Consider the following 144,179-nt stretch of genomic DNA (forward strand, 5'->3'; position numbering starts at 1 on the left):
GCAGCATGTAGAGACTCTGGTAAGCCACCAGCCACGTGGCAAGGTATAGACTTATAGAAATGGGTTAATTTAAGATAAAAGAGCAGTTAGCAAGAAGCCTGCCACGGCCATACAGTTTATAAGTGATATAAGCGTCTGAGTGATTATTTTATAAGTGGATTGTGGGACTGCGGGGCTTGGGGAACCTGGAGAGAAGCCCTCCAGCAACAGTTGCTAGGACTCAGAAGTAGATAAGACATACTTTACTCCTTCTAGACAAAGGCTGCTAGGCAGGCTCCCAGGTACACACTGGTATACATGGCCACACACAGGCAGATGACACACAGACTGCATGGTGACAGACACATAGAAGCAGGCTGCTGAAGGTGGAGACCAAAGCTCAGGCCTCTGGCCTCAAGGCTGTATTTATACAGAATCATACTAAAGTGGCATTCTGCCCAAATCATTTCTATAACAGATTTCTTTACTGTTTACTTTGTTGTCCCAGGACATCCGGTGACAGCCATCTATTAGTTAACTCATTAGAGATCCTTATTGGTGCCATGTTGTCTCAACATAAACTAGTCCTTAAGGCCTTTGGTTCCCTATGCTATCCTCATTATTGTTGTTATTGAAACAGAGTCTCAGTGTGTAGCCCTGGCTGGCCTGGAACTCACAAAGAGTTGCCCACCTCTGCCTCCCCAGTACTGGGATTAAATGCATGTACCACCACACTCTGTTGCATCCTAATAGTATTTTAAGAGGGTGTCTCTCACTAGTCTGGAGCTCATGGAGTAGTCTAGAGCTGGCTAGCCAATGACTTGGGATTCTGCCTATTGTCTCAGCCTCACCAGCATGTGATTATAAACCATCATGTGTGTTCTGGAGATCCATTTCAGGCCCTCATGTTTACATGGCAAGCTCTTTACTGACAAAGCTATTTCTCCAGCCAACCTCACCTCCTTTATTGTTATTGTTATTGTTATTGTTATTATTATTATTTGCAGTGCAAAGAATCAGACCTACGGCTTTACATATGCTAGCTAAGCATTCTATCCCTGGCCTCTCTTTTCAGCTCCTTCGTATATTTTCTCCTTTTGATGCAGGTTCTGAGTTTTCTGGGCTTCCTCAAATCCCTCTGTAGCTAAGGAAAATCTTGATTTGTCTATCCTTCTGCATCAGCTTCTTGAATAGCAGGACTTACATGCTTGTACCACAAGGTCTGGTAAGTACAGTGCTCTAAAGAGGAGTGAACCAGGATCCGATTTGAGTTAATTTATTTAGAAGAAACATAATTATATCTGGAGAAGCTGGAAAGGAAAAAGCCAGGGCTAGAAGCCCTAGAGATAGTCTAGTCTGGCACTATCAGCACACCATGAAAGATATAGTATGTTCTCTGGAGGTGGGGCTTCCTCGACTGTGGCACACTTATTTCTGTTTTGACACCCTATGATGGTGCTGATTTATGATTATAGCCTAAACACAGTATGATTCCATGAATCACAGCATTTCTTTGCCCTATTACTTGAAATTAGTGTGTACACAAGGAACTGTTGGATACATACAGCCTTTAGTGGTTAGAAATTTAGAAAATTAACTGTTTAAGATCTGGGCATTGCACTAATATATTTATGTATTTTCTAAAATATGACCAAAACACCCTTGTTTATAATCACCACATATCACAAATATCGTGTTTTAATTTCTATCTTTTAGGAATATAGGTGTTTTGTATGCAAGTATGTGTAAGTACCCAGGGTGTGTACAGTGCCTATGGAGGCTAGAAGAGGCATTAAATCTCCTGGAACTTGAGTTAGATGAGGTTGTGTGTTGCTGGTGCTGGGAACTGAACCCATGTCCTCTGGAAGAGTAGCCAGTGCCCTTAACCGCTGAGCCATTTTTCAAGCTCCATGTTTTAATTTCTTTAGGTATTGTCTTAGTTACTTTCTACTGACATGACAAAATACCATAACCAAGGTAATGTATAAAAGAAAGCATTTAATTGGAGTTCACGGTTCCAAGATGGTTAGAGTGTGGCAAAAAGCATGGCCGCAGGCAAGCATGAGGCATGGCAGTGTGAGCTGAGAGCTCCCATCCTGAGACAACAACCACACATCAAAGAGAAAGAAGAGAGGGGTGGTGGTGGAGAGAGCTAACTGGGAATGATGTGGGCTTTTGAAAGCTCAATGCCCAGCCAGCCCAGTGACACCTCTTCTCCAACAAGGCCACACCTTCGAATCCTTCCAAACAGTTCCACCAACTGGTGCTAAGTAATCAAATACCTGAATCTGTGGAGAACCATTCTCATTCCAGCCATCACAAGTATCATCACAATCTCCTCCCTTGAGATTCACTGGTTTCAAGCAACTTTTAGGTTATTGTTTTTGAAATATTCTCAATTGATATAGATTGAAACTTAACAGATACATCAGGTTATTTTTGTACTGCTACACATTTCACATTTACTTTTTCTACCATTAAATTTGATAACTACATTAAGTACCAGGCATTCTCTCTAGTCTCCTCTTTTTTATTTATCAGTATCAGTATTAGCATTATTTTTTCCTTTGATTGTTTTTGATACAGTATCATGTAGCCCAGACTGGCTTCAAACTTACGTCTAGCCCAGGCTAGCTCTGAATTTCTGATCCTCCTGCTGGGATGACTGGCATGTGCCATGACTGGCTAGCCTCACCTTTTCATGTAATAACTGGGTAGCCTAGCACAAATCAAGTTTTCTTCTCCTGGCATCATTTACCTCACCTAAAATGGAGATATCAATTACTACCTCACATTGGAAAAACAGACACTGGAAAACTTACATGAGACATTGGATGATTCGTTATTGTAGTTTGTACATGAAGTACCCCCTTCCCAAGTGCCTTTATTTCCAGAATTCAGGAGTTGGAGACAGGAGGATCAAGAATTCCAGGAAGGAAGAAGTATGTAGGTCACCACGGCACATCTTTGAAGTGTTTCTCTTGTTCTTGGCTCCTTCCCAGCTCATTCTACTCCCTGGTTCGTGTGAAGATAACAACTTCTTCCAGCCACATCTTTCTGCTGTGGTGCTCTGCCTCACTATGTGCCAAGGAATAAAAACCAAGGGAGCAGGTCTTGAACCTCTGAAAGCAGAAGCCCAAAGAATTCTTCCCTTCTTTAAATTATTCATTTCAGGTATTTTTCCCATGGCAAAATAAATAGGATTCTCAATGAACCAGAAAGGGAAGCAAACTTCTTAACCCATTAAAGAGCTCTATGAAAAAAAATACATAGTTAGTATCAACACTTAGTGATGGAAGGCTGAATACCATCACCCCCTCTAACAATGTGGGGAAAAAGGCGAAGAAATCCATTCTCTGCATTTCTGTTCAATAGTCTATTGGAAATCCTAGCCAGTTCAACAGTGCAAGAAAAAGAAATGCAAAGACACACAGATTCCAAAGAAAATAAGCTCTGTACAGAGGTACATGCCTTTAATACTAGCACTTTAATCCCAGATGGATCTCTGTTCCAGGCCAGCATGGTCTACACAGTGACAATATGGCAAAAAAAAAAAAGAAAGAAAGAAGAAATTAGTCCCTGTTTTACAGTATAAGCCACGCCAGGTTGCACAGATCTGTAATCCAAGTTAGGAGGCTGAGGCAAGGGGACTGTAATTTTACTTGTCTCAAAACCAAGAAAAAATATTTAGGGCTTGAGGTGATATTTTGTTTGTACTTTAACAAATAAAGCCTGCCTGAAGATCAGAGTGTGGAGCTAAGCCACTAGTTAACCATAGAGGGCAGGCAGGGGTGGCACACACCTTTAATCCCAGCACTTGGGAGGTGGAGACAAGAAGTGATATGGCTGGGAGGAGAGAGGAATGTAAGGCAGGAGGAGACAGGAGCTCAGCTGTCTTTCAAGCTGAGGATTTGGTAGAGGTAAGAACCCTAGTGGCTGGTTGCTCTGCTTCCTCTGATCTTTCAGCTTTCACCCTGTTACCTGACTCATGGTTTTTATTGTTAAGACCAATTAGGATTCGTGCTACAGGGCTTCTGTTTGACCAGAGACAGGTGGATTTCTCTGAATTTGACAGTAGCCTGGTCTACATAGTGAGTTCCAGGCTAACCAGGGCTACATAATGAGACTGTCTTAAAAAAAAAAAAAAGGAAGGAAGCAAGAAAGGAAAGGAAGAAAGAAAAAAACTTTCAAGGCAGGGTACAGTGGCATATGCCTTTAATACTCCCTCTCAGGAGGTAGAGGAAGGCAGCTCTCTGTTAGTTCACAGGGAAAGGCTGATCTCTGAGTTCAAGGCTATCATGGTCTATGTAGCAAGCTGTAGGCCAACCAGGGCTACAGAGCGAGACCCCATCTCAAACAAAAAAATACCTCCCCCAATTCTGGTAGCCATGTTTAAAAATAATAAAACATTCCCCCCATTCTGGTAGCCATATTTAAAAATAGGTAAAATCATTTTAAACAAAACAAAATAAAAAAATCTTACATTGTTTTATTTATTATTATTTATTGCCTCATAACAAAGAAGGCTATATAAAATCAAAGTACTTGGTTGACAGTCTAACCACCCCCAACCCCCCTTTTTGAGACATGGTTTTATTGTGTAGTCCTGGCTAGCCTGGAATTAGCTATCTAGTTCAAGGTGGCTTCAAACTCACAGAGATATACCTGCTTTGGTCATTAGAGTGCTAGGATTAAAGGTGTGCATCTATGCTTGGACCATATGGCCCTGAAATCCTCATACATAGCCCCACCTCCCCTCCCAGCACATCTCTCCAAGCTCTGCTGCCAGAAAAGATGGGGGTGCGAAGGTAATACTATTAAGAATATTTTCTTAACCCAGCGGTGGTGGTGGTGGTGGTGGTGGTGGTGGTGGTGGTGGTGGTGGTGGTGGTGGTGCACGCCTTTAATCCCAGCACTCAGGAGGCAGAGGCAGGCGGATCTCTGTGAGTTCAAGGCCAGCCTGGTCTACCAAGTGAGTTCCAGGAAAGTCGCAAAGCTACACAGAGAAAGCCTGTCTCAAAAAAAAAAAAAAAAAGAAAAAAGAAAGAAAGAAAGAAAAAAAAAACAAAAAAAGTGTATTTTCTTTTTACATTTTAATTACATTTATTTATTTGTTTGTGTGGGGGACATGTGCCATAATAAGGCCAACTTATGGGGGTCTGAGGAGAACTTGTAGGGCAAGTTAGTTCTCTTCTTCCATCAAATTCCGGTCCTAGGCTTAACAGCAAACACCTTTACTCACTCACCGAGCCATTTCCCTGGGCATAGTTTGAGTCTTAGAAAATTCCCCCCGAAGTGAGACTTCTTGAGGTTGAAATCACGAAGACAGCCAGCTTACACCTCCCCAACCTCGCGCCACCTTGTTGCCACGCCCCCTCTGCCCAGCTGACTGAGGCAGAGCTTGACACGTGGCTAAAATGGAGGGAAAGCTGGGCCTGTCTCTGGGCAAAGTGCGAGGAATGTGTGAGACACACGCATGCGCACTGTGCCTGCTCACCAACTGCCACTGCCAGTCTTGAGCCGCAGGCTAGCGAGACCCTGTAACAGTTCTTCTGGAAAGCTCTCAGCCCGCCCACTCGTCGCTCCAGTTCCTGGTGACTAGTTGGCGCTACAATCGGCTAGTAGTTCTCATCTCTGTCTGGCTGCCTGTCCCTGAGGCAGCAGTTAAGATGGGGACCAAACTCTGCCTTGCCCTCCCAGGGCTAAGGTGGCTGCTGCGGCTCTGGCTCCTGTTTGCCACCTGTGAGGCTTTCTACTTTCCGGGACTGGTTCCCATCACCTACTGTGAGGAGAGCCATCCCAACTCCCGCTGTCAGGTGAGGAGGCCTGGGGGGGTGGGGAGGAAAAGCCCTAAGGGCACGGACACGGGCCGATCCCTTCCCAGGCCCACACTCTGGGCATGGCGCCATACTTCCTTCTGGCTTCTGGCCTCGCAGCGTCTCCACCTGTTCCTAGCCCCTCCTTAGCCCTCCCTTGGCGGTGCCCAGCCCTGCCAGTGCGTTCCGGAGTGCTGGAGGCTCCTTGGCTCACTCCGGCTCCATTCTCTGCCTCCTGCTCAGCCAGTCTCCCCTTCTGAGGTGTCCTCTTTCCCCCACCACCTCCCCTCCCTCTTCCACCTCCCGCCCCAAGCCCGCCCTCTTCTCTCATCTTCTCCTCCATCTTCCCCTTCCACTCACCCCTCCCCTCCAGGTCCGGCCAGGCTCCTGCAATCTTTCTGGCACCTTCACTTCTGGGCTCTCACACTTTTCCTGTTCTGATTCTTGCTTGCTCCCTCTGGCCTCCCAGGTCCTTCAAGATGTATAACACTCATTCGTTTTCTAACTTCTACAGGTCGGTGATACTGAATTTGACACGCGGGACATTTAATCAACTTTCAGGAAATGGAACTGTGGTCGCTGTGCCCAAGTCGTTCTTTTCCTCCCCTCTCCTCCTTCCTGCCTCCAGTGCTTTTTCAGTCAGGGTCTGAGCTTGTAGTCCATCCAGGCTTTCCTTGAACTTGGCATCTTTCCAAGTTTGGACTTCACAGATGTGTGCCTCTGTGTTCAACTTTTTATTTATTTTTTTTTAATTTTGGAGACTTGGTCTCCTGTAGCTTAGGCTGCCATTTCCGTGGTGATCCGAATGTTATCTTGATTTATGGTGGGTTTTTGTTTGTTTGTTTCTTTCTTTTTGGTAAGGTCTCACAGCAGCAGACTGGCCTTGAGGCCTTGAATTGGGCATTTTAGTGAGCACTTGCTGGGAAGACAGGCAGAAAGACATGCTCTGCGATGAGATCTGGTTTTGCTGAGTAACCAAGGATGATTCCTAACAACAGCATACCATGCTAGGGGTTCAAACCTGTAGAATGTTGGTATTGTATGCCCTCTTTGTTTATATTTTAAGAGAAAGTCTCCTTTGGTTAACAGACTCAAAATCCATTTGCCTCTGCCTCTCATATGCTGGGATTACAGGGTGTGCCAACACCGGACTCATGTATTTTTTATTCTATCATCATCATCATCATCATCATCATTCATTCATTCATTCATTCATTCATTCATTTTGGTGTTTCAAAACAGGCTTTCTCTGTGTAGCCCTGGCTATCCTGGAACTCACTCTGTAGACCAGGGTGGCCTCAAATTCATAGAGATCTTTGCCTCCTAAATTCTGTGATTCGAGGCATGTGGCGCCACAGCCCAACTCTTTTTATTTTTTATTTTTATTTTTTTTATTTTACCAGTCTCGTTTTTATTTTTTATTTTATTTTATTTTTTTTAATTTTTTTTTTAAGTTTTTTTTTTGTGATATATATTTTTTATTTTACAATACCATTCAATTCTACATATCAGCCGTGGGTTCCCCTATTCTCCCCCTCCCACGCCTCCCCTTACCCCCAGCCCACCCTCCATTCCCACCTCCTCCAGGACAAGTCCTCCCCCGAGGACTGTGATCAACTTGGTAGACTCAGTCCAGGGAGGTCCAGTCCCTTCCTCCCAGACTAAGCCAAGTGTCCCTGCATAAGTTCCTGGTTTCAAACAGCCAATTCATGCATTGAGCACAGGACTTGGTCCCACTGCCTAGATGCCTCCCAAACTGATCAAGCCAATCAACTGTCTCACCTATTCAGAGGGCCTGATCCAGCTGGGAGCCCTCAGCCTTTGGTTCATAGTTCATGTGTTTCTATTCATTTGGCTATTTTTTTCAATAATTGAGTAAAACTGAAATTTATTATAAGCCACAGTCGTCCTAGGGACCTCCATGCTATATATATATATATAGCCTTTATGGTTCTATGGGTTGTGGTCTGATTGTTCATTTTATATCTAGAATCCACCAATGAGTGAGTACATACCATAACTGTCTTTCTGGGTTTGGGTTACCTCACTCAGGATGATTTTTTCTAGTTCCATCCATTTGCCTGCAAATTTCATGCTTTCATTGTTTTTCTCTGCTGAGTAGTACTCCATTGTGTATATGTACCACATTTTTTTCATCCATTCTTCCGTTGATGGGCATCTAGGCTGTTTCCAGGTTCTGGCTATTACAAATAGTGCTGCTATGAACATAGATGAGCATGTATCTTTATGGTATGTATCAGCATTCTTTGGGTATATGCCCAAGAGTGGTATGGCTGGGTCTTGAGGTAGTTCGATTCCTAATTTTCTGAGAAACCGCCATACTGATTTCCACAGTGGTTGTACAAGTTTACATTCCCACCAACAGTGGAGGAGTGTTCCCTTTGCTCCACATCCTCTCCAACATTGGTTGTCATTGGTGTTTTTGATCTTAGCCATTCTAACAGGTGTAAGGTGGTATCTCAGAGTCGTTTTGATTTGCATTTCTCTGATGATTAAGGATGTTGAGCATTTCTTTAAATGTCTTTCAGCCATTTGTAGTTCTTGTTTTGTGAATTCTCTGTTTAGCTCTTTAGCCCATTTTTTAATTGGACTGTTCAGTGCTTTGATGTCTAGTTTCTTGAGTTCTTTATATATTGTGGAGATCAATCCTCTGTCAGATGTGGGGTTGGTGAAGATCTTTTCCCAATCTGTTGGCTGTCTTTTTGTCTTATTGACTGTGTCTTTTGCCCTGCAAAAGCTTCTCAGTTTTGAGAGGTCCCATTTATTAATGGTTGTGCTCAGGGTCTGTGCTGTCGGTGTTTTATTTAGGAAATGGTCTCCAGTGCCAATGCGTTCAAGAGTGCTTCCTATTTTCTTTTCTATTAAGTTTAGTGTAACTGGATTTATGTTTAGGTCTTTGATCCACTTGGACTTGAGTTTTGTGCATGGTGACAGATATGGATCTATTTGTAATCTTTTACATATTGACATCCAGTTATGCCAGCACCATTTGTTGAAGATACTTTCTTTGTTCCATTGTATAGTTTTGGCTCCTTTGTCAAAAACCAGGTGTTCATATGTGCATGGATTAATGTCAGGGTCTTCAATTCGATTCCATTGGTCCGTATGTCTGTTTTTATACCAGTACCAAGCTGTTTTTATTACTATGGCTCTATAGTAGAGTTTGAGGTCCGGGATGGTGATGCCTCCAAGGGTTGCTTTATCATATAGGATTCTTTTAGCTATCCTGGGTCTTTTGTTTTTCCATATAAAGTTGAGTATTTTTCTTTCCAAGTCTGTGAAGAATTGTGTTGGGATTTTGATGGGGATTGCATTGAATCTGTAGATTGCTTTTGGTAAGATTGCCATTTTTACTATGTTAATCCTACCTACCCATGAGCATGGGAGATCCTTCCATTTTCTAATATCTTCTTCAATTTCTTTCTTTAGAGATTTAAAGTTCTTATCAAAAAGGTCTTTCACTTGTTTAGTTAGTGTTATCCCAAGGTATTTTATATTATTTGTGGCTATTGTAAAGGGTGATGTTTCTCTGACTTCTTTCTCAGCCCTTTTATCATTTGTGTATAGGAGGGCTACTGATTTTTTTGAGTTGATCTTGTATCCTGCCACTTTACTGAAGGAGTTTATCAGCTGTAGAAGTTCCCTGGTAGAGTTTTTGGGGTCACTTATGTATACTATCATATCATCTGCAAATAGTGAAAGTTTGACTTCTTCCTTGCCAATTTGTATCCTTTGATCTCCTTTTGTTGTCTTATTGCTCTAGCTAGAACTTCTAGTACTATATTGAATAAATATGGGGAGAGTGGACAGCCTTGTCTTGTTCCTGAATTTAGTGGTATCGCTTTGAGTTTCTCTCCATTTAATTTGATGTTTGCTGTTGGCTTGCTATAAATTGCTTTTATTATGTTTAGAAATGTTCCTTGTATTCCTATTCTTTCTAAGACCTTTATCATGAAGGGGTGTTGGATTTTGTCAAAGGCTTTTTCAGCATCTAGGGAGATGATCATGTGGTTTTTTTTCTTTCAGTTTGTTTATATGGTGTATTACATTGACTGATTTCCGTATGTTGAACCATCCTTGCATCCCTGGGATGAATCCTACTTGGTCGTGATGGATGATTGTTTTGATGTATTCTTGGATTCGGTTTGCCAATATTTTGTTGAGTATTTTTGCATCAATGTTCATGAGGGAGATTGGTCTGTAGTTCTCTTTCTTTGTTGCATCTTTGTGTGGTTTGGGTATCAGGGTAATTGTAGCCTCATAAAAAGAGTTTGGTAGTGTTCCTTCTGTTTCTATTGTGTGGAACACTTTGAAGAGGATTGGTATTAGTTCTACTTTGAAAGTCTGGTAGAATTCTGCACTGAAACCATCTGGTCCTGGGCTTTTTTTAGTTGGGAGACTTTTGATGACTGTTTCTATTTCTTTAGGGGTTATTGGTCTATTTAAATGGTTTATCTGGTCTTGATTTAATTTTGGTATTTGGTATTTATCCAGAAAATTGTCCATTTCTTCCTGGTTTTCCATTTTTGTGGAGTACAGGTTTTTGAAGTATGATCTGATGATTCTCTGGATTTCCTCATTGTCTGTTGTTATGTCTCCCTTTTCATTTCTGATTTTGTGAATTTGGGTGCTCTCTCTTTGCCTTTTGGTTAATTTGGCTAGTGGTTTGTCTATCTTGTTGATTTTTTCAAAGAACCAACTCTTTGTTTCATTGATTTTTTGTATTGTTCTCTTGTTTTCTATTTCGTTGATTTCAGCCCTCAATTTGATTATTTCCTGGCGTCTATTTCTCCTGGGTGAGTTTGTTTCTTTTTGTTCTAGAGCTTTCAGTTGTGCTGTTAATTCATTGGTATGGGATTGCTCCATCTTCTTTATGTGTGCATTTAGAGCTATGAATTTTCCTCTTAGCACTGCTTTCATAGTGTCCATAAGTTTGGGTATGTTGTACTTTCATTTTCATTGAATTCTAGGAACTGTTTAATTTCTGTCTTTATTTCTTCCTTGACCCATTGATGTTTCAGGTGGGCATTATTCAGTTTCCATGAGTTTGTGGGTTTTCTATAATTTTTGTTGTTATTGAGTTCTAATTTTAAGGCATGGTGGTCTGATAAGATACAGGAGGTTATTCCAATTTTTTTGTATCTGTTGAGATTTGTTTTGTGTCCAAGCATGTGGTCAATTTTTGAGAAGGTTCCATGGGGTGCTGAGAAGAAGGTATATTCTTTTGTGTTAGGATGGAATATTCTGTAGATATCTATTAGGTCCATTTGAGTCATAACATCTGTTAGGTCCTTTATTTCTTTGTTAAGTTTCAGTCTGGTAGATCTATCTTTTGGTGAGAGTGGTGTGTTAAAATCTCCCACTACTAATGTGTGGGGTTTGATGTGCGTTTTAAACTTTAGTAGTGTTTCTTTTATGAATGTGGGTGCTTTTGTATTTGGAGCATAAATGTTTAGAATCGAGACTTCATCTTGGTGGATTTTTCCCGTGATGAATATGTAATGTCCATCCTGGTCTCTTTTGATTGATTTTAGTTTGAAGTCTATTTTATTAGATATTAGGATAGCTACACCAGCTTGTTTCTTAGGTCCATTTGCTTGGAAAACCTTTTCCCAGCCCTTTACTCGGAGGTAGTGTCTGTCTTTGGAGTTAAGGTGTGTTTCTTGTATGCAGCATATGGATGGGTCCTGTTTTCTTATCCATTCTGTTAGCCTGTGTCTTTTTATAGGTGAGTTGAGACCATTGATATTGATGGATATTAATGACCAGTGATTGTTAATTCCTGTTATTTTTTTGGTTGTGTTGTGTTGTCCTTCTCTGGTGTATGTTGGTGTAGGATTATCTATTGCTTGATTTTTCATGGATGTGTTTAGCTTCTTTGGGTTGAATTTTCCCTTCTAGTGCTTTCTGTAGGGCTGGGTTTGTAGACAGGTATTGATTAAATCTGGTTTTATCCTGGAATATTTTGTTTACTCCGCCTATGGTGATTGAGAGTTTTGCTGGGTATAATAGTCTGGGTTGGCATCCGTGGTCTCTTAGTGTCTGCATGAGGTTTGTCCATGATCTTCTAGCTTTCATAGTCTCTATTGAGTAGTCTGGTGTTATTCTGATGGGTTTGCCTTTATATGTTACTTGGTCTTTTTCCTTTGCGGCTCTTAATATTTTTTCTTTGTTCTGTGTGTTTAGTGTTTTGATTATTATGTGGTGAGGGGACTTTTTTTTTTGGATCCAGCCTATTCGGTGTTCTGTAAGCTTCTTGTATCTTCATATGTATTTCTTTCTTTAGGTTAGGAAAGTTTTCTTCTATGATTTTGTTGAATATATTTTCTGTGCCTTTGAGTTGGTATTCTTCTCCTTCTTCTATCCCTATTATTCTTAGGTTTGGTCTTTTCATGGTGTCCCAAATTTCCTGGACGTTTTGTGTTAGGACTTTTTTGTCTTTATTGTTTTCTTTGACTGACGAATCTATTTTCTCTATCATGTCTTCAGCGTCAGAGATTCTCTGTTCCATTTCTTGCAATCGGTTGGTTATGCTTGTTTCTGTAGTTCCTGTTCGTTTTGTCAGGGTTTCTATTTCCAGCATTCCCTCAGCATGTATTTTTCTTTATTGTCTCAAATTCATTTTTCAGATCTTGGAATGTTTCTTTCATCTGTTTAATTGCTTTTTCTTGGCTTGATTTGATTTCTTCCCATTTTTTGTTCGTTTTTTCTTCCATTTCTTTAAGGGAGTTTTTTATTTCCTCTTTAATGGAGTTTTTCATTTCCTCTTTAAGGGAAGTTTTTATTTCCTCTTTAAGGGAGTTTTTTATTTCCTCTTTAAGGAAAGTTTTTATTTCCTCTTTAAGGTAGTTTTTCAATTCCTCTTTAAGGAAAGTTTTTATTTCCTCATTGAGGGAATGTTTTATTTCTTCTTTAAGGGCCTCTATCATCTTCTTAATGTCATTTTTAGGGTTGATTTCTTCTGTTTCTTCTGTCATGGTATGTTTAGGTCTTGCAGGTGTAGAATCACTAGGTTCTGATGTTGCCATATAGGTCTTTATGTTGTTGCCTGTATTTTTGCACTGGCGTCTACTCATCTCTTCCTCTGTGAGGTGCAGGTGGTGTCTGTGTCTGAGAGTGCCTCTCTTGTTCTAATTTTTAGTCTTGGTTTAGTAGTGGTTCTTGGTTAAATTGGTGCTATTGGGCTATTTCTTCAGGGCAGCTGATTTCGATCGGTGAATTATATACTTATGATTCTGGTGATCTGGTTTGGTGTCTGGGTAGCGCCTTCTTCTGTGTTCCCAGGTCACGTTTTGTTCATTTGTCAACTCCTCAGCTGATCTTGATTCCTCAGACTTTAAATTGTAGGCATCTGAATCCTCTCCCAGATGGGTTTCAGCTGAGCAGGGTAGTCTCACCAACACCTCCAAATTGTTGGGTTTCACAGGATCAGCAGCTGGGCCCTGGGTTGTTCTCAGACGGAGTGTTCAGATTCGTTCTGGTTCTGACCCACCGAGATAGCTTCTTCCCCAGATGTTGGGGTTAGGGGCGTCCCTGTTCCAAGCTGCGTCTGCTTGTCTCCGTCCCTGGGCCTGTTTACCTCTGCAGTCCGCCACCGGGCCTGTATGTCCCTGTCAGCTGCCGCTGGGTCTGTCTGCCTCTGGAGGCCGCCACCGGGCCTGAATGTCTCTGCAGGCTGCAGCCGGGACTGAATGTCCCTGTCGGCTGCTGCCACCGGGACTGAATGTCCCTGTCGGCTGCTGCCGCCGGGACTGAATGTCCCTGTTGGCCGCTGCCGCCGGGCCCGTTTACCTCAGCGGGCCGCTGCTGGGCCCGTCTACCTCCACAGGCCGCCGCCACAGGCCTACCTGCGTCTGCTTGTCTCTGCCGCTGGGCCTGTCTACCTCTGTGTGCCGCCGCTGGGCCTGAATGTCTCTGCCGGCTGCTGCCGGGCCTGAATATCCCTGTCAGCCGCTGCCGCCGGGCCCGTTTACCTCAGAGGGCTGCTGCTGGGCCCGTCTACCTCCACAGGCCGCCGCAGGCCTACCTGCGTCTCCTTGCCTCTGCCTCCGGGCCTGTCTACCTCTGTGGGCCGCCGCTGGGCCTGAATGTCTCTGCCGGCTGCCGCCGGGCCTGAATGTCCCTGTCGGCTGCTGCCGCCGGGTCCGTTTACCTCAGCAGGCCGCCGCTGGGCCCGTCTACCTCTGCGGGCTGCCGCTGGGCCTGAATGTCTCTGCCGGCTGCCGCCGGGTCTGAGTATCCCTGTCGGCTGCCACTGCTGGGCCCGTCTACCTCCACGGGCCCCCGCCGCAGGCCTACCTGCGTCTGCTTGTCTCTGCCGCCGGGCCTGTCTACCTCTGTGGGCTGCCGCTGGGCCTGAATGTCTCTGCCGGCTGCCGCCGGGCCTGAATGTCTCTGTCGGCCACTGCCGCCGGGCCCGTTTACCTCAGCGGGCTGCTGCTGGGCCCGTCTACCTCCACGGGCCACCGCAGGCCTACCTGCGTCTGCTTGCCTCTGCCGCCGGGCCTGTCTACCTCTGTGGGCTGTCGCTGGGCCTGAATGTCTCTGCCGGCTGCCGCCGGGCCTGAATGTCCCTGTCGGCTGCTGCCGCCGGGTCCGTTTACCTCAGCAGGCCGCCGCTGGGCCCGTCTACCTCTGTGGGCTGCCGCTGGGCCTGAATGTCTCTGCCGGCTGCCGCCGGGTCTGAGTATCCCTGTCGGCTGCCACCGCTGGGCCCGTCTACCTCCACGGGCCCCCGCCGCAGGCCTACCTGCGTCTGCTTGCCTCTGCCGCCGGGCCTGTCTACCTCTGTGGGCCGCCGCTGGGCCTGAATGTCTCTGCCGGCTGCCGCCGGGCCTGAATGTCCCTGTCGGCTGCTGCCGCCGGGTCCGTTTACCTCAGCAGGCCGCCGCTGGGCCCGTCTACCTCTGTGGGCTGCCGCTGGGCCTGAATGTCTCTGCCGGCTGCCGCCGGGTCTCTCTTTTTATTTTTTAAATAGTTGTAATGAGCTTCGTGCACCTTTCTTATTTTAGCAACAGAACTTGAAGGTTATTTTATACTGTGGTATAGCCCTCTAGCTTCCCGCTCCCACACTTTATCTTCCTTCTAGATTTTTTACCTCTCCCTCTCTCCCCTTCTTTCATTCTTTCCCTTTTCTCCTCGCTTTTTTGCCTTTCCCTTCTCACTTTCGTTCGATTTTTCATTTTTGATGCCCTGCCCCCCCCCCCCCCCCCGTGTCTCTTTTCTTGCACTCACCTTTCCTTTTTGTGTGTCTCTTTGTTACTGTTTCTGCTCTTTTTGTCCTTCTTCCCTGGTCCTCTTGTGGTTCCACTCCCTCTTTTTCTTTCCCTTCTGTTTCCCACAGGCTCTTCCTTCTCTTTTCCTGTCTGTCACTCATTCTCATTTTCTCCCTTGTCCTCTTCTCGTCGGTCTTCTGTTCTGTTCCGTGTGTCTTTCCTTCTTTTTCACCTTCTCTTCTACTGTTTCTGTTCCTCATTCAATCCTTTGCTTTTTCCTTTCCCCCTCTCATGCTGTGTTTTTTTTCTGTTCATTCCCCCGTCACCTCCTTTTCTTCTTTCTCTGTCTTACACTCTTGCTTCTCTGTTTCAGCCTTTCCTTTTCATTTCTTCATTATTAATTTTTAACCTTAGCCAATGTGTTTCGTTTTTCTGTCTTTGTGTTTGTTTGTCTTTCTTATCCTTCTTTTTTTTCTTCCTTGAAACTTTCATTATGTTGTATTCGTCTGAGACAGGGTCTCATGCGTTCCAGGCTTATTTCCAGCTTGCAGTGGAGCCAAGGATGACCTTGGACTCTTTCCTCTAGTGTCTACCTCCCAAGTGATGAGAGTACAGGCATACTCCTGGCCTCTTCTGCCTGCCTCTCACTTTCCTTTTTTCTCTTTCCTGTCTGTATTCCTCCTGCTTTTCCTGTTTTGTTTGGTCTTTCCTTTTTTTCTCTCTCACTCTCTCATTGTATCTATTTCACTGTCTTTTGGTTTCTGTATTTTCCTTTTTTCTGTTTCTTTTCCTTTCACATTCACCCATTCTTTCTTTTTTCTCCCATTACTTTGTCTTCTCTAATTCTCTTTTGTTTCCTACCTTTCCCTCCTACGTTTCAACATTTCCTTCCTTTCCCCTTTCACTCTCCTCTCCCTACCCTCTACTGCCTTTTCCCCTCCCTCTTCCCTTCCTCTTTCCAGTTTTCTTTCACCTTCCCTCTTGTCATCCTTCCATCATCTGTCCTCTCTCATCCCCTTTCTTTCTTTACCCCCTCCCACCTTTTATTATAGACAGGGTTTCTCTGTGTAGCTCCAGCTATCCTTGAACTCGTTCTGTAGACCAGGCTGACCTCGAACTCAGAGATCCACTTGCCTCTGACTCCTGAGTGCTGGGATTAAAGGAGTGTGCCACCACCACCCTTCTCTTCTGTCTTGCCCCCCCGCCTTTTCTTTTTTTCCCTTTCCTTTTCCTGTCTTGTTACATAGCTGAGTCTGGCCTGATACTTACTATGAAGACCAGGCTGGCCTAGAACTAACTCAGGGGTGATTTTCCTATTTGTTTCTTTCATCTCCTTTTCTTTTTTGTCTTTGCATTTCTCTATTGCTTCTCTTCCTCTGTCATTTATTTTCTTCTTTTCCACTTCTGTTATTTCTATTGCATTTTCTTTCTTCCTTTACCACGGCCTTTTATTTTTCCCCCTTTTCACCTGTTTCTCTACCACTTTTTTTAAAATTTCAATTTCATTTTCTCCCTGGTTTTATTTGCAATGATAACTCCAGTTTTGGGGAATCCAACTCCCTCTTATGTCCTCCTTGGGGCAGGTGCTGCACAGACATACCAGCAAGCAAAACACCCATATATGTAAAATAATAAAATTTAAAGTATTTAAAAAAGCTGGTCAGAGAATTCTAGTATATGTTTTTCTGAGAAAATAATCAATTGCTTTTTATCTTATTCTGAAAGGGCTTTATAATTTTTTTTTTAAAAGATAAGCGTGGTAGAAGCTGGGTTTGGTGGTTCACAACTGTAATCCCAGCACTTGGCAAGCAGAAGCAGGCAGATCTCTGTGAGTTCAAGGCCAGCTTGGTCAACAGAGTGAGTTCTAGGATAGCCAGGACTACACAGAGAAACCCTGTCTCAAACCCCTTCCCCACAAAAGAATGGTAGAGATACTAATTTTATTCATGCAGAGAACTTAGTTGTCTTAGTTGGGGCTCCTATTGCTGTGATAAAATACTATGGTTATGAACAACGTCAGGAGGAATTTATAACCGTGCAATTATAAACTGATGTTAGCATCAATAGGTCAGATTATCTCTTAGTTGTTTTATTATGTGTTTTGGAAACATTACCTCATTATATTATTAATAATTCCTTTTCTTTCTTTAAGTCATCAATACAAGTGTATGCTGAGAAATTTTACTCAGTGGAAACTATATTATCCTATGACTATGATAGGTAAGTGTAGCATATATGTTAAAAATACCTTCAGAGTTATAGCTTGATTTTAAAACAGGAGAAAATTTCATGTGGAAGTTTTTAGTGAATAGTGATGCTTTGTTTAGTAATGTTCTGTTTTTACATGATCAGTTTCAGTATGACTTAATATTTGGAAAAAAGAAATTATATTATAAAAAGAGTAAGATGTCATTTGGTGTTACTTTATTTCTACTAAAATCAAGTGTAATATTCATTATAAAGAAAGGAATAAATCTAGGATTACATGATTATTTAAAGTGTATAAAATACCCTGGCTTGTCTTTTGAATGTACAAATCTTTTGCCTTTTAAAATACATACAAAATTTCTATGTATTTTATTTTTTACTTAAATCATCTTATATTCATAATAATTGAAAAATTCTAATTCTTTTCATCTGCTTTTTAATAGAAATATATGAGGAGGAGTTTGTTCTTTAAATTTGCTTTTTTTTTCCCCAAGACAGGGTTTCTCTGTGTAGTTCTGGTTGTCCTGGATCTTGCTCAGTAGACCAGGTTGGCCTTGAACTCACAGAGATGCCCCTGGCTCTGCCTCCCCAGTGCTGGGATTAAAGGGTGGTGCCACCACCACCTGGCTAAATTTGCTTTTGATCAAAACTAATATTTATGGTTTCTGAATATATTGAGTTAGAATTAATATGGACTTGAAATTGTTGTTTTTCTTATTTTTGTGTAATTTGAAATTTAACCCTCAAAATATTGTGAGTTTTTTTAAATTATCATTTCCCATGTTAAGAAAAGTCTAGAGCTGTAGAAAGAGCCTTTAAATAATTCATTTAGCAATTACATACCCTAATGAGAAATGTATAGTGAGGTACATAGTTCATAAATCCTAGGTCACAGTTTTATTTGCAGTTGAATGAAAACAAAGAAATAAAAAGGAAAGGAAACATGAATATGACTGCTCCTAGGCTTGGTGGAGGTAGATATGTGGGAGAACATAGGTAGAGGCAGAGACAAGGACATCTGGGAGAGTCCAGAGTGGACAGACCAGACTGAGCTGTTCCACATGGGGAGAGGGGAAGGGGAGAGGGGGGGCGAGGGGAACCAGGCACAGCAGTCAGGAGGCCCAAAGGTACAAAGACAGTGGGTAACCAACGTAGTTGAATTCTATAGGGAAGAGTGGTCCAGCCCCTGGGCTGGAGAGTTCTGTAGGGGATAGGCATGCCAGCCAGGAGGGCCCTGTAACAGGTAGGGACTGAGGGATGCTGGGAGAACCTGGCACCCAGAGTCTGCTTTGATATGTTATATAAGCACCTCAGCCATTTGTCCCAGGTTGGAAACCTAACAGCAGTTTTGTTAATAATAGAGGCTACATGAGTTATGAAGATTGATTTCTTGCTGAGTTTTAAAAATCTTACTGGAACTTCCTCTTTCTTAGCTTTGACTTCTGCCAAGATTCTTTGAAGAAAACACCCTCTGAGACTCTTGGAAAAATCCTATCTGGAGAAGAAATAGTATCATGCCCTTACAAGGTTATTCTGCTGATCTTATTAGTATCTTATTTTTGAAAGAACTTTCTCAAAACTATTTAAAATTGAATCTTTGTTTTTAAAGGGAGAGAAAGAAAAAGAGAACCTCATGTTGATAGAGAAATCTGTTAAAATATCTGCAGTCGCTGGGTGCATCCATATAAAGGAGAGACAGAGACAGACAGAGATGTAGAGATAGAGACAGAGATAGGGAGAAAGTGTGTGAGAGAATGTTATTGGGAGTGAAGTCTGGGCATCACATACACTGATCAGGTGCTTTACCATGGAACTTTGGTCCCAGCCTTTTTTTTTTGAGACAAGTTCTATTGTGTGGCTCAAGTTAGCCCAGGTTGTCTTATAACTTGAGAGACTCCTCTTGAGAGCTGAGGTTATAGATGTGGCCACCAGATCCAACCTTTTTCTTGTTTTTCTTTTTCTTCTAAAGAGAGTGTCAACAACCTATAGCCCAGATTGTCCTGAAATCCACGGCAATCCTACCTAGCATCATGAGTTCTGCTATTGCAAGTGTGAGCCATACTTCCTAGTTCACATAAGGTTTAATTTCGAGGTGTTTGTTTTTTGTTTTGTTTTGTTTTTACTTTATAAAGAAAAGCTGTGACTGTATTATACTGTTCATATTTGGGGTAGGGTGATATAAGGAGATGAAACTGGATACCCAATATGCATTTATTTTACCTTCAATATCTTAATGAACAAGAGACTAAGACTATCTCAAAACATCAACAACAATTAAAAGTAAAACAAAACAACAACAACAAAAAAAACCCACTAAAAACTAGGGAGAAGAGATAGCTTAGTTCTTAAAATGCTTGCCTCCAAGCTTAACAACTTGAGTTCAGTTCCTGGGATGCACATGATGGAAGGAAAGAACTACAAGTTGTCCTCTGATCTGCCACACATGAACTGTGGCATGTGTGTGCACACACATAACAAACAACTGTAATGAAAAAGAAAAGAGGCCTGCTTAGTCTCACAGTTCTGGAGGTGTAAGGCTCAAATAACATTATACTAGTTCTGAAAAGGGCCCTTTGGCTTGCATCACAAAATGGTAGGCATGGGTGTATATTTTCCCTTTTTTAAGGTCACTGGGATTCAATTATGAAGACCTTACTCTAATAGCTTAATCTAGTTACTTTCCAAGTGGCTCAAATGAAAACACTATAGTCAGAGTAAGTGTTTGACTTTTTAAAATCACTAATATATGACTTCAGGAGTTAAAGTTAATAATAACAAGAATAATAAAAAGAATGATGCTATATTAGTTTGTGGAAATAAATTGTATTTAAACCTTACAATATAATATGGGAAGACAAGTTCTTCCCTTTAGTTCTAAAATGATATTGTGTATGACTAGAGTAATAACAGTTCAAAACTAAAACCGAGAGAATGATTATATATATATATCTTTGAAGGAAAAAAATGTACCTGTAAGTTCAATTACTTAGTTGGTGACATTTGACTTACGAATTTACCAAATTTCTTAATATTTTCACTTTTTATAGTTTTCTTTTAACAAAGAAGAAACATGTAGAAAAGTTTGTGTAAAATCTTATGCTCCAGAAAATGAAGATCAAATGAACAAGCTGGCTTTTTTGAAGGGAGGAATAAGACAGAATTACTATCATCACTGGTAGGTTTGTTATCTTCTTTTTTACTCTTTCTGAAAGTAATTTTAATAAACATATAAATTATATTCTATTTTTGTGATTTGAGTTTGATTAAAATTGAACTTAAATATGTGTAAGATAACATTTTTGTTGCTTGATATGAAATGCTTGTTAAACCTCTTATTTAAAAACTATTCTTGTCTAGGGTTATTGGTAACACACAAGTAATATGGTGTTATGACATGGAAGATGGAGAACACTATTGTGAATCAGGATTTCCCATAGGATGTTTTAATGCCCCAAGTGGCCAATTGAAAGGCCCTTGCCTGATTAATGTAAGTATTGCCAACTTACAGTGAGAGTACAAGAATGTTGCTTCATTTATGTTTTAATTTATATTTTACTCATTTAGAAAACATTAATGGGACACCATCTAGGCTGTGTGCTATGTGTTTGGGGATACAAGAACAAATGTACTTTGTTTCTGTTCTATAGTCTGTCTCTGTCTTTTTCAATTTATAGTCTTAAGTAGAGGAAATATGCTTGTAAAGAAATCAATGCAACAATATATTATATATAGGGAATTGGGGCCAGTGGAGGCAGGAAAATAGAAGGGTAAACATTTGTAGTCAAGAAATTAATGTGATCAAAAATTTGCAAGTGTGAAATAGCATACTGTAATTGGGAGACTTTGAATAGCTAAGCATGAGTCTGTTGTATAAGCTTAAGATTTACAGCTACAGGAATAAATAAAAAGGAGTTAAACAGAAGCCAGCCATATGCTAAGGAAACCATGATTGCATACCAGTGACTGTGCCATCAATGTTGTTGGTTATATCATACTCAGTGATTAATTCTCACAACAGTTATGCTGCTAGAGCATAGAACTGCAGTTTTATAGATGAGAAAGCTGAATCTCAGGAAGACATGTGACTTGACTAGGATCATAACAGTTGGAAAGTAGCAGAGGTCATGCCTTAACAAAGACCTTTTATCTTTTTTATTATTTTATTTTTTTACATGACAAAATAAAATTAAAGATAAAACAAAACCCATCACATTGAGACTGGACAAGGCAACCCAACATAAGGAACAGAGCCCCAAGAGCAGGCACAAGAATCAGAGATACACTCATTCACATACTCAGGTTTCCATAAAAATACTAAGCTGAAAGCTATAATATATATGCAGAGGACCTGGTACAGGCCCATTGTAGTCCGCCCTTACATTCTTTCCACTTCCTCTTCCATGGGTTCCCTGAGCTCTGGGAGAAGCAGGGAGGGATTTGATGGAGTCATCCTATTTAAAGCTGTGTGTTCCAAGGACTCTCTCTCTCTGAGTAATGTTTGCCTGTGGGCCTCTGTATTTGTTCTCATGTGCCACAGAAGGAAGCTTCTTTAATGATGACTAAGCAAGGCACTAATCTATGAGTATAACAAAATATCATTAGGAATCATTTTATTGATACTTTTTTTAGACCAGTAGCATTTGGTTTTACTCTAGGTCTCTGGGCTATCTAGTTTCTGGTTCTTGGTCACCCAAGTAGTATTGGGCATGGGCTCCATCTCATGGAGTAGGCCCTTAAGTCAAATCAAGTATTTGTTGACTACTTCCGTAAGTCCGTGTCACCATTGCCCTCACATATCTTGCAGGCAGGACAGATTGTAGGCCAATGGTTTCGTGGCTGGCTTGGTGTTTATATTTCTCTTTTGGTAGCCTGCAGTGTACTGAGATCTCATGCTTTTGAACTGTGTCTTGTGGTTCTCAAACTATTTTTCTCTTCTTTCTTTTCTTTTAAATGAGAGAGAATCTCATATAGCCCTAGTTGGTCATTTTGCTTCTACCTCTTAAGTACTGGAATTACAGGTGCGCACCACCATATGTGGCAGCTTTTAATATATTTCAACAATGGTTAATATATTTTTAATATATTTCAACAATGGTTAATATATTTTTAATATATTTCAACAATGGTTAGGGATAAAGGGGAAGGGCGAGGAAGAGTATAGACTAACACCTCAGTTTCTGGCTTGGTTGTCTAGCTGCTAGTACTCTTGTTTCTTTTTGGTATGAAGGGTAGTTTATAGAAAATCTCGTTATTCATGTACTACTATGGGGACTTTTGCCATATCTGATAACACTTGTATTATTTGCCTAGTTTTTACTTTTTTGTTTTGTTTTGTGAGACAGGTTGAACTGGAGTTCACTATGTAGCCCAGGCTAGCTTTGAACTCATGGGGAGTCTCCTGTCTCAGCTTCTTGAGTGCTAGGGTTGTAGGTATGTGCTCCATGTCTGACTTTTGTCTGCTTTTTGAAAATTCACTTTTAAATTCAGATTTATTTAGAACACAAATTACAATATCTTATGATTTCCAGGTTTAATATACCCCCCAACACACATTCACACACACACACACACACACACACACACACACACACACACACACACACACACACACAGTATGTGGTTGACTTTTCTTTTTTTTCTTTTTTCTTGAGACAGGGACTCATGTTACTCTCTGGACTATCACAAACTCATTGTGACTCTCTGTAGCTGGACAGCTTCTCTCCAGGTTCCACCAAGCCCCCCCACCCACAGTCTCACAACCCATGTATAAAATAATCACTCAGATGCTTATATTACTTTATAAACTGCATGGCCGTGGCAGGCTTCTTGTTATTTACTTCTTCTATCTTAAATTAACCCATTTCTATAAATCTATACCTTGCCATGTGGCTCCTGGCTTACCAGCATCTTCACATGCTGCTTATCATGGTGGCGGCTGGCAGTGTCTCTCTGACTCAGCCTTCCTGTTCCCAGAATTCTCCTCTCTCTTTGCCCCGCCTATACTTCCTGCCTGGCCACTGGCCAATCAGTATTTTATTTATAGAGAATGATATCCACAGCACCTCCCCTTTTCTTTTTTTTTTCCAAAAAGGAAGTTTTTAACTTTTGCATAGTAAAATTACAGATAACAAAACAATTATCAAGCATGAATTACAGTTACAATATCTAGTCTATTTATAATAACTAGTCTATTTGTATTTGGCAAAATTAAAGAAGATATCCTATCTATCTTATATTTGTGAGTCTAAGGTTTTATATCTAACTTATCTCTTATATAACTAAGGAAAATTGTAACTATCTAGCTTCAACTACATCAGAGACCTCAGAAGGATATAATATTACCTGAGAAACGGGAGAAGGATGCAAGCAACTTTTGTGAGTCTTGCAGGGTAGACAGATACAGCTGGCAGCCTGGACAGTCATCAAAAGTTCTCTTGTAAAGTTGGGGCATCTGTCTTCAGCCCACAGGGCTAGAATCTCTGTCATTTTTCTCTGTGTCCTGTAGAATGTCTGGCAGTTTCCTCTGCAAAGCAGGAACCTGAAGGACCATTTCACCAAGCAAAGTTCAGTGGTCACCTTCCTATGGGCCGTGCATGTCCAGTCAATACATTTTTTAAGCAGTCCAGGCAAGAACAGTTTCTTGCCAAAATGGCTATTTTTGCCAAGGTGAAGATAAACTCCATATGGAGTATCTTCGATGCCCATCCCCCTGTCTGAAGTAAATCAGTGCTGCCAGGAGCAGACATGTCTCACTGTCCAGAAAGTCTAAATTTTTAAAAATATTTTAAATGCCTTATTCTGTAGGTCTTTGAAGTGTTTGAAGATTACCTGTCTATCTGAAATATATCTATGTATACCTAGAAAACTTAACTAACATGTTACAAGTTTGACTATCATAGAAGACTAATTATCCATATTTCTTAATTAGCCATTACAATTTAAATGAGTTACATAAACATAATACCTTAAACAAGCATAGAAATATACACAAAGTATAACAAAATTAACTTTAAGTTTATATTAATAAACTAAAATCTATACCAATGTAAAACATTTTAAACAAGTTGTTGCTCTTTGAAATAGGTTTAGCAATTTACCCTTTTATCCTATCATATCTATATCATGTCCCCTTTTCTTCTTTAGAGAGAGATTGTATTTATAATCAACCTGTTTTAAATAAAAATATTGGTTTTTCTCTGTCCCATACCAGAGGGCGCTTCTGATTTGGGACACAAGAATTTTTTAACCTTTCTTTTAAGCAATATGCCTGAGTTTAGAGAAGGAATGAGCCAGTTCCATCTCCAAGCCAGCTTGGTATATTTGGGAATTTGGGCGTAGCATTTCTTAATACTTCCTGCTGGAGGGGGGCAACTGTATCTTATGGGGACACAAAGAAAATTTTAGGATCATGAAGTAGTCTGTGAGGGTGTATCATCTGAGCCAGTTGCTTTGAATCTGATCTGGATGTTGGATCATTTGGGCCATGGTGTCACTGGAGACCTTTCAGGGGGTCCCGGCTGGTCAAACCTGATGTATCTTAATCTGGAACAAATCCATAGCCTCTGGCTTTCTGTAGAAACAAAAGCAGAACCTCCTTTCCAAAGCAACATATCCTTACATCCAAATTTTGAAGTCAAGGTACCTTTAAAATATACATTTTGGCATAACTCAACAGTTTTTACAATCAAATGTTTTTTTTAGTTACAAATATCAAAGAGAACATAATCCAGATTCTCTGTGTGATAGCCATCTTTATGTGGTTTACTTTTTATATTAACTTTATTGTTTATTTAAAGACTTTATTTTTAAAAACTATTTGTTTATATGACTGTATATATTCCCTTTTCTCTCTCTTTCAAGCCTACGTACATTTTTATATACATTGTAAACTATTTCATCTGAATCAGTCTTAAACTGGAGCATTCTTAAACTGGAGTCTTAAACTGGAGCATTCTAAGACTGAAAGGCGCTGTGCTGTGGCTGCTGGCTCTGCCCAGTTCAGCTTTCCAACATGGCGGTAGTACGTTTTTCCGCCAGCTCTGGGAGCCATCCACTCTCAGAAATAGTGGGTCTATGCTTCTATCAAAGCAGCATGTAGTCCAGAAACCTCCTTTTTTGTTTTGTACTAGCAAAGACTAAATCCACCAGGCAGCATAATGTGCCACTTGTAGAGGCCTCATTCCCGCCATACTGTAGGTTGAGCCCGCACGCCAGGAACCTGTCATAGTAGATAGTAGCTCAAACACGCAGGCTGCCGCTAACTTGAGAGAGACAACTAGGAACTGTTTTTAGCTTCGTTTAGAATCTTTTTTCTCAGGTTTTAGGTGGAAACTCTTGCCAACGCATTGGGCGCCATTTGTAGCTGGAGAGCTTCTCTCCAGGTTCCACTCACCCACCCCCACAGTCCCACAACCCACGTATAAAAAAATCACTCAGATGCCTATATTACTTTATAAACTGTATGGCCGTGGCAGGCTTCTTGTTATTTACTTCTTCTATCTTAAATTAACCCATTTCTATAAATCTATATCTTGCCACTTGGCTCGTGGCTTACTGGCATCTTCACATGCTGCTTGTCATGGTGGAGGCTAACAGTGTCTCTCTGACTCAGCCTTCCTGTTCCCACAATTCTCCTTTCTCCTTGTCCCGCCTATACTTCCTGCCTGGCCACTGGCCAATCAGTCTTTTATTTATACAGGACAATATCCACAGCAACTCTCTATGGTGACAGTGAACTCTTGATGCTCCTGTTTCTACCTACTAAGTGCTAGGATTATAGGTTTGCCCTACCACCCCCAAATTTTAAGTTATTTTATGTGCATGTGTTTCCCTTTCTATTTTAAGTTTTAATGCAGTATATGTATATAAATATGACTTATATAATCAGAAACACTTTAGGATACTTAATTTTTTTAATGATCTTTCTTTTTAAAATTTTATTTTTTAATTAAAACACTTTTTACATATTTATTTTATTGGTGTTTTGCTTGCATATATGTCTGTGTGACAGTGTCTGATCCCTTGGAACTGGAGTTACAGACAGTTGTAAACTGCCATGTGGGTACTAGGAATTGCACCTGGGTCCTCTGGAAAATCATCCAATACTCTTAATTACTGAGCCATATCTTCAGCTCCTAATTAAAATATTTTAAAATACAATGTATTTTGATTATTTTTCCCTCTCAAAACTCATTCCAGAACCTTCCCATTTCCCTTGCCCATCCTACTTTATGTTCTCCCCTACCAAATGTTTTTTTAAGGATGCTTATATTTAAGGGTAAGGATTATGAGACAAAAAAATTTGAGAACTATTGAGACACTTAAAACCAAAGTGGCAAAACAGTTGTTTGAGAGGGGGATTTTCATGCTTTTAAATTTATTAAACACATTATATTCCCATGGAATCATTCTAACATGATTTGATTTTAATCACAACCTATGATACTTGATCAAAGCTAAACACAATTTAAGGAAGTACTCAAGTCTAACAATTTAAAAATAAGATTCTTTTTTCATTTTTAAGAGGTATTTAAAAAATAACAGAGCAGAGTAGCAAGCTAGAAAGAGACCTAGGTACTTGTGGAAATGTAGATTTATCATAAAGGCAATATATCAGATCAACAATGAAAATTTTATAAATGGTATTTGTACAAAATGTCTTTGAAAAATTCTGTAGGGGGGTCTCCATCAAAATCCTCGTACTCACTGGGCCTGTTGGCAAACACCTTTAATCCCAGCACTCAGGAGGCAGAGGCAGGCAGATCTTTGTGAGTTCAAGGCCAGCCTGGTCTACAAAGAGAGTTCCAGGATAGCCAGAGCTGTAACACAGGGAAACCCTGTCTCAAAAACCAAAACAAACAACCAAACAACCAAATAAATAATCAAACAAACAAACAAAAACAAAAACAAAAAATCCTTATACTCAAATGCAGTTCAAGTGAATGGAATCTGAATTTGTTTGTTGTTTGTTTGTTTAAGATAGGGTCTCATAAATCCCAGACTGTCCTTCAACTCACTGTGTAGTCAGCCATGACTTTGAACTTATCTTCCTACCTCTTCCCAAGAGGTATGATTAAAGATGTGAGTCACCATATTAGGTTTATATAATGCTTGGGGTCAAAAGGGCACTTTGTGCATGCTAGGCAAATACTCTACAACTGAGCTGCATCCATAGCCCAAATATAATAATTTTTTAAACCACCAGTCATGACCTGTTGTTTTCACAGAAACTACTATGGAATGTGCACACTCTCCACCCTGTCTACCATACATAAAATAGATAAAAATCGAATATAATTTTAAAAATCATAATGGTTTAATTATAGAAAACAAAGAATTTTAATAGTTCCTACTATTATTCTTCAGCATGTAAGTACCAAAGTAGTATATTTTTGGATTATACTGTGTTAGAATGTTTGATTATAAAATTTACTGTTTGAGGGTATGGAGATGTGACTCAGCAGAGTACTTGCCTAGCATGAACAAAGCACAGGGTTTGTATTTCCACACTGTACAAACTAGGTATTGTGGCATATACCTGTAATTCTAGCACTTGAGAGGTAGAAGCAGAAGGTCCAGGAGTTCCTTTACTATATAGCAAGTGGGAACCCAGCCTCGGTTACATGAGATATTCTATTGAAAAAATATGTGGTTTGACTTGCTGACTTGAGTTTCAGAAAATAATCCTTTGCATGTCTATTTTATATACCTAATATACTCAAAGTCATGCAAGCATTTCTTGGATGAAAAAAATGGGTCAAATGGGTTGAGAAAGTAGGGCAAGGGAGATGGCTCAGCAGGTGTAAGCCTGATGATCTAAATTGCTACTCTGGAACCCACAGTGGCATGTTAGTATTCCTTGCATTTGTATATTAAGATGGGAGGCAGAGACAGGGAATGTCCCAGAGGCTTGTGAGCATCTAGCTCACGAGCTATACATATTGTTATACACAGTGTAGCAATAAGAGACTCCTCTTCAAAACAAAGTAGAAAATGAAGGAAAATTAATAGGAGAAAGAGAGGAAGGAAGGAAGGAAACAAAGAAAAAAGAGAAAAGTTTAAAACAAAAACAACTCAGGGTCGAAGGCTAGAGCCAACTTCCACACAGTGTGGCATGTACATGTTCTCTTGCTTACTCACTCTCACACATATCATACACATCTGCAAAGATAAATGCATTTTTAAAAGAGTGAACAAAGTTTAATAAGCCCTGTCCTTATCATGTCTAGTGCCTGTAGTTCCATTACACTGGAAAATGAAGCAGGAAAATTGCTATGAGTTTGAGGCTAGCCTTGGCTACTGGCTTAGTTAAGATTTCTATTGCTGTGATGAAACACACCATGTCCAAAAGCAAGTTGAGGAAGAAAAGGGGAGGAAAGGGAGGAAAGGGCTTATTGGGCTTACACTTCTTATCATTGTTCATCACTAAAGAAAGTCAGGGCAGGAACTCACACAGGGCAGGAAGCTGGAGTCAGGAGCTTATGCAGAGGCCATGGAGGAATGCTGCTAACTGGTTTGCTCACCCACTTTTTTTTTTTTTTGGTTTTTCAAGACAGTTTCTTTGTGTAGCCCTGGCTGTCCTGGAACTCACTCTGTAGACCAAGCTGTCCTCAAACTCAGAGATTGGTCTGCCAATGTCTCTCGAGTGCTGGTATTAAAATTATGCACCACTATTGTCTGGCTTCAGCCTTCTTTCCCTCCCTCCCTCCCTCCCTCCCTCCCTCCCTCTTTTTCTTTCTTTCTTTTTCTTTCTTTCTTTCTTTCTTTCTTTCTTTCTTTCTTTCTTTCTTTCTTTCTTTCTTTCTCTCTTTCTCTTTCTCTTACTTTCTTTCTTTTCTTTCTTTCTTTCTTTCTTTCTTTCTTTCTTTCTTTCTTTCTTTCTTTCTTTCTCTTTTTTTTTGGTTTTATGAGACAGGGTTTCTCTGTGTAGCTTTGCGCCTTTCTTGGACTGGCCTTGAACTTACAAAGATCCGCCTGCCTCTGCTTCCTGAGTGTTGGGATTAAAGGCGTGCGCCGCCGCCGCCGCAACCACCACCACCTGGCTTCAACCCTCTTGCTAATAGTGTCAATCTGACTGATAGGTAGGGTAGAGGCAGGACCAATCCAGCCGGTCTCTCCCTGGGGCTGAGCGGGATGATGAGTGTCAATGGCCCAGGCCCATCCCACCCCCCAGTCCACCAGAGAGAAACACACTGGGCCGGGAGTCTTGTCGAAGCAGGAACTCGCTTTATTGCATCAGGAGAGAATGGTGTAATGGTGAGGATAGCGGGCCAATGAGATGATGCCATCTTAGCAGTTACTAGGCAGAGGTGATTCTAGGTCAGGTAGTGCTGAATCACTTGTATGTGGAAGTCATGTCCCAGGACAGGTCACCAAACTTGAGCTAGGCTCAGGAAGTTACACTGGGCCTCACGCCAGTGCCTTATGGTGCCCAACATTATAGAACCTAAGACTACCATTCACAATGTGCTGGGCCTTACCTCATCAGTCACTAATTAAGAAAATGCCCTATAGGTGGATCTTATAGAGGCATTTTCTCAATTGAGGTTCCCTCCTTTCAGATGACTCTGACTTGTGTCAAGTTGACATAAAACTAGCCAGGACAACCAAATAGGGAGTTTCAGGCTGGCCTGAGTGAAAGAATGAACAGCGCTGGTTGGTCAGTGGAAAAGTCATGGACCATGGCTACCAGAGTTAGAAAGAGCTTTATCAGAAAAAAAGAGGGGATAGGAGGGAGAAGCCAGGCGTGGTGGAGGGAACATAGAGAGGAAACACAGGAAGATGAGAAGTGCAGAGAGAGAGCATGGGGGTCCATATGAGGCTTTTTAAGGCGGAGATTGTGTGACCATGTGGCGGTACACAGTTGCTCCTTGATGACATAAAGTGCCAGACAAGACCCCGAGCTGCACATGTACAGAATCCTAACACTGAGCTACAGAGTGAGATCTTGTCTTAAAAAACAATAAGCAGCCCTGTCCTAACCTACTAATATATCACAGCCTACCACTGTGGTGTAATTTTAACTTGAACATATCTGTAGAAATCTGTGAAGACCCACAAAGGTTTCCGAGTGAGATCTGAGCTTGCTTTACCAAGTAGAGCTGCATTAGAGGATTGCTTGACCACGTGTGTAATTACTAAGTGATTGGAAAGGGTCTGCACTTGACTGTGCTGGGGGGAGGCCTTTTGCTCCACCCCTTGACATTCCTATAAATAGCCCTTTAGAAGAGACAGGAGGGGCCAGTGGATAAGATTCCAGACCCTCCCAAGGCTATCCTGTGTTTCTAGCTGTTTCTCTCCCCTTTATATTTCTATCTAAATCTCTTATCCCTCACTCCTCAAGAGTACCCTGGAGTAAAATGTGGGAGCCAGTCTCCCAGCTGGTCTCCCACAGAGATCCTGTGTCCAAATAAAGATCACATTCATGGATATTGGGAGTTTGAACTTGACTCTTTTTAGGAGGCATATATTTTTAGGGGACATATCCAATCCTGAATAAGTTATTGCAAAACTTCCTGCTAAACTCCATGAAAAAATGTTTATTCACCATTTATTCTAATCTCTCCCTCGTGGCATTTAACTCACGATATTCCTGCCTTCTCCTCTTTTTCTTTTTTCCCCCTCTCACTTTTGTTGAAAATAGACTCTTTTCTTATACAATATATCCTGATTACAGTTTCTCTTCTCTCTACTCTTCCCAGTTCCTCCGCACATCCCCTCTTATCCAGATCCACTCCCTTTCTGTCTCTCGTTAGAAAAGAACAGGCTTCTAAGAGATAACAACAAAACATAACACAATGAAATATAATAATAAGATAAAACAAAAACCGTTACATAGAAGTTGGACAAGGCAAGCAAACAAAAGGCAATGAACCCAAGAGAAGGAACAAGAATTAGAAACCCACTCATTCACACACTCAAGAATCCCATGAAAATACTGAACTGGTAGCCATAATATATATGTGGAGGACCTGGTGCAGACCTGTGCAGGTCCTGTGCATGCTGCTTCAGTCTCTGTGAGTTCATATGAGCTTTGCTAGGTTGATTTATATGGCCTTGTTCTCCTGGTGTCCTCCATCCCCTCTGGTTCTTATACTCTCTTTTGCCTCCTCTTCTATGAGATTCCCTGAACTCTAAAGGGAGGGATTTGATGGAGACATCACATTTAGAGTTGAGTATTCCAAGGTGTCTCTCTGTCTCTTTCTCAGTCTCTGTCTCCCTCCCTCCCTCTCCTCTTCCTCTCTCTTCCTCTCTCTGTCTCTCTGTCTCTCTCTCTGTCTCTCTCTGTCTCTCTGTCTCTGTCTCTGTCTCTGTCTCTGTCTCTCTCTCTCTCTCTGTGTGTGTGTGTGTGTGTGTGTGTGTGTGTGTGTGTGTGTGTGTGTGTAATTTCTGGCTGTGGGTCTCTATTTGTTTCCATCTGCTGCAGGAGGAAGCTTCTCTGATGATGAAGTCCAGACTCATGATGTACTTAAACTATGTTGATGACTTACATTTTTTTAGAAGGCTCTCCTTCTAGCCCAGACCAGTCTGGAACTAGAGTCAGTTCTCTTGCCTTAGTCTCTCATGTGTTAGGTTTTACAGTCATGAATTAGTATGCCTGGATCTATTGATATTTCACTAGTTATTTTTCATTATTCCATATTCTTGTGTTGTTAAAACCTAAAAATGACTTACTTTTATGACTATTACAGTTCGCAATATTTCTTTAACAACTATTTAATACTTACAGAGTTGACTAATACTTTATTAGGCCAAATACTCATGGTTGCAGTTTTAAACTTATATGCTCAAATTTATAGCACAGTTTTTCTTTAGAAGAAATTTAGATTTTTTTTATTTTGCCTGTGTTTATGTATGTGCACCATGTGTATGCCCGGTGCCTGCAAAGATCAGAAAAGGACATCAGGTCCCTTGGACCTGGAGCAGGTTGTAAAGCACTATGGAGATGCTGGGGAGTAAGTCCAGGTCCTCTGCAAGACCAACTGCTGAGTTCTCTCTCCAGCCCCATAGGACATTTTTTTTTTTAAAAAAAAGTATTAGTGTAGACAATTTTTTTATTCCATTATCAGGTTTTGTATTTTCTAGGAAAAGTTTAAAATTTAAAATTTCTTTTGTCTTTTACAGCCTGAATTCAACAAAAATAATAGTTTGTACCTCTTTAACCATTTTGACATTACTATTACATATTACATGGAAGATGACACAACCAGGAATGTTGCAAAACTGATTAGTTCCAGAGTTGATCCCAAAAGGTAATTGTGGAGCTTCTTTTTAATTGGTTCTAGTGATTTAAAAATGGACTTAAACTGCAGACATTCTCAACTTGACATTTTTTACTTTTAGGACAGCTATGTATACATTACATGATGTATTTTGAAAGCTTAATCATTCTTTTCCTCTGTGTCCACTTGCTAAGAATCTGAGCATCACACAATGTTAGGAAGAATTAAAAAGAAGCATAGATTTATTGGGAGTGTTCTAGCTGCTGTTTTATTATAAAGGGGTTAATATAAATATATTTTGATTTGTTTTTCTTGAGAGGACAGCTTTATTACCAGGAGAGTCTATTAGAAAAGTATCAGGTAAGTGGAGGAATCTGCTAATGATTAGAGCTCTCGCAACAGCTGAATAAGAAGCCTCAAGAATTATTGAGTATTCTATCCCTGGACATATGTAGGAAGAGCCTGGAGACCCAATTTTAAAGAGATAGAACAATTAGAGATCTACCATTGTATCTTGAGCCCTAATAAATGCCCAAAGAATTGTTCGTTTATCTCCATTTGCTGTACCCAGAACTTGGGTGGGTGAATCATACAGGAACCTCTATGCACTTTCCATAATGGCTATACTAATTCAACTGCCATTAGTAGTATATATTAGCAATAACTTTGAATTCCAAGCTTGATGCTTTATACATAGCAGACTCTCATATATCTGGGGATTTACAGATATGATTTCTTCTTCATTTACTTAATATTCTAGCCCCTACAGTTAAAGTTACAAGATATTGTATTGAAGAGGGGTGAGGCAAAATAAGAAGAAAGCCATTCTCTGGTAGAATTTATTTTCTTTCTATTTAGGTGAAAGGAGTGTTCTGAAGTAGTTTGAGGTAGTATTTAGAGTCCCATTTGTTGGGAACATTTAGAGCAAAAGTATTTTAAATTATGAAGAACTACAGGTGAGTATCGTATTTATTCGTGTAATCTCAACATTCCAAGTCAAGAGACAGAAGCAGGAGGATAGTGAGTTTAAAAAGAGTACTAAATAAAGAACATAATGGAAAACTCCCCCCTTTTCTCTTTTATTAGCTATAAACATTTGGATGAAAATCACCTAACTTGCAACGAACCGCCTTTGGAAATTCCTGAAGACAATACAGAGAATTTAAATGTGGTCTACACATATTCTGTAAAATTTGAGGCAAGTGTTCCATGCTCTCACCTTATTTTTTTAATAGATCAGGCACATAAATAACATGTATTTATTTATATTCAAGCTGACACTTTTATCATTTTAAAGTTGTCAGGATGAGATTAGAGCATGTATAAGACCGTGGTTCCTTCAATCAGTCAATCTGTCTCTCTCAGTTCCCTTTCCCTTGTCCTCCCCTTCTACTCCTCTTCACCTTCTTCTCCTTTCCCCCTTCCCCCTCCAGTGTCTGCTGTATCCCATCTGCCCTTGAATTCCTGATCCTCTTGCCTTTACCTCTTAAGTGCTGCGATTACATCTCATGGAATTTAATTCTTCTTTTCAGAATATGTAAAGGAGCAGATAATTTTATAGGGTTGGTGTGTTTATATATATATATATATATATATATATATATATATATATATATATATATATATGAAGTTTCCTAGTGAATATTCTGATGCTCCTATTATCTCAATTTTTTTGTAAACCACTTGTTTTTATACTGTTTTATTTATTTTTTCTTGATATTTTTGGGGTACAGAAATAAAGTTTTTAATCCCTATATGAAGTTTTTTAAACCTACTGTGCATTTAATACTTCAGGCTCACTTCTCTTAGCATGAGCCAAGCTTCAGGTGCCACATGCGACTAGTGGCTGTTCCCTTGGCGAAGGTATGGACCTCCACATGTGCAGTTCCTGTCTCTTTGGCATCAACATATGTTTTCCTGCTTCTCCTAGTGTAGGAAATTTGATCACACCCTGTGACATGGATTTATTCTAGACCCTGTAACTGGGTGAACTGGTATATCATCCTGCTTTGGACCATGGGAGTCTTACATGTGCCTCTGGTGTACAGACATTCAGGAGATGGGATGGGGGCACAGGATAATCTTGACATGAGGATGACACAGGGAAATAAATGGAAAACAAAATTTCGTACTTATAATGATTCACTTGTTAGGTGTTGCTCCTAACCACCTGAGTTACAACCTCTCTTTCCCCTGCCACCTTAAGGCAGCCAACAAACTGCTGTCTAGACTCAAGAGTTTATGGACTCTTGAGTGGGTGAGATTATGAGCTTGAGGCCCTGATCAGGCACATATTGACCATAGAGAAGTTCAGATATGGTATGATAATCTTTAGTTTTTCATGTTTTCTTTGCCTGTGTTTTGGAGATGGGTTCGAGGGATGTTGAGATAGAATTTCACTTTGTAGGATGGGCTGGCCTGGAACTCACTCTGTAGCAGTCTGGCCTCAGACTTGTGATTCCTGCTTTACTATCCTAAGTGTTGAAGTTATCATGCCTAGATCTTATTTTGCCTTTTATTTAAGAATCTTTGTGAATGTACTTTCATGTTTTCAGAGAATGATACATGTTGTCAAATAATACAAAGCTAGTTTATATTTATTCAAAAGGAAAGATAGAATCAATTATATTACCATTTGAATGAACACTTCTTTATTTTTATGACAAATATTTGAATTCTGATTATGAAGTCATTGCATTCATTTCTTACTATTATGAATTATGGATATTGAGTGTTTATTGTAAATTATTGAATGCTGCTCTAAAATGCATATATTCATAATTCTTTTATTTTATATCCTGTTTTATAGCATTGAAAATGCTGGGGCAGGACAATCATGAGTTAGAGGCTAGCCTCAGCTACATATAGTGAGACCCTATTTAAAAACAAAAGGAAATACTATAATTCATGTATGCTCATTTTAACCACTGGGTCCATTTAGTGAGGGGAAGTAAATGAAGTTTGGAGGGAGAGGTGCTAGGGAATATGGCAAGAGTTAGATGGGAGGTAGTAGGGGATGAATTTGTTCAAACTATGTAGTATGCATGTATTACCTTCCCAAACAATTAAAGACGCAACCTAATAAAAATAACCCTTGCTGTTTTCTTTTTAAAAAAATTATTGAAAATAGATTCTTCTCTTATCCAATATAATCTAGCCAGACTTTCCCCTGCTTTCACTCCCTCCAGCCCTTCCTCCCAGATCCACTTCCCCTTCATTTCCTTTTCAGAAAGGAGCAGGTCTCCAAGTGACAACAGCCAAACAGGTCAAAGCAAGATACAATTAGACAAGGCAAAAGCCTCATACTGAGGCTGGACAAGGCATCCCGATAGGAGGAAAAGAGTCCCAAGAGCAGGCAAAAGAGTCAGAGATATACCCACTCTCACTGTTAGGAGTCCCAGAAAAACACTAAGCTAATAGCCATAACATATACACAGAGGTGCTGGTGCAGACCCATGCAGGCCTCGAGCTTGTCATTTCTGTCTCTGTGAGCCAATTGAGCCCTACTGTTGTCATGCTATCAAACAAAGATAATTTTGTTTAATTATAATGATAAAAAGTTTTGATGTGAATTCTAGTTTAAGCTTTGCTTGTGAGCTAGTCTGAGAATCTTTCTACAGATTGAAGCACTGCATGTTTTGTTTGTTTTTGCAGTGTGGAGTATGGAACTCAGGGCTTTACATGTGTAAGGCATATTTTATAACACAGCTACACTTTTGGCCTTATGACTTTGACCTTTGACTTTGGTTTTTTTTTTTTTTTTTTTTTTTTTTTTTTTTTTTTTTTTTTTTTTTTTGCTTTTTGTTGTTTCTCTGTAGCTTTGGAGCCTGTCCTGGAACTCTCTCCATAGACAGGCTGGCCTTGAACTCACAGAGATCCTCCTGACTTTGCCTCTTGAGCACTAGGATTAAAGGCATACACCATCACCACCTGGCCATGACTTTATTTTACTGGAAAGTGCAGTTCTGATTTTCAGACAGCATGAGCCAATAGCTGATTACGAATCAGAAGTTTTCGGGTCTGGCTTGCACAATTAATATTGTGACTCTGAGTACATTCATTCTCTCCTTCCCCTGGGATTCCTATTTCCTTCTAATAAAATGAGGGAGCTAAACTAGATCAGGGGCTTTCAACTCTATCGAATCGATGTCCCTTTAATAATAAATGTTTTATAACTCTCCCTTTACTATTCTATCATATGACTAATAGTTAATAGGGAACAAAACCTGTCTATGCATGTAATTTTAACAAATACCAGTGTAACATCCTAATGATAACATCAAGGGGAAATAGTAGTAACTTTTAATAAAATAATATACCCTTTATGTATTTTATCAATTTTATATGCTTACATCTATGTGTATAGTCATTGTAAGTGTGATCATGGGCAGACAAAAATATTGCAAATGCTTGGCCTAAATATTGCTGTTTTTCAAATGATGCTATGACTTCTTGAAATGTCAGTCAATTTTGGTAACATACTAAGACAAGTATAGTACCATTTTCTCCTAAGTCAGTAAGACAGTTGCATTCTTGAGGGGGAATATTTAATATATATTAAAATCATATAAAATACTTTATAAAACAAAGTTGAAATCAAAGGGTGGGCAATCACAAGCAGTTTCTCTCTCGCCTACGTGAATTTTGGATGGGACGTTTGAAAGGTGTCGGGCATAGCACAAGTATCCTCAGTTCTCTTTTATGTAGATCTCCCTATGCACTGCCCGACACCTGGCTTTCTGAATGCCAGTAGCAGCCACATGTTTTCATTGTGCCCTGTAGGGGGTGCTGCTCTTCCTGTTGAGAACCATTGGACTAGCGATCAAATTCCCTACAAAATTGAGTCTCTGTGTAATTTCTATTGACTATGACACATCACAGGGTACTCTACTATGGATAAAAAAGTCTTTGTTTCCACCTTGTTGCTGTGTTACTGTTATCACCATTAAAGACCAATTTGCCATATATTATTTTTATGAGAATTGCTAGCTTACAAAGATTTTGATACTTTTGGTTGGAAAGACCAAGAATAATTCATTAATTTTAAGCAGATAAAAAATAGGTTCTCTGTTACTTAGTTATCTTTTTGTGTTTGTCATTTTGTTCTCATGTGCCTTAGATTTTTAAAATAGTTTATTTTCTTTGGGATGACTAATGCATGTTATGACCTATTATTTCCAGCAGATGGCAGTGTTTGGTGCAAAAACAATGCTTAAACGCTTGCTGTCTTGGCTGAAATTTTCCCAGGTGTTTTTTTTTTTTTTTTTTTTTTTTTTTGTTTGTTTGTTTGAGATAGAGTCTTGTGTAGTGCAGGTTGCCTTGAACTCAACTATGTAGCCGGGGATAACCATGAATTTGTAAGTAGCAAAGTTGTTGAGTTGTAGTAAAACAAGTTACCTTTTAACTTAAATAATATGTATAGTGGCTGTATGTTTGCAGGCGATGTGTATAGGGAAAGTGTAAAAAAATTCTCTACCTTTATTCACTTATCGCTGATTTCTCTTTCTGAAGACATATTTTTACTTTTTCTAATTTATCCTTCCAGAAAAATATTTGCATTTGCAATATAGTTCTATCACTTTCTGGGGTGAGGGGAATAAGATTTTAAAACTTAAGAAATGATTATTGTGTGTGCATGGTGTGTGTGTGTGTGTGTGTTGGGGGTAGTTAGGCTAGAGTACCACTTTGTGAAGTCTATTCTCTCCTTTCCCTGTACCTGGGCTCTGGGAATCAAATTCACTTTGCCTGCTCATGCAGCAAGCACCTACTGGCTTCAGAATGTAATTTTGCCATATGTACTTCTCACCTTTCTAAAGTTAGTTCTGTCTCTGAAAAATAACTTGTCAATGCATTTCATTCTTTCTATTGCTAGTGCAGATCACTATCATATAGTCTTATCCCAAAGAGAATTTTTGGTTGTGAGTTTTTAATTTTCTAAATATTACAGTGAGTCATTATGTAAAGGCTTATGCACTTTTGCAGTTATCCTAAGAAGTTACAGTGCAAATGGAAATATGTCAGGATAAAAGGGAAAAAGGGAGTGTCTGATGTAGTTTGGGACTACATAAAAAATAATAGCAGAAACATGCTATTTTGTTGGATAGCAACAACTTTCTTTCTACTTCTTTCTTTTTCCTTTCCCTTTTTGTTTTTGAGACAGAGTCTCTTTATGTAGCCCTGGCTGCTCTGGAACTCACTATACATACCATGGTGGCCTTGAACTCACAGCGATCCACCCGTTTTTGCCTCCGCTCTACTTTCTTGTAATGAGGTCAAACGTTACTGAGTAAAAGCAAGCTTAAAATGTAATGGTAGATTCCATGAAGCTGGAAGTAAAGGGGCAAAAGCCTGTGCAGAATAGGCTTCTATATGCTTCTGAGTAACAAATCACAAAAGGTCAGGTAAAGTTTAGTCATTTCATTTTATATTTTCATTTTAGAAAAGCAGTTCTACTGAGTGGTCTTCTGAATGGGATTATGATTTAAAGTCTACAGCCGAGATGAACCTTCATTGGATTAGGTAAGCACTTCATAAAATAAAGACAAAGTAGCTCCAGGAGAGCAAACATAAATGATGATTTTCCTCAAATTTGTAGGTGGGGGTGGGCACTGGGGATGAGTCTGGAATTTTGCACATGCAAGGCAAGTGCTCTATTGCTCAGTTAGCTCTTCCTCCTAGAAACAGCCTTTTGCTATTATTGTTTGGAGACAGTTTCATGTATCCCAGGTTTGCCTTGAAGTTGCTGTATAGCCAAGGATGGTTTTGAACTCTGGGTCCTCCTGCCTGTTTTCCCCCAGGGTTAGGAGACTTGTTTTTAAGTTGAGGTATTTTGTCACTACTGATGATACTGAGCAGCATTTCTTTTGGGTTAGTTTTCCCTCTCATTCATTTCTATCTACTAACATATTTGTTGAAAAAAATATATTTTACATACATTAATGTTTATGCTGAAGGGAAAGGAAGCTGTGATGCCATAGATACTGTGTCTTCATGTAGATGACATGGGAGATGGTGGGCAAAATATGACTGTGGAAGCAGGCTTTATGCAATGGATGAAAACCAGAGTTGGGCACAGTGACACACATTAGTAACCTCAGCACTTGGAGGACAGAAGCAGAAGGACAGACTAGATACCTTGTAAGAAATAGGCAGGAGGGAAAGAGACAGACGGCAAACAAAATGGGAAAGTCTGTCTGTCTGTGGACTCAGATGGTCTGAGCAAACCAAGAATAAGAAAATGTAAGTAGTTATGTAGAGGAAGGTAGGAATGTCATGGAAAACTGGGGGGGAGAGAGAGAGAGAGAGAGAGAGAGAGAGAGAGAGAGAGAGAGAGAGAGAGAGAGAGAGATACTGAAAGGATGAGCCAGTAAACAATGGATGTATCCTGCACATTCCCAACTTCCCCTTTCTCTCCCCCTAGGCCCCCTAACATGTCCCCATCATTCTTCACGTCCTCTCCTTTTTTTGTGCTAATAACCTACTGAGTACAGTTATTGCTGATAGTTAGAATGTTGACTGATCTTGTTACTTGATCTTGGGTAAGTAATCATAGCTTCGGTGAGTTTTTGGTACAATGACTATGTTATGTCTCAAAAACAGTATTTTATAGCACTCATCCCTATCTTCTGGCTCTTGTATTCTTTCCATTTCTCTTCTGTGGTGCTCCCTTGGGAGCAAGGGCTGATATAGATATCCCATGTGAGGCTGAACGCTTAATAGATGCTTCTTCTCAGCATTTTGACTAGTGGTGAGTCTCTTTATTAACTTCTGACTGCTGCAGACAGAAGTTTCTATGGTCATGTCTGAGGGCAGCATTAATCTATGGGTATAAAGAAATATTTAGAAGGCATTTTAACAGCATGCTGTTTAAATTCCCCTCCTTCCATGGCCTATAATCTCTCTGGCCATAATGGACTTTTGACCAGCTTTATAGTACCAGGCCTGAATTCCTTCCTGTGGAGCAGGCCTCAAATCAGATCCAAAGCAATTGGTTGCTCCAATAACTTTCATGCCGCTATCTTAGTCATGGGCATATCTTGCCTGGCATGTCAGTATTGGAGCGTGAAAGTTGGCTGTGGGTGTGTTTAAGGCTTTTCTCCCCTAGAAGTCTGCCGAACGCCTTCCGGCCCAATGAAAGCTAGTTAGTAGGGAAGAAGTTTTCAGGTCAGTTCAAACTTGATGAACTAACAGCTTTCAAATTGGCCATCTCATCAAGGCAGCTTATACAAATAGGAGGATTGTATAGAAATAATGTCTGGTAGTGGAGTCCACTTATTCAACAGGATTTTCTTTTAGTTCCTGATATCCTGAGTACCACTACAGTCTCCAAGTGGTTAATGAAGTAGAAAGGCCTCTGCTTAAATGAAGCTTCCATTGTAGTATCTTCCATGTAAAAGATCTTGATTTTTCAGGAACTTTCAACAGGATCAGACAACATAATTGAAAATCTGACCAGGGAAGGAGCAATTTCAGTGTGGAATTGAGGAATGGACAAACTGAGGCCACAATGATTGGGGTTGTTAGAAAGAGCTGACAATGGGACAAGGAAAAGTTAACAATTTAGGAGATTATGTAGAGAAGAAATGAATGTGTATACTTAGCATTTGTTCCCTCATTCCTATTTCCTATAGTAAAGCAACCTAGGGCAGAAGAAAGCTGTAGAAGGAAACTGAAAGTAAGGAAAGGGGTGATACTCTGATACAGCATTTGCAAAGTGGGGATTCTTCTCATATCCCCATTGCCTTTAAAATGAGGCTAGTTCCATTCATTTGCCTGCAAATTTCATGCTTTCATTGTTTTTCTTTGCTGAGTAGTACTCCATTGTGTATATGTACCACATTTTTTCCATCCATTCTTCCGTTGATGGGCATCTAGGTTGTTTCCAGGTTCTGGCTATTACAAAGTGCTGCTATGAACATAGCTGAGCATGTATCTTTATGGTATGAATCAGCATTCCTTGGGTATATGACCAAGAGTGGGATGGCTGGGTCTTGAGGTAGTTCGATTCCTAATTTTCTGAGAAACCGCCATACTGATTTCCACAGTGGTTGTACAAGTTTACATTCCCACCAACAGTGGAGGAGTGTTCCCTTTGCTCCACATCCTCTCCAACATTGACTGTCATTGGTGTTTTTTATTGGCTTATAATAAATTTCGATTTTACTCAGTTTTTGAAAAAAAAATAGCCAAATGAATGGAAACACATGAACTATGAACCAAAGGCTGAGGGGCCCCCAGCTGGATCAGGCCCTCTGAATAGGTGAGACAGGTGATTGGCTTGATCAGTTTGGGAGGAAACTAGGCAGTGGGACCAAGTCCTGTGCTCATTCCATGAGTTGGCTGTTTGAAACCTGGGGTTTATGCAGGGAAGCTTGGCTCAGCCTGGGAGGAAGGGATTGGACCTGCCTGGACTGAGTCTACCAGGTTGATCACAGTCCTCGGGGAAGGATTTGCCCTGGAGGAGGTGGAAATGGGGGGTAAGCTGGGGGTAAGGGAAGGGGGTGGAAGGGGGGAGAATAGGGGAACCCGTGGCTGATATGTAGAACTGAATGGTATTGTAAAATAAAATAAAATAAAATTTAAAAAAAAGAAGAAAAAAAAATGAGGCTAATGTCTTCCCCAAGTGTGGTTGCACACACTGAGATCCTAGCACTGATGAAGTTGAATCATGATTTTGAGGTCAGCTTGAGCTACAAAGCAAGATACTCCCTGTCACAGAAGAAAGGAACTGAGGGAGAGAGAAAATGAGTATGGTTTTATCTTTACTCATATTCTTCACATTCCTCTACCATACAGGAAATTTCTAGAGAAGTCTTTTGTTTAGAAAGCTCCCGCTAGGCGGTGGTGGCACATGCCTTTAATCCCAGCATTTGGGAGACAGAAGCAGGCGGATTTCTGTGAGTTCGAGGCCAGCCTGGGCTACCAAGTGAGTTCCAGGAAAGGCGCAAAGCTACACAGAGAAACCCTGTCTCAAAAAAAAAAAAAAAAAAAAAAAAAAAAAAAGAAAAGAAAGAAAGCTCCCTATGTTGATCAAGCCACACATACCCAGAAGTCTCCTTGGAAAAACATTTGTTTGTTATCTTTTATTTTTACACATACATTCGTGCATGCACATGCACACACACACTTATACACAAACACAAACACACAGAGAGAGACAGATATACAGAGAGACAAAGAGAAAGACAGACAGAGACAGAAATAGAGAGGGGCTGAGACAGAGAAAGATACGGAGAGAGACACAGAGAAAGAGAAACAGAGACAGAGACAGACACACAGAGAGATTTAATGTAACACAAATCTTAAACGGTCTTATTAAAAAACAAAACAAAACAAAACAAAACAAAAACCCGGAGCCAGATATTGTGGTGAAAGCTGAAAGATCAGAGAAGCAGAACAAGCCACAGCTACCTCAACTTGCCAACTCCTCAGCTGATCCTGTTTCCACGAATCCTCAGACTGAAAGCCTCTGAATCCTCACCCCTGAGAGTCTCAGTTGAACTGCTGCTTAATTCCTGTCTCCTCAGGCCTTATATATCGTTCTCCACCCAGCCATGTCACTTCCTGGGATTTTGAGCTTTCCAAGCAAAGGCATGAGATCTCAAGTGCTGGGATTAAAGGCTTGTGCCACCATGCCTGACTCTGTTCCCAGTGTGGCCTTGCACTCACAGAAATCCAGACAGATTATTGCCTCCCAAGTGATAGGATTAAGGGTGTGTGCCACCACTGTCTGGCCTCTATGTCTAATCTAGTGGCTGGCTCTCTCCTTTGACCCCCAGATAAGTTTATTAGGGTACATAATATATTGGGGTACACAACATATCACCACAATTTTCTATTTTTCAAAAGATAGCATCTCTTAGACTAAGTGGTCCTTGAACTTGTAACCTTGCTTCTACCCCCAAATGCTGGGGTTACAAGTATGCATATCCATGCCTGTCTTATTCTCAGTCTGTAGTATAAGCTGGTCTTGAAAGTTCCCACTCTCCTGCATACTGGAATTATAGGCCTACATCACTTCTCCTGGCTTATATATTTTATTTTAAATCTACACATAGTAATTGCATTTATTTACAGGGACAGTGTGGCATTTTAGTGCATGTATATTGGGGTAATTGGAATACCTATTACCTCAGATACATGTTATTTTATTTTTGGGGGAGCATTCAAAGTCATCTCCTGATTTTGAAATATACAATAATTCTTGTGAACCATATGTATCTTACTGTTCTTCGTTTTGGTATCTCAGTAAAATTGTGCTAGCCTTTTTATTAACCAGTAATTTTTTAAAATAATTTTTTATTTAATAAATTTTCTTTCCTTTTATACACCAACCCATGTTCTCCCTCCCTCCTCTTCTCTCGCTACCTCCCCACCCACCCCCATCACCTTCTCATAGAGGGTAAGGCCTCCCTTGGTAGTCAACACAGGCTGGCATATCAAGTTGGATCCAGACCTAGCCCCATCCCACCCCCACTACATCAAGACTGAGTAAGGCATCGCACCATAGGGAATGGGCTCTAAAAAGCCAGTTCATGTACCCAGGATAAGTCCTGGTCCCATTGCCAGGGGACCCACAAACACATCAAGCCATGCAACTTTCACCCACATTCAGAGGGCCTAGCTGGGTCCCATGCAATTTTTTAATCATGTGTAGATTTGTCTGGGGGTTGGAGATGACAGAAGGCATTGGTTTTGATTTTAGGATTTTTTAAAAAATTTAATTTTAGAAACAGTAGTAGTTGATAGATAGGGAGTCCTTGGAGTTTTTGCTCTGACTCTTGCAAATATAAAAGTCTTAGTCTATTGGCTTAGAGGTCAGGAAGCCTGTGACTCCTAAACTTTAGCTCACAGTGCTGTGCTCCAAAATGAAGTTTGTGATATTGATTTTACTTCTTATTTCTCCTTGGGGATAGATTTTTAAATTATTTATTATTTTGCCACAATTTCTGCAAGAGATCAAGCCAGCCCAAATCTCAGCATGGATAAGAGAGAGACTTACAGAGTTCTCCCTCCTGTTGAGGAGCTATTGGTAATGGGTGGCTGCTGGGGTAGGCTCAGTCAGTTTTCTTTGGAGATGTGGTACCTGAGAGGCAGCGCCAAGTGGACTCAGTGGGAATAAAGAACACATGGTGGTGGGGAGATACAGGAGGAAGTTGGAAGTCAAGGAGTGGGGGAGGACTTGATCAAAACATGTCAATAAAATTCTTAAGCCAAAAATTAAAGATCATTTATTTATCATGTATGGATGCATGTGGAAATCAGTGGACAATTTATGAGAATCAGTTCTTTGTTTCAGTATGTAGGTTATAGGGAACTAATTTGGATCTCAAGGTTTCACAGGAAGTGTCTTTACCTCCTGAAGTATCTTGGTGGCCTGATGTTTTGAAAAATTCTGAAATAAAGCCAGGTGTGGTGACTCATGCCTATAAATGTAGCACTTCAGGAGTATGCCAAGGCTGGCCTCAAACTTCTGATTCTCTGTCTCAGCCTCCTAAGTGTTAGAACCACAGGAGTATACAAATATGTCTGTCTTCAATGCATTTAGTCTTTGGTCTAAATTTAACCTTAAAAAATGCATAGGCTGAGTGATAATTTTGGATGTCTTTCTTTTACAGCTCACGTATTTTCAATGTTCAATTAAACAATTGAAATCAATTGCGATTAGTGGCACAAGTCCCTCACGAGACTGGGCCTGTCAACATCCTGTCCCAGGCAGGGAAAGGCTCATGAGTAGGACCTCTTCCCCTAGATACATATGGCAGATAATGATAGCTCACAAAGCCCTTCTCTTCCCTGAGTATCTGTAGGTAATTAATGGTTGCTGGGGGAGAAGAGACTTTTTCAGTGTGTAGCCACTGCTAAGGAGACTATACTCCCAGGTCTTTTTGTTCCTTACCCAGGATCCTATAAGCAACCTTAGTGAAACTCACAAATGAATGAATGAATGAATGAATGAATGAATGAAGAAAATGGAAGAGAAACTAGGTAGGAAGAGGAGGGGGATCAGCGGGAGTAGAAGGGAAACAGTAGAATGTAATGAGGTGAACATTCTAAAATTACATTATTATGTGTGTGTGAAATAAATTTAAAATTCTACTTCTCAAAAACCACAAAACAAATAAATTAGAAATAAAAAGAAATTTAACTTTTTTTTACAAATAAATTAGAAATAAAAAGAAATTTAACTTTTGTAAAACTTTTTTTAATTGCATTTGTCATAGTTATTTTTTTGTTGCTGTGAAGACACACAATGACCAAGGCAACTTATAAAGAAAGCATTTAATTGGGGGCTTGCTTACAGTTTCAGAGGTTAGTTCATGACCATCATGGTGGGCAGACAGGCATGGTGCTGGATCAGTAGCAGACAGCTTAGGCTTTATCAGCAGGTTGGAGTAACTGGGTCTGGCATGGGCTTTTAAAACTTCAAAGCCCACTCCCAGTGACACACCTCCTCTAACAAGGTCACACTTTCTAATCCTTCCACCAACTAAGAACTAATCATTCAAGTATATGTGCCTTTGGAGGCCATTCTCATTCAAACGACCACAGTCACTTATTTTTATTTATTTGTGTGGTATGTGTGTGGGGTGGGGGAGATACCCAGAGAGAGGGGGAAGGAGGGAGAGAGGGAGGGGAGAGAGAGAGACAGAGAGATGGGGGAGAGAGAGGAGAGAGAGAGGAGAGAGATAATGATTCAGAGGACAACTTGAAGGAGTCAGTTCCCTCCTTCAACCATATGGGTTCCAGGGATCAAATCCAGGCTCAGTCTTGGTGGCAGGCACATTTACCTACTGAGCTACCTTGCCAACCCTAACTTCTTTTTCTTTCCAAAAATTTCTAGACTCGTAAACTCCTTTTTTGTGGTACTTTCCTTGTGTGGAGTGGTGATTATCATCATTTTAAAGGGTATCTGTAGAGATATTGCCAAATACAGTGGAACAAAACTTTCTGTAAGTAAAAATTGCACATTTTAATTCAACTTGATATATATTCTGCTTGGTTGTCAGTTGTTGAATTTTTACTTAGAGTATAGTACCTTGACTATAACACATTGCTGCTGTCTAGCAATTTTGTATATTATAACAGTGATTCTCAGCCTTTCTAATGCTGTGACCCTTTAGTTCAGTTTCTCCTGTTGTGCTGACCCCCAACCACAAAATTAGTTTCATTGCTACTTCATAACTGTAATTTTGCTACTGTTAGGAATCATAATGTAAATATCTGTGTTTTTCTTTTTTTCTTTGGTTTTTCGAGACAGGGTTTCTCTGTGTAGTTTTGATGCCTGTCCTGGATCTCACTCTGTAGACCAGGCCTGGCTCTGCCTTCTCAGTGCTGGGATTAAAGGCATGCGCCACTACTGCCCTAATATCTGTGTTTTTCAATGGTCCCTGTGAAAGGTCCCTTTGACTCGGAAGGGGTTGCAACCCATAGGTTGAGAATCACTGAATTATACAGTCAAAGTATAGAGTTGTATAGATTTGTTTTCAAGTGTAAGTTTATTTAGAGACTTGTTTGCCAACAACTCTGGTTATATTTTGTATATGTTTCTGATGACTAAACATATCATTTTAAGAAACTCTTAATTGGCTTGAAACGTGAGATAGAAATATCAAATGTTGCAAGGTAGTATAATTTATGTTATATTATATTTACTGTTTTGGTTCTTGTAAAGGTTTGCATATTGATGAATTTTGAATTTCTATGAATCTGTTGAGTTTCTTAGGTTAAATAATTTTGCTTTCTTTGTGAAAATACAGCAAACTGTGTGCTTTATATAATTAACATACCCCTCTAATGCAAAACATAATTTAAGAGAGTGATTTATTTATGTAGCAGGCTCACGCAGCATCCAGAAAGCTGCTGAATCCATAGCCATTGCTTTCCAGTTAGTTTGTCTTGAGTGGAAAATTCCATTTCCTGTAACTTGTCATATTAACTTACATGTTTATTAAAGAATTTCTCACATGCAGGTATACAACCGGAGGCAGTTTGGATGGAGGATGATTCATGGGAGTGTATTCATGCCCCCAGAACATGGAATGTTGCTGTCAGTTCTTCTTGGTCAAGGAACACAAGTTTTCATAATGACATTTTTTTCTTTATGTGAGTACATTCAGGTATAGCTTAAGCATTTGTAGTGAACTGCTGACATGTGTTAGACTTTAATTCATAAATACAAAATGAGCTTGAAAAATGTACCCTCAATTGCAGTAAAATTCATGTTTTTTAGTATATACATTTGTGTCTTTTCAAATTCTGGATGTGAGTTTGAGAATGTTCCTATATCAGTTCTAAATAATTTGTTTAAAAACTTCAGCACAGCCAGACATAGTGGCACATGACTTTAATCCCAGCACTGAGGAGGCAGAGACCGGCAGATCTCTGTGAATCTTAGGCTAGCCTGGTCTACAAGAGTGAATTCTAGGATAGCCAGAATCCATAGTGAGACCCTGTTTTAAAACAAACCAACAAAAAACAAAACCAAATTTAAAAAACAAAAACTCAGCATATATTTCTTACCTCATAAGGTAGATGCACCATTGAAAATTGGTATGAATAGAATATTTTCAGTGGATTGAGGAAACACCTGAAACAAAGGCTAACATTTTGAAATACCATGCAAGCTTAAGTTCAGGGTTTTGATTTTTCTGGTTGTTTTTTTTAGACAAGGTTTCTCACTGATCTGGAACTTGACAACTAAAGTAGGCTGGCCAGCCAATAAAGTGCAGAGAGTCATCTGTCTACCTCTGCAGAGCTGGGATTGTGCACCACAATGTCCAATTTTTTTTTTTCTGAGGCAGGGTTTCTCTGTGTAGCCTTGGCTGTCTTGGAACTTGTTTTGCAGATCAGGCTGGCCTTGAACTCAAACTCATAGAGATATGCCAAGTGCTGGGATTAAAGGTGTGTGCCACTACCACTGCCTAGACTTTTTTTTATAATTTATTTTTATTTATTTATTTATTTTTCGAGACAGGGTTTCTCTGTGTAGCTTTGCGCCTTTCCTGGAACTCACTTGGTAGCCCAGGCTGGCCTCGAACTCTCAGAGATCCGCCTGGCTCTGCCTCCCGAGTGCTAGGATTAAAGGCGTGCGCCACCACCGCCCGGCTTTTATAATTGATTTTTATTTTATGTTCATTAGTGTTATGCTTCCATGTATGTCTGTGTGAGGGTGTCAGACCCCCTGGAACTGGAGTTATAGACAGGTGTAAACTGCCATGTTGGTGCTGGGAATTTAACCTGGGTCCTTTGGAAGAGCAGCCAGTGCTCTTAGCCACTGAGTCATCTCTCCAGCTCATATCTAATTTTTTAAGAACATATTCTTGGTATTGAACTTGGGTCTTTGTACTTGCAAGGTAAGTACTTTGTAGACTGAACTATGGCCTCAGCCTACAATTACAGATCTTTAAGTGTATAATTGAAATGGTATTCTTATTTTTCATTTTTTTAATCTGGTGTTTACTTATGTAGAGTTTCACGTAGCTGAGGATAAAATTGAACTTATAATCCTCTTTCCTCCTCCTCCCAAGTGATATTATAAATAGACATGTGTCACCACAACCAATTTATGAAACTCTGGGGATCAAACCCAAGGCATAGTACCTTCTAAGCAAGAGTGCTACTAACTGAGCTATAATCCCCAGGCTTCTTTTTTATTTTTTGAGACAGGGTCCCATGTAGCGCTGACTAGTCTAGATCTCTCTGTGTAGCCAAGGCCTTGTTCTCCTGATCCCCTTGCCTTCACTTCCCAAATTCTAGGACTCCAGGTGTGTGCTTCCTTGCCCAGCTTCATTACTGCATCGGTAGTAGTCAGTCTAACAATGACCTACAAACATGTGCTGTTTTAATTTATGAGCTCAAAATGGAGCTTATCACTGTTTGATAGCCAGAGCAATGATTTTATGAGTGAAGTTGTGCGAAAAATGGCTTATTAGATGTTTCAGAGGTCAATGATAATTTTAAAAGTCCAAATTGAGGACACTTTCCACGCCCCTGAAACTGTCTTACTTTGATATTTTTATTCCTCACTTTGACAAAATACAAAGAAAAGAAATTATTTTTTGTTTGTTTTTGAAGACAGGGTTTCTGTGTATCAGCCCTGGCTGTCCTGGAACTTGTTCTGTAGATCAGGCTGGCCTTGAACTCACAGAGATCCTCCTGCTTTTGCCTCCCCAGTGATGAGATTAAAGATGTGTGCCACCACTGCCAAGCTGAGAAAAGAAAATTTTGAGGGGAAAGTAATTTGCTATTCTTGGGGTGACTATTTGGACAGGGAAGGGGAAACAGTGCATGATTTTGATCTAGTGAAATTAAAGGCTAATTCATCTATCGAACTTCCATATACTTTTACCTGAAAATCAAATCTTTTCATTTGAGAAACTGTCAGGGAAGTAGATAACTGAATATTGTTTGTTTGCAATATGATTTAAGTACTTCCCTTAGAACATTTCCTTGTGTTTTGTTTTACATAATGCTTTAATGGGGGTAATGCTTAAATTCCTAGAAAATCTGGAGGCTGTTCTCATGTAGTTCTCATTTTATTTTTCTGCCTTTAGTTCTGGCTGGCCTTGGCTTTCTTACCCTTGCTGATCAAAGTGCTTTAATGAACTATGCTATTGTGCTGTGGCTCTTACTGGAAATCCCTGCTGGATATGTGTCTGCCAAAATGTACAAGAGTAAGCATTACTACTGTTATTATTTCAGAAAGTTGGTGTGTTAAATGTAGAAATTAAAAGGCCTTAAAGAAAAAGATCAGAAAAATTATAAGGAATTTTAGTCAACATACTCAGTTGTAATTTTGTACTGATTACAGTACAAGTGTAATGTACTGATCACATTACCATATTTTTTAATTTAATTTTAATTTTTTGAGATAGGGTTTTTTTGAGTAGCCCTAGCTGTCCTGGAACTCACTCTGTAGACCAGGCTGGCCTCAAACTCACAGAGATCCACTGCCTCTGCTTCCCAAGTGCTGGGATTAAAGGCGTGCGCCACCACTAACCAGATACACAACAGTATTTGTAAAATGGTCTAAATCAAAGCATTTCAGTAACTGTTCTGTTTTTTGCTTCCTCAGCATTTAATGGTAGAAACTGGAAGATGCATTTTATGCTGACATCATTATTATTTCCTGGGTTAGTATCTTATATTCTCTTCTCCATATACAATTATGTTCTTTCTTAGGTTTCATTTTGTACACTATAATGAAGAGTAGGAAGGAGTTGATTGACCACTATGTTTTCTGTAGCTACAATAGTCTACATTTAAACTCTAGTGTAAAGAAATGGCAACTGTACTGTTACATGTTCCATTTTCATCTTTGTTTTTGAAGCGGATTCTGTCAATGCTTATCATAGTTAAACGTCTTGCATTACACATCATACTGTAGTGACAATTTACGAATGGCATTTTGTTATTCTCCTTGTTGCTGCCTTCAGTGATTATTTTTTCCTGTCTCTCCTTGTCACTGCAGCATCATTAGTGATAGTTGTAGGTACATTCACAGTCAATGTGGAGGTGGGACTGCTGCTATGCAGTGGCTGTGAGAGTAGTTCATTCAGTCTCTTAATGACTCTCTCTCTCTCTCTCTGTGTGTGCGTGTGCGTGTGCGTGTGCGTGTGCGTGTGTGTGTGTGTGTGTGTGTGTGTGTGTGTGTGTGTGTGTGTGTAGCTGAGTGTCCCTTTATGTCTTAGCTGGTTCTCTTCTCACAATACTTCACTTAGGATTTTACCTCTATATTTCTTGAAGTTTTTGTCTTAGTTTGGGCTGCCACAACAAAATGCTATAAACTAGATAATTTGAAAAACAGAAATGTACCTTTACACAGTTCTGCAGGCAACTGAGTTTGAGGGTGCTAGCATAATTGTGCTCTACTGAGTGCTGTCTTTCTGGCTTTAAAATTGCCAGCTTCTCTCCAAGTCAGAGAGATTAGGAAGGAAGATTGGGAAGGGACGGAGGGCTGTTCTCTGAGATCTCTGCTTTTAAGCTCATAGTGCTAATCTCCTAGGGTTCTCCATTCACAACCACATCTAAACCTAATTATGTCTCAAAGGGCCCATCTACCAATAGAACATTGGTGGCTAATACTTTAACATATCAATTTGGGAGAACACAATTCAGTGCACATCACATTTTTAATGCCAAGGGAAAAATATTCCTTGATATGTTTTGAAAGGTGATCCTTTATATGTAAGGAAAATATTATTGGATTGTATCTTAATTGTATCCTGGTGCTATAATCCTTATTTACTTAAAACCATGTCTTTAAAGCTACAGGTATATTACAACAGAAGAATCGCTCTTATCCTGAAAATATTATAGAGCAGATATGAGGGAAGTATACAGTGTGTTCTGACTAGTGGTAGAAAGACAGCAAACATTAACAGTGCTGAGACTCAGTATAGTAACATAAATGATATACTCCAGTGATGTTGTCAGTAGATAGATAATCAATTTCATCTATATGTAACTTGTTTACTCTAAACTCAAGAGAAAAGGTTAAGATCTTTGCTACTTTAAACATTATAAAATTACACATCAGATCTATATTCCTCAGAATTTTTGACTGACTTAATTAGCATAACGAATTGCTTCTCATCTTCTCCTTGAATAGAGCCATCTGGCTTTCTGTAACATACACTCAAATGAGAATAGGTGGTCTTTTCTGAGGTGAATGGTTTAATGCACTTTCATAAGAAAGACATGTCCTAGACAGTTTTTCAGATATATTTTGCTTCAAGTTCAAGACTCAGATGAATCTGAAACTGAATATATTTGGTAACAAAGTGCCAGTACAAATATCATTATCTGTAATTGTAATACCAAGGTAACCCATGCACACACCAGCTTCAGGGGTCTAGCGAAGCAGCTCAGCAGGGAGGGATGCTTGCTGCCAACCAAGCCTGAAAACTTGAGTTTGAGCCCAGGAACTCACATGATGGAAGAGAGAACTAACTCCTGCAAGTTGTCCTCTGACCTCCACATGTGTGCTGTGGCATGTACATGCACAGCATGTATCATCCATCCATGCAAACACATATAAAAATAAATGCTTTAGCAAAAGGATCAGTCACTGCGCTGGATAGTTATTCATTGATCTTACTGCAGGATTTTTGTTGTTGTTGTTTGTTGTTGTTTCTATATTTAGTAAGGACCTTGTATGAAATAAATAGAAAATGACCTTGAAATTCTGCTTTTGAATAATTAGGAACTAATGAATTGTTGAGATAGGAGGAAGGAATGAAAAAGTGTGTAAAATAGTAACTAGTAACAATTCTACTTGGTAGAAAGACAAGGGGTTACGAGAGTATGCATTAAATATAGTGGAGGTTCAGTGGAGGAAAAGGCGACTTCAGTTCGGCCCACCTGGGAAGGCTTTACAAAGGCAATAACACTTAAACTATGATTGGAAGGACACTTTACCACTATTGTGATCCTTTCTGTTCCCTTCTCATTTCTTTTACAGCCTGGCTCAATCTGTTGTTGTTCCTCCCTTGGACATCTATTTTACCTTTTCACTGAATCCATTCTTTTTATTGCTTATAAATTACTCAGCTCTTCCTTTCTATTCCTGAGACTACCACTTTTCTTCCTTCCCTCCCTCTCTTCTCCCTCTCTTCCCTCCCTCTGTGGTGGTATTGTGTTCCCCAAAATATTGTGTACCTTAATAAATTTATCTGGGGTCAGAGAACAGACAGCTACTAGATACAAAGGCTAGAAAATGGTGGCACTCACACCTTTAATCCTAGCATTCCAGAGATAGAAATCCCTCTGGATCTCTGTGAGTTCAAGGCCACATTGGAAACAGCCAAGCATGGTGACACGCCTTTAATCCCAGAAAGCCAGCCTTTAATCCCAGGGAGTGGTGGTAGAAAGTAGAAAGATATATAAGGCGTGAGGACCAGAAACTAGAAGCATTTGGCTGGTTAAGCATTTGGCTGGTTAAGCTTCAGGCTTTTGAGCAGTAATTCAGCTGAGACCCATTCCGGATGAGGGCTCAGAGGCCTCCAGTCTGAGGAGACAAGACCAGCTGAGGATCCGGCGAGGTGAGATAGCTGTGGCTTGTTCTGTCTCTCTGATCTACCAGCATGGACCCCAATAACTGGCCTTGGGTTTGATTTTATTAATAAGAACTTTTAAGATTCCTGCTACATCCCTCCCTCTCTCCCTCCCTCTCTCCTTTCCCTCTTCTTCTTCCTTTCCCCCCTCTCATTCCTAGAGCTACCCAGAGCACTGCACATGCTAGGCTAGTGTCAATTCAAATCTTTGTTTTTAAAACTTCATTACAAGTGTGTGTGTGTGTGTGTGTGTGTGTGTGTGTGTGTGTGTGTGTGTGTATTGAATGTGTTCAAGGCCAAAAGTGTCCTATGGTGTGTGTACAGAGGTCAGAAGGCAACAGGCAAGAACTAGTTCTATTCTTCTCCCATGTAAATTCTGGAGACCAAACTCAGGCTACCAGATTTCAAAGCAAGTGCCTTTATCCACTGAATCATCTCACAGGCCCAAATCTTTACTCTTTTGTTTTGTTTTGTTTTTCAAGACAGGGTTTCTCTGTGTAGTTTTGGTGCCTGTCCTGGATCTTGCTCTGTAGACTGGGCTGGCCTCGAACTCATAGAGATCTGCCTGACTCTGCCTCCCGGGTGCTGGGATTGAAGGCGTGAGCCACTGACCGCCTGACAATCTTTACTCATTTTTAATTGGTTTTTTTCTCCATTCCCCTTGCCCACAATCTTCCATTCTTAGTCCCTGTGGTAGTTTGAATGGGAATGACCCGCATAGACTCACATGTTTAAATGCTTGGCCCATAGAGAGTGTGGCCTTGTTGGAGTAGGTGTGACCTTGTTGGAGGAAGTGTGTCAGTGTGGGGTGAGCTTTAAGTTCAAGCTACACCCAATGTGGGACACAGTTGCTTATGCTGCCTGTGGATCTAGATATAGAACTCAGTTCCTTCTCCAGCAGCATGTCTGCCTGTACACTGCTATGTTCCCTGCCATGATGATAATGAACTAAACCTCTGAAACTGTAAACCAGCCCAATTAAATGTATTCCCTTATAAGAGCTGCCTTGTTCTGGTGTCTCTTCATAGCAATATAAACCCCAAGACAGCCGACTAGTGCTGGGATTTCAGCCATGTGCCACCATGCCTATCTACTAGTTTCTTTTTTTTTTTCTTTTCTGTTATTTACTTTTTTTTTGAGGTAGAGTCTCTTGTCACCCAGGCTAGCCTTGAACTTGCCATGTGTCTAAGGATCACCCTGAATTTCTCACTCTTCTGCCTCTACTTCCCAAGTGCTAGGATTCCAGGTATTCACTATTGCACTCGGCTTTATGCAGTGCTGGGGACCAAAGGAGCTTTGTGTTTGCTAGGCAAGTGCTCTGATAATTGAGATCCATAACCAATCCTACCTTGTTTCTTTCTTGTCACATTTTGAAAGTTTTTTTATGTACATAAGTGATTTCCCTGACATAGAATTTATAACAATTTCTTGTAGTGCTTGTCTTTTGTATAGCAAAAGACATGAACATGGATTGTGTCCTGTTTATCAATGCTTTCTTTTATAGATGTGCTTTTTATTTTGTATGAATTATATTACTTTTATGTTATTTTATTTATTTTATTTTGCAGAACTGGGAATTAAAACCAAAGCCTTGTACATGCAAGGCAGGTGCTTTTCTATTGAGATCGTTGCCCGGGCTGATTTGAATTTTGTTTTGTTTTGTTGAGACAGGGTCTCACGTCTATGTGGCCCTTGCTGGGCTGGAACTTGCTATGTATGTCCAGTTGGCCTCATGTTTGTAACAACCCCTGCCTCTTCTCCCAAGTACTGAGATTTGAAGCACCACACCCAGCTTTTGTTCCACTTTCTAGATTTCAAATTTTTTACTGCTTCTTTTGCATTATCACTATTGAGTTTTTAATTTATTCATTTTTTGTTTGTTTTTGAGACAAGGTCTTGCTATGTTACCTTGACCAGGCTCAACTTGAGTCAATCTTCTTGTCTCAGTTTCTCAAGTACTGAAATTACATATGGGCATCACCACATTGAGCATCTTTTTGTTTTCTGAATGTTCATTTAAAATATAGCTTGTCAGGGACAGAAAAGTGTATTACTGACACAGCAATTATTACTTAGCATGCATCTTTTCTATTGCTGTCATAAAACATGAACAAGGTAACTTATAGGAAGGACAAGGTTTTGTTTGCTTTTGCCTTTGTTTTTGCTGATGACCCCACGGGGAGAGTCTACAATGATAAGGAGGGATGGCGACAGGTGCCTGGAGCAGGAAACTGAGAGATCACATCTTCAACCACAAGCACAAAAGCAGAGGGAGAACAAACTTGAAGTAGGCTAAAGCTATACATTCTTAAAGCCTTCTCCAGTGATGTGTTAAACAGAGGCTTTTCTCTGTCCTGCCCCATACCATAGCTATTTCCAAATAATCACTCAGAGGCTTATATTACTTATGTTTGGCCAAGTAGCTCAGGCTTATTACTAACTAGCTCTTATATTTAAATTAACCCATATTTCTCATCTATGCTTTGTCACATGGTTTGTGGCTTGTTACCTCAGTTTTTACATGTTTTGCTTCCTTGGTGGCTGGCTGGTGTCTGTCCCGACTCTGCCCTTCTTACTCTCCATCTTCAATTTGATTGTACCACCTAACCTTATTCTGCCTTGGGATTGGCCATACAGCTTTATTTATCAACCAGTGAGAGCAACACATATTCACAGCATACAGAAAGACTATCCCACAGCAGACATGCATCTTCTAGCAAGGTCATACCTCCTAAAAGTGCTATAACATCCCCAAACATCACCACCAACTGGGGACCAAATGTTGAAGCACCTCAGCCTACAGGGTACATTTCTCTCTCATCTTGTCTGTGTCTCATGGGTTAAGATACTAATGAGCTAACTGCATATACATTTTGATGGATAGTGCCATTTCTTTTGTTTACTTTCCCCTTTTGAAAATTGTTTTTAGCCTCTATTTTTCATGTCTTCTTCAAAGGCCTAACAACTGCTATTTATGTATATGTATGTATGCATACTTTTATATATGTATATGTGGGATATTCAGGCATAATGGCACATGTCACAATCCCAGTGTTTAGGAGACTGAGGCAGGAGGATCACCTCAAGTTTGAGGTCAGCGTATTCTATATCAGGAGGTCTTGGCCAGGCTGGGCTACATAGGGAGACCCTGTTAAATGTGTGGAAATAAAATAATAAACACTACCAATATATAGTGACATGTAGAGACTCAGAACTTCTCTGTGAGTTGAACCAGACACTCTAGTTTCTAGTTTCTGTTTTGTCTTAATTTGCTTGCTCTCTCTCTCTCTCTCTCTCTCTCTCTCTCTCTCTCTCTCTCTCTCTCTCTCTCTCTCTCTTTCTCTCTGATATGTGCATGTGTAGAGACCAGAGGAGGTCATTGAGTATCTTGCTTCTATCATGCACCACCTTATTCTTTTCTTTCTTTTTTCTGGAAACCTCTTGGAACATTATCTTTAGGGTTTAAATATTTGTCTGGTCACTTTCCCAAGAGATGTATTTTCTAGTCTCCTGTCTGAGGAGTTACTATCTGATTATTAGTCTTCTAAGAGGTATGTGGGAGGAAAAAAAAGTGTCTAAACCTGCAAAGGTTAGTGTGCATTTGGCTACTTAAATATTTCTGAGTATAGTAGCCAATTCTTTTGCCATCTGGTGTTCTCAAGCCCAGAGAAGAAACCTCCAAATATCTGCTGGGAGGGAGGGAGGTGATAGAAGTATTTACTTCTCAAAAGAATTTCACAAAATTCTCTTCCTTTAGTCACTTCCCACCTCTTCCTGTTACTCATAGAATACCTGCTGTTATCAGTTTCTGACCCTTTTATGGGCTCTGTAGTGTGAATTGTTTTTTTTCTCACATTTCTCACTGCCGGCATGGTTTCTTACATCTTTTTTATTTTCCATTTCCTGCTTTCCTGTTCTTTTTACTTGTGTAAAAAATGCTTTTTTTTTTTAAATTTTACTTTATATGCATGTCTGTGTGCCTGTGTGTTAGTATGCACATGTGAATGCTGGCATGTGCACTAGCCAGAAGAGAGTGTCAGATTTCCAGAATCTGGGGTTCTAGGCAGTTGTGAGCTGCCAGATGGATGTGGATTCTAGGAACCAAAGTTGGGTCCTCGAAGAACAGGAATCACTTCTCTTTTTTCCTGTTTCATTTTTACATTTTTTTTTTTTTATTATTTGTGTGTTTGTATGCATATGCACATGAGTACATGCACACACCTGTGTAAATGATGTGTGTGTGTATGAAAGTGTGGGTATGCATATGCACATGAGTACATGCACACACTGTGTAATGATGTGTGTGTATGAAGTGTGGGTATGCATATGCACATGAGTACATGCACACCTGTGTAATATGTGTGTGTGTATGAAATGTGTATGCATATGCACATGAGTACATGCACACACCTGTGTAAATGATGTGTGTGTGTATGAAAGTGTGGGTATGCATGTGCATATGAGTATATGCACACACCTGTGTAAATGATGTGTGTGTGTGAGAAAGTGTGGGTATGCATGTGCCACAGCATGAGTGTGGTCAGAGGAAAACTTTTGGGAGTCAGTTCTCTCTTTCCAGTGTGGGATCCAGGGACTGACTTGGGTCATCAGGTTTGTGCAGCAGCCACTTTTACTGGAGGAGTCATGCCATTGGTCCTTTAGTTTCTTTTTTGAGACAAGGTCTTACTTGCCATGGGCAGCCCAGACTTGATTAGTGCTCACGCTGTACAGACTGGCTTGTTTGGAGTTTCTTACTATTAGTGAGACACAGTCTCACTTGGTAGCCCTGGCTGGCTCAGAACTAGCTATGTAAACCAGGTTGGCCTCAAGCTTGCGAGTATCTTCCTATCTCTGCCTCCCAAGTTGTGGCCTTACAGCTATGCTACACCATATCCAGTTCAGGAAGCACTATTAACTGCTAAACATCTCTGCATTCCCCAAACGAATGATTTAAAAATTTTGTCTTTGGTATCTATCAAGAATTTCATGCATAGATACAATATATTTTGATGATATCCATTCCTTTCCTCCTTCCAACTTCTCCCAGATTTCCCACATTCCCCCCACACCCCAAGGTCTCTTTATAACCCACTGATTACAGTTAGTGTTGAATGTATGTATGTGAGTGTAGGGCCGTCCATGGGAGTATGGGCAGTATCGTTCAAGTCACTGTACAACACAATGCTATTTATGCATGTGTAATCACTAAATTCTCACGGGTTTTATATTAATTATGAATGAATTTGCCAAATGTCATTTTATGTTAGGTTTTTAGTGTATTTCTTTCTTTTTTTTTTTTTTTTTTTTTTTTTTTTTTATTTTTGCTCATATGTCTTTTATGTGTTAGGTTTTTAGTGTATTTCTTTAAATAGATCTTTAAAATAGATCTTTTGGAACTCCTATTTGTTCTTTTCCTTGCCCACCTTTTGTGTTCCTATCTTATCTTCCCTCCCCAAGCATTTTTGTTATTTTAATTTTGTGTATGTCGGTGTTTACCAGCATGTAAGCCTCTGCGCTACAGGTGTACAGTGCGTACAGAAGCCAGAAAAGAGTGTCAGAGCCCTTGGAACTGGAATTACAGCTGGTTGTTAGCTTCCATGTGGGTGCTGGGTATCAAACCTAGGTCCTCTGGAAGAGCAGCCAGTGTTCTTAAATGCCAAGCTATCTCCCTGCATTTTTATTTTTTATGTTCCATCCCCTTTAGTATTTTCAGGTTTTGTCTTCTTTTCAGAAAAAAAAACAGTTTTTGTTTGTTTGTTTTTTAATGCTGAGAACACTCAAGCTCTTATATATGTTAGGCAAATACTCTATTGCTGAGATACAGCACCATTTTGTAAAACATTCTCTTAACTCCCTTCTTTTTGGCCTCCTGGAGAATGAATGTGAACCTGCCTCTTAGTTAGGTCCTTGTTTCTTGGTTCCTTTCCCTTCTCTTCTTCAAAATGTTCTGCTCCTATTGTTCCTTCTCTACTCTTGGCACTTCTCTCTTTAAGTTATGGCGTTAGTTTACATTTAACATAATACTAATCAGGATTGACACTTGTCATTTTGTTATTTTCTATGTATCTTGTAATTCATCTCTGTTCCTTCCCTTCCTTACATGAAAGAAAACATACTTGTCTTGTGGGACAGGCTTTTTCACTTAACATGTTGAACTTCAGTTCCACCCATTTTCCTGCCAATCTAATTTTACGTTTTTTATGGCTGGATAAAATACCACAGTTTTCTTCATTCCTCTTCTTATGAGTACGTGGGAGTGATTGTATAGTTTGGTTCCTATGCATAGTGCTACACATAGCAAAACTGTAACCCTAAAAATGGTTTTAAAAAAAGGAAAAAAGAGAAAAGTACATGAACATCTCCATTGTCATTGTTAGTAGGATTAGCTGGGCTTTTGCTTTAATTTTGTATGTTATATGTCAGTTGAATATTTGGCAAATATTTTGTTCCATTCTGCAGACTTGCTTCATTGTGTCAATTGTTTCTTTTACTGTACAGAAGCATTTTAATTTTATGTAATCCCATTTATCAAATCTTGTTACTGTTTTCTGAGCTTTTGGAGTCCTATTCTTCATAAATCTTGAATCAGTTCCCCCTATATTATCCTGTAGAAGCCTCAGAGTTTTAAGTCTTTTATGAGTCAATTTTTCTATGAGTTGAGAGATAAACATAGTTTCTGTTTTCTACACAGTACTGGAAAAGAGAATGCAGTTTTAAATTCATAAACCAGATATGGTATATGCAGTTGATAAGCATCATAAAGTACTAGAATTCTTATCTCTTAAAATATACTAATTTGAAAGAGAATTTCAGTTTCTCAATTTATAAATGGATTTAGATTTATATGCAATAAGGCTATATGCTAGTAATAGTTTTTCCTCTATGTAACCCTAAAAGTGATAAATATTAGGCTAAAAGTATAAATGAATGATAAAATAGCAATTGACTAGCGTATACAAGAGCCTGGGTTAAGGCCTAGCACTGCAGAAGAAAACATAAAGTGATAGACAAGGAAGAAGCAACATGATTTGATGGGTATATATTGAGACATTAAACTGGAAGAAAGCTTGAACTGTCACATTCAGTACTGGTTGAGTGACTTTGGTACGTCCCATAGCTTCTCTGAATATCCATTTCCTTGCCTGTAGTAACCATGCTGCAATGTTGTTTGGAGAAATAAATGAACTGATGGATTGTGGAATTGTTTTTTGAGCTGTAAAATGTTTTGTCCTTTTCTAGTTTCTTAGCTCCCTCTGTTCATTATTCTGCCCTAGTATTTCTCATGTTGCATTGTAATTTATTTGTCTTTGACTATCACTAGGTTATCTTTTTTTTAGAAGCAAGTTTTTTTGTTTATCTATCTTTGAACATCAGTAGATACTTTATGAATATGTAAATAACTGTTTCACGTGAAAGGGGGACCCAGGTGACTCAAGTTTAACTCTAGATGTTCTGCTTATCATGCTATTAAAAGTTTAGAAATAATAAGGTTGACATAGGAAGAAATTTTCAGGATGCAAAAGCGTGATGATACAGAATGGTTATAGATTTATTTAACCTCATATTAACATTCTAGAGCATACTTCCTAAAGGAAAATTGTTGAGATGGTTTAATTGAGTTTATGTTTAAGAAAGGAGGTTATGATTTGTCAAGTGAGAAGTAATTTTCTGGTTAAGGAATGATAACAGCTGAAATGAATCTCAAAAGTAGGAAATTCGGCAAAGGAATATTATAGCTAAATAAATTCATTAGAGCAGAAAGGTATTAAAAGTGTTTTGAGGAGTATGGTTAAATCATGGAAAACCAGTCTTCCTTATAAGGTACAAAACATTTTAAAAATGTGAAGTAGAGGTTTTGTTGTCATTTGAGAGAAATTGAAGGTGTATTTACAGGAGAATATAACCATTTAAAGAGTAGATAGATATACCTACTGAAAGCACATTGCTAGAAAAGATCTTAAATGCAAGCAGGGGTGAGGGATAGTGAAGGACAAATAGTAAAATGAAAGAACAAATAGTAGAAATTAGTTTAAAAATAATGAAGTAACTTATAATTGAAAAAGAGAAAGTATCCAGTACAGTGTTCCTGAATAAGGCATTGAAAAGAGATAGCAAATATGAAGGCAACATTAGAATTCTAGTTTTTGGAATGGACCTTCAGAGAACTTAAAATGGAAGTTATTTCCTGAAAAGTAGAATCAATGTTTAACTGGTTGTGTATCACGGGGTGGCTACTAATATGTTCCCTCTCTCTGGTGATGGATATGATTGCTGGGAGAGTTCGGGGATAGTTACCTTACTATAGAGATGTTTTCAGAGGATAGTCAAAGGTAGACATTTGTCTCAAACAAGGCCCATAGAAAGAGCCTATTATGAGCCTGGAGTGGTGGCACACACCTTTAATTCCTGCCCTCTGGGTTATTCATCTAATTTTTTTCTATGTGGTATTGTCCTCTTGTTCTGTTTTTGCTGTTCTGTTGTGCTGTTTTTTAAGACATTTTATCAGATCCATCTCTTAACCATTTTATTGAGGTTTTAATTTCTCTTGTCATATTTTTAACTCCCAAGAGCTCTTTTATTACCTCAAAAGTCCTTAAGATTTCCTCTTCTTGTTTTATGGTTGTAATATCTCTGCTAATTGCTCCAAGGATGCCTTATGATAGATTTTTGAAATCATTCTCCTGAGTTTGAAGGCTTCTTCACAAGAAGTCTTCTGCTGAGGTGGGGGAAGGGATGTTATTATTGGGCTGTGACTAGTGGGAATGGAAATTTGTAGGTTCCTTAACTTCTTAACTTCTTAGGCTGACTTTCATAAGTCTCTTCTATGCACACTTAGAGAAGGACTTGGCCTCTGAGCATTCCTCAGCCTTTTTGAAACTCTCAATATAAATACCATTGCCTCTCAGCTTTCCCTGTTGTGAGGTTGGATGGCAGCTTTCTCCCATTATTGACTTAGTTACTATTTTTCCAGCCACTGTCTAGAGCTAAAATTTGTTCCAAAGTTTTTCTTCCCTATATCTCTAAATTTTTGCGATTGTGGTCTCTTATAATTCCTTTACTATAATTTTATCAGGGTTTTAAAAAGGAAGCAGATTCAAATACATGATGAGTTCAATATGCTATCTTTAGTCAGACTCTAGTTAGTTAGGTCTTTATATCTTTTATGGCAATTCCTTTTATGTTTTAACTACCACATTATACAGACTATTTTTGGCTCCTTGGTTTTGTCATCTTTTCCCATAGGTTGACTCCCCAAACACATGTACATATACATAATCTTCCTGAGAAATTGCATTTAATTGTAACAAATTGGAGTTTAAACCTCTTCAGCTCATTTTTTATTTTTATTTTTGAGCAGGGCAAACATAGATTAAGGAAAAGTGAGAAAGACCTCTTGAAAGTAGGATGGTCTTTAAACGGGATGAATACCTCTTTAGTTCATCCTGGACTTTGATGGAATAAAGTCTGTTTTCCTCAATGCTCAGAGACTTCCATAAGTTACTCACTGTCTATACTTTTTCAACTTGTTTTTTGGGTATTCTAAAACAATTATAGTCATCCCCACACTGACCCTTACTCTTATCAGTACACAAATTTATCTGGAACAAACAGAGACACAATTAATATTGCCTGGTGATGTAACTAGTTCATTTGACAGTTGTTATGGTGATTTTGAGTGCATCATACAGGCTATTTCAGTCTAGGTTCCAAAAGTCTGTTTTCCATATATGTTGTTTCTTCATTGGGTTCATTATATTGTATATTGATATATTAATCTATACCTTATTTAAATTCTGCTAGATTTTGAAGATATAAAGATGAGAGGACCTATAAATCATGTCCTATAACAAATTACTGTTGCATGAGAGCATGTTTAAGTCTCAGCTTAAGGACCAATTTGTGCATTGTGATGTAGTATGTTTCTAGGGTTTAACATTGTAACTATTCTCACCAAAAGAATGTTCTGATATTTGCATTAAACATGTTTATGACATTTTCCTGGAAGTATATTGTGTAATGATATTCTCCAACCCCCCCTTCCTCAGAATTATCTTCACTGATATATTTATTATGAATTTAAGTCTTTGGATGGAAGGTTCATCAGCTGCTGTATCCTTTGTTACATTGGCAAGTGTCTTTGCTGTGTGCTTTGGAGTTTCAATACCACTAACATTTTTGGGAGTGTACTTCGGGAAAAAGGAAGAGGTAAACTTTCAGAACACTGCTTTTGACTTTTGAGTGATGCCTGAAATATTTCACTGTGTATATGCTATATATAAAATATAAAATTACCACTGAAAACAATATTATAATAATTTTTGAACTGAAGATTTAAAGATAAGTAAAAGACAGTAGCATTTTAGAACATACTGTTTAATATACTTCCCATACCATAGGGCATTTGCATTTCTTTTTATCTCTCATGAACAAAATTAAAAGAGCATAGTATAGAAAAGCTAACATAAACTACTTTGGAAAGTAAATGATTTTATAGTGGGAGAAGAGAACAAAGATACAATTGAGAAATGGGATGTTCAGGTACAGACTTCAAGTTAGCCTAATTCTATGTATAGGAGAAAAGGAACAGATGTGGCCATTCTACAAGAGGACTGTAGAAAACTAGTTTGAGGTTGCAGGGGAAAAGTAAAACAAACAAACAAACAACAATAACAACAACAAAACCCCGATGAAATAGGAAATGGAGTTCTATAGAAAGCAGGAAAAAGAAAAAAATTGAACACTGTTGACAGATTGATAAATTTATTTAAAAGGTAAATTTTTAGGTACATTTGGAGGGAGCTTTTAAACATATCTATTTCATATTAGAATAATCACAAGTAAATCTTGTCAAATATCTCCTTTGGAATGTATTTGGAAAGGTAAATACCCAGGGCTGGCGGTGTAGATCAGTTGATAGAGGGCTTGGCTACCATGAAGGAAGTCCTGGCTTCAATCCCTAGCAAAAATGGGGTTTGGTGACACATGTCTGTGTGTAAATCATCACACCTGACTTCAAATGAGAATATTTGTTATATCAAATAAAATATACTTTAAAAATAATTTTACCTGTTACTTTTTATACTTTTATGTAACTACTAAATCCTTAAAAACTAAATATAAAAATGTATTGCATTTCCTGTTTACAGTACACTTTTATTGCATGGTGGTGATCTAGTCCTAGCCCACATGACATTCATGTGTTGTTCAGGTTCAAGCTTGTGTATTGTATTATCATTATGACTGTGAATTTATTCCATTCACTCCTGTTGTTGCTTCATGTATTTTTAAACAGTTTGAGTTTCCAGTTCAAACACAAGAGACTTCTCCTGAGAGTCCCCAAAGGAATTTTTTTAAAAAACCAACCATTACCATTATACTCAGTAGTCTCTTACCCTTTGGCTGTATTTTTCTCCAACTTTCTTACATTCTAAGCCATATTTGGTGAGTATCACATCTCAATAAACTCAAGTTTAGTTTAATACATAATGATAGTGCATATTTATACAGTAATAGTTCAGTAATAGTGTAATAGTTCAGTACTTGTGTATGATGTTCAAAGATAAAATCAAGGAAGATGTATAATGGGTACCAAAATAAAATTAAATCAATAAGTTCTAATGTTCTATAGCACAGTAGAACGGCTTTAGTTTATAGTAATATACATATTTTATAACGACTAGAAGTTTTGTGTTGGTAGGATTGAACATAGGGCTTTCTCCATGCCAAGTAAGAACCTTGACACAGAGTTACATTCCTAAATCTCAGTTTTAGTTTTGTTGATTAACTTTTTATATTTCAAAGAGGTTAAATTGTATAATATTTCATCTATCTTTACTTTATTCAGGAAATAACAGTTTGACCTAGGGTAATTTCCTTGGGAACAGATATAATTAACAACTTTTTAACATGACTCTTATGGAACTCTCTATAAAGACTTACTTTAAAAAATTAATAACCAGGGGTGGGGACTGGAATGATGGCTCAGCAGTTAAAGGTACTTGCTGCTCCTCAAGAGGACCTAGTTCAGTTCCTAGCACTCATGTCAGGTGACTCACAACTTCTTGTAACTCCAGTTCCAGTAGATCTGACAGACTCTGCTAGCCTCTATGGGCACACACACACACACACACACACACACACACACACACACACACAAACACACACACACACACACAAACAAAAAACCAGACATCCACATAAATAAAAAAAAAATAGAGGTCAGTGATATTGCTCAGTAAGTGTGGGTATTGCTGCCAAGCCTGACCACCTGTTTGATCCATGGAACTCACACTGTGGAGGGAGTGAAATGACTCTCACAAATAATCCTGTAACATACATGCGCAGTGGAATTCATGCGCGTGCGCGCGCACGCGCGCGCACACACACACACACACACACACACACACAGAAATTTAAAAAATACCCTCTTGGTAACCTGTTTTACATGACTTCGAGAAGCTGAAACTTGTGGGAGGTCAGGGTTCTGGATACCGTAGGGTGGGAGGTCAGAGGTATGGAAACCCTATAGTGGGAGTTCAGGGATCTGGAAACCCTAGGGTGGGAGGCCAGGGGTCTGGAAACCCTAGGGTGGGAGGCCAGGGGTCTGGAAACCCTAGGGTGGGAGGCCAGGGGTCTGGAAACCCTAGGGTGGGAGGTCAGGGGTCTGGAAACCCTAGGGTGGGAGGTCAGGGGTCTGGATACCCTAGGGTGGGACGTCAGGGGTCTGGAAACCTTAGGGTGGGAGGTCAGAGTTTTGGATACCCTAGGGTGGGAGGCCAGGGGTCTGGAAACCCTAGGGTGGGAGGTCAGGGGTCTGGAAACCCTAGGGTGGGACGTCAGGAGTATAGAAACCTTAGGGTGGGAGGTCAGAGTTTTGGAAACCCTAGGGTGGGAGGTCAGGAGTCTGGAAACCCTAGGGTGGGAGGTCAGGGGTCTGGAAACCCTAGGGTGGGAGGCCAGGGGTCTGGAAACCCTAGGGTGGGAGGCCAGGGGTCTGGAAACCCTAGGGTGGGAGGTCAGGGGTCTGGAAACCCTAGGGTGGGAGGTACCTAAATATGGAAAGGGGAGATCTGATTTTTATGTTTTCATATTGGCCTTCCAAAGGAATATTTACGTAGAATTCCTCTGCTAAAATCGATGTGAAGATAATGTGGCTTAGGAGTTTTCATGTGTACTGAGCTATACATAGTCCTTTTCTGTTCTCCTCCTGTCAGCTATTTGTTCTGGTATCAGAATGCCTGTTTCTTATACCGTTTTATTTATTACCTTTTACAATCTGTTGTGCTTTAAGAATTATAATAATATTATGGCTATATGTATTTGCAAATCAAGTAATTTGCTTTCTGTTGAAGAGCATGACAGCTGGAGCGGGGTTGGAGTAGGAGAGCACTTGCTTAGGGTGCACAAGGCCCTAGATTCTATGCCCAACACTGGAAAGAAGAAAAGCCAGCTCTATGCGATAGCAAATGCCTGGAACCCCTGCCATTCCAGCAGTTTGTGAGACTGAAGGAGGAAGAGCTTGAGGACAAGTCTGACCTACATATAGCAAGACCCTGCCTCCAAAAATATGTGCAAGAGCTTTATTGCTTTAGCATTATGACATCTCTTTCATTTATTCCATATCTCCCTTTCTTTTCTTTTCTTTCTTTCTTTCTTTCTTTCTTTCTTTCTTTCTTTCTTTCTTTCTTTCTTTCTTTCTTTCTTTCTTTCTTTCTTGCTTTCTTGCTTTCTTGCTTTCTTGCTTTCTTGCTTTCTTGCTTTCTTGCTTTCTTGCTTTCTTTCTTTCTTTCTTTCTTTCTTTCTTTCTTTCTTTCTTTCTTTCTTTCTTTCTTCCCTCCCTCCCTCCCTCCCTCCCTCCCTCCCTCCCTCCCTCCCTCCTTCCTTCCTTTCTTTCTTTTCAAGGTAGGGTTTCTTTGTGTAGTTTTAGCTGTCCTGGGACTATTTCTGTAGGAACTCACAGGTCCACCTGCCTCTGCCTCCTGAGTGCTGAGATTAAAGGCATGTACCACCATGCTGGCTATACTCCTATCTTACTTTCTGGTTCTTAACTGGATTTAGAAACTGGCCAGCTACCATATTTCTATGGAGAGGTTTGGAGATGGACAAAGGCAATGAGAAGTAAAAAGCCAGTGCTGCAGTAACAGTGGTTGAGAGCACTTGCTGCTCTTCCAGAAGTCCTGAATTTTGTTTCCAGCACCCACATTAGACAGCCCATAGCTGTTTGTAAGTCCAGCTCCACTGGATCTAACTGCCTCTTTCAGTCTGTGCACACACATGTGCACACACATACACAAGAAATATCTTTAAAAAATATTAGTTTTTTAAAAAGAAGTAAAATGCAGTAACTGTGTTTTTTTTTTATAGTTTTTTTTTTAAACCATAATAGTCTTTCAAACAAAGCTGTTCTGGAACTTGCTCTGTAGACCAGGCTGGCATCCAACTCAGAGATACTCCTGTCTCTGCCTCCCAAGAGCTGGGCTTAAACAAATCTTTTAAGTCCTTGAAAATTAGATTTAATCATGTCCAGTCTAAGGACTTACTTTTGAACTAGTATTGTGATAAACTGGTTTGAAAGGTAAGCAGTAGAATCTGAGACTCTCATACAGCTCAGTGGAAGAGTGCCGAGGCCCTAGGTTCAACTTCAGAAGCAAATCTGTCTAAAAAGTGTCAAAATGAGAATAAGAATTTTCTGTATTGAAAAGAGTGTGTACAACTTGTACATGTTTATTAATTATAGAACAGTTTTCCCTAGCCCTGCTCCTTATCCTCACACCGAAATATATATTTCATATTATACTTAAAATGAAGTATTTATTAATTTAATGGTTTTCTCTAAAAATTAATCATAGCTAATTAATTAATAATTGTACTAGAGACTGAAACTAGGGCTTTATGTGTTCAAAGCAGGTGCTCCATCACTGAGTTTTATCCACAGCCCTCTTTTTTACTTTTACTTTTGAGACAGCTTCAGTAAATTACATAAACTGCTCTCGAATTTGCAATCCTCCTATCTCTGCTTCCTGAGTAACTGAGATTTTAGGCATATCCCTGGATGTTTGGCTTCAGGATGCTTTTAAAAACATAATCAGCTCAGCTTTATAATAATAAAGGTTGTCATTTATTTCTTTTGGTTTATCCTAAATACAATCAACATACATATTTTTTAAAAGATGCATGCTTGAAAGGTTAGTTAATAGAATTTTATGTGACATACTATGAAGACATATTTGAAGAGGCGTCTTTAGAGTTTCAAAGGCAAGGACATATTTGAGTCTGTCGTTTTCTAGTATATAATGTATTTAGTGGCATTTATGGCATTTACAAATCTTTCATCTCTAAAATGACAATTTAAATGTGTGTAGGGATATTGATGAGCCTCAAGTAAGAACTTAGTTATGCAAACAGATAAACATGGGTATGTGGCTGTACTTGTATCTAGAGAAGATGGGGCTCAAATCTGAAACTATGTTAGTAAGAGATTACTTTTAGTACTATGTGGATGGATGGAGGCTTGGAATAAAGAGTTTAAAGGCTGGCCAGCTCTGGTGGTGCACCCCTTTAATCCCAGCACTTGGGAGGCAGAAGCAGGCAGATCTCTATGAGTTTGCTCCACATAGTGAGTTCCAGGACAGCCAGAGTTATGTGGAGAGACCCTATTTCAGAGAGGGAGAGGAGACGGGGAGGGGCAAGGAAGCAGGGAGAGAGAGAGAAGAAAAAAATCAAAGAATTGTGTGATAGTCTTTTGTATAGATTTGGACTAATCTTTTTCTATGTAATATTAAAATTTAAATCTTGTGCTTATTTTTAGGTCTCCTCATATGTACTACCTGTTTGCCTTCCTTTTCTTATCCTTTTTAATTATTCTGATTTCCTGTTCAGAAGTCACAGTTCTGCTATGCTATTTTCGGCTGTGTGCTGAGGTAAAGTCATAGATATTAATGTTACTTAAGTGTTCTAAACTTATATTATTGGAAGTAGAGTGTGTGCTCAGAAGGGTATTGAAATAAATAGTAACTTCATGATTTTTACTACTTGGAATAAGTTTTATATTATGCTTTCCTAATGATATATTTTGACTTTGATGTAGCTACTGAGTGCTAGTTTTGATGCAAGATTTAAAAAGAAAGCAATTTCTCTTTGAGTGGTTTCTATAATTTCTGCTTGTTATTTCAGTTAACATTGAAAAAATATGGCAGTTGGGGGGGCTGGTTTGAGTTTAAAAATATGGTGGTAGGTGACTAATTTTAGTTTAGACATGTAAAAGACCTAGTATAGTGATTAAAAAAAAATAATTAAAGGTTTCTTTGGAGCATCAGCCGGGATTGAATTTTGTGGAATTGAGGTTTTTGTTGCAGGTCTTTTTCGCTTCTTCTAACATATTACTGTAAATAGTTTTTTTTTTTATTTCATCCTTATTTTTTTCTCTTTGATAATACTTGAATGACTGGTGGTGTAGTAAACTGTTATTTATTTTCTGTCTCTCTTTTTAAAATGACTTTATTTATTTATTTATACTTGTTTGGTGTGTGTGTATGTGTGTGTATACCCTTTTAATTGCTAAGACATCTCTCTAGCCTCACATTGTTTCAGGGTTAGCACTAGGGCTAGGTCAAATTTCATAAATCATCATCTTATTGTAGTTAAATGTCAGTGTCTGAAGGTTACAAGGAATAGTTAAGAGAATGATTATAATACTTGTTGTTTTGCAGCATTTTGTTCTTGAGCTATAGATATAAAATATATAATTAAATATGTATTGTACTTAGCTACTGATAAATTCTCTGGTGCATTTTATCACAAAGAGAATGTGTAACAATCACTAATGAGCCTAAAGAAACAAGCATATCATGGGTATATTTTTATTTCTTAGAAGATATTTGGAGCTTAAACCTCAATAATTAAATAGAAGAACTCATGATACCAAACATCAGCATGGTAAAGTTTATTACAGAGAAAAGACACACGTCACAGTGAACAAGGGAAAAAGACATAGTTCATGGGGCATGGCAAGACCAGGCTGCGTATTGATCTCAGTCATGTCCTCCACGGATCCTGAATTTAGCCAGTGAAAGAAAATCCCACCGACTTTAAGGTCCATCTTAAATTTCTACAGTACTTCATCTTGTATCTGACCTAAGGCACCTCTATACATAGTATAACATTTTTTAAATAATGAGCTTTTTTTTTCTATCTTTAATTTTTTACAATTTTAAACATTTCTCCTTTCCCCTTTCTCCTTGAATTCCCATTTACCTCTCCTTGTTTTCTTTCAAATTTGTAGCCTCTTTTAAAAATTGTTTTAGCATGCATATATGTATGTATGTATGCATGTATGTATTTATGTATGTACATATAAATCCTTTAACCTAACCTGCTCAGTCTGTATAATGTTATTTGTACGCATGTTTTCAGAGCTAACCATTTGGTATGAAATAACCAATTGGTGCACTCACTCTTCCTGCGGAAAGACTGTTTCCCCCATTCTTAGTGTTTCTTGGTTATCTTTGTGTAGGGTTGAGGCCTAATGGGCTCCCCTCCCCCATCCACTTTGGCATGTCTATGAAACTTCTCTTTGCAAAAGATCGAGAATACTACAGCAAATCACATCAATTAAAATGTAGTTGTGGAGCCCAGTCCTAATAGATACATCTACAAAGCACTCTTGTGCCTAAGGCTCAGCAAACACTGGGGAAAAGGCTGACAGAAAGATTGTAAGAGGCAGAGGACCAGAGAGTTTGCTGTGAGATTGTGTCTCTTAATAATGTCAGAAGCTATACCCACAAAGCCTCAGGACATGATTGCCCAATCATGAGCTTTTCCTTTATCTATATAATGTATTTGTTCATATTTATGCTGTAATTCTTTCTTTTGTGCCCACTCCACTCCTGTTGATATCCTTCTTCCCAACTAGTTCCCCTTTTACTGTCATATCTTTTCTTTTTGGTAACCCATAGAGATTAGTTAAGGTTTCTTACAGGAGCATGGGTGAGGGATTATTTATAGGAACATGGGTGACTTACCAGTGGTTATACCACTGAAGAAAATACCTCTCCATTTTCTAGCAATCTTTAACTTCATTTATATACTTGGTGAGGGTGGGAACTTATGATCCCTTCCCTTCTGTGATAAAATGTTAAGAGTTCCAGTGTTATATATGTCTATAAGACGAATTGCTAAATGGTCTTATTAATAAAAAACCCGGATCCAGATATTGGAGTGAAAGCTGGAAGATCAGAGAAACAGAACAAGCCACAGCCAACCTCACCTTACCAACTCCTCAGCCTCCAGAGCGAGACTTCCTGTTTACTCGTGCCTTATATACCTTTCTGTGCCCTGCCATCTTCCTTCCTTCCTAGTGCTGGGATTAAAGGCGTATGTGCTTTCCAAATACTTGGTAGCAAAGGTATGAGACCTTAAGTGCTGGAATTAAACATGTGTGCCACCACTGCCTGGCTCTGTTTCCAGTGTGGCCTTGAAATCACAGACATCCAGACGGATTTCTGCCTCTCAGAGTGATAGGATTTAAGGTGTGTGCCACCATGCCTGTTTGGTGGCTGGCTCTGTTCTCTGATTCTCAGATAAGTTTTATTAGGGTGCACAAATAAGATATCACCACATTTCTCCTTTTTTGTATAAAATAAAAAAATTGCCGGGCGGTGGTGGCGCATGCCTTTAATTCCAGCACTCGGGAGGCAGAGGCAGGCGGATCTTTGTGAGTTCGAGGCCAGCCTGGGCTACCAAGTGAGTTCCAGGAAAGGCGCAAAGCTACACAGAGAAACCCTGTCTCGAAAAACCAAAAAAAAAAAAAAAAATTATAACTAATATAAGAAAAATTATATTCAATAAATACAATAACTATATACAATATATACAGGCAATAAATGCATCAACAATGTCTAGTCCATTTGCATTTGACAAATTCAGCAAAAATACTCCATTATGTATTCTATTTTGTTGAGTCCAAAATGTATCTAATTCACTTTCTATCCTAACTTGTATTATCAACTAAACACTATCTTTTGATGTCTTTCAAACTTATACACTTTACACCTCTTAGTGAGTTTCTTTTCTAAATTTGTTAACAAGGAAAGCTATAACTATAACCATCTAATCTTCAGCTTCTTCAGAGACCTAAGAAGGAAATAGTATTACCTAGTTAAACAGGAAGTGCAAAAAAGTGACTTTCAAAAAATGTGAGTTATGACAGAAAAAGCTGGCTTCCTGGACAGTCACCTGAGGTTTCTCTGCAATGTTGGGGCACCCATCTTCGGCCTACAGGCCTAGCATATCTGACAGACTCATCTGTGAAGCAGGATTTCTAAAAAGCTTTCCTACCTTGTCTTGGCAAGAATCTGCAGTCCTTTCTTTTGTGTCTTGCTTGTCCATTTTAGACATCATACTGTCAGCAGTCGAGGCAAGGGCACTTTCTTGCCCAGTGACTATCTTTTGCCACAGTGAAAGTAAACTCCATATGCAGTTTCTTCAATGCCCATCATCTTATTTGAAGTAGATTGGTGCTGCAAGGAGCAGGCATGTCTCATAGTCATAAAAAATTGTTATTAAAACATCTTAAATGCCATATTCTGTAGATCAGAGAATTCAGAAAGTGTTTAAAGATGACCTGTCTATCTAAAATATATCTGTTTGACCTTGAAAACATACCTAATATGACTACACATATCTGGTGCTGATAATCACTATTCTAAGAGTTCAAGAGTGCAGTGACCATGTCATGGACAGTAGAAAGCACTCCACAATACTCTGCTCCTTCCTCCGACTGTTATTTTTTTATGCTCCCTATTCTCATGTCACCTGAGACTCAGAGGTAAGCTTATATAGGTGTCACATTAGGGCTAAACAATACGGATTCTTGCCACTACTATTGGTTGCCCACTAATATTAGTTATTTGGTCATAGGATATAGATAAATCGAGCTGAAACTGACCTGGAACCTCCCTACCTGTTGTCTGGTGCTTATAGCAGTGAAAGAGGATAGAGAGACTGCTGAAGGAGAATTTTCATTAGCAGTCTTTCTTAGCTATAGACCCTTCATGTTATAATATCAAACAGGCAGGAAGGGCATATGCCCATTAGTGCAATAGTAGCAAGTAACCAATTAATTTTTATTGGATTTGAGATATTCTCAACAGGAGGAAATTCATGTTTGGTATAATAAGCTTAGTCAACATCCTATTTGGTCAGATCATTGACCGTAGTGGGGAAGCCATTGCTACTATTTTCCTTACTGGGAAAGATGTGCCTGACATAATTCCTCCTGAATATTTTTATTACCATTGATCAGTGCTGCTGTCAGCTTTGGTCAGAGAGACTTAGTTTTTGTAGTAGATGGTGGTTACTACAGAGACTCCAAACTGGGCACAGCATAACTCATGTCAGTAAAGGAAGCTGAGTTGAATGCCTTCCAAGGATGAGAAAGTCTTAAAATAGCATTCTTGAATTGTAACTCCATGCTTAAGAGGACACATGTGATATCCCTGGAAACAGAATTTACAGTAGCTAGAGCATCTCAAACATGACATAATTATGTGTTTTATTAATTTGCTTATGAAACTTCAACATTTATTTATAGTTTTAGAAATTTTTATTTTATTATTTATGTGTACGGCTCTTTTGCCTGCATGTGTACTTGTGCACCGTGTGTGCAGTATCTGCAGAGGTGAGAAAAAGCCTCAGATCCTCTGGAACTGGAGTTAGATGGGATGGTGAGCCACCACGTGGGTGCTGGGAATCAAACCTGGAGCCTCTGCAAGTGCAGCCACTGCTCTTTACTACTGAACCCTCTCTCCGCCACTACATTTTACTACTTTTAATTAATAATGTTAGAGTCCATGTTCTATTATAAAAATAATTGCTTATCCATTTATAGCTAACATTTCACCTAAGTATTTTTTTTTATATTTTTACAGGATTGTGGTTGGTGGTGGAGAGCCTTTTTGACCAGCAGTTTTACATCTTTTTATATTCTTGTATATGCAATTCATTACTTCTTTAGCAAACTTCAAGTCACTGGCATTGGAAGTACCTTTATGTACTTTGGGTACACATTGATCCTAGTGTTAGTTTTCTTCCTTTTCACAGGTAAGTGACAACAGAATTATGTAGTATATTTTAGATTCTCTAAAGAGTCTTAGAGACATTTGTAATCTAGTAAATGTCAATTAACCATTAGAAGAAGGAATATGGAACAAAGTCACCATGTTCATTCATATGTTTTCAGCATCAAAGGTTGTGAGGCCTGAGATGTACCTTACATATTTCGTTGTAAGATTTTTTCCTTGTGCATAATTATAATCAGCAGGGATGCGTTTTGAACCACAGAATGGGTTAAATGTAATCAACTTTGAATAGACTCCAAGTACACAAATTAACAGATTTAAATTCCTTTAGATTAATTATTTGGTCATATGAGCAATTTAATGTCAAGGACAAGTTGTATATTCTTGTAAGGATTAGTAAGTTGACAGTTATTATTTTGGTACAAATGTGGTTCAAATGCTTAGTGCTTGAATCACGTGAAAAAGTGAAATGTCTTATAAAATGGCCTAGTTGAAGATATAAAGAAGTTGCAGAGGCATTAGACCTTCTCAACACAAAAGAATGTTTTAACTTGCCTCATTAAATTTGGGTTTTAGTAGCTTAGATTATATCATTTATATAAGACAGATTGGAAAATTTAAGTATTCTCCCAGAGTTAGCATTCATTCAGGTTCAGAAAATACATAAAATGAAAACTGGGAGCTGGGGAAGTGGGGCAGTGTCTAAAGCATAAGGAAGTGAGTACAGATGTTAGTCCAGTATCATCATCATAGGGAGCATGGTGGCATGTATGGTGCAGGAGAAGTAGCTGAGACCTTTACATTCTGATGCAAGGCAACAGGCAGAGAGAGAGAGAGAGAGAGAGAGAGAGAGAGAGAGAGAGAGAGAGAGAGAGAGACAGAGAGAGACAGAGAGAGACAGAGAGAGACAGAGAGACAGAGAGACAGAGAGACAGAGAGAGACAGACCGACAGACCGACAGACCGACAGACAGACAGACAGAGACAGATAGACAGACAGACAGAGATAGAAAGACAGTGGGTCTGGCATGAGCTTTTGAAATCTCAAAGCCCATCCCCTGGTGGCATACTTACTCCAATAAGACCATACTTCCTCCAGCAAGGACATACCTCCTAATCCTTCCAGTCCTTTCAAAGAGTTTCACTTCCTGCTGACTAAGCATTCAAATATTGAGTCTATAGGACCATTCTCATCCACTCTGTCACAACACACATGGTTGTATATACTGCACACATAGGTACACACACAAATATGAACAATCCATCATAAAAGGCAAACCTTATTTGATAAACTAGGCATCTTTTAAAAGTATATCTAAAACTTGGATTACTTTTGTTATACTGCTGGAACCATCTCCTTAGTAAAGACTTTTTAGGGCACCTGTCACCACTTAGCTACCAGAAGTTCTATCCACAAAGGAAGGCCAGAGCACTTTCATCATTGTACTCTAACTCAATTCTGCATGTTATTTTCTTTTACCTTTTCCCCCTAAAGTATGCAAATAGGGTCAAGAAGTGTAGCTCAGTGGCAGAGCACTTGAGTAGCATGTTCAAGACCAACTTTGATTTTAGTCCCCAGCAGTACAAGAAAAAGCATTATGCATATGAATCATAAGTATAGTTTGATGTGTTATCATAAAATGAAACACCATTGTAATTAGCACCCACATAGATCAGCAATACCTGATCATCAGCTCTGGAGCTGCAGCTGGGCCTCTTTCAACTCACTTTCTATAAGTGCAACTACTAGCCTGACTTTCAATAGCAGAGATCAATTTGTCCTCATTTTCAATATAGAAGTATGCACATGCATCCAGAATAAACTCTTTTATGTTTGGTTTCTTTAGCAGCTGCTTTCTTCCAATATTGCTTGTGAGACTGATCATTAACCATGTCTGTGGATGGAATTTGAGACCCTCATATATCTTGTTTTGGATCATCCCATCCCTCCCCATGAGTTACTGGGTTATATATTTATTAGATATATTAGATACAGAGTAGTTTCCCCATATTCAGGTGATACCAGTTTAAGACCCCAAGTGAATGCCTGAAACCATATATAGTACTGGATCATATATATATTTGTGTGTGTGTGTGTGTGTGTGTATGTGTGTGTGTGTGTGTGTACACAGCGTTTTCTTATACCTACAGCTCTGTAATAATTTACAAATTGGTACAGTAAGAGATTAGCAGTACTTGATGATAAAATAGAAAAATTTAACCCATTCGCAGTAATGTTATATGACTATGATGTCTCACTTTCTCCCTAAGTATCTTTTGTACTATACTCTTTCTTTTTGTGATGATGTGAGATGATACAATGCCTACTTGGTGAGGTAAAGTAAATTATGTAGACATTTTGATAAGACCTTATGTGCAAGTATTACTTGAACAGAAACACTGTGCTTTGATAGTTGTCCTGAAACTGAGACAGCTACTAAGTAGTTAATAAGGTAGTGACAAGGGGATAGATCAGCCTAGACAGAATTGAGACAAAGATGTAAAATTTTGTCATGCTATTCAGAATGTCACACAATTTCCGATTTATGAATTGTTTTTGAAATTTTCTACTCAATATTTTTGGATCATTGTTGATTCATGCTGGTTTTTTATGTGTATGTTTTTGTTTTTGTTTGTTTTTTTGAGACAGGGTTTCTCTGTGTAACAGCTCTTGTTGTCCTGGAACTCGCTTTGTAGACCAGGCCTGCCTCTGCCTCCCAAGTGCTGGGATTAAAAGCATGTGCCACCTAGCCTGGCTTTTTATATGGATGCTGGGATCAAACTCAAATCCTCATGTTTAGGTAACTAAAAACAAACAAACAAAGCCTAGCAAGACCACAGATAAGGGGCATTTACCAGACAAAGCATAATCACTTCTGCCTTTTTTTCTTTCATTAACAAGTACTTTAACTCACATTGCCTTTCCCTGGGAACCATATTACAAGAACTGCTTTTTTCCTTCCAAAATAGATGTAGTACTGAATAGTCATATTGTCTAATAAATCTTCCTCCCCATTGGTGTCTCTACCATCTGCATTCTTGGCTCTCTGTTAATCATAGTATGCTGAACAGTGACTCTCAATGATAAACAGTGAACTCTTTTTTTAAAAGATTTTATTTATTTTACGTGTGCAGGTGTTTTGCCTGCATGTATGTTTGAATACCACATGTGTGCAGTTCCCATGGAGGCTAGAGATGGTGTCAGTCCTCTGGAACTAGAGTTACAGATACACTGTTAGCAACTTTGTGGCTGCTGGCAGTTAAACCTGGGTTCTCTGAAAGAGCAACCAGTGTTATTACTACTAAGCTGTCTCTCCAATTCTTGATAATGATTTCTTGACAAAGTAAATAGATTTTCTCTAGTACATTCCTTGGCTTCACTAGCATTACTCAAACCTATTCTGTGAAATTCAACATCTCCATTACTCCCTATGCCCTCCTCTGTGCTTTCTGCTTGCCTTTCTTCTGTCATCTGACTCCAACTTTATTGCCATTTTAATCCTTTGGTCCTTTCTTTCTGTACTTTTACCTTTTAGAGCTCATTCACTCTCATTGCTCTCCTCACTGCTCACTGCTCTCCATTCTGTATCTTTATCACCAACTGTATTTTGAGCAATTGCATGTCGTAGTGGTACTTCACATTCCACACATGTCTCCTAACTTCAGTTAGTGTTCCCTTTTCTCCAAGCTATGCATCTTAATCTTTTTCTCTCTTTTCACTGCTGAACCTTTGGCCCATTTGATCTCATATAGATCTTGTGCATGTAATCACAGCCATTATAAGTTCATGATTATGATAACCATGTCATATACAGAAGATACAATTTCACAGCATTCTTCCCTATCTCATGTGTTCCCTAAACAACTGAAATCCCCTTGAGAACAGGACCTGTTATGCCTGTTCAAGACTATCATTCTTGAATTGCATAGAGCATGGGAGACAGGAAATACTATCATGTTACCATGTTTCTATATCCATTTTAATATTAAATCACAAGTGTGAGAACTGTCTTAATTGTGGTTACCAACCAGATCATAGAAAAGTTATTAGATCATAAAGTGTGATTTTTGCATCTCTTTTCCAAGACTGTTCTTTTTGGAGCTCTGTCTGCCAGCATTATCTTAAATGGCATATATATATATATATATATATATATATATATATATATATGTGTGTGTGTGTGTGTGTGTGTGTGTGTGTGTGTGTGTGTGTGTGTCCGTCCTTGCACAGCCTTGGTGCAGTGGGAAGGGCCTTGGACCTGCCTAGGCTCAGTGAGCTGGGCTCTGCTGACTCCCCATGGGAGACCTCGATTTGGGGGATGTGGGGATGTGCGGTGGCTTGGGAAAGAGGGCTGCGGGGTGGGAGGAGAAAGGAGGGGGGGTCTGTGGATAGCATGAGGAGTGAGTAGAAAATTTATAACAAAGAAAAATAAAATAAAAAATAAATTTAACAAAAAATATATATGTGTGTGTATGTGTGTGTGTGATATTTTTTTCCTTCCCTTAACTTCTCAAATATCCTTCCCCACTCCCAGCCACCTAATTTTATGTTCTTTTTTCTTTAAAAGAAATGAACCAAACCAAAACATACACACAACAAAAAAACCTGGAGTCCAGTTTCTGTTTGCCTATTACTTCCTTAGCATGTGGCCTGCGCTGGAGTGTGGTTGATATACCCAGTGTCTTTCCATTGAAGAAAACTGATTTTCCCTCTCCCAGCAGCTATAGAGTGAAAATAGCTTATTGGTTAGGGGTAAGACCTTGTGTTCACGTCCCCTTCTTCATGTCAGGATTTTTTCTAGCTTAAACTTGTTCAGTTCTTGGATATGCTTTCCTGGTCCCTGTGAGTTCATCTGTGCATCAACACTGTTGTTTCTTGAAAATTCTGTTTCCTTAGAGTCATCCACTACCCTGGCTTTTACAGTCTTTCTGCCTCCTCTTCTGCATAAATCCATGAGTCTTGAGAGGAGAGGTGTAATAAAGACGACTTATTTAGGGAAGAGTAATATAAAGTCTCTCACTCTCTGTATATTGTCCAGTTCAGGGCCTCCGTCATAATTGTCATTGACTGCAAGAAGAAACTTCTCTGATGAATACTGAGTGATGCACTGATCTGTGGGTATAGAAATATGTATGCCATTAGTAATTGTTTTATTACCATTTCATTTAGCAGAATAATAGGATTTTCTCTAGGGCCTATGACCTATCTAGTCTCAGGTTCTTGGCCTTATTAATAGTGCCGGGTACTAATTAGTTCTCTTTCATGGAACATGCCTCCATAAAAAGGGGGATTGGTTACTCCCATAACATTCATGCTACTATTGCACCAGTGGGTATATCATGCAGTCATGTCACCATTGTAGTTCTTAGGGTTCATATCTAGGTGAGATTAATGATTATATTTCTACTATAGTACATAGTATTTTCCAGCACTTTCTATGAATGGTTATCAGTAGAGGTGAAGTTTCTTTGGTGCTTGAATTCATTCACGGCATAACAGGATATATAGGACTTCATCTTTCAATATTAAGCATTGTGGCTATAAGAAGATACTTTATATACTAAGAATTTCACACTCTCAGGAAGAGATAGGAACAGAGACAGAGACATGGATGGGCAGACAGGCAGATACTGATTTAATCCAGTGAGGTTTCTTCCTTGTGCAACTTATTTTTTTCCTTCCTTTGGATTATTTCCTTAAGATAGTCTTTGAAATGGAATGACAGAGTCAAACAATTTTATGCTTCCTTATGACTTCTGCAATCAGCAGAACACTGATTTCAGTCTTGGCTGATGTTGAGTATTACTGGTAAAACAAAGCAGCTTCCTAGTTTTTTCATTAACTATTTCATGCATATTATCATAAACTGGTATTCCATTGTTTTCGAAACCAGGGGAAGTGATGTGCTCTGTGGCTTGTGTTCTTTCATCCATTTTTCATTTGTTAGTAGACTTAAGATATATAATAATAAGTCAAGAGACTCAAGGAACTGGGAGAAGGAGGATAAAACAATATTTTAAGAAATGGTAGTAGGAAAGAAATTTTGTATTTTACAAAGACAAATGAATATCAGTCAAAGTTGAAGGACTTATCCAAATTCTTAACTAGTCTTTGTCTTAAACATGTGCATTAAATATTTCATTTTGAGTTCCTTAGAATATTAGTGACAAGAATGAAGAAAATACATTTTTTTTTACACAATGCAGCTCTAAGTATTGATTAGGTCTTCTGAAATTTTGGTTTCAGTGAAATAATATAGAACTTGAGACAATTCATGTATATTTGATGTGAAGTAGTGTATACAATCCTAACTATTCTTAACTGAACAATCTTAATGGCTGATATTATTTGTTTCCCATTTTGTTTGGGTGAATTTAAGTCTTAGAAAATTAATGGAAATGATATATTCCTATTTTGATATAATAGATGTGAGGTCAAAATAACTAATTAAGAACCAATATTTGAGCTTCCTTGTCTTGCAGCCTAAGTTGTAATGTATAGCTCTCATTAGTATCACTGCATATGCAAGGAGACTGAGGCCCAGTTAGTGTGATAAACACAAGAGAAGCCCTTATAGGGAACACTCAGTTCGTGGCTGTGCTTCATAACACTTTACATAGAGGTCATAGTCAGAGACACAGAAGTTAGGGCTCTCTTACTGGGAGTGATTTGTTCAAGGTCATTCATTAGTACATGGTGGGATTACAATTCATTCAAACTGTGATTGGTTTGATTCCACAGTTTATTCTCTCATATTACAACTCTCTATGTCTTCTTCAAGAAAGAAACATGCTCTTTAATATGGAGGCCAAATCAACAATCAAAGAATTCTTATGTAATTTACTTTATAGTCTTCCATTTGACCATGTGGCCTATTCTTGATTGTAAGAACTAAGACCTGGTACATATAAAGCAATATGGATATTACCCTAAAGGATATATGATAACAATGGAATATCTCAAGTTTTCCCCATGCCATTCAACTCAATATATCATATAAAAATGGAGGTTGGAGATATGGCTCCATGGTTAAGAGTATTAACTATTCTTTCAGAGGACTCAGACTTGGTTCCCAGTACCCACATGAAGAGTTACAACTTTGTCTAACTCCAGTTTCAAGGGATCTGATGCCTTCTTCTTGCTTCTATGGATACTGCATGCATATAATATACAAGCATACATGTAGGCAAAACACCCATACACATAAAATTAAAAATGCAAGTATGTTATTTCCATTTTCTACATTGTTCTAGGATAGGGGCCATCAAGGACTAGGATAAACCTTGAATAATTGCATAAAGTCTTCAATTCCAGGCTAGTTTGATTTCCACTTATATTTATGAACCAAAGAAAGTGTTAGGTTTTATAAGCCAAGACACAGATGTCTGTATTCTCATGAGTATGGAAAATATTTAGATCATGTTATTTCTATCAATAAATATAGTTACATCCCTACTCCAATTCTGAAACTTGTACTGGCCAGTATTCTGGTTTTGAATATGATACTGAAAAGACTGAATGTAAGGACGCATTCTGCTTTTCCCAAAGTGAGTATATATGCTGGCATTCTTAGACTGTTATGTATTTCACACTCTGTGAAACTCACATCAGTGATGGTTTCTGCCCACTACTACCTATAGTTTTTTCCTGTCTCATTGCTGTTAGTTCTTTGCTGTCTTTCTGTACAAAGTGGTTTCTGGTCATTTTAGCCCATTTTGATACCTCCACCTCAGAGCAGTCAAGGAAAGAACTAGTCTTGCATTCCATCTCTGCTGCTTATTGGCTGTGTATTCTAAGGCAAGTTGCTTTATGTATCTGAGCATTTCTGGGTCTAGAGAAAGTGTTTTATAAGCACCGAATTGAATGTGGTAGTAGGGAATGAGGGCTCCCCAAATCCTCTTCTCTAAACAGGTTTTTTTCCTTTACCTCATTGTGAAATGGCTGCAGTTTCTATTTTTCTCCTCATGTCTTAATTCCATGTCTCAAGATCTGTAATTAGTAGGTCTTGGATATTAATTTCCTCAGTGACTGCAGAAAGACTCCTTGAAGGTTTGTTTGTATTGAATTTTGAATGAGAGACTTTCCAGCTGTGTTAGTTAGCTAGCTTCTCAGAAGTCCTTTGTAAAATATACATTTGTGATAACACCAGGAAATTTCTTTTTTTATTTTTTGGGGAAATTTCTATCATATTTCATAATTCTTATTTATGTTTGAGTTTTGTTTTCAGAGACAGGGTCTCACTATGTATACAGCTTGGCATAGAACTTGCTATTTAGCCCAAGGTAACCTTGAATTCTCAGTCCTCCCTCTGCCTTGATAGAGCTAATATTATATGCATGTGCCACCATACCTACCTCTTACTTACATTTGTTTACAAAGAAGGAAAGAAAAGGAATTGAGATAGGAAAGAAAGAAAGGATAAACAGAAAAGACAGGCTGGTTGAGAGATTTGGAATCCTGGATTCATATATTAAAATCACCTGGAAACCTTTTAAAATATTTTTAAAATTTTTATTTACTGTATGTGTGTGTGAATGTATTTATCTGCACTATATGTGTACATAAATCTACAGAACTCAGAAGAGGTCATTACATCCCCTGGACCCAGAGTTATAGGCAGTTATGAACCATCATGTGGTTGCTGAGGACCAAACCTAGGTCGTCTGCAGGAGCAGCAAGCACTCTTAATTTCTGAGCCATCTCCCAAACCACTCAAAATCTTGATATTCAGACTGTATGTACCACGTCAATGAAGTCATAATTTCTGGGCTTGAAACACACAGGTAACATTTCACCAGGCATTTCCAATATGAAATCAGTGTTGAGGACTACTATATTTAGATAAATCCCATGTAATAATATATTTCAAGCCCCAAGTCAGAACATTTATGTTTTTAAATAACATTTGCAAGTTCTTATAATATGAATTATATATGAAAGGAAAATGTGCTTATAATTTTATCATCCTGAAGTATATAAAGATATCTTTTATTGTCCATGTTCTACTTTATCTAATCCAGTTTATATTAATATTGGTGTGACTCTTTGGAGTTAAGGTCTAAATTTCTTTCCACCTAATACCATTTGTAAAGATTGTAGCCTGTCTTGGGGGAACATGCCTGTAATCTCAGCACATGAAACACTGAGGCAGGAGGATCACCTCAAGTTTGAAGCTAGTAATTTCAAGGCCTGTTTTGAACTTGTTTCAGAACAAACACATTAAAAATCAATAACCAAAGATTTCTTCATACTGCTATCTTTGTCATTTTTTGGTGACTGCATTATTTCATTGTTTACTTAGGTCACAGTAGGGCTAATAATGTCTTTGAGGAGCGTTTAGTTTGTTTGTATTAATTCAGTGTTTTAAGCCATAGCATTAAAATTAACTTTTTGTTGGTAAGTGTTTTTCTTCTATCAAATTGTGGGTTTTTTCCATATAAATCCTCAGAAATAAGATATTGTTCATGTTTATAAGACAATTTTATTTTAAAACTGATAGGTACTCTGTATCTATATTCCATTTCTATTATATATAATGATAATGATATTTTATGTTTTTCTCTCTGTGTGTATGTCTGTATGCATGATTATGTGTATGTGTATGTGTGTGTAGGCTAGAGGTTCATATCGGGTATCTCAGTCACTCTTCACAGTATTTTTTGAAACAATCATTGAACCTGGAGCTAGCCAAATGGCCATACCAGTTGGTTGGTGAACTTCCAGGGGCCACATGTTTCTGTCTCTCAGCAGTAGGCATACCATAGCACCCAGAATTTATGGGGATGTTGGGGTTCTGAACTCAGTTCCTCATTTTTGTGTGGCATATACTTTACTGACTGAGCCATCTTCACAGCCTAGTTACTTACATTTTCTAAACCCTGAAGCAAATTACAAGGTTTTTTTTTGTTTTGTTTTTTATCAGAAAGTAGTCTTGAGCCTCTTTGAAATGGAGAATGTAAGCTCATCGTTTTTGTTTTATTTTTGACTCTTGTTAGAGACTTACAGAATTCAATCAGAAGGATTCTATCACTTACTTCTGGCCTTGCTGCTCACCCTGGTTGCTTAGCAAAGAACCTGGTGATTTATCTTGTTGGTTTGGGTCTCACTATGTAGTCTATGATGGCCTTGAATTAGTTTGTTTTTCCTGCTTCAGTATCCCAGACGCTGGGAATACTGGTGGGTACCACTATGACAGCTGAACCTGATGACTTTTATTTGATTAAGTATAAATCTTGAGATTTAAAGATTCAGCACTTCCCTTGAAGCGGCCGTGTTTGTGTTTTCAAGCAATCTTGTTTGATTTACTATGATACCTGGCTAACACAGACCTTTTGCATTTTGTTTCAGGGACAGTCGGATTTTTTTCTTGCTTCTGCTTTATTACTTCAATCTACGGAGTGATGAAAGTGGATTAATGACTTTTCCCAGATGTTTCAAAGCACATAGCCCTTGCTTTCAAACACCTCTGTATTTATGTAAATATCTGTTGAGGTACATGTATATGTATGCTCTAAGTTACATTCAGTTAAAGTGTTCATAAATGCAAAATCTCACTGTCTGGCCTCAGTTTCTTTGACACAAAATAATGATTAGTGAAAGAAAATAGATTGGTAAAAAGATTGATTCTCAGTCATAGTTTCTTAAAAAGATAAACAGATTTCATTTAAAACAAACAGCCAAGGAGACACATTTTAAAAAAATTAATATACATCTTTTTTTGTTGTTGTTGTATTCCCCCCCCCATGAAGCTTGCTTTTTTCCCAATTCTGCTTTCTGATGTTAAGAGTGCCTAGTTTCTCTGTCAGAACAATTGTTTCATTGGCACTATCTAACAACTTTTAGGTAAAATGCTTTTGTCACCTAAGTTAATGATACAAGATATATATTACACCTTTATATCTACATGGTTGTTTAAAAAAATGTATGAATCTTAGTTTGGGTTACTATTGCTATGATGAACACTATAACCAAAAGCAAGTTGGGGAGGAAAGGGTTTATTAAGCTTTTTCTTCTGCATCACAGTTCCTTATTAAAATAAGTCAGGATCAGAACTCAAGTGGGTCAGGAACCTGGAGGCAGGAGCTGATGCAGAGGCCATGGAGGGATGCTGCTTACTGGCTTGCTCTTCATGGCTTGCTCAGCTGTAGCTGGAGAGCTTCTCTCCAGGTCCCACCAAGCCCCCACAGTCCCACATCCCACTTACAAAATAAACTCACAGACGCTTATATTACTTAAACTGTTTAGACTAATGGCTCAGGCTTCTAGCTAGCTGTTTTTATATCTTAAATTAACCCATTTCTATTAGTCTATAAGTTGCCACATGGCTCGTGGCTTACCGGTAGCTTAACATCTTTTCATGGCGGTGGCTAGCAGCATCTCTTTGCCTCAACCTTCCACTTTCCAGCCCTCTTCTCTCTTTGTCCTGCCTATACTTCCTGTCTGGCTACTGGCCAATCAGCATTTTATTTATCAACCAACAATCCACAGCACTCAGCCTGCTTTCTTATAGAACCCAGGAACACAAGCCCAGGAATGGAACCACACATAATGTGCTGGGCCCTCCCCCATCAATCACTAAGAAAATGTCCTACAGGCTTGCCTATAACCCAATCTTATGGAGGCATTCTCTCGTTTGAGGCTCCCTCCTCTCTGATGACTCTAGCTTGTATCAAGTTGACATAAAACTAGCCAGTACAGTAGTTAGTTTAAATTACAGAGTTTACAAAAAAAATATTAGATATTGCTGTTTTATTGCTCAGTCAATCCTACACATTTCCAGTTATTTGTAGTCTATCTCCTTTAACTTAAAAACATATTTGTTAGTCTATTTCTGTAATGTCCTTTGGAGGCCAGAAATGTTCAATTTTGACTTAGTTTTATGTAGATAACAAATCTTGGGAGTTAAGGTTTTTAAAATCACCTTTATTTATAAATTTCTGTGCATGTGGGAGATGGGTGTATGGGTGTCATGGAAGATGTGTGGAGGTCAGAGGACAACTGAAGGAGTCAGTGATCTTCTTCTACAATGTGGGTTCCAGGGACTGAACTGAGATCATAAGTGTTTTTGTCAAGTGCCCTTATTCACTAAGCCATCTCATAAGCCTCTGTTTTCCAGCTTTATTATTATTATTATTAATACTAATATTATTATATCTTATTTTTTGTATGTGTGTGTGTGTGTGTGTGTGTGTGTGTGTGTGTGTGTGTGTGTAGGTATGTGCGTGACATGGCATACAAGTGGAAAATAGAGAACAACTTGTGGGAACAACCGAGAACAACTCAGTTCTCCTTCCACCATGTAGGTTCTAGAGATCAAACCCAGGTCATTGGGGTTAGTGGCAAGGTCGTTATTCACTGAGCCACATTGATGGTCCTCAGGTATTGATTGGTTTTGACTAAACAATAGGTTATTCACTCTGGATATTGGACATTTGTATTACAAATATTCCTCAATCTTGTTTGTAGTTTTGGGGGAGCAGTCATGAAAATCATGTTTCATGTGGTAAATTGTATTGATAAATGTCTCAATTAGGAAAACATTTACCCTTCAATTTATGAACATTCCCAAGCTACCATAAAGCTGAAGAGTTGTTCTTGTGTGCCTGGTTCAAGGGCTCAAAGAGGTCATATTACCTTTCAGGGGAAGGGAGGCTAGACTGGAATCAGGAAGGAAGATGTGGGAGAGTTTCATGCTGAGAGAATGAGAGGGCAATTAGAAGTTGATTGGTTGACCCTTGGAAGAAAATAAGTCACTAGCTGGGTAGCATAACCTGCCTTTAAATTAGAAGGGTCTGTATTGTGGCTGATGACAAATGAGCCTGGGTCTGTTGCAGAATTACTGGAGGAGTGGACCTAGGAGGCCACAGAAGATCTCCCAACAAATGGGAGTTTTCAGATTCCTCTTAATCTAGGGCTACACCCTTCAGCCTGCCTAAGAAGAACTGTTTTTGTGTGAAGATCATTGGAACTTATGCCATTCTCCAAATATTCTAAACTAAATGGTGCTATTGAGCTTCAGGGAGCAAGCACTTTTCCCACCATGTTAGCTGCCTGGTAGTTTTATATAGGCTTCCATTTTTCCCCCCCGCATTGAAGATAGTCTTCTAGAAAGGAAAATTTATTCCTTAAGCAAAAAAGTGCTGTTGCCCGAGTGATGTTCATAGATTAAGATAAAGGCAGGTCTCATGACAACCACCTTTGAACATCTTGAAAGTGTGTAAGTCAGTATTAGCTTGGTTTTATAGTTAAATGGAGAAGAGCTCTTTAATTTTATTGAAATGGGGCTGAATAGTATCCTGAGCCTCCTTGTATGGGTTTATGAATATAACTTCAGCAGTATGAGCTCTGCAGTTCCTTATAGCACTACTAATGAGAGTATCAGGAGATAAGCTAATAGTAGGCCAAATACTTCGTCTCAAGAGGAACTAGGGGTTATTAAATATTAAACATATTAACCCACCTTATCTGCATACTGTTTTCATATGTGATGACTGCATCAGAGTTATTACTGCTTTATGAGGCTGGGGATTGGAGAAGCATGCTTTTGCTCTTCTGTCCTATAGACCCTGGTTAATTGGGGCTGAACTGAGTGATATGAGTGTGAGTAATTAGGCTAGGTTAAACTGAGAGGTGCTGAAGGAAGTGCTCTGAGCTGAAATAAAGTATGGGTTTGAGCCTAGTGGAGGTGACTGAGGTACTGGGTAATTCTGTTTATTTATTTATATATTCATTCATTCATTCATTCATTCATTCAATGTGTCTTTTTACATCATGTATCTTGATCCCATTCATTTCCCTGTCCCTTTGCATATGTCCTCCACCCTTGCACCCCCCCCAAATAAAACAAAATTTAAGAGAAAAAAAGGGGGGAATAAAAAAAAAAGGAAAAAACTTAAAAATCTTGTCATGGAAGCTATAGTGTGATACAGTGAGTCACACAGTATAACCTTTTTTATCAATTTATCTTTACTTGCAAGTGTTCATTGCAGAGTCATTGGTCTGGTTCGAGGCCTCCGGTTTCTTCTACACTATGGATGCTGGGCCCTCACTAGGACCCTTCCTGGATATCTTGTTGTTGTCCTGTATTGTACAGATCCTGCAGCTTTGGTTTTGTAGGACCAGCTCCTTTATGTACTCCAACAAATCATACATGGGGTGGATGGTGCAGTAGGCCAAGTCATATCTTTGGGTCTGGACCTGGGCATCTGTAGGGCTGGTCCACCAGATGTGAAATGGGGACAATTTTTCCATGCTTACAACTTCCCAGGCTCACCCACACCTGCACTGTTTGGGTTGGCTCTATTGTGCTGCCCTGGTGAGGTGCAGGGCCTGCTCTCCTGAGTGTTTCAGCTGGTGGGGGTCAGGGATAGCTCTCCTGCTATTATGGCCACAGGGCCAGCTCTCCCACCTGTCCCAGGCATTGATGGGTGTAGGGGAGGAGGGCAACTCTCCTCCACCTATGCTGCTACAAGACAGATGGGTAATGGGGACAGTTCTCCCATGCTCACAATTTCAGGGCTGGCTCACCCACAACTGTGCTAACAGGGTTGGCTCTATTGTGCTGCCCTAGTGAAGTGCAGTTGTTTATTTTATTTTTTTAAAAGAAATCCCACCTGGAGAGATGGCTCTGTGGTTAAAAGAACTTGTTGCTTTTGCAGAGGACCTGAGTGCGATGTCCTTTACCCATATGTCAGCTTATACCTGTCCAGAAGTCCAGTTACAGTGGATCTGAGGTACTCTTCTGACCTCTGAGGGCACCAGGCACACACATAGTACACAAACATGCAGGCAGAACACTAAAACTCATAAAAGTTTTAAAAAAGTTGTTTTTTACACATGAACTATGAACTAAAGGCTGAGTGGCCCCCAGCTGGATCAGGCCCTCTGAATAGGTGAGACAGTTGATTGACTTGATCGGTTTGGGAGGCAACTAGGCAGTGGGACCAAGTCCTGTGGTCATTGCATGAGTTGGCTGTTTGAAACCTGGAGCTTATGCAGGGACACTTGGCTCAGATTGGGAGGAAGGGACCGGACCTGCCTGGACTGAGTCTACCAGGTTGATCGCAGTCCTCGGGGGAGGATTTGCCCTGGAGGAGGTGGGAATGGGGGTAAGGGGAGGGGGTAGGAGGGAGGAGAATAGGGGAACCCGTGGCTGATATGTAGAACTGAATGGTATTGTAAAATAAAATAAAATAAATAAAAATAAATTAATCTTTTTTTAAAAAAAAAGAAAAAAAGTTGTTTTTTTTAATAGATAAAAATCCCCCATCTGTTCAAACCTCATTGCCTTTGGAGTGAACTTAATACTTGAGAACCTTAGGCATCTGGCTCCATCCGTGATTCCTCTCTGCTCACCCTATTTTACTTTGAAATTTTCTTTATTCATAGAGGATCACACCAATGGGCCTCTCCCAAACATCCTTTCTGATGACTGCTATTACATACTACTGCATACTCCTTTAATTTTATTTTTATCTGAAAAATGGTGTATGTGTGTGCACATGAGTGCAGTCGCCCATGGAGGAAATTTGATACAGTGAATTGCTTATTCTGTCTCCACGAAAGAGGAGTGATGGAAATGTCATGTGTCTCCCTGTGTTTTCAAAGAGCACAATATAGGGGCCAGATACACACATAAAATTGCACTTTATTTAATGTATTTCAGAAGAATATACCAAGGACAGATTAACAGCACCTATTAAGAAACACAAACATTTAATAATAGTTAAATCACAAATGTTAATCTCTCTGCATTCCCCAAGCAGGAGTCTGTTTTTCCTGTCCAACAATAAATGCATCATAACCAGTTTAGAAAGCATTCAATTAAAGTCATCCAATATATGAAACCTTGACATTAGGCAGAGTCTCTGGGACTACTGACCCATGTAACAGTATCAATTTGTAAATTTGATTGGAGTGTGAGGGGATTTCTCTTCTTGCTGAAAGGTGGACAATAAATTCCACCCCATTTGTGCACCTGAAGGTAAGTTGTGCCAATGGGAACTTGTCCCCAGGACTGTAGTTTTGAAAATCCTTTGAAAAGGCACTTTTAATTTACAAACCTTTTTTAAAGGAAACTTTTAAATTTAAATTGGAAAGTATTAAAGAAAACTGTTTTATTGACTGAGTGCAGTGTTCCTATTGTTCTCAGTCTCAAAATAGCACATGAAATTTGGTATTAAAGGCAGTTTTAGAAATAATTTAGTGAGTATATATATATGTATATGTATATATATATTCTCTTGTAATACTTTTGTTCTCAAAATATAATAAAATAATCTGAGTTCTTTTGCAAATATATTTGATCTACAACTGTAACTCTTCAAACACCTGAGCTGTAACCCCCACCCTCCCCCCAACCCGAGAATTCTCACTGTCTCTTTATCAATACTGCATCTTGTCTGAGACAGCCAAAGGGGGAAAAACCAGAGCAGCCTTTTTCTGGGTTTTGGCACTTCTCTATGAGGGCAGGGATGGTCACAATATGGATCAGCTAAATGCAAGTCCAATAACTTCCCAATCAGGTACTGGTTCCTGTGTAGGTCTTGAAACTGTAGTGTTCTTTTCATTCTGCTATCAGAACTCCAATAGCCTGTCCTGGGGTTCTTGCTCTTTTATGGGGAAAGGACCGTCTTCTTAGATTTTGCATTCTATACATTGAAGAAAACAGGTATACCAGTGCCAGGTGTATTGTGGAGAACTGCCAGCAAGGACTTCAGCCAAGTTGATAATTTAGTTCACATTGATTACCAGTTGTACCAGAATTAAATTCTTGCTTGTCATGTACCAGGGATTTAAGGAATGAAAGTCAACTCTTCCTGTCACACTGGTGATCTTGGAGCCATCTTACATATCCTGTAGTATACACTTTTAAAGGTAAATATATGTACTATGTTCTACTTCAAGAATTGTGGGTCACATATAGAATACTGCATGCATTTTGCTAACTAACTTTACACGTACACATCACTCACTTTTTACTGATGACACTAGCTATGAACACATACAATCTAATATCTAGCACCTTATCTCCAAGAACACATTTTATATACAGTTAGAGCTTACAATGAGAAGAAATACCACAAAAGAGCACAGCACTGACACAAGACAAAAGTACCAATTTTCAACAAAGTTGTAACAGATGAAGAGGGGAAAAGTCCACTCAAACTTGAAGCACCGAACTAAAACCAATCTTGTTTTTGTCTCTTTTAGAGCAAAAGTAATACAGCATCTTCACACAGCAAATCTCCTTATATGTACAAGTTGCTGTGATTTCCCCTTAATGTGTATACTCTTAAGATATGGAGGCTTTGGGAGGCAATGATGGAAACCTAACTCCTATTGGCAACCTTCATGTTCCTTGAGGATTCTTACCCTACTTACCAAAAAGCAGTGAACTTGCCAGTGACCTGGCAGTGGCCAAGTTCAGTGTATTTGAGTTTCCCTATTTCTTCCTCTAACCAGTTTTGTTGCTTATAGCCTAAGTGTGCTAATATGCATGTTAAATATTTGCCATAGAGGAAGCTATCTTATGTAATTGGAAAGATGTCTATTCTTCCAGGGTTTTAGGCTCTAGTCTGTTGTCTCCAGTTCATGCTTCTGCCTCCTCATGCCTAAGCTTGGGAGTGGTTTGGGGCCTTCAGGGGCCCAGAATAATCAAAATGGAGACACAGTTAAGTAGGGAGAGTGTCTAAAGCCCTGACTGACCAGACGTCTTAGCCTGGCTCTTAGCTTGCAGCCACTTGTTAAACCCTCTCTCCATGCTAACCAGAAGTCCTATTGTTCATTAAAAGAAAATGTCGTCAAGACAGAATACCTTTAATTCAAGGGTTGTCCTTTCCACCCTATTTTCAAAAGGTCTTCACCTTTGAAGAATCCAAAGAATGAACAGTGAATAAAAGGGGGAAAATTGGACTGTTTTAGGAGCAGGTGAGTCTCAGCACCCTGGAAGATGTTGTGTGTGTGTTGTCAAATGGACTTACCACACTTGTACAGGTTCTGGTTCCATTTGGATTTTGGGTTTTGGCAAACAGTTCTCTTTGTTACACATTGAACGGGTTGAGCTTTAAAAATAAAATAAGAAGTTCAGTTTCAACAAAATGTTGGAAACATATTTGGAATCCTGTTTTCTATGTAAGTATATAAGCATTTCTACTGATAGTATAGGCATTGCCACCTTTGAACTCCTCTGTTTCAAACCTGTAAGGAAATACCCCTTGCCCCACAAGAAAACTGATCAAATAAGCCACTTCACTCAGGTATCTTTTAAGGATGGGCCAATATAATTTTAGCAATAAATCAATGTAATAAATTTTTGAATATTAATTTGCTATATTAATATTGATGGAAAAAATTGTGATGTGAGGGTTAATTTTAGATACCATGCCTTGTCTGAGATTATCACAAGTTCCAAATTAGTGGAGTTGAAGTTGATAAAGTTCTCATGGACATAATGATCTGACAGGTCAGTTCAATAGTATTTGATTTAATCAACTCTCCTGCATTGTGAATATGGTAATCCCACATCCCCACACACACTTTTTCACAGCCGTTTACCTCTCCCCCTTTGAGAAGCTCATGCTGGAATCTGTGAGGAGGAAGAGATAACATATAAATGAATGAGGAATGTTAACTTCTGACTATGGCTACCATCATGTACAACCTCCTGTTTAATCATTTTTAATCAAATATCCCTCCCCTTTCCCTCCTCCCATCTTAACAGTAGGTATCTGCTTCAACAACACTTACTTACTAGTTTTTGGTTGCATGTTATTTTGTCTTTAAATATGTCCTGTGCTCTCTGAAATATGTTAGCTCTGTCCTTGCCCAAAGTGATTTCCAGGTTTAATATTTTTAAAGTTTACTTGGGTATTTGCCCTGGTGGTAATTTTTGTATTACAAGAGGTGTGTTTCAATAATAATCAATAAGCTATGCTTGATTCAGATGCTTTGATCTTCAGATTCTTTGGAATAGTTCATATATTTGCTAGGTATTATGAAACAATCCTCTCTGTCATTTCTGCATTTGTGCAGAGAACTTACAAGTTTTAGAGACAGCCATAGGTTGAAAAGTTGTGTGTGCCTGGAGGAAGGAACATGTTTATTCTCATATGGAGAAACTAGTTCATGTTTATTAGGTTATAGAGATAAAAGAGACTTCTTAGAGACATAAAATTCATTGGCAGTGTGAGTTTTCTAGAACTTGGACCATTCATATTTGAATTTCTGTTTTTAAACCTGAAAAATTGTTTAACCCATACATCAATTTGAAATAAAAGAAAGTAAAACACAAGTGGTTGGTAGAGGTCTAGAGAATTCTCATGAGCATTCCAACTCGGTCACAGAAGGGAAATAGTAAAATACTGGCTTGATTTCTTTCCTGCTGTTACTCCAATAGGAGACAAAAAATATTTGTGTCACTTGACAGTTTTCCATTTGCACAGAGGTCAGTCCCAGCCCATGAAGAATCCCAGGGTAGGGGAGGATGGAGAAAGAGAGGAGAGAGAGAAAGAGAAAGAAACACACAATTGTTTAGCTCCATGGATATGACTTATTTCTCCATTTCTTCCCTTGAACTAGCTCTCCATTTCGTGTATGCCCTTTTCTGGATCCCTTCGAGGACCTAGACGCTTTCTTCATATTCTAGCTGCACAATCCCCTATGTCAAAATTTGTATTATTGTCTCTGCACCGTATTGTGGGGCTCTTCAGTACAGAATCTGCTCCTATGATGATCAGTCCGCCTAGCTGTGCTTTTAGGACTCCAAAAGTGATTTGATCAGTTGCTTTTCTTTCAGTTGAACACAATACGTAGCCCCAGCCCATGAGTTCCTGACCTGAGGGCCAAATAGTTCTTATGTCCACAGGCATCACTTTCCCTTTTACTCAGAGCTAAAGCTGCAATGTTGTAGCTCTGGGGAGGCAGGCAAAATACCAAGAACAGTTCCAAACCAGGTAGCCCTTGTTTTAGGACATTTAGAGCCTAATATGTATACATTTGATAGGAATCCTCAAGTCCATTCTTTGACGGGCTTATACCTTTCAGGAAAGATCAAAGTCTCTACTTCTTCCTTCTATTTACCTGCCTTGTGGTGGAAAAGGATGCATTTACAACACCTTTGCCTGAAATGGTAAGGGTTGGCACTAATGAGATTGTGGGTGATGCACTGAAAGAAAGCTGCTCTTGTTTTCTGTGTTGTGGACAGTGAAAAGTTTGCCTTAGAACTAACTTTAAGGTGAAGTAGCAGAATCACGGGAGGGGACAACCTTGCCTTCAGTGCCTCTCTCTGTGCCAGCCTCGGATTCATGCAGGTCACGGTGGCTGTCTTCTGTAGAGGGCTTTTTCTTCCAGACAAACTTCTTCAGTACCGCCTGGATTTCCTTCTTGATGGACTTGTGCATGTAACCATAGACATAAGGGTGGATGCAGCACTGCAGGAAAAAAAGCCAGATTATTATGGTAATCACCCACTGGGGGACCTGGGTTTGGACATCCACCCACAGAGCCAGCACAGCTAGAGAGCAGTAGGGCCCCAGAGATAGCACATAGGAGAAAATGATGAGGAAGATCACTCTTGCAGCTTTGCACTCATAGCATGGGGGCAAAGGTGGGTTGCTGTTGCTGTTACGACGACTGGGTGGAAAGCTCTCTCGGATGTTCATGGCCTCGACATCATCCTCACTGAAATGAACGTCATCCATGCCGAACTCTATGTCATCTTCACCCAAATCAATGTTGCACTGATTGACCTCCATTCGGCCAGTGTCTGCCTTCATGCTGCTCTCCTGAACTTCACTGCCGAATTCCAGATCCTCCATGCTGCCATTACTGACCTCTTCAATGCCCTTGGACTCAGAAATACCTGCACTTAAATCAGGGCTTCTTTCTCTGGCCTTCATGATGATGTCTCCGGCTTCCATGGGACTCTCTTCCACCTCAATGCTGCTTTCCTTAGTCTTGGCCTGACCTTCACCTTGGCACAGCAATTCATTCTCATCCTGGCACTCATCCCTCTTCTTCATTCCCCGTTCATTCTCAGTCTTCACAGAGTCCTTGACTCTCATCCCCAAGCTGCGTCTCTTGACGTTGTACAGGAGAGCATGCTGCCGACGTGCCGCACCAAACACCACAGTGTAGCAGGCAATCATAACAACCAGTGGAACAACGATGAAGGATATCACAGTGACAACGGCATAGCTTGGGCTGGCTCCCCAGATCATGGAGCAGAGAGCATTACGTTCATCAAAGGTAGCCTGGCCCCAGCCATAGAGAGGAGGTGTGCTCTGCAGGACAGCCAAAATCCAGGTGCCATAGACGAGCATATAGCCACGTCGTTGGGTCATCTTGGATGGGTAGGAAAGAGGGTGGATGATGGACAGGTAGCGATCTATTGACACCACCACAATGGTATTGACACCAGCAAAGGCAAATAAGTGGGTGAGGCTAACCAGGGCCGTACAGAAGTGAATATTGAGAGGCCAGAAGGCAGGAATGGAGGTGGCCATCACCCAGGGGGCCACGAGAACAATCTGCAGCAGGTCAGTGACGAGGAGGTTAAAGATGAGCCTGTTGGTCACCTGCAGCAACTGTGGCTTACGCTGCAGTACATAAGCCAGCACTACATTGCCCACAAAGGATACACCAAAGAAGACAAGCAGCACAGTGGCTCGGATGATGCCGTGAGCTAGACTAATAGGCATCTTGGAGAGGGGCATGCACGCTTGGCTGCTGTTGTTCTCTCGAGTGTTGTTGGTGCAGGTGGGTGTCATGGTGATGGCAGGCAGGCGGGAGACAAGGTGCAGCTCAGTCTCTGCACCAGTGGGCAATGAGATGCGCAGACTGCACACTGTCTATACTGAGGACGAGAGAAACATGTGGGCAGGGTTAATGCCTTGCAGAGACAAGCCTCTGAGACCAGCAGCATCACTATAGGACCCCTCCCTTAGAGCCCTGCACAGTTTCAACCCCAATCAAAGCAGTTTCTCTGGCTCCTTTTCTAACTCTTGGGGTCTCACTGCCAGTCTTCCTTGCATTCTCTTCCTTTTGCTTGTCCTCCCTGTTAGCACAGTGGGCACTCCCTCAGCCTGTCTCCTCCATGCCTCTTGGAGATTTGTTCTTTCTCACTGACGCATGCGCTTGCACTCTGTACCTGCCTGCTTATGAGACTAGATTTCTGTCTCCAATGTTTTACTGGGGGCACCTTTCCTCTACCACAGAGTGTATGCCCCTGTTTCCACGAACATCGTCCCACCCTTTACTCTATAGCCCCCCCCCCAGTTTCCCACTAGCATCTACATAGTCTGTTTATGTCTGGCTGTTGCTGTCCTCTGTCTGATAATCTCCCTCCCCCTGTCAGTTCTGTGTCTCTCAGTCTCTGCGTGCTTTTTTTCACTAGTGAGCTCACTCTGTAGCTGTGTATGCCCCTCCTCTCCTTGGGTCTTTCTTCCTCTTCAGTAGATTTCCCTGACTGCCCCTTTGGGCTCCTAACACACCTGTTTGGTGTCTCTGGCTCTCTTGTCTGTGTCTCTCTCAGATTTACGTGTCTCAGGTCTCACACCAGCACCTGTGTGCCTGCTCTTTCTCACATTTCTCTGTACCTCTTCCTGTCTTCCTTCACTGTTTTTCTAAGTGCCTAGGTTCTATGTCTTGCCGTACCTGTCCCTCCTTCCTCCTGGTCCCTAACACTCTGATATCTCTGTTTCTCAAGTGATGTCTCTAGATGTGTACTCTAGTTCATCTCTGCCCTTCATTTTCACCGCCCTAGTACCATTTCCAAACTCTTTCTCTGCCTCTTTGAATGTGCATACATCCCTATCGCTCAGCATCCTTCTCTGAGAGCACCCCCCACCCCACCTTAGTTTTCCTCTAGCTGGATCTTTGTCTCCTTGTACCTGTCTCTGCTGACTTTATCTTGCCATGGAAACCAGTTGCCCCCTTGGCCGCCAGGGCTTTATCAAATAAAATGCGTAGTTTGTCAATAGCGCAGTCGTGGCTGGAACATGTAACCCATTACACTGCCTCATGTCCCAAATTCGCCATCCTCCCTATATTTTCCAGCCGGCTAGGAGTCTGTGGGGGTGGGGGTGAGGAGAGAGAGCTGGGAAGAGTGAGGGATAGGGAAAGAGACAGGGGTGCGCAAGGACGGGGGTGGGGGTCTGAGAGGGACAGAGCAAGATATTTGGAAAGGCAGAGAGAGAGGCAGAAGGGAAAAGAGAGACACAGAAAAAGTGAGAAAGCGGTTTGGAAGGAGAACCAAGAAAGAACAAATAGGATCCTAAGAGTGAGAGAGGGGGGGAAAGATTAAGAATGAGAAAGAGAAAAGGGGACAGTAAGAGACAGGGGCATGGAGAAACGGAGCAAGATAAAAGCTAACCAGAATAGAAAAGAGGTTGAGAAGCAGAGAACGCAGGAAGGAAACAAGGAAATGAGGGAGAGGGAGAGGACACAGGAGAGAAAGTGCTCAGGATACGCAAGGGCGCCTGGAGAGCCCTTTCGGACCTGGTGCGCAACCTTAGTAACCTTCTAGCCTTGGCAAAAGGGTGTCTGAGCGCTTGGGCTAGGGGACCGGTTGGGCTTGGGGACCCGCGCGACCTGAGCCGAGCTCCGCAGCTTACCTGTTGCTGCTGGAGGCGTTGAGTCGCAGGAGCTGAGAACCGATCCCTCGGGGCTCGCCGCGCTGTCTGGCCACCTTTCGGGGCACAGGCGGCTGCGAGCTCGCACCGAGTGGAAGGAGCAGCGGGCGCGGCGGGAGCGGGGCACCGAGCTTGTGCCCGCAAGTCCGACCAGCGCGCAGCGCCGCAAGCTCTGAGCTGTGGCGGGGGCGCACGGCTTCTTAAAGCAGCGCGGTGCCCTCACCTTGCGGCGCCCCCCCCTCTGTCCCCGCCCGCGCCGGTGACGCACGAGGCCACCGAACCCAGAGGAGCTAGGCTGGTGGCAGCGGCAGTGGGGAGGGAAGGAAGGAGGGGGGAATGACTCGCAATGGACCCACACAGATTTTGTCACCCTGCATCCCATTGCAAGCACTCTGAGGCTCACAGACTGGAGCTGTCACCAGGGCGAATTTTCATGCAAACCCTAGCTCTCAGCCCTTAGCCCCTGGATTTTGGGCAGGATCACTGCCGCTGACTTTCAGAGTGTTTATAGAGTGGGAGACTCTGGCCTTGACCTCTGAAGACCTCCCTCCAAATGTGAACTGTCCTCAGTTCCCACAGAGGAATCGCAGTTTCGATGTCAATAAATTTCACTTGCTCCCATAAACAGCAGCGTCTTACCTGTAGGTTTCAGGACCATTCCATCTTAGACAAATTGGGTAATTATTTATCCACATTATTTGCTTGAAGTCGGTTTGCCATCAGTCTCAGCCTCTCTTCTTCCTCTTTCTCTCTCTTCCTCCCTCGCTCCTTGCCTCCTTCTCTTCTCCGTTTCTCCCTCTCCCCTTCCTCTGCCCTCTTCCTCCCTCTCTCCTCCTCACTTCTCTCCTTTTTCCTCTCCCATCTCCCCTATACAAATCTTCCTTTATTTTCATAGAGGACAAAACAGAACTGGAGGTTACCCCAGTCTTGTGAGATAAGTACTGCTATTACTTTCATTTCCTGGAGACAGAAGCAGAAGCCAAGATAGATTACTTGATTTGCCCAAGTTCAAGTAAATATCGCACCTATTTGATTAGCTAAAACAATCTGCTCTCTTGAAAATGTGTTCAGCATATATGCATATCAGGCCAGAGGAGGCACCCTCCACCGTCCCTACCTCCTCGGGATGGGGGGGGGGTTTGGGAAGGTGTCTTTGATGGATCAGGGATCATTTTCATTTGGCTGCTTCCAAGAAAGGAAGAAACACTTTGTAGGCAGGAGAGGGGGGCAGCTGCTCTGTTATATGTAAGTGCATGGTCTAAGATAGGGCTGCATGTCAAGGTTGGGAAATACAGAAGACTGTGTGTTATGGTATCTTACAGACAGCCTGAGAGACCTTGAAGTCAAACCTGAAGACTTTAGGCTTTAACTTGACATCTCTGAAGAATTGTTTTATTATGAGTAATTTAGAGTATACACAAATATAGTGAGAATAATTAAATAAGCCATTATTTTCGTATTACTCAACCTAAATACTGACACATGTTAAACCATTCTTGTTTATTGATTTTTTTTAAAGTAGGGCAATGTGATAAGGTTTCTGCTTTTCCATGTTCTCTCAGAAGCCCTGCTTGGGTGGGGGCAGATGGGACATAGGGTGGAGAAAGGACAGAAGGGATGTTGCCATAGAAAACAAGGAGGGCTCATCAGACCACACAGAAGGGCCTAACAGTCTTCAGGAAAGAAGAAATAAGTGGCAAGAAGAACAAGGGCCAGGAGGTATTAGGGATACTGCAGGTTGACCACAGGATTCTGAGATGGACAAAGACATCCTCTCTTCTCCGTATCACCTGCCTCTGGGACAGGGAGATGAGGCTGGTGCATAGTCATGTCCCGGGATGCTCTTTGGATTTCAATTCCTGCTTTTGCTCTTAGATCATTTGTCTTTTTCTGCTAGGCCCGATTTTATCTTCCCAAGGTTGAATGGTAAAAAAAACTTGGTCGTTTTTCCTAGAGACAGTTTCTATGATAATCACTCACTATTATTAATTCCCAGCCTCACACTGGCCATGGTGCAGAATCCTTGGTGGCATGCACTGTCAAGCATCAGTTGGTTCAGATTCGATTATTTTACAGTTGCTTGAGAAACAGTCAAGCTGCTTGCTCCAAATGGCCAGAGACAAATTCCATTCTTTACTGACCTTTCTTCCTTTTTACTGGGATTCTTCAGAGTGTCCTAGATTGCTAGGAACCAGAAGGAGACAGAGAGCTAACCTCTGCTTACATGTCAAAGGTTGGTGTTCCAGGACCAGCTCATGGAGTCTACAGCTATATTCATGGGCAGTGAGAGCTGATTGGGATGGTGTGTGTGTGTGTGTGTGTGTGTGTGTGTGTGTGTGTGTGTGTGTGTTGTGGTAGAAGTCTGGGAGGAGTAAGGCTTTACAATGCAAGCAGCCTGCCTTGTCTGCATCACATACTAACAAAACCAAAAAAAAGCTGGAGAGAAATGCAGGCCACTTTTCTGTATGGGGAGATGCAGGCTGGTGCTTCATCCTCAGGTGACTCTTTCCACTTCAAACTTGACCAGACTTGGTATCCTTGAATTTCAAAGACATAAATATCAGTTCCCTAACATGGGGCACTGGATGTGTGCTGAGGAAAGTAGATTTGACTTTCAGCCCTGGCAGCTCTGATTTTGATGACTTAAAGAACACTACAACTAGAATGCTTCCTCAGAACACGGGGAGGACATTTGAAATGAAGTAGAGAGTTTGGGAGATGACTCAAGAAGTCACAGAACCGATTTTCCTGCCTTTATAATTCAATGGTAGCAAAGGTGATATTGAGATAATGGTACTTATAGGCTTAAAGTAGAGGGCAAAATCCTACTAACAGGAAAGCCCTAAGGCTGAACTACAGTGATCAGTTGACACCGGTGAGCAGCATGACAGCCTCTAACTTGTCACACAAGCAGCTCCAACTGTGTACTGACAACCAGAAGAGGGGAGTTGGAAGGCCTGTGACCTGGCCAGGTATTACTTCTTATTATTGGTGATGATGATGAGGACAACAACAACGATAATTGCCAAGAGGTCTCTGAATGTTTACCATGTACTATGCTTACTTTATTATATTTAATCATTGAAAAAATTCTACTGTTAGGAATTAGTACTGTAGTTTTAGATCCCACAATATCTTGTATACCATTAAGGGGGAAAAGAGGCTGGAGAGATTGCTCAGCAACTAAGATCATTGACTGCTCTACCAGAGTACGTGGATTTGATTCCCAGCACCCACGTGACAGCACATAACCATCTGCAGATCCAATTGCAAGGGAATCTGATGCTTTCTTTTAGCCTCTGTGGGTACTGCATGCACATGGTGCATAGACACACATGCAGGCAAAACATTATACACATAAAAAATAAAATAAATCTCAAAAAGAAAGAAAAAACTGCAAAGTTGTCTATTGTTTGAAAAGTGCTAAAATATGAGATGAATAATTAATTATAATAATGATATACTACAATGCTAGCACTTCCCTTACAAAGAGGTTAAGTCACTTTAAAGATTTATTTATTTTTATGTGCATTGGTGTTTTGCATGTACGTCTGTGTGAGGGTGCTAGACCCTCTAGAACTGGAGTTACAGACAGCTGCGAACTGCCATGTGGGTGCAGGGAATTGAGCCCAGGTCCTCTGGAAGCAGCTAGTGCTCTTAATCGCTGAGTGATCTCCCTAGCTCCCAGAGGTTAAGTCACTTATCCAAAGTGATACAGTAAGTGTTGAAGCCAATGGTTAAAATCTCTTCTAGTTGACTTTGAAAGCAGCATTTCCTAGACTGCTTTAAGGAGGGGTAAGACAGCAGGGGTTCTTGAAACTTAGACAAGCCATTTTTTTTTCAGTTCAGGTGAAAGGGGACTAGTAGTCACTGGACTTGTGGGAGTACACTTGCAATTATAAAAAAGTTGATTTTGTGTGGGGAACCAATCTAAGTTCTAAGTCACATGCCTTCCTACTTAGGAAGTCCACAGTAAATCAATGGGGAAAATACATAGTTTTTTCCTGGAGTGATTGCCATGGAAGTGGTTTAATTTTGTAATGTTTTAGCTATTCTGGTAATATTTTCTTTCATCCAACCCTAGGAGTTGTCTGTAAAACTCAAAGAAAATGAAATAGCATCTAGGTGGGAGCTAATAATTGCCCATTCTGTAGCCTGGGGAAGCATGGATTTTGGATTTCAATGCTATAATCTATCCAAATAAACTGGGTTATAAGAGAAAACCAGTAGAAAATTACTGCATGAATTAAAAATAAAGAGCAGAAGGCTTGATTTCTGTCTTATTTTTGTGGCCAGCTTGCAATGTGACTTTGGGAAGAGTCTTCCTTTCTTGATCTCTGTTCTATAATCCATCAAATGAAACCTGAGGGGAGATGAAGGAGGAGGAGGAGGAGGATCCAAGGTCATCTTTAAGAATCCTACCAGTTTATGACTCAGAATTCTTACTTTCTATTTGGTATTACTAGGAATCTAAACCTAGTCTAATCCAAATATTAGAAAAAATGGAAAGCTACACTCTGCTTCTAGCCATGGAAGAGTAATAGGAGCTGGATTTAGCCCTTTACCTCAAGCAACTTTTAAAATGTGCAAAACACATGAAATAATGTTTACCAGACATTTGAAAAACATGCTGTACAGGATAGTTCTACAGTTGTTCTTGTGTGTGACCTAGAGAGAGTTTCCATAAAGCCCAGGATGAACCTGCACATCCCTTAGTTGAAGAGACAGATTTTAAGAACCCAAAAGAAAGCTTTTGGAGATGTCTCTGTATTCTGTTCCCCACAAGTCTTTGGCTATATATTGATCACAATTACATGAAGTACAGGGTTGGGAGAAGAACTATTCAGAAGAAGTAGAGAAGCGACTTCTGGAGCTCTCACAAGGTTCCAGGTTGCTTAGCTTCTCAATACTCAGGCAGAAAAAACCCTCCTAATATCCATGGCATCAGGCTGAGTGCTCAGAAGGAGACTGCCTTGGCGATAGAGCCCAATGAACCTTAGTGTAGTCTGTCTGGTCCAACCTAAGAAAGCTTAAATCAAGCATTGAAAGGCTCCAACTATTTCCAAAAGACTGCTACAAGTTAGAGCAAAGCTCATCGGTATTTAAAGGGTATCCAGCACTCAACATTGTAGTTCCTCAAATCTGAAATCTAGGAAAATATCATGAGATATGCAAAATAGAAAAATGTGTCCCATAGTGCAAAGAAGAATTCTTAAGTGGTAAGTAACATAGGTGAGAGAATTGGTAAGCAATTACATTACAATAATTTCTTACAAAGCATGCTTCCAGTGCTAAGGAGACACAGACTCAATTCTTATGTCCACAGATAGAAAATACAATGCCAGATATAAAAACACACTGGACAATATTATTATTATACTATACATTGTAGATAAAAACACTAGTGACCTCAAAGGCTTAGTAATAGAAAATGTCCAAAATCAAACACAGAGAGAAATAAGAGAGAAATAAATGAGCAGAGCAACAGCAAGATGTGAGGCAACTTCTATGGCTTTAGTGCATGTGTAATTGGAGCCCTAGAAATAGGGAGACAAAAACATTATTTTAAGAAGTAACGGCTGAAGCTTTTCCAAATTTAATAAAAATTCAAAACTCAAACCTCCAAGAACTCCAACAAAACTCAAGCATAAAGAATGTGGAGAAAACGGAGCTAAGGTAAATCATAATGCTTAATTTCTCCCTAAGTACTCGCCATACAGTTAGTGAGGTTTCAGAGAAATTCTGCATCACACTGCTTTTGGAATGGAAAATAGTACAACAATATTGGAAAGTAATATGCTTAATTTAGACAATGTTAAAAAGAAATAAAAATACTTGTCCTCTTCAAAGATATAGATAAAAGCTTATAATACCTTCATTTGTATAGACTAAACCCTGGGAGGATTCTTAATATGTGTCAACAGGTAGATGTAGTGGGTAGCCATTCCAACTTTGACCTGGAAGTTCCAACCCCCCATTGAGGCTTCGGTAGTGGTCACGCCTACAAAAGGGGCTGAGAGAAGATGCTGAAGACCCCAGTTCCAGATGCAGGGCCTCTCCTGGTTCCTGGACCCTGGACGCTGTAGGTAGACCCAGCAGAGTTCTCCAGAGAACACGGCCTGACTGCGACACACCTTTCCCAGACCCTGAAACCTACCTATCCCTTCACTTGTAAGTTACAACACTAAATAAACTTCCTTTTAACTACGTGGAGTGATCTTAATAATTTCACCAACAGGTAGATGATATATACATACATGCAAATACCACTTGGTCAATAAAGAGTATGAATTTTTAGTATATGGAACAGTGGATGACTATCAAAATAATGATGCTGAACAAAAGAAACGAGACCCAAAAGATTATATATTGTATGATTCCATTTATGTAAAATTCCAGAAAGTCTAGCTAAAGTGACAAAAAGTAGATAGATCAGTGATTGCCATGGGATGAGAGATGAGAGGAAAGGAAAGAGGCTCAATTAAAAAGGCTCACGGAGAATCTTTTGGTAGTGACACAAATGTTCATCATCTTGATTGTGATGATAGTTTTATAAGAATATACTCCTATCAACATTCATCAAATTGGACTTGTTAGGTATGTACAGTCTAATTTACATATATTACACTGAAATAAAATTTTAAAAAGATTATGAAAAAGAAAACCCAAAGCCAATGGTTTGCCTGCCCATGTTCTTACCTACAGTGTAAGAACATTGACTGGCTTTCCCGAATGGAAGCAATCAAGCCTTCTAGCACCTCCATCTTGGGTCTCATCTGTCTACCCCTATGTTCTAGGAATCAGCGTTTTTTTCCCTGTCTTCCCTATGTGAGCTCTGTTCAAATGCTTGCAGAATAGTATCCACTCTCTTGGAACTGCCTAACAGCCCCCAGTTATTGAGGCCTTGCACTTTTGACTTTTTTCAGCTTAATTTCAGACTACTGTGAGGTAGGTGCTATGATTACAGATAGGAAACTGAAGACTAAGAAAGAAGCCAGGACTGACTTAGAGTTAGTTACTCAGGAATATATATGGCTAGGAGTTAAATTTAGGACCAATTGAATTTAAAGCCCAGATATGCTATTGTTTTAAATATAATACATTTAAGTATAATTTTGCCATTTGATTTTTAATTATTATTTTTAAAAGTCATGAAAATTTAACACTAAGTGCTCATAAACAAGTTCAGACTGACTCTAAGCACTATACTGTGATTCAAAAACACTCCTTTTGAAGGATTTTGTGTAAATATGCTATGCAATTTTGCTTCTATATCCTAAGGGTTTTTGGAAGTCTCACTGGTGTGTAAGAAACTTTATCCATTTTGTCTCATCTATTCTATAACAATTGTGAAATTTGTTAATGTTCTTTGTTGTACAGATATGAAAATAGAGCACAGAGAAACTATATAACTTTCTTTCAGGTATTCCAACAAAAAAAATAACAGTAGTGCCTATTGTCTGTTTATTGTCTATGGCTGCTTGGCTTACCATCATACTTAGGCCAGGCAAGGTTTAGCTCCACTAATTTAGCACTAGACCTAATCTTTTTGAATCTATTTGCCCACAGGCAGCAATGTTCATAACCTATGTACAGTAAGCATCAGGTGCCATGATGAGCATACCCCATTCCACCAAAGCCTGTATTCCTCCAGAGGAAGTCTTTTATGGTCAGAAACAGCACAGTGTTAACACCAAATACTCAAAGTAGCACTACATCAAACTTGTTATGACTCTACATTAAATATCAGGACTTGCGGAGTTTTTCAAAGGCTAGTTGATTATTTTGTTTGTCATTGCATTAAATCCTTTTGAAGTTTGACTTCATGAAACAGTACAAGCACGGAGATTGATGACAGTCAGAAATCAAAAGAGCCCATGGCCTGATTGCAGAAAGGCCATTCATTTATTACGTGTGCTCAGGGTTTTTGTTGAACTGTTGATGTGGCTTGTTGGGTTGAGAAATAGTACCCAAATGCCTCAAAACTGTCTACAGAAAATAGGATTATGTTGCTACAACCAGGAAAATATTTCTGCTAAGCTCAGATATAAGCACTAGAAGAAGAAATAGGAAACTTCTTAGGCCATATAAGCATTTTAATTCTGCTCAAATGAATGTAAATGGTGGCACTTTCCTAAATGTTTACACAAAATTCTTCAAAAGGAGTGTTTTTGAATCACAGTATAGTACTCAGAGTCAGTCTGAACTTGTTTATGGGCACTTAGTGTTAAATTTTCATGACTTATACAAATAATAATTAAAAATCAAATGGCAAAATTATAGTTAAATGTATTATACTTAAAACAATTGAAATAAATAGTCAGAGCTTGTAACTACTCTACCATCTTACATTATACTCCTTGATATATTTGCTACTTTGGCTTATTGTGTATAGATGGTTTAAATACTCTGTGATAGCAAGCAGCTCTATATTTCTTTCTATACTTACATTCACCAATAGAGAACTGGGTGCTTAAAAATAACCAGAGGAATATTTTCCCTCATGGAAACACTGAACCTTATAAGCCAAGACATTTTCCCCTCTGAGAACCAGAAGTGAAACATTTACTAACATACACTTCACTTTTATTTTTTTAACTTATTGAGATGCAGTATACATACCATATACCCTATTTAAATTTATTTACAGACATGTACAATCATTACCACAGTCAACTTTAGAAAGACTATAACTCTTAGCTAATAGTTCTCTGTCTGCCCATACCTCCCAGTCCTCAGAAACCACTACTTTCTACTTTCTATGAATAGCATGTTCTGGAAGTTACATATAAGTTGTGGTGGTTTGAAAGAAAATGGCCCCCAAAGGGAGAGGCACTATTAGGAGGTGTGGCCTTGTTGCAGGAAGTATGTCATGGTTGGGGCAGGTTTTGAGGTCTCTTTTCTCAAGTTTCCCTCAGTGTAACAGTTAGTCAACTTCCTGTTGCCTCCGAATCAAGATGTAGGACTCTCTGCTCCAGCACCACATCTGCCTGCATGCTGCCATGTTCCCCATTCTGATGATAATGGGGTGAACCTCTGATACTGTAAGCTAGCCACTCGAATAAAATGTTTTTATTTGTAAGAGTTGCCGTGGTCATTGTGTCTCTTCACAGCAATTAAAAAAAAAAAAAAAAAACTAACTAAGACAGAAATTGGTATCAGTGTAGTGGGGTATTGCTGTGACAGACCTGACCATGTTTTGGGGAGGATTGTGGAAGGACTTTGGAACTTTGGGCTAGAAAAGCCATTGAGTGTTGAGACCTCAGTGAGACTTTCTGTGAAAACTTGGAAGATATGAATATTGAGAGAAGTGCAGAGGATGGAGGCCCAGCTTGCAAAGTTTCAGAGGGAAATTTAAAGACTCTATCAGGGCCATTTGTTGTTTTGAATTAAGATTCTGTGGTTCTGGTTAGCTGGGGCTGAAAAATCAGCTGCTTTGCTAGGATATTTGATGCTGGTCAACTGGAGCTAAGAAATTAGCATTGATTAAAAAGAGACCAGCATCACTGAGGTGAAACCTTCTGGGAAGTGTTTCCTGAGACCACAGAGTATCTGTGTGCTAGAGGCTGCCAAGATTGTACCTTGTGCTGGCAGCCAGACTTGGTAATATGTAAGCATCACCCAGGTGGTACTGGTTTTGAAGGCACGAAGTGGTCCTTGAGAAAACTGAGGCTTCGCACTATGAGAGGGTAGGATAGACCACTGGTGAAGGTGCAGCCTCAGTGGCAGTTGAGGGCCCAGGACTGAAGGGGTCATGCAAAGAAGTTGAGTCTTGGCACCATGAAGAGAGCATACGAGAGGCTATTGGTGAAAGTGCAGCCCAGCTGCAGCAAGGGACCCAGCATTTTGGGATGCCAGTACCATGGGATGATCATCAAGAACAGCAGCAGCAGTAGAGTGGAGCCTGCTGGAGAACAGAAGACAAGTTGTGTGTGCTGCAGAGAGCAGAGCCTGAAAAGTGACCCAAGCCATTTGGAAGAAGGATCCAGAAGATCGTGAGTGGATCCCAGCCTTTGGACAGTTGGAATTTTGTTTTGCTTTGATTGCGACTGTGTCCTGATTTTTTCCTCTTGCAGTAAGAACGTATTTTACTGGAGCCCACGGTTGAGAGACTTTGAATTTTGAAAGATCTTAGATTTTAAAAGATTGGTTACTAAAATTTTAATGTATTTGAATTTGTAAAGACTGTGGGACTTTTAAAGTTCTTTAAGATTTTAGGGATAAATAAGAAAGGAAGGGTTGTGGCTTAATAGGAATGTATTTGTGTGTCAAATTGATAAGGGGTCAGTTGTATTGGCTGATTTTGTATGTCAACTTGACACAAACTAGAGTCATCAGAGAGGAAGGGGCCTCAGGTGAGGAAATGCCTCCATGAGATCCAGCTGTAAGGTATTTTCTCAATTAGTGATCAATGGGGAGGGCCCAGCCCATTGTGGGTGGTACTGTTCCTGGGTAGGTGGTCCTGGGTCTATAAGAAAAGTGGACGGAGCAAGCAGCTCCCCTCCATGCCCTCTGCATCAGCTCCTGCCTCCAGGTTCCTGCCCTGTTTGAGTTCCTGTCCCAACTTCCTTCAGTGATGAACAGCAATGCTGAAGTGTAAACCAAATAAGCCATTCCCTCCCCAACTTGCCTTTTGGTCATGGTGTTTCATTGCAGCAATAGAAACCCTAAGACATAAAGGAAATCATACCATATGTAATTTGTTTCTGATGGTTACTTCCACACAGTGTAGTATTTTCAAGATTCATCCAATGTTGACATATCTTAGTCCTTCATTTCTTTCTAAGGCTATAAGAATATTTTATTTTAAACCTATATCCCTTTGGTTTATTATTAGTTGATGTCCACTTGAGGTCTTTTAACCTTTTGGGCATTGTAAATAGCACTGCTGGGAACATTCCTATAAAAGTGTTTTCCAATATCCACTTCTACTTCTCTTGGGTATAGATATAATAATGTAATCGCTGGGTCATGTTTTATTTATCAAAGATATGCCAAATTGTTTACCATAACAAGTGTGCCAATTTATGTGCTCATTTGCAATGTGTTGAGGGTGCTACATCCTCTTCAAAACTTGTTAGTTTCTTTTTTTAAAAAATTATAGCCATCCTAGGGAATGTGAAGTGATAGCTTATTGTGGTTTTGATTGGCATTCCCCTACTAACTAATGATGTCAAACATCTTTTCACATGCTTATTGACATTTATATATCTTTCTTGCAGAAATTAAGATCCATGTTGAATCCTATTAAAATGTTTCTAACTCTCATAATATCTTTGCAAAATGTGAGTGGTGGTTGCCATCTTACAGATGAGACAACTTATACGCAAGAGATGAGAGCACTTGTTCAACTTGTACAAAACTAAAAATGGAGCTAGAGTGGAATGTATCTAGCTTGGGAAGTCATGCTCTATACATTATACCATACTGCTTCTAAGACCCTTGATCTTCCAGTTGATACTTAAAGACTAATATACTCTTAGCTAGCAGCTGAGGTTCTAGATAAAGTGCTCTGACCTGGGTTCTATTCCTCCACCTGTCCCTGGGTCTCTATAGCCTCATCTCTCAAAGGAAGACTTTAAGTGAGATGACCTTTGCATTATTCCGTTGGTCTAATAGCAGATCTGGCCCTTTCATTTGGGGTGCAGGAATCCCAAGGAGTTGTACAAAGGAGGCTTGATTGCTTGATGTGTTATTTTGAATGGTTAATGGGATTCTTCTTCTCAGTGCATTATTTTATACTTGCCTACACTGATGCTCACCTGCTACTTTTCAGCCCACTCACCCAGCCTCTCAGCATCTTCCTGCAGTTTAATCTAAAAAGCTTAACATGTTACTACCCAGAAGGGTTGGGTGTTGCCTAGAAACATGAAATTTTTACTAGATAACTCTGTTTCCACATGGATTTTGAGTATGCCCAATAACACAGATCCTTCTACTACTATATGGGAGGTCACAGCATCTCTATAAAGAAAGTCATGCTTATGCCTGTTTCCTGTCCCTATGTCTGTTGTTTGTTTCATTTCTATGAAACACCCAGAATAAGTAAATTTGGAGACAGAAGTTAGATAAGGGACTTAATTTAATTTGGAGATATAGGCAGCTAGAAAACTTAGCTGAATAAAGTTTAGAGGGTTTCTTTATCTTTTTAAAATGATGAAAATTTTGTAAGGTTGGCTGTTGTAAAGATTGTACATATCTATGACCGTACCACTATATCCCCAATCTCAGAGTGATTGAGTTCTTTGTCAAAAACTTCTGTTCTTTCATTCCCTCGCTCTCTTTTTTAAAATCTATGTGTGACTGTCCTGCTTAAAACTTGTTGGTCATGCCTGATTTCCTCCTGTGAAAATGTTTGTTCCAGTGGTCATTCACTTCATCTTTATTATAAATATGCTTTCTCAACTGGTGTGTGTGGTGTTTTGGGTCCTTGCCTTATGATAGAGTCCTCTAGTTAGGACAGGGCTCATCTTCTGGCCTAAGTTTAGGGGGGTATTTTTGCCTCCTGAGTCTTAGTGAAAAGTACCTATTTAGGTTATCCTGTAGTTTAAGCCTTCAACAGTGACAACATTTGTCAATATCTAGGGCAATGGCTTGAATACTCCCAATGGTGGCTGAAACAGAATAAACATCTCTGTGATATTCAGTTTGGTGTATGTTCACTTTCTGGCCTCCCAAGTATGGCCATTTTCTCACCTGAGGGCTATCCCCACTGTTTTGTCCCGCTGGCATTTCCAATAGGCAATTCCATAATAGCCTTTCTCTTTTGACTTTCAAGTACCTTGTCTGGTTTTTCTCCATTCCCTTTGTCTCCTGGGATTTTAGTTAGGTTCTGTCCTTCAGCGTATGGGGAGCGTCTTCTTCCTTGGCTTGATGCATCATTCCACATGGAGAATCGCTCTTACACCACTCATCTTTTTATCTCAGATACTTGGTTGTTTAAAAATGATTCCTTCCCAGTTTCTGGCATTTTGAAGTTGTTGGCACACTATGGATTTTCAATATGATATTTTAAAAAAGCAACTATCAGAAACCTTTTGTAGTTATTGACTTCACTCGTTTCATATTTGTTCAGGGTTCTTTCTGCTATACTGAAGAAGGTATGTAGTGGTTTTCTTTGACTTTCCACTTCCCACTGGACTACTTTGGTTTTGCTAGCCCTTACCCACAATTGCTTGTTGTGTATCTGTTACCGAAGATAGGTCTTCCATGGGTGTCCAGAGTTGAGGAAGAAGATGGAAAAGGCCATGGGTTATTATGTGGTTATTTGAAGTGTTAGAGAAACTGAGTTCTAGCCTGTCTCAGTTATAATGTTAGCTCAGGGTACCATAACAAAGTATTATATACTGATGGGCTATAAACAATAACAGGTATTTATTCCTCATAATATAGAAGCTGAAAATCTGAGACCAGGGTGTCAGTATGGTTTAGTTTTGATGGACTGTAGGCCACTGTCTGCTTACTGTGTCTTTACATGCTCTCTGAAGTTCCTTTTATAAGGTCACTAATCCATGTCATGAGAGTGGAACTCTCAGGTCTATTACAGCTCCCAAAGTTGCTGCTTCCTAATACAATCACATTTGGGGAGGGATAGAAAATGTCAATGCCTAAATTTTAAAGGAACATCAGTGTTCAGTCTCTTAGATGGTAGTTAGATCATTTTTTCTATGTATAATTTCCTGTTTGAATGAGGCAACCTGCCCACAGCAACATCAGAGATGTGTACATATATGTCCCAATGTTTCCATTCACATTATTTTCCAGTGTGTACTAATGTCTATAAGTAAGGAATTAAAAGAATGATATAGTCCTGGATAGAATATGTGGATCCCTTTAGTATCTCTCTATGCTAAGCTCTGAATTCAGATATGGGTGGTCACTGAGACTGAGTTGTCTGGTTCTAGAGAAAAGGTCTTAAAATAACATTCTCAATTCTATCAGGCCAGCCTTGTACTCTGCCTATTGAAATTTTCCTGAGGTGAGCTGTGGCAACACATGTCTTTGCATCCAGATAGGGAACTCAAGACAGACCAAAGCACAGATACCATCAAAGTTCAACTTGTTGAACCAATGAGTTTTATTCGGGCTACTTACAGGAATATGGGTGAGGGGTCATTTACAGTAGCAGAAATGACTCAAAGACAGCCGCATCACCAAAGTCCAACCACAACTCACAAAGCTGGGAACCTGGAACACACTACACAGCCTGCAGGCAGCTCAACTGGCTGAAGTTTGTCCTTTCCAAGTGGCTCAATTGGTCTGAGCTGGTTCCAGCCAGTTTGGCTGGTCTTCGTTTCTTCTACAGTTCAGCTGGTCTCTGCTTTTTTCAGACTACTTGGCTGATTTCTGTTTCTTCCAGGTGACTCGCTTTTCTGAAAGTAACTTCCAGCAGTCTTTTCTGTTTATGTGCTTTTGAGGAAGGAGGAGCCTAAGTGAACCTGGTCATTTTCAGGGACTTCCTGAAGCGATTTTGAATTATTTACTTTCTTTCTTAATGAGCCTCCCTGCAGGTTAGAATGTTTTGATTTCAGAGGAAACTGCTTCAATACACTCTACTGACAAAATTTATTTTATTTTGAGAAAATGAATCTTGGGGGGGGGACACACTCCCACTTTTCCCCCAGGGTACCCTTGAGGAGTGAGTGATAAGAGAATTGGATAGAAATATAGAGGGGAGAGAAACAGATAGAAACACAGGATAGCCTCGGGAGGGCCTGAATCCTTATCCACCAGCCCCTTCTGTCTCTTCTAAAGGGTTTTTTAAAGGAATGCCAAGTGGTGGAGCAAAATACCTCCCCCTAGTACAGCCAAATGCAGACCCTTCCAAACACCTGGTAACCACACACATGGTCAATCCATCCCTTTATGCAGCTCTGCTGGGTAAAGCAAACTCAGATCTCACTAGGACACCTTTGTGGGCACCCACAGAATCTTACCTTTATAGCTTCCTTTTATAGAAGAGCATTTCATATTTATCAAAGGAAAAATCCACCAAGATGATGTTTCAATTCTGAACACCTATGCCCCAAATGTAAGGGCACCCACATTTGTAAAAGAAACATTGCTAAAGCTTAAATCACACATCGGATTGTTCCCACACAATGATAGTGGGAGACTTTAACACCCCATTCTCACCAATGGACAGGTCATCCAGACAGAAAATAAATAAAGAAATAATGAAACTAACTGACATTATGACTCAAATGGACCTAACAGACATCTACAGAACATTTTACCTAAACACAAAAGAATATACCTCTTCTCAGCACCTCATGGAACCTTCTCCAAAATTGACCATATATTCAGCCACAAAGCAAGTCTCAAGAGATTAAAAAAAAAGAAATAACCCCCTGTATCTTATCAGACCACCATGGATTAAAGCTGGAGTTCAACAACAACAGAAACACAGAAAGTCTGCAAACTCATGGAAACTGAACAACTCTCTAGTGAGTCACCACTGGGTCCAGGAAGAAATGAAGAAAGAAATTAAAGACTTCCTAGAATTCAGTGAAAATGAATGTACAACATGCCCAAACTTATGGGACAGAATGAAAGTGGTGCTAAGAGGAAAGTCCATAGCACTAAGTGCCTTCATGAAGAATTTGGAGAGCTCTCATATTAGCAACTTAATAGCACACCTGAAAGCTCTATCTTTCTTTTGGATTAAAGACTCCTTTAAGAAATTGAGAAAAGCTAAGAGCTCCAGTCTATGCAAGAGTGTTCACACTTTCGTACATGAACACACATGTACTGTCATACACACAGGGTAATTTAAACACATTTTCAAGGGTATTCATAGGAGTATGAAGTCAGTCTATTGATGTTTGAGGCAGGGATCTATGGTTAGTAACTCTTGCTGTGAAAGATAGCTCCTGGCATGCTCTGAGCTCAGTGTTCTCCCATGCAGCTTGGTTATGCTCTTATAGACTAGGACAAATGTGTATGATCAACAAACCACCAGAACTGATGCAGAACTTTTCCTGTTTCTAGAAATTCCATAGCCAAGAAACTGTATTAAGTCCTTCTGACAGTGAAAGCAGACTGAGTGCTGCGTGGGCAGATTCTCATAGAACTTCAGGGTCACAAAGCTTTCCTTGATGGAGAGGTTGCTTATGTGTGTGGAATGGCCAGGAAAAAAAAACAAACTACTTTCTACTACAAATCACTGTTGTAGAATAATCTTTTGTACACTGTGAAGATGTGTCCCTCATTTTGGCTTAATAAAGAGCGGAACAGCCAATAGCTAGGTAGGATTTCTAGGCACAGAGGATGCTGGGAAGAAGGGCAGTGTCATATGGAGATGCCAGGGACACAGAGAAAGCTGCGTGGGTTTTACAAAGTAAAGGTAATTGATTAAAAGATATGAGTTAATTTAAGTTATAAGAAATAGGAACAAGTCTAAGCTATTGGACAAGCTTTCATAATAAATAAGAAGTCTCCATGTAGTTATTTGGAAGCTGGCAGGCAGGACAGAAAAATCAGCCTACAAATCACAAATCTCCTTAAAAAAAAAAAATCAGCCCACTAAAGAGTAAGGTAAATGAGTGTGCAAAATGAATAGACCTTGAAAGCAAGAAACCTTGAAAGGAAAGCCTATGAAAAAGTATGTAGTAGAATGTTCTGATTTCTTGTTTCTCAATGGAGATGTCATGATGCCTACTGAGAGAGCTTGTTTGCTAATTTGTGGCATGGAGCTGTGAGAAATTTAAGGGGGAACGTTAGGATCCAGAGAGCAGATGACAGCTCATAATCAAAAGGTGTGTCTATCCAGCTCACATTTGAAGAAGCTGAGCAAAGGCCACTGAAGGAGGAACTGTATAGGGTAGGCATTTGCTATAACTGTATAGTCCGTCTTCACTATAATTGGATTTTGTCCAGATATGGAGCAGAAAATCTTTTCCAAACACCATGCTGAGTTCACTATTGGTGCTGTAGACCACCATTGGTGAATACTTATGTATAGTGACAAGGATATAGCTAATTTTGTACAAGTAGAGGCAAACTCTTTTAAAGTCAATGAGTAGAGGAAAAAGATAGCTGCTAATTGGAGTTGGTTGCGTCAGCTTGAGGCATCTGCATGGAATCGTGAACTTACTTTAGTGTAGAATCCTCCCCAAAGCTGGAGTGGTGGCTAGAGAGTAACTATAACTGGAGGAGAGTCCTACTTTCCCTTTGGTGTATCCAAGTGGATCAAGCCAATGGGGCTTGGAGGTTGAATAGCTTTCTTTGCTCAAATGTAGCACTTTCCCTGCCTAAGGCAACATGCTATATCTGTAGGTGGTTGTGAATGTACTCATGGGGTAATAACCCAGGAAGCACTTACATTCAAGCATTTCAGAGGCAGCAGGCATGAACTGCTACTAATGAGCCACTTATCATCACTTACTTGCCCCACCTCAAGTAGGCAGAGACAGGCCTGGTCCTCCAGTCTGATTTCTTCCCTTCCTTCCCCCTCCTTCTTTTCCCCTTCTCAGTATTATTATGGCCAGGATCTGGTGACCATGGTGAAAGTGCTAAGGCCTCTTGGCAAGCCTGGTGAAATAGTGAATTCTTCTGCTTTGTGGATGTCCCTTGGGTCTCTTTAGTTCACACTTAGGTGCACCAGCCTTCTGAAGAGTTTGACTTGCCTAGCTCTCCAGGGCTAGACTGGGCCACTTGCCACCATGTTCCCTCATTCTCATTTGATGCACCATGCTCCCACTTTTCAGACCCAACTACTGGAGCCATGTCCAGCAGAAACCATGCCAGAAGTGGAATCAGTTTCTTTCAAGCTCTGTAGATGGTAAAATTGGGGCCTGTGTGGAACATTCTAGTAGATCCTATGTGTTCATTTCAAGCTCAAATGGTTTGTTCTACAATCCTTTACCTGGAGAAGTAGGGTCATATCATTCTCTGTGTTAGATTTGGTTTTGATACTGATATGTACTGTTTGGACAAGAAGTGGGTAACTGGCCCAAGACTGATGATCACTACCCAGGCTGGTACCAAGGGTTTTTGATAAAAGCAGCCCCAACTAGGTTATGTATACTATACTCCATAAGGACTTGTGCTAGAGAGTGCCAAGAGGCTGAGTCAACTGGTCATGAGAGGAGAGCAGGCAAGAGATGCAGAGATCCTGTGAATGACAGTGCAGAACTGAAGCAACAGATTATGAGAGGAGCAGGTCCTTGGAAAAGCCTCTGTCCATGAGACTTTTTAATCTCTATTTCCTTCACTTTTAAAGTTTTCTATTGTGGAAAATTTCAAGCATAAAGCTAAAGATAGTATCCTAATAAGTCCCATGTGTCCATCGCCCAGCCTAAGCAATTACCAATTCACGGCCAATCTTGTTTCATTTAACTCCTACCCATTCATTCATCCCATCTACTATACATTAAAAGCAGAACAGCTTTACTGAGGCAACATTTACATTCTATAAAATTCACTCATTGTGAGAATAAAATCTAACAGCTTTATGTAAATTTACAAAGCTGCAAAAATATCACCACAATCAGGCCAGCAAGATGGCTCAGAAGGTATAGTTGTTTTTTGCCAAACCTGAAGACCTGAGTTCAGTCCCTGAAACATACATGCCAGAACAAGAGAACTGACTTCTGCAAGTTGTCCTCTGATCCACATGTGTCCTGTGCCACATATGGCACATGCCTCCTTGCCCACAAAATAAAAAAGATGTAATAATTTTTTAAGACCCTCCACAATCCATTTTTAAAAGGTGATTGCTCCAAGAAAATTATTTAGACCTATATCCTCTTTAACTTTTCTTTCTACTCTTACCTGACAACTGGTAATCTTTGTTTTGTTCCTACAGATTTAACAACAGCACTACTTACAACAGTCAAAAGCAGAAGCGACACAATGTCCATCTATTGGTGAATAAGGAAAATACACTATCATCTAAACCTAGATGCAAAAGTGCAGTCTTTCACATTTGGTTTTTTTTCTCTGTAGACCAAACTGGCCTCAAACACACAGAGAGCTTCCTGCCTCTGCCTCCCAAGTGCTGGGATTAAAGGCATGCGCTACCACCACCCGGCATATTTTCTTTTTCTATCCACTAGTAGATGAACATTTGGGTTGTTCCTACTTTGGAATATTATGAGTAGTGTTGTTGAAAATATTCATTTTTAGAATATTCTGAAGCAAACTCCAGACATATCATCTCACCTACATGCATTTCAGTGTGTGTGTGTGTGTGTGTGTGTGTGTGTGTGTGTGTGTGTGTGTGTGTGAATTAAAGGAGTATTTTATTTTCTAGGGGAGGAAGGGTTTATTGTAGCTCACAGTTCCAGGTAACATGAAAGCCACAGAGCAGGAGCTCAGGGAATTGATTATGTCAGACCCATAATCAGAAGGCAATGAGTTTATATATGTTAGTGCTCAGCTCGATTTCTTCACTTTTTCTTCCTATTTATTCTTTTTAACTTCATACATATATCAATGTATTTAACTTCCTCTCCTCCTTCATGCCCTTTCCCATTTATGTAACCCACTGAGTCCATTTAGTACTGCCAGTTCTTGATCTTGTGCAGGTCTTGTGCAGTTAACCATCTCTGTGAGTTCATAAAGTGCACTGGCCAGGTCATATCCAGAAGCCTGCATTTCATAGAACCCTTCCCTAGTCTCTGGCTCTTATATTTTTCCTACCCCCTCCTCTGTGATATTCTTGAAACGTGGATGGAGGGCACTAAGATATATGTGCCTTTTAGGGATCAATACTCAAGAAGTCACTTTTTCACAGCACTTTGACAAGTTATGTGTTGCTGTATCGACTGCTTCCCATTGCAGAAAGAAGCTTCTCTGGACAAGGTGAGGGCCACTCCAGGTCTATGGCTATAAACACAAACAGCAGTTTGACATGTCCATTTAGAAAGAAACCTACAAGAGTGGTTTCTTTCTAGGGCCTATGACCTCCTGAACCCTGGGCTTTTTAGTACTGGATATGAATTCCTGTTAGTAGGTCTCAAAACCAATCAGAAAGAAGTTGGTTGCCCCTACCACCTTCATGTCACTATTACCCCAATGGGTACATGTTGTCAGGCAGGTCACAGGAACCTTTTAAAAAGAAGCACAACATCATCATCACATCTAAAACAATAAAAAATATCACAAACTCTCAAACAAATGTTGAATTGCCTCTTAAATGCCATTGGAGTTTTTCATTTTGTAATTTTTTGAGTTGGGATTTAAATAAGCTCCTACATATTGTGGTTGGCTGATATGTGCTTTAAACCATTTGTATTAGATTCTCTTCCAATGTATTTGTTGGAATATTGAGATAATTTGTTCTGGTAGAGTTTCTTAAAGTCTAGATATTGTTGATTGTATTACTACAATGTCTTTTTGAAATGTTCCTCTGTACTTTGTATTTCCCTGCAATTGGTGGTTTGATTGGAGCTTGATCAGATTCACACTTGCCTTCTGGCAAGACTTCTTCATAGATGGTATTATGATGCTTCCATCAGGAGGCTGATGATGTCTGATTGTCTCTCTTTCTGTGATGTCAGCACCCACTGAGGCTCATTGACTAGATTCATTCATTTTCGAGGTGGACTCTTTTCTGAATACAGCCTGAATGAGACTCTCGCTGTGCCATTCAACCCAAAGCAGCCAGCTAGCCTGAGGACCTCACATTTAAGCTGTGGTAGCAGCTCAGCATGAAGTGGTCAATCTGGAAACTCTGCAGCCTCTGCAAATGTGTGCACGTTGGATGGGATCACTTGGCTAGTTTTCATGGTCTAGCTAGATGCCCCACACCTTTAGTTTCTGGAAGCCCAGTTATTAGCTTCCATGACATTCAAACTGCCCCCCTCCACTTTTCAAGTCTATTCCCTAGTCCATTTTGCCTTTTTCAGCGTGTATCTCTATCAGTCCTCAATTATTCTCCTTCACTGAACAGCTTCCATTTCTCCCTTGTGGGTACTGTCTTATAGAGGAATGGGAGGTGCCCAGTCTACATAACTAGCAATGGTGGGCAGAGATCTGCTGTATGGAAGTATTCCTGCTTAACGTCAACCTATATCTGTAATAAAAATCAAGGTTGCAAAGGAGAGATGAAATAGGGAACCAAATGAAATGAGAAGAGAGCTATACACTGTGCTGTATAAAGGAAACTGTCAGATTTTTACAATTTCTGGGTTTGTTGTTGTTTTATTTTTAATAAATTATACCTGTCACTGGACCTCACTGTTTCAAAGAGGTAAACCAAAAGCCAGAAGAAGCAGCAAACAAGTCTGTCTTGTTTAACTGATGGAAGATGGTAGCTGCTGTACCCAGGAATGTGGTCATAATTCAGTTTCACTACTCTGAGAGCTGCTGCCAGTCCAGTGACGACATGGCTTCTGCCCCTGCGCTTCTCATCTCCTGCGCTGGTGAGCTAGCGACACAAGAGACAACTGGAGAAGAAGAGATGGAAACAAGCAAGCTGCTGCTCGAGGGTTCATAAACTGAGTGCTGGGAAGAGGTCAGAGGCAAAAGAAGCTAGTGTGAGCTACAGATTTCCTCAAAGATGTGAGACTTAGTTTGTAGTAGGGTGGTTGGGGACGCTTCTGAGGCAAAGGGGCCACTTTTCCATTCCCTTGTGTGCTGAACGGCTCCTCACGCGTGCTGCCCCCTCTTCACTTGGGTCAGGAGGCTCTCTTAAAGCAGCTTGAGATACAGCAGTCAGAGAGCATCCGAGGATAGTGTGCGGACATTTCCCAAATGGAAACAGATTAGAATTCTAGATGATACTTTATGAACCATAGGAATCCTCTTAGCTCCAGTGTTTCCTGGCAGTTTGAAGAAGGGTGCAAGCGGCCATTCGGACAGCTGCATTTCTCATCCAGGAAGCAGTGCTCAGAAGTGAAAAGAACAAGGGGGTTTCTTGGAACTTGGGCGGATTTTATAAGCCATTTGAGCCTCAGTTTCTCTATCTGCAACAGGTAATTAAGAATCTCCCCCGAGATTGTTTGGGGAATTAAGTGAGAGACAGTGTGCAAGTGCTCAGAGCTCTGGATGGTGCTGTCCTGATTATGAAACAGTTCCATTCAAAACCCCCCTGGGTGTGGTAGGACCTTCACATCGGTGAGATGGAGTGTACTCTAGGGCACAGCCATCCCTGGGAGACTGGAATGTGCCAAAGGAGAGGGTCTGGTGATGACAAATGCCCATCCTGGGCAATTTCAAAATGACATTCTCGATTCAGCTTCTGTACAAGCTGCAGATGCTTCCCCTCCTTCATTGCGTTCGCTGCGTTGTCAATCTAATAGCTCGTCGGATGTTCCCAGTGCGCCTCTCAGGGAGGCCTGGGGGCGGTGTGGGCAACGAGCTGAGGTTCCGGTGGGTTAGTCCAGACTCCTGTCTGTCCCCACCCTCTGCAGGCCCCTAACTCCCGCCCTCCCCCTCCTCACAAAAGCAAGTCGAGCTCAAGGCGCCCTCTGGTGCTGCATAGCTGTCACTGCGTGGGTTCCGGTGGTCCCAGCCAGGACCCTCTAAGGGGGATTTATTGAAATCACTGGCATGGTTGTGATATACACCTTCCCAGACTTATAGGATGTAGATTTAAGGTCACCTGCCTTCTTTATTTCTTCAGCAAACCTGTACTCAAACCCAGGCTCTTTATTTTGCTGTGCCTATGCCCCCAGGGGCTCCTTCTCACAGTAGTGGCTGCTCATGGTTCAGCCGAGGTTACCCGCAGCGTCCTGAACTAGCCAGGGCTGCGAGGAGGGCTATGTGGCGTCCCTACAGTTCCTTGTCTCTTAGGGCCTTTGCGGCTGTCATTCGCTGCCCTTGCCACCATTTTCGTTTGGGGGAAACACTCCAAAGGGGAAGGGGCAAGCTCCCTATAAGCAAACGACCCTGTAACCCCTAGCACAGTCCCATCTCTTCCGAAGATGTTTTGCTGCCACTGGAGTTCCGGTGCTGCTTGCTGCTTTAGAAAAAGCTGGTATCTGATCAGACGCAGACATCGATTTCCACCCCCGCTCAGCTTCTGTCTACTGCTCGGCAAACTATTAAAGTAAACTGGATTTAACAAAGGGAAAATAAATTTGCGAGGACCCGCTGTGCCAAAATGTGGCTTGCTATCAGCACCGGCGCTTAACGAGGACTGAATTATCATTAAAACGTGGACAAAATTTATAGTGCGTCATTAATACTTCTGAAAGACAACATTCCAGGCGTTGTCTACCTCTCCCTTCTGCAAATGTGGATGGGATTCAAAATGGGTGTCTGGATTGTCTATGTGGTTTGAATGGCAATCTAATTGTCATTCATTTCTGAGTTTGGCCCAGGGGCTTGTAACATCAGCCCTCATTTTCCCTCGCTCCCTGTTCTTAATGGCCCTGTCTGCTCCTAATGAATTGTGGTATTGAATAGCAGAGGCTGTGAGGAGGTGTATTCATACCTTGAAATGTTAGAATGTTTTTAACTTCAACAGTGAGAATTATTACCATCTCAATTACAGCATTATCTTTTTTTATATGAGTTCCCCCTCCCCTCTCTTTTTTATATAAACCCAACAAGTTGAACATCAGAAGTCAGCACTTGTCACTAAATGTGGTGGGGGGTTTGTTTGTTTATTGAAAGTCAGATCTGTAAGAGATTGGAAGGAAAGAATGCTAAGAGAAATACAATTGCAAACAACAACAGAATGCCACCTTCAGAAACTCCAAAGCTTTTAGAATCATTTACATGGTAGGGAACTTTTCATTTTTTAAAGTTTTGTTTATTTTTAATTATGTGTGTGTATGTTTGTGTTTCTCTATGTGTGTACATGTAGATGCCTGTAGAATCCAGAAGAGGGAGTTAAATCTCCCAGAGGCTCGAGTTACAGGTGGTTTTGAGCTGCCCAGTGTGGGTGCTGGGAATCAAACCTGTCCTCTGGATGGGGAGTCTGAGCTCTTGACTACTGAGCCATCTCTTCAGTTCTTGTCTTTTTCAAATGTGTTTTCCTTCTCTCTGTCATTACTTTGCTCACATTTCCTCCACAGTTCTAATTTTATTGTTGTGTATGTGTGAAGTTCAAGGTTCAGTCCTGATTTTTTTCTACCAGTGTCTAAATGTTCCCTGGGCAACTGTGTAAACTTCTGGCAAGAAAGAGAACTGCAGAGATTACTAGGCAGAATACTAACAAGGTTGTGTACTTTTGGGGACTTGGATAGGATGCCTGAGAGAAAAAAGGCTGGAGAGCCATAACTGCTTTACCAGTTTATTTTATGTTTATTAAAAGCCTTCTCTGAGGTTGGCTTAATAGGTGGATTTCAGAGCAGACTCACCGAAAGGGCTATTTGGGTGTTTTCATGGTGTCAATAGCAGTTTTGAAGGTGACAGCCATCACTTAGATCAAGGTCTTTGAACTCCAGGCAAAATAGTGAGGATCTGGGCAAGCTTGGGGCTGCTGAGGTCCTGGGAGTGTCTAGGAGTTCAAACTTGGGATCTTGGTTCTTTCAGTGTTTCCATTCTGACTCTGAGCCTTAGTTTCCTTGCATGGGCATGGAGAACAACAACCTGGAGGTTGAGTGAGGATCAGAGAGGGTGATGAAACTCAAAGCTCATAGACTAATCTGTATTATTGTTCTTTCTGCTGTACTGAAATTGTGCATAGTGAGTTCTCTATGAGGTTGGGGGCATGGAGGGAAAGGAAGGCTGTCCATTAGAAGTCCTTTCACACAGAGATGATGAGATGCAGTGACTCTGAGCAAAGGCAGAGGTTCATTCATGTTCAAGGGGACATCATGATTGACTGAAAATATTTCGGTCTATAAACCAAGGGAAAAGGCTGGATTAGAGAACAGAGGATTTATCCTGGATTTGCCAAACCTTCATCAAGTCTAAAATACGGTGTAAGGAAATCGATTCCCCAAAAGATGAGAGGTGCTGAACAAAGAAGGAAGGAAGGAGAGCGAAAGGCACAGCAGAAAGAACTGTGGGTGTTTGGGAAAAAAGAAAGAAGCTCGTGCTGCAGAAACCAAACCTTTTCCAAAGAGCTACATCCAGGAGAGCCACCCTAGTGATGGCAGTGTGGCGGATTGGTGGCGTGGGTGCCTCTGGAGGGGCCTTTTTGCTTCACAATTCCACATAAATACACAGCTCTGTATTTTTCAGCGGAAGCTGAAATTGATATCTTCTCTGCAGAAGTAGACTGAGTAGAATACTTTCAGAGACAAAGTTCCCCTTTCCTGATCAGTATTATCCCCGAAATTGATTTTTATTGAGAGAAGCTTTCTATTCATAAACTCATTTCCTGACACACAGCATATGCCTGATCATTGGAACAATTTTCATTTTTACCAGGCCACAAGCAGTTCAGGTTGCTATGGTATCTGTCAGTATTGTCTTCACTGTAGAAGCTCTTCTAGAGCTTTCTTTTCTATAAAACCTGCGCAGGACTTCAGTCCTACCGCTGTTTCGTGCCCCCTCCAAATGTGTGGCAGTTGTAGCATTTACAAAGCTCTCCTGAGCAATGCACCTCCTCCCTTCTTTTCAAGGATTAACAATGCCAGGGTAGCTGTGACACTGCAGTTCTTTAAGACTCTTTATCAGGAGTTCTGTACAGATGACGACTTTGAATGTGCATTCTTTTCTGCCTGGCTGAAAAAGTCAGCTTTTGCAAACACATTTGAGGGGAAATTAATCTGTAGCTAAGTGGGAGTGAGGGAGGCATGTGACATGTTATATAAGCTCCTAAACCCTCGTCTTTCTTCATAGATACAATTGAGAAAATCCCCTCTGTGACTAAAAGTCAATTTCTTCTGGAAGTGGTATTAGTTTTCATGAGAAACGTGATGGTATATTTCCTATTAATTATTAAGTGACAGGTTCTCCCTCATCTGGCTGCCTCCAGGAAGTGTGGGGTCAGCTTCATACTCCAAATTGGTTTGGAACTGGGTGTTGATGATGCCATATATGCACTAAGACAGTATGAAAAGGCATGGTTCCATTGTGAGGCTCTCTAGGCATAGTAGGGCAGGCATCAGACTAGAATTCACTGTGAAGAGCTCTCTTAACCAAGTAATGTGCACAGTTCCTATTTACAGGGTCACTGGGGTTAGGGATTTAGCATCTCTAGGGTGATGCAGTTCAACACATAACATATTTGAAAGACCTAGTATAATAAAAAATAATGCAAAATATTTCACTATGTGCTGCTGGTTACACATTGAAATCAGAACTTTTTAGCTATTACCAGGTTACATAAACATATATTAAGATTAGTTACACTTGTTTCTATTGACTGTTTAAAATGTGGCTATCAGGAAAAAATTGAAATTATCTGTGTAGTTTACAATTGTGTCACAAATTGTACCTCTGTTAGATAAGACTTCTCTAAAACAAGTGTTGGCAATGTAAGGCCTGCACACCAAATCCGGCCCACTGCCACTGTTGTAAATGAAGTTTTACTGGAACACAGCCATGTTCATTAGTGTGGAGATTGCCTATGGCTGCTTCCATGCTGCAATGGAACACTGATTGCTTCTAACAGCCATCATATGGCCTGCAAAGTCTAGAATCTTCCAATCTGGCCATGTACAGAGAAAGTTTGCTGTGCTAAAGCATTGTTTTTAATCCTGTCATTGCTTTCCTCTGGAACCCAGAGTCTCCCATAATGGGCACTCACCAGCCATTCCACCCCTGTCCCCTTGTGTCTCGTTCTTCCTGGTGACCTGGTGACCGATAGAATAAGCTCTTTGTGGCTAAGGGCTTCCCCCTTGGCTCCTCTTGAAGAGCTGTTGTTGCATAGCCCTGCATGGTACTCCAAGGCCAGAAAAGAGAGTCATGAACTTCATTGAAATGGCACAGCCATCTGATTATGTTTATGGGGGGGGGTGTTGGGAGAGGGGTCAGTGTAAACAGAACTAAGTTTTAAGGAGCTTTCATTACCTCTCATCAGATGTGCCAGGGAAAACTCATATGCAGACAGTACCAAGATCCACCTGTAAGTACTGCAGGTTTGCCTGGATTTTGAACTACCATTATTGTTTTGGATAACTGCAGCCATCATTTATTGAGAGCTTATTGGAAGCACCAGGCCTTTTTTCTGAAGGCATTATCCATGGTACTATTTTGTGTGATCTTCCCAAGTTGGGAGGTTAGTACAGTCAGTTCTGCTGTACAGTCTTGTTTTGAAAATTGAGAATTCACTCTAATGCGATTGATGTATTAGGGAACAATTTGAGCACAACACGAACATCAGGTTTGCTTATGTGCCATTTCTTCTACTAGAAACATTAGACATGAACTCAATAAAGTGTGCCTGGCTAAAGTGAATTATATAGAAACACAGGAAGTACATGTAGACACATGTGCGCAAGCACACGTGCTCATGATCCACTCCCTCAGTTCACCAAAATGTGCCCAGCCCCCCCTGCGCCTCCAGCCTTGCTGGGGTTGCTGCTCCTGCCACTTCACAAGGGCTTTTTACCACCCCCTCCCACTTCCACAAGCAAACTCCAGGTCCTTTACACATGGGACGTTTAACACGAAACTGTGCTGCTGTGTTTATCAGGCCTTTGTTTTTCGCAGGTAGTAAGAACGTGGGCTTAAGAGACAAAGTTAATTACTCTGAAATGACAGAGCCAGGACTTACTTATTTATTTACTTTAAAACTTGGTGTTGGAATCTAGATCTCTCCAACTCCCTGATTTAAGATTTTAACTGTCTCACTGTATTGATTTACAGCCTACAAAATAAACTGTGTTTTGGGCTATTTAAACTTCAAAATAAAAAATTGGAGGGAGCTAGGGAAGAGGGGTAAAAGCCTGTAGTTTACTTGTGAGACTTTCGATTCCATGGGCTTTACAAATATACCTTGGGGTTTTGTTTTTCTCTGCACTTGTCTGATTTCAGTAGTGAGGGTGAGGGTGAGGGGGAGACCGGGAACGGCGGGCGGGCGAGTGAACAGGAACCTCTTATGGAGGCTTGGAGAGGAAATCAATTCTCTCTTTGCCTGGAGATGCAAACATAATGGAAGGAGCTGAGCGTCATAGGAGACCACAGAGTGAGTCAGCAAATCAATGCTGGTTTGTTTTTTTGAAAGCTAATGTGATGCTGTGATGTGTAATAATAACAGGAATACAACCTGCAGGAATCATAAAATAACTTCTTAGCATTGATCAGAGCCTTATTAGAGTGGTGTGATCAGCTTGGGGTCTGTAATTGAAGAGGGATATGAAAAAGTCACAGAGGAAAGAGAAAGCTGTAGTGGCTTGTTCCCAAATCCTGTGTGCTATGAGGATTCTGCACACAAGACTCCCCCCACCAACTGTCACATTTGAGTGTTGCAATGATGTCATACTGAGCCTATAGGCTTTGAGGGAGTGAGAAATGGGGATGGAGCATGGGAAGAGGGGGCTTGCCCGGAAGCAGAGAGCCTGAGTGGCAAAAAGAGAGAAGGGCTGAGACCAAAATAGAGCAGGAAGCCAGAGCCTGGGCAGAGTGGCTGCAAAGGACAGGGACTTCACTCTAACCTACGCCCGCCCGGAAGTGCTGTTTATACAGCAGTTTGGAGGAGGAGTGGGGTTGTCAAGGGAAAATCAGAGTGGGTGGTCCCAACAGGCAAATGACTAAGGATTGGACTTGACCATTGATCTCCCAAATCTTTGGTCTGCTAAAAGCAAAATGATTCATTAAGAATCTGAAAATGAAAGCAATGTGTAATTATTATAAGGGATTTGGAAAATGAAGAAAAGCAAAAGACTAGAACGTTAATTTCCTCCTGTTCTACCACCTAGAGATAAGGCACTGGTTAACATTCTGGTGTTTTTCCTTTCAGCCTTTCGATACTAATGTATGCATAAATGTGCAAAATAGGTATTGTTAAAAAGCTCTGACTCCAGAATAGTCTGTATGGGTTTGAATCCTTGCTCTGCCATTTGGTAACTATGATGTGTCTTTGAGCAAAGTCACCTATCCTTTCAGCTTTTCAGTCTTCTAACCTGTAAAAGTTGGGACTATGCCAGTAACTGGCTGACTCACAAGGATTGTGGGAAAGATTAAGTAAGGTATGTAGACCATGGGAAGTCTTAACATCAAACTTGATATGTCGTGAGCACCTAATGGCTTTAGTCATTAAATGACTATATTCTATAGAGCAGATTGTACACATATATTGAGCCAGATGCTACTATGTACCACGCACCTTTCTGGGCACTTTCATACTGTAATAAATAACTCCAAATTAGTGCATATTACATATATATTTTTTGTGCTTTTCTTTGTCGATATAAATTGTATTATGAGCATTTCTCTATGTTGCTAAATATTCTTTGAAAGTACAATGTTCACTATTTAGTATCCCATTATATTACTTACCAAGTACCTGATTATTTTCTTTTGTAGATGAGTATCCTTTTCTGAGTTATACACAGTCCCTACTTAGCACCTATGAAAGAGCATCCTCCTCTCATTAAGTAGCACTTTTATTCTCTAATTGCTCAGACACAATTCTTTTTTTTTTTATTTTATATTCCCTTGCCCTTTTGGTATGATTTCTGGAAGGGTTCTGAATCAAAGGCTTATAATATGATAGGCCAGAATGCTTTTCAGAAAAATTTTATCAAGGTCCATCTATCCCCTCCTTCTCTTAACTGCTTTTTTTTTTTTTTTTTTGGTTTTTCGAGACAGGGTTTCTCTGTGTAGCTTTGCGCCTTTTCCTGGAACTCACTTGGTAGTCCAGGCTGGCCTCGAACTCACAGAGATCCGCCTGCCTCTGCCTCCCGAGTGCTGGGATTAAAGGCGTGCGCCACCACCGCCCGGCTTCTTAACTGCTTTTAAGACATTAGAAAGCCTTATTTTAAGTTTTTTTTTTTTTGGTATGAGTATAATCTGTGGGGAAAGGAAACAGCCTGGAACATTGAGAGTATAAACCATTTTCTAGTGTGGCAAGTCAAGGACTGCTCATCATAGTGTGGTATTGGTAATGCATAGGGCAGAAGGAAGGTGAAATTGTATGATGATCTTTTCTTTCCATTTCCCTTTTCTTTCTTGGTTCATTTCCTCCTTTCTTATTGGCCTAATGCATTCACATGAAGGAATGACCTATGATGTATCACTAACACCAAATTGTGAATGAGATAAAACCATGAGAAATGTTGCCATTTAAAATAGACTCAGAAATCCAGACACAGGTGTTTCTAAAGTTGATATTTGGACACCATGATGGAAAAGAGTCATTCTCTCATGTATCACATAATAATATAAAGGCAGTTGTCTTCTCTTTGACAAGAATGATTGAGGCATTATCTGTGCTTCTAGGAGCTTGCAATTTACATATAAGACTGTTTTCATATATATATATATATGTACATGTGAATGTACAGATTATATATTTTCATATATGTATATATACATGAATATATATATGTAAACAGAAACAATGTTTAAGACATACTTAATATTTAAGTCAAGTGGCTACCCTGACACTACCAGATGGTGAGGAAGCCAACACAAAAAGCAGAAACAACATATAATCAGGCTCTCTGGTAGACAGTTCCAGCTAAACTCAGCTTTTAAGTCATTCGGCATCAATTATCAGATATGAAGGAAGAAGCCTTCAGATAATGCCAGTTCTCTGCTTGCACAAGTCTCAAATCAGCTATCCAGATACCGAAGGAACAGAGAAGATCTTTCCTTGCTATACTTCTCCCAAATCCTGACTGCTAGAATCTATGGACACCACAGAATGTTGGGTTTTTTATACTGTTGAATATTTGGTGATGTTTTGTTTGCAGCAGTGGGTAATTGGAAAAGTCAATCTGGCTTCTGGATGGAGAATGGATTGAGGGTATAAGAGTTGAACTAGAGAGCTGTTACTATAGGAAGAGTGGTCTGAGTTAAGGCTGTGGAAGAGAAGGCAGAGAAAAGCATACATATTTGAGAGATAGGTAGGAAGTTAAGCCCAAAGGATTTTGTGATCTGTTAGGGATGAGGAGTAAGGGAGAGCAAGAAGTTCAAGATGATGTCTAGGTTTTAGTTTGAATTAATGCTTTACACAGTAGTGCCTTTAAAAAAAAACAAGGAAGACTGAAGGAGGGACAAGAAGGAATAGAGTGGAGGAGGTGTCAGTTTTAAGTTCTCTTTTGCACTGCAAAGGAGCCCTTGCAGTAATCATGAGAAAGTTGATGGTGGCTTGAAGTTGGCCACATAGTAAAGGGAGAGAGGAGAGAAGAGAAGATGGTTCAGATTCAATACCAATTAAAGAGGTGGATCATGAGGTCTTACAAATGAATTAGATTCTTAGGACACAGAAAATTATAAAAGAAAAAAATATTGAAAGCTAGATGTGACAGTTAATCTCGACTGACAACTTGGTTAGACTGAGAGATGCCTAGCAGATGAGTAAAAATGAAGAGGTGCAAGACTTATCTTGAAATCTTGAATGTGGGTGGCACTGTCCCATAGGATGTGAACCTAGATGGCATAAAATGGAGAAAAAGAGAAAGCCAGCTAGTACAGGCCACCATGATAAGAGCCATTGCTCCACTGCAGCAGCCCTGCCGCGATATACTCAACTCCCTGAAACCATGAACCTAGTAAGTCTTCTTCACCATATGAGAGCAAACAGCAGATGAGGTGGAGGTACCATCATGAGGGATGCAGTGAGTGGAGGCTAAACAGTCCTTTGTAGAGAGCAAGAGCAAGTTGCATTCACTGGCTACAACAGACCTCTGGGTTCCCTTAGTAGCAGTTGCCACTGAAGTGACTTCTCTCTGGCAAGGTATCTTTATTTACCTGGCCAAAAGAGCTACCTATTCCAACTTAAAGAGAACTTAAGGTTCTGTTGAAGCACAAGAGATTGCCTCCACATTTTTCTTCCTCTTTTTGCTTTACTCTTAAAATGCAGGAAGGACCATTAGGATTGTGGCTGTATTTGTGAGGTGGGAAATTTCTTGTGAACCCAGGTCCCTCCTGTTCTCAGCTCAGCTCCAGCCCTCTCTTCCTATCAGTTTACAGCTCTCTTCCATTTGCAACAAAGCAGTTGTTAGACTCCAAATTTACAAATTTGCCTAAGGACTTTTTATTATGATCAGTCCAAACACAACGGGGAGAAAGCTCTTAACATTGCATAATTATTTTCAGTAATTGGAAGGGCCGAGGAGTATGAAAATCACTTGCAGTGTTTTTCATAGCACAACTGCTTTATTTGCAACCCCTCTCTAGTGCAAAAGTTCATAGTGTCACCTGTGCACTGATATGAAGACAACAAACAGCTTTCTGACCAATAGGTGCATAGGCAGGTCCCAAAGGGATGCAATTCAGGGGAAATAGAAAGAAAATGCAATTGTTTGTATATCTGCTGCCACTATTGCTCTAATGAATGAACCATGAGATGCTTTTTGCACTGTGATTTTTTTTTCTGCTTGTTCCTGAGGCTGTGGAATTAGGTGATGTCAAGTGATGTTGTAGGGGTTATGCAGGCATAATTCTGGAAGTTAGGCTGCTAGATTTCAGGCCAGAGTCAGCAGAAACTAAGCATCTGAGGAGAAAAATGTCCTGGGTAAATGCCAGTAGTTTTGATGGATGCAAAGGAACATGCCTATTCCTTGCAACAAAGGGAAGCCTGTGTTTTCACTGAAAAGATCAAAGAACTTGCTGTGGTAGTGCGGCTGCGTGTCAGTGAGCCAGTGAATATGGTGGCTCTGATGTGATCATTCCTGTAGCTCCGTTGTCTCTCATCACCCACACTGACTACAACTCCCTGTCTTCTTTAGTAACGGAACAAATGTTAACATGTCAGTATCTTGAGCGAGTAGGGGGTTCCAGGCCTGGTCCTAGACAAGGTAAAATGTGTAACATTGTCAGCATTTAGAGAAAGAGAAGGTGGCAGCAATTTCACCTAGCTTGTTTCAGAGCTGTTGGGAAGAAACACATGGAACAATATACAGCAAAGAACTTCATGAGACTATAATACAAATATAAGTTAGTATAGTCATGAAGTGTTGGTCTTCTACACAGATGTTTAAGAATATCCAATGACAAGTTATTATTTGGTTATTTGTACTGGAAGTAGGCATAAACACTTGTATGGAGAACGGCTAGGATGAAACTGTTTAGCCGTGATTTGAGAGCTAATAGCCAACTAGTACACATTTGTGAGCCCCAGAAGAGGCGAAAGCGGCTGCATCCTCAGGTGGACTTGAATGGCCGACAGACAAGTGGCTGCCAGGTGGTCATTCTCCATCATCTTCCACTCTCTCTGCCTTGTGCTTGTTGGTAAAGATGTACTTTCCTCCTGGGAAGTAGAAGCTACATTTAGAAATCTACATGTCAAATTGTAGGCATTTGATGCTTGGAGAGAGGAAGATGTGATCTGAATCAAAAGACTTGGTTATATCTCTTTTACTCAACCTAGTTGGGGTTGGGGTTGTAGTTAATGACTACTTTATCTAAGAGGTACCACATGTAGGACACATGCTTAAAGGCATGAGAATACAGAAAACTATATTTACTCCTACATAACAAAATCACAGTGCAAAAAGCATCTCATGGTTCATTCATTAGAGCAATAGTGGCAGCAGATATACAAACATATAAATATATATAATCAGATGTATCTTTGTTAGTTTGAGTAGTACTTTGAAATCTCACAGATTCTCTTAGCAATCATATGAACTTAGATGATCTTTATGTTGTATGCAAAGCAACCCCAAATTTACAAAATACTTTAGAATATGTCCATTGTAGCATAACACCTTCTCAATTTGATTTTGAAAATCTTAGCAGCTGAATACTGACTTTCTGTGTTCAACTGGCAAGAAATATTTCAGAGAGAGAAAGTAGCTTGCCTTTGGTTGGTACAACTAGAAAGAGAAGGAACTGGACTTGGATCCAGATGATGTGGCAGTGATCAGAGTCCCAGGGAGTTAGTGTGGCATACAGACCAACATCAGCTGTCCTTCAACAGGTGATAGAAAAGCAGTTTCATGCAGGTGGAGCTCCGGGAGTCCAGTTGGTGAGAGAGGAGGGATTGTATGAGGGACAGATATTGAGACCATGGTTGGAGGAAGCACAGGGACAAATAGCCAAACTAGTGGAAGTGCATGAACTGTGAACCAATGGAGGAGGAACCCCCATGGAACTGGATCAGGCCCTCTGGATAAGTGAGACAGTAGATTAGCTTGAACTGTTTAGGAGGTCCCCAGGCAGTGGAGCCAGGACCTGTCCTTGGTGCATGGGTTGACTTTTTGGAGCCTTGGGCCTATGCTGAGGCACTTTGCTCAGCGTTGGTGTAGGGAGGAGGGGACTGGACCTGCCTTGGCTGAGTCTGCCAGGCTGGGCTGACTCCCCAGGGGAGACCTTGCCTTGGAGGAGGTGGGAATGGGGGGTGGATTGGGGGGGGAGAGCTGGGGGTGGGAGGAAGGAAGACGGGGTAATCGGTGGCTGATATGTGAAATTAAGTTAATTATAAAATAAAAATACTATAAAAAAGAAAAGCAGTTTCAGTGTTTTAAAGAACACACTATTTTCTTGAAGAACAGGAGAAATAATTGTTTCAGTTTTTTTTGACATTTGGGCTAATATTTGGGGTTGAATGAGCATTGATATTGCTATTCCAATAGCTTAAACTAAGTTATTCATTTTTTATAGTGTAACTACCATGTGGTGATAAGCTCAATAACCCCATTTCTGCTTACTTTCTCCATGTCTGCCTCCATGCACAATCCTATCATCTGCAAGAGTGGACTGAGACATGATAGCATTAAAGAAAAACTGAGTACAGTTGTACTGGTTTATGAAGCTTTGGGGACTGTCCACAAATTTAGGAGAAGGAAAGATGCTAAATGGAGGGCTTCCTTTGATCAGTAAGTTTTATCATCAATATGTAGCTAAATGTCTTCTGTGGAAGTAAAGAGAGAAATGATTGTGAACCAATAATGAACAGTAGTTTTAGTAATGGCATGTGGCTTAGCCATGGTAAGAGTGGGACTCTGGTTTGTATTGACTTTTCTGAACTCGTACATATACTTGCTAGTGGTTCTAAATAACTTCCAGGATAGAAACAGATTTCTGATTTGCCTTATAATCATTAAAATTTCAACTTATGATGTGCCCTCAGAAGCCTTCCCAGGGATTTTCTTGTCACCATTACTCACATAACCCAATATTTAGACTGATCTCCTGAAGAAATGGCATACAGGGAATTTGCAGCAATATCAACATAGGATATTGAACTGGCAGAGCAATTGTTCTCAGTGGTGAATAGTTCTCTGATGTCCTAAAAGGGGAAGGGATTATCTAGCCAAGTCTGAGAGTGCTACAGGAGGCTTTATAAGCACCTTTTAGAACTTGACTGAGAAACTGCTGGAAGATTTGAGATGTCATTAGAAACTGTCTCACAACTCAGATTTTGAAACAAATACATGACATTTTGAAGAGATATGCAGGAAAAATGTTCCTGGTCTCAAATGAAATTACTTTTTTTTTTTTTTTATCAAACCTGATGTTTCTACCAACTTCAGCAGCCCCAAATCAGCCTTTCAGAGAGATTATGTTCATGGTCCCTGATTCAACAGTGACTGGCAACATGCCATCATAAAAAAAATGACAAATTGAGAATGTTTTCTCTGGAGCTGATGGTCTCCAGAGAGCCAGGGAAGTCATGAATTCCTCATTATCAAGTTGATTTACTTTACAGCCCACCAAGAAACTCACTCACCAAGAGCCAGAGGAAAACAATGAGGCAGATGAAGAAAGATCCATTGGGTGTTGTAACCTATGGCAAGGAAAGCAAAGGGCATGTAGGGTCATAATGCCCTCTTAGCATCGCTCAACCATTTCTTGATACAGATGGATCCTATTCATTGGGCAAGTGTGCAGCAAGTACAGGTACCTTTTATGGACACTGCTTTGTAGCGGCACTTATTACAACACTTCACCAGTTCACAAAATCATCTGGGCATTGTCTTGGGCTCAGGTTGCAGGCCAGACAAATTTTCCCCCTTGAGGAATGTTAGTAGTGAGTTAGAGGAGGAGAATGACTAAATAACTGTGGGGAGCCTTGCACACTCATAAGAGAGAAAAATGGTGTTTTTCTGTGCTTTAATTCTTCCTTGTGGAAGAAGTCAACCACTTTGGGTCATGCTGGGATGCAAATTTTATTTATAAATGAGAATATTATAGACATATTTAGTGTAGGGTATTCTTTTCATATCAGATCCTTCATTGTGTATCTCAGATGGGTTTTCCTCAAGTGTTTTACTTCACAGAGTTGTTGTTCCTGGGCTGCTTCTGAGACCAGCTCTCTGAGGTTTGTGAATGTTACTTGAGATAACTATCAAAAGAGAGGAAGAAACGGGGAAGGATGAGAGTGATAGATGAATAGAGAAAAGTGGTGGAAAGGTTCAAAAGCCCCCAGAGGATCCAAAAAATTGCCCAAAATAGTGCTCCCTGTATGAGTTCTGGGTGAGATTTCCAATGGAATCTAAGGGCGAATGATAGACTTCACTAAAGCTTCTGATAAAAGGTTTAATTCACTGTTTGCATTATTTGAAAACAAGATCATGAAAGCCTTATGCTTCATTGCTTGTTGAAAACAGTGCTCCCAGGCATTTCAAAGAAAATATATAATCCACAGGTGGAAAATGACATTCAATTAGACCACCAGTCACACTCAGAATGGCTATTGGGTCTCTTTCACATTTGCTCTTAGGTGAGCCATGGTTTGGTGATCCCTTGTTCAAACCATTTGAAGTCCTTCCTACCCTTGCCTTCCCCCAACCCCCAAGTCCAACATTCAAAGTGTTCCACTTTGTTTGGCCCAGGGCTCATATGTTGCTACAATATCCTCAGCTTCCAAATAACAATTCCCCTCCAAGGCCTTTGTGACACTCAAAAGCAAAATGTTTGTTACTTAATGGGAGTGTTAAATTTCTGTAATGTGCTATTTGCATGAAGGTAATTGATCCATGGAACATATTTCTTCCTTGGCAATGTGGTTCAGTACAGCCAGCTTATGTTGAGATGATTACTTCCTGGGCAATAAATATGCTAGAATATTTTATCAGGAGAAGCAGGAAAGACAGCTTGAAATATGCACTTAAAGGTGGTAGCAAGGTTGACCAACCAGTTGGTTTGCCAGGGCCCATTTATCTGCAAGAGGCCACATGGCAAAAGGGACTTGCTCTCTCTTCTCATAGACATACAACACAGAGAATAGGAATAGAATTTTATGCTAGCAATTAACTTACTGCTGGAGAAAATAGTTCCAAGGAGTATTGTGGTGAAAAGTAGTTATTTCCTGTTTCACTATGAGCAGCTCCTTGGAGGCCAGTTGGATTCTGGCCACTCCAAATGAAAGGGAAATAGCAACTGGTTGCCATTGATTTCCCTTCTAGGGTCTAGGGAAATCTGATGAGGAATGCAAATATTTTGTGGATGGTCATTTCATTCAGAGGGATTTTTCAGGGTAAAGTTTGCTTATTTTCTAGCCCAGAGAGGAAGTTTCTGATGCCTTGCTGCCTGTTCATCATGAAATTTTGAAACGACAAGCCAGATGCTAGGTGTTGGGGTGAAGGGGGAAACTCAATTGTTAAATTACATTCAGAGCCTGTCGCATGTTCCCTTGAATCTTCTCAGTGGTGACAAATCTCTGTCCTCTGAGAACAAGCAGCTAGAAATCATTAGAGCCCACACTGGTAAATAAGGTGGATGATCATGCTTGGCAATGAATGTTTTGGATTTAGAAATGAGCTGTGTCTCTCTGCTAAGGACACAAATTTGCCTGAGCACATTAGAGGTGAGCGTCGGAGGCAGTCATGACGAAAGGAAAAGTAGAGATTTTGGAGCAATTTTTATGTCCTTGGAATCAGTGTTATGTCTTCCCGTGGGTGCAACTGATAGCGGCATCATTCACAAAAGTTCTGGTCATTGGTTGAAGAATAGGATCTGCATTTTAATTTTTAGCTATGCACTCCATGAAATGACCTATAACATCCTGAGCTTCTTATGGTATTTGCTTGATTCTGAAAATACAGTTTGTAGGGGTGGCATGGGGAACATGTAAAGTAGGGTAACAACAGTAACCTGCTTAGCAGTATTGTTTTATGAGCATTGAAGTAGTGCAACTAACACATAGGGAGGTGTTCCGCATCTGACACTAACATTTTTGTTTGACAAACAATGGCTTCTAGGTGCAGCACTGTTCAGCCATTCATTTTACCTCTCTCCTTTGATTTTTTAACTAAAAAAAAAAACAAAAAACCCCCACAAAACTGGTTTACAAAGTACTATGCTTTTTACTAGATCCTTCATTTTGGTTAACCTTCCTTCTCTGCCTCCTTGTCTTCCCTTGTCCCACATTACCCCCAATTTGCTTAAACCTCCCCACCCCTAGTATTCTGCCTCTCTACTTTCATATCACCCATGTTGTACTAAGATACCTTCCTGGTAGACACTTTCCCCACATAGCTCTGTCTAGTTTCTTAGATTTTATAGGTGCTTTGAGTTAAACACACACACACACACACACACACACACACACACACACACACACACACACCCTTTACATTCAAATATATTATCCACACACGAGAAAGAACATGTGACATTTATCTCTCTAGGCCTAGGGTCATGGAGGCACTAGACACTTCCAAAACAATATAGGCTATTTCCATTCCTCTTGGCTGCCTACAAGAATTAGGTGATCAGGCACTGCTGCTAAAGACATCACACATCCTGGTAGCCAGATATAGAGAAATCAAGCTGAAACTGAGCTGGAACCCTTCTTCCTGCTGGCTAGCTTTCATAATGTTGGAAGGTTCTATGCAGGTTGCTAGAGGAAATAAGGCATCAGTGATTTTACCCAGCTGTGAACTTTATAAACTACACTGCCAACCTACAAAGCAAGATATGCCCTCTAGTGCAATAGTAGCATGACTGGGGTGGAGATAACCAATCCACAAGGGAAATCCATGCTAGTACTGTAAACTCAGTTAACAATCCATGGCTGGGGAGGCCATAGATCCTAGTGGGGAGCTCATTATTGTCATTTAGCTAAATTGATACGACACCAAACTACATTATACATATTCATGTGTATACACATTGACAAATGTTGATCTTATCCTTCATCAAAGAATCTCTTTGGAGTGAATGGTGATGAATACAGAGAATTCTGGCTGTTTAAGGTGCTAAGAGTAAGTGACAGTTAAGTGATGAGCCCTAAGCAGAACATTTATAGCATAGCATAAGGCTTAGAGAACACTGCAGAAGAGAGAGCAGAAAAAATGTGAGAGCCAGCTGGAAAGATAGGAAGAAAGGCCATGAAAGGTTGCCTTTGGGGCAGGACATGGCCATTGAAAACATGATCTCACAACAACTGAGATTGTCTGCAATGGTCCTTCATAGAGATTGGGTTTGCCCGCAGTAAATCATGGATTTGGGAGGGCTTGTAGAGACCTACCCATTCCTGATGAATTATTGGCTACTGAAGGATTCTTGGGCAGGGACAGTCTTCAGTTGTATGCCTAATGGTGAGCCCTTCAGGATCCAGTGAATAGTTCCAATCCTGTGGACATAAGACAATCCTAGTTAAAATCAGTGAATCATAAAACAAAATAATATGAATGTGGGAAAGGAACCTGTAGGGAGGAGTGGGCTATGAAAGGGAAATAAGTGAAGATGGGAGTGAAAATATTCACAATGAACTACATGTAAATTAAAAAAAAATCAAGAAACACAAAAAATAGTTCCATGCCTAATACGTACCAGAGACTTTATAAAATGAAGCTATCATCACCATCATCATCATCATCATCATCACCATCATCATCATCATCACTGCAATTACCCAGTGGCTGAGCAAGAAAGAAGGGTATATTTTTAAACATTTCCTGAAAAGGTGAGATTACTAAAACTTGTCAGTTGGAAGTGTGTATGTGTGTGTGTGTGGGGGGGGTATGGAGCAGAAAAAAGAAAGGCCACTGGCATACAATGAGACTAGGGTATTGTGAGGACAGAATAGAGGTGATTTGAGCTCTCTCAGTTTTATCTGTTTTTTGGTCTTTCAATTTTTAGCAGATTATGATTGATTTTGTTAGGGAAGTTAGTAATGAGAGATTGATTTAGAGTTAATTAATGCAAATGATCAGGGGTCACAAAGCCATATTGGTGCTCTCCTCAATTAGGCAGGAAATATATAAAACAATTAACAACTAATTGTCCTGTGTGTATGAACACTGTGATAAATTAAAACATCACAGATGGGCCAGAAAACAGCACACAAAAACAAACAAGCTAACAAAATCCTAGCTTCAATAAAGTGAAAATTTGTCAGAGCTGAGTTTTCTAGTCTCTGCAAGGTACTCCATACCCATCCACTCTGTGCTGTTAGGTCACTTCTGCCTTTGAGTCTCTCCTTTTTGCTGATGAGTTTTACGGTAATGAGGATATTTAAAGGTAGGCTCTAGGGTTTTAAATATGTATTATGAATACGTTTCATATTCGTACAGTGACTCAGTTGATCCATGAGCTTAGCCAAAAGCTCACGTGGAATGACTTTGAGAGCGCTTCCGGTAATCAGGAGATACGGTTGAGATGAGCAGCTGCAAATTACTGTGTGCCATTACTTAGAGGGAGTGGAAAATTTCTAAATATCAATTGCAAGGCAATTGGTGGGGGAAATGCTTGTTTCATGCTTTTCTGCTTCCTTAGTCTCCTACCCTGAAGCAAAGCTCACTAGCAGGATCATAAGTAAGAAAATGCAGAAATCATGCTAATGAAATAGAGGCATGCATGTTGAGTAATGCCTGCATTTGAAATGAACTTCAACCTGGGAGATGACTGCACCTGCGGCATATAGGCTATCCAGTAAGTGCACAAGTTCCCATGGAATCTGCATCTTCTAACCTTTAGTTATGGCTCCCAAAATTAAACTTTCCATAATAATGATTTTAAATGTACAGTTCAGTAGTGTCAAATATATTGACACAGTGGTGCAAGAGCTCTTCATAACTCTTTGCATCTTGCAAAACCAAATCTTCAGATCTATTAAGCATTAATTCTTGTCCCCCTTAGCCCAACTCCTGATAACCATCATTCTACATTCTGTCTCTGTAAATTTGATGGTTTTAAGTACAGCACTTAGAATAATGGAAGTACTTTGTCTTTTGTGACTAGTTTACTTCACTAAACACAATGCCACTAAGATTCAACCACATTGTAACATTATTTCTTAAAGAAAGAATAATTTCCCATGGCTGAATAATATTTCATTATATGGATTACCACATTTTGTTTATTTATTCATCCATTAGTGGACGTCGGATGTGTATTCTGACTTTCAGGGGATTTTCTCTTCACTGCTCCTACCTTACATTTCTACAGTCTAACATGTCAAAATAAGAGAAGACACGGAGTGAAATTAGGTGAAGTGCATTGCAAGGATTGGCATAAAGGAAGAGAGAAAAACTCTGTGTTTAATTTACCTTGATCCCTATATAATGATGGGAACATAACAGCCGAAGTATAAGTCCAAAATGTTGTAGGCCCAGAGTTTTCTCCAAATTCACTTTTCCCAGACACCAAAGCCCTTCTTTCCCTTTAACACAGCTTCTAGCAAACAATGAACAGGCTTTCTACATATGTAGAGTCATAGTTGCTCAATATTTTGATACAAATAGAGAATGTGTGTTGTAAAATATAACACAGTGGCTATAAGAGGCTCACTAAGTAGTGGACAAATATTAGTTAGCATACAATTAATTATGCCATGCAATACATATTGATTGCATGCCTCCTATGTGCAAGGCCCTAAAGAACACTCAGTAATGTTGACAAATTGGAGGAAGGTATAAGACAATGAATCAACATCACTTGTCAGAAACAAATTTTGAGACAAACTTAACAAAGGTTGTTTACTCACAAACCTGTATCTACCACTATCGTTACAGCAAGGGTTGTGAAAGGGAAAGCCAGAGTATTATAGGTAAATAAGAAAAAGCACAGAGATTGCTTCTGATTGGCAAATATGCCACCAGGCTAGGAAGTTTGGAAGTAAAGAATTTTGTAATTGGTGTTCAGGTATATCTGGCAGTGTTTGGTGTTGGTGGCATGGTGACGAACAAGAAGGTTGGGGATGTTTACAAAGAGTAAAGATCATTAGATGTTAAGAGCACATAATGTAGCCAGCTGCTGGACGGTGTTCTTGTGGTCAAACTGTTAGTATACTCCTTAGGATGCAAAGTCACCATGGGAGGCTGCTCTCAAGTATTTCATATATGCATCGGTTTCCTTGCACAAGTTAAGTCATTCTGATTACCACAGCTCAAGTGTCAAAGAGGGGTACTATTTTCTTAAAAGAAAAAACTTCAGCATAGACATGTTACATAACTTGTCTGAAGACACAAATGATAAAGCAGAGTCAGTACTTGAATCCCCTGCTCTGAGCCCATCTGCAATATTCCCTGACAAAGGTCATTTACAGACAAAAAAAATGGGAAAAGAAGGATGCTGTCTTTTGTAGAAAGGATGGATAAAACACTTGAGGGGAGCATTTTGCTCTTTTCATTAAAATCATATTCATCATCCTATTACATAATATTTATTAAGTACCTTAACTCCATGTGCTGTATAGGCCTGTGGGGTACCAAGTAAAGAAATAATAGATTTGTTTTTCTTAGTAAAAAGGGGAACATTTTGTGATTTCTGTTTTTTTTTTAAGTTTGGTCATGCACTTTTTTCTTATTTTAGGATAATTTGATTTTATTTTTCTTCAATTGCTATTGCCTCTAAAGGGGAAAATGAAAACAATTGCAGAACAAAATGCTTCTTTGCATAAATAATCTGCACTGTCATTTCTGAGAAGTCCCAACAAGAGATTAAAGAAATCCTTTATGGGCCAATGAAGGAAGAGAGGGGGTGGTTCTCATCTCAGGCGTTTAAGCAAGGTTTAGTTAAGTGGTTTTGATTTTGAATTTGATGGGCGAGAAGGCAAATATTTCACATTAAGTACATTCTGTTAAATTCAGTTTAGTACTCACTATGACTTGAACATGTTTGTCCTCACAAATACTCATGTTGAGGCATAATTTCTCCTCATGAAACTTTTTTAAGAGGTAGATCTTTGAGGTTGTAATGGTTAATAGGGTACAACATTTGTGAATGGAGTAATGTTTTACCAAGAGATTGAATCAGTTTCTCAAGACTGTGGTGGGTCTCTTGGGACAAGTTAGGTCCCTTGAGACTGGATTGCTTACTGGGAGAGAGAATGCAAATCAGACAAGCTTGACATCTCCCTCTATGTCTCATAGACAACCTCTTTTTGTAGGTGCCTGTGTCCATTTTCTGTTTCTCCACTGCAATATGATGCAGTAGATGTGTTCTTCAGAAAGTCAACCAGATGCAGCTGCCCAAATAAACCTCTTTGTAAAAATTGCATTTCACAACTTCAGTTATTTTTATTATAGCGACAGAAAATGGAACAAGATATGGTCCTAAAGCCCAAGAGGGAGACAGTGGGATGTCCAAAAAAGCTCTTCACTTCCATATTCTTTGGACTAAGTGCTATGGGTCTAACAGGTTCTGAAAAGGAATTAAGTCAATTGTTCTTTTTTCCCTCACCTACAGGGCATTTCTAAAGTGTTTTCTGCAAACATCTTTTGGAAAGAAAAAATAGAGAAGTTAAAAAGATTCCACCTTGGAAACAATCACAGGCACAGTGATAACCACAATCACAAAACATGTGACTCACCGACTCTCCCTTAGCAACCCCCCAGCACTGCCAGCATTACTGTGCAGGAGACCTATGATAGATAAATGGATGGACATCTTCCTTTCTACCTGGTACAGGCACAGGGGGTGATGGAAATCCTCATCATCTGTTGCCTGTTATTAGATGTTCTCTATGCCTTGAGAAGGGCATTCAATTTATGTCTTAATCATTATCAGAACCAAATATGGTAGGTACTGGTAATAATATCTTCATTTATAGAAGAGGAGCCCAGGACTCTAAGACATTAAACAATATTCTCAAAACTTACAAGCTAGGATGGTATGGGCTATGGAAAGTAAACCCAGGTCTGTTGGCTCTGTTAGATTTTGTGATAGTTTGAATGAGAATGGCCTCCATATGCTCATATTTTTTAATCACCTGGGAGTGGCACTATTTGAGAAAGATTATGAGGTGTGGCCTTGTCAGAGTATGTGTGGCCAGTTACAGGAAGTGTCACTGGAGTCACTGGAGGTGGGTTTTGAGGTTTTCAAAAGCCCAAGTCAGGCTCAGTGTCTCCCTCTTCTTAGTCCCTGTGATCTGGATGTGACTCTCAGCTACTTCTCCAGCACGATGTCTGCCTGTGTGCTACCATGTTCCCCACCATGATGATAATGGACTAAACATCTGAAACTGTAAGCCAGCCCCCAATTAAATACTTTCCTTTATAAAAGTTGTCTTGGTCCTGATGTCTCCTCATAGTTAGAGAACAGTGTCTAAGATAGATGTAATATGATTATTTTTCCTCTGGCACAGATTCTAATCTTCATGTTGTATACTAACATCTGCTCAGTGAAGATAAGGGAAGGTTCGCTCTTGTAAGCATGATTAGAACAAGAAGTTCTGGAGACCTTTGGGGAGTTGCTTTGAAAAGGCTGAAACAAATTAAAAAATGATTACCAATCTCCAGCCTTTTAGTAGGAAGCAGGAATCTGAGCACAAGTGCATTTAGTAAAGATGCTTTGGTGGCTGCACAATAGTTGAGAGAAAGGAAACAGGATCTGGAAAAATCTTCACCGGTACAATATGGAAGCCATTTTTAACTGAATTTATTTACTCCCTTTATTAGACTAATAAGGAAACTGAGGCTGAGGCATTGCCAAAGACATTTGTGAGGTGATACCCTGGTAGATCACATGGAATGATCTCTCATTTTTTCCGCCCAAACTCTGAGCTCTGTCTGCTCAAACATACTGCCAAAATCTATTCTGGGGGTATTTCTTTGTTTCTTAAGCACTACTGATAGAGACAAGAATTGCTGGTGGCAGATTTGGGACTTGAGAGTGTGGATAAAGAGTTCTTTACTTCATTAAGATGGAGGGCCAAGAGAGATGTAGACTGTTTGAGCTAGGCTTTGAAGAACTGGAGCTCAAAGTAATTGCATTGATTACACTCACCATTTTGCTACACTGACATGGCATTACCATTTGCCTCGGTTGAAATGCTTATAGTATAGACTCTTGTCTTTCATAAAGCTAGCTCCTGAAATAGAGTCTGCAGTCCAAATGGAGGTGCATAAGTGGCCACCACAGGTAAGCTCCAAGTGACTGTGTGTATCTGTGATAGAAGCCAATGCTTATTTGACATTTTAATAATTGATATTATTGACATTTTTGTTCAATGTATATGATGAATCCATGCAAATAATCAAGTGTGCTTTTTATTGCCAATCCCATGAGAACTTTTTACAGAGTTACTTATGTTTCCCATATCAGATGTCATAAGGTTTCCAGAGAAAGTTCAATACTGCTGTCCCAAAAGAACCTGAAACGAGCAGCCCACTAAGGTCTTTCCTGGCCCTATTTGCTTTCTGTTACACATGCATTGCCCTTGTCTCTCCACTGAATCCTGGGAAAGAACCTCCAACCTTAAAGAAATAGAAGAGCAGTTCTGGAGAAGTGGAGGGTTTTGTGGGGTGGGGGGGCATATTTTCACCTTGCTTCTTTTCAGGCTCTGGATGATTGGGCCAATGCCAACTGGTACAGCTGGTTTGATACTTAAAATACTGACTAGCTGGTGGAGCAGCTGGTGGGTCACAAGATCCCTGGGAAAGATGGGGATGTAGCTGCTGGAGGAGAAGGTAGAACTAGTGAAGTTTGAGCTTTCTAGAGGCTGCTAACAAGGAGGAATATGGACTTGCTCTTCCACACCTTGCTAAGGTTTGATACTCATGCATCTACCTAGATGCCAATGACATATGACCATCAAAATGACTGATATGGCCCATTTTAAGGAACTGAGCTGAGAAAGCACATTTCTTCACAAAAGATCTAAG

General features: G+C 40.0%; 2 protein-coding genes across 2 annotated transcripts; one reads left to right on the forward strand and one right to left on the reverse strand.

Moving 5' to 3' along the window:
* The first annotated feature begins 5,505 nt into the window (after positions 1–5,505).
* LOC114707213 (transmembrane 9 superfamily member 2-like) lies at positions 5,506–91,956 on the forward strand. Its single transcript, XM_037198811.1, has 17 exons — positions 5,506–5,795; positions 17,184–17,251; positions 18,673–18,766; positions 20,287–20,414; positions 20,597–20,726; positions 32,363–32,490; positions 33,547–33,658; positions 38,900–38,979; positions 46,304–46,412; positions 47,433–47,565; positions 50,016–50,135; positions 50,537–50,594; positions 63,563–63,722; positions 64,810–64,958; positions 69,325–69,436; positions 74,444–74,615; positions 91,892–91,956. Exons 1-17 carry the CDS (start codon positions 5,649–5,651, stop codon positions 91,954–91,956), a joined length of 1,965 nt encoding a protein of 654 aa, XP_037054706.1. The 5' UTR covers positions 5,506–5,648.
* On the reverse strand, positions 90,232–98,397 carry Gpr101 (G protein-coupled receptor 101). Its single transcript, XM_028889895.2, has 2 exons — positions 98,206–98,397; positions 90,232–96,446 (listed from the first exon to the last, which is right to left on the reverse strand). Exon 2 carries the CDS (start codon positions 96,358–96,360, stop codon positions 94,822–94,824), a length of 1,539 nt encoding a protein of 512 aa, XP_028745728.1. The 5' UTR covers positions 96,361–96,446; positions 98,206–98,397; the 3' UTR covers positions 90,232–94,821.
* Between the last annotated feature and the right edge of the window lie 45,782 nt (positions 98,398–144,179).

This window comes from Peromyscus leucopus, chromosome X, assembly GCF_004664715.2.
Source record: "Peromyscus leucopus breed LL Stock chromosome X, UCI_PerLeu_2.1, whole genome shotgun sequence".
NCBI lineage: Eukaryota > Metazoa > Chordata > Mammalia > Rodentia > Cricetidae > Peromyscus > Peromyscus leucopus.

Coding starts and splice junctions, on each gene's coding strand:
- Gpr101 (XM_028889895.2), bottom strand. CDS start 96,360: ATGACACCCACCTGCACCAACAACACTCGAGAGAACAACAGCAGCCAA.
- LOC114707213 (XM_037198811.1), top strand. CDS start 5,649: ATGGGGACCAAACTCTGCCTTGCCCTCCCAGGGCTAAGGTGGCTGCTG. Junction 47,566..50,015: donor AATGACATTTTTTTCTTTAT/GTGAGTACATTC, acceptor TTCTGCCTTTAG/TTCTGGCTGGCCTTGGCTTT. Junction 63,723..64,809: donor ACTTCGGGAAAAAGGAAGAG/GTAAACTTTCAG, acceptor ATTTTTAAACAG/TTTGAGTTTCCAGTTCAAAC.